Raw genomic sequence first — 134,731 nt, 5'->3', positions numbered from 1 at the left:
TGATCAACTTTAAGAGTTTTTCCAAGGACATCCTGCTCTTTTCTGTGAATGTGCACATGGGGTTAGCTTAACAACAGCTTTACTTTGGAAAGCTATGCTTATTCATGGTCTGAGACATTTCACAACATATCATTCCCATTGCCCAGTGCAAATTCCACCACCTGGCATTCCTAGTAGTTACTCTTGTTCTATGTGGTTTTCCTCTCCTCCCTTAGCTATTCTACCTTTAAATTTAATCAGGGTCTCAGCATTTGTAACTTTTAGTCAACTGTACAGTATTTTGTTTGTTTTTTAAATCTTTTTATCTTTTTTTTTTGAAGCAGAGTAAATGTTTCATGTAAAGTTGCTTGCTTGAAGACAGAAAATGTGCAGGCGACCTCAAGGAGGAGAGGCGCCTTGAAAATTTAAGTTTTATTTGAAGAGAGAAAGTGCACACTCAGAGAAAGGGGAGTGTGAGCTACTTCAGGGAGAGAGGCACGCTGAAACATTGGGAAAAAGTTAAAGTTATGCACTCAGAAAGTGCGGGCAACCTCAGAGAGAGAAGCCAATCTTTTCTTGTCTTTTAAAAAATCTTTTTCTCTTTTATAGTTCTGAACATGAGGCCAATTTGAAAAGCCACAGCTGTCCCAAGGTTTAATGGGTGAAAACTCATTCGCGTGAATGGACACTGATGCAGCAGTCCCAACTCCCGGAAATGTTTTCTATGCGCAAGGGTGAAAAGCTGTCCTTTCCAGCATGTTTGCAGTAGCTCCGAACTTGAAACAACCTAAATGTCCATCAACAGGGAAATGATTAGCTAAGTAATAGTATATCAATATTATGGAATATTATGCAGCTATTAAAGGAGTGAAAGAGACAAGGTGCCAACAAAGAAATACATTTATAATACATGGTAAAGCAGGGAAAGAACAATGAAGTAGTGGTGGAATAAACAGTAAATCAATCTCTCTCATACAATCCTATTTCTTTAAAAGTATCTAGTTTTTCCCTCTCTCTGGAATGCTCTTCCCCTAGATGTTCACCTCTCTAGCTCATTCACATTCAACTCAGATACTGTGTCCTCAGCTCAGAGGCCTCTCCTAGCCACCCTGGCCCTCCACCAACCCACATCACTCTCTACCTTCTTAGTTTTATTTTTTCACAGCGCTTAAACAATCTGAAATTCCTACTGGTTCCCATGCTTACTGCCCTTCTCCTCCTACCAGAAAATTAATCCCATCAGACTGTGCTCCAGTCACCTGCATCATTGCCTGGGGTGGATAAAGTGCTCAGTAAACATTTGGGAGAGAAAGAGACACATGCATCTTTTTGTACATCATATAACTTTTAGAAATGTGGACAGTTAAATATTAAACAGTTAATGGAAGGTGTATTAATGGAGTGGGATTGGATGTGGAGAGGAGAGCAGCTGGGAGAAGAAGAAAGTGCAACTTTGTATTTATACTATTATGTTTGGGTTTTCCTACAATAAGCAAATTGCTTTTTTCAAAAATTTTTTAATGAGGTGAAATTTATATAACATAAAATTAACCACTTTAAAGTGAACAAGTCAGTGGCATTTAGTGTAATCACAATGTTTGTGCAGCTACCACCTTCATCTAGTTCCCAAACATTTTCACCGTGGCACAAGGGTACCCGTAACCATTATATGAATGCTTCCCATTCCCATGGGAACACACTCCCCTTACTCCTGTCCTCCCTGTCCCCATAGCCACCAATCTCATTTCTATCTGTAGGATTCACCCATTCTAGTAATTTCATACTAATGGAATCATACAATAGATCATCTTTTGTGTCTGGCTGCCTTCACCAGCATCATATTCTCACGGTTCATCCACGCTGTAGCAGGAGTCAGAGCTTCATTCCTTTTTATGGCCAAATAATACTCCAGTGTATGAATGTACCACTTCTTATTTATCCATTCTTCTGTTGATGAGCAACTTGCTTTTGTAACTTGAAGACATTAAAAATAAAAGGAAGGATAACATGTGAATCACAGTAAGGTATACAGTCTACTTAATTGTATCAGGGCAATGTCAATTTCCTGGTATTGATAGTGTATTATAGTTACATAAGATGTTACTATTGGGGAAAGTGGGGTGATGGGGGACCTCTTGTAATATTTTTGCAGTTTTTTGGGAGTCTAATTACTTCCAAATAAAAAATTAGAAGGCAGAAGATGATCAGCAAAAAAAAAAACTCCAACAAAGATCCACGCACTGTCACAGGTGTAGATGCACTCATCCCACCAGTTCCTGGACTTGCCATGGGAATGATGAAGGAGATATCTAAGCTGGCCTGTGCATACAGTAAAACAAAAATTGGACTGGATCTATACTGTTGGAACTCAACCAAGAATTAGGAGAAGTGCAAATTGTAGCACTCCAAAATCTTACAACCACAGACTTTATCGTTAAAAGAACATATGGGATATGAACAGTCCCCAAGAATGGGTTGTTCTAGTTTATCTGAATTCTCTCAGACTGTTTAAGTTCAGTCGGACAATATCCACCATATCATAGATAAGTTTTCACAAATGCCTAAGGTGCCTAACTGGTTTTCTTGGTTTCACTGGAGATGGCTGGTAATTACAGGTATGCTTTGGTTATGTAACTGTACTCCTATTATGTTAATGTGTGTGCGCAATTTAATTAGTAGTTTAAAACCTATCCATGCTGAAGTTACTCTACAAGAAGATATGTCAAAGAAATAATCAATCTTCCCAGGTTTTCTTCTGCCTGCTACTTCTATAGCTTTTCTTCTTCCTACCTAATCACAACCTTTAAATAGAACTTGTGCCACATGTCGAATTTACCGAGTATCATAATTCTTCCAAGTGGTAAAGACACCTCAAGACAAATGCTGGGCATAGAAGCCACAGGGCATAAATATGCAAAGAAGTAAAAAGCTAACCTTTTCAAACAATAAGGCTTCTCTCTCACTTACCAACTTAACATTTCCCTGTATGGCCCCGGAAGATGACTGGTTAGCCAGAGACGGGTAAGATTCCTCAAGGGAGGAACAACCTAAGACAGGCACAGTCGCAGGGGGCCATGTGGTGAGAAAATGGGGAGCAGCAGAGGTGAGGCTTAGAACCTCCCCCCTCATGTTCTGAGAGAAATCTTCTGCATACATGGATGTTTATTGCCCTCGTCTAGCTCGGATTAACACATAGTCTACAGGCACACACCTGATCATCTACATTTGCTCTCTTAGAACACTAAACTATGTTTTCTACCTTTATCTTGTATCTACCTACCACTTCAGCATTTTATTAAAAATAATAATAATAGAGAAATGTGGTATCCACATATAAATCAAGTTTAAAAATCAAATGAATATTCATATTTGAACTGACTGTGTATAGTTCATAATGCATGAACAAAACCGAAAGCTTCTGTGATGACTGCCCTTGCACTGTTCACCATGTAACTTATTCACTATGTAAGAATTTGTACTCCATGTAAGAATTTGTTCGTTATGCATCAGAAGATTGGAGACTGACAAAAATTAGGCTTGGGGTGGATTATGATTGTGCATTGAGTATTGACCCCCCTATAGAGAAATTTATTGTGGTTAACAACTATTTGATCAATAAATATGAGAGATGCCCTCACAAAATATATATATATATATATATATATATATACATATATATATATATAAACACACTTCCAATTGTAAAATAAATAAGTAACCGGGATGTAATGTATAGCATAAGGAATATAGTCAAAATATTGTAACAACTTGGTATGGTGATACCTGGTACCTAGAATTATCATGTATATAAATGTTGAATCACTGTGTTGTACACCTGAAACTAATGTAATGCAATACTGTTGTCAACTACCCTTCAATTAAAAAAAAAAAAAAGTTAGAAGGTTAAAATGCTCATACCAACAAAAAAGGCAAGTTTTCTGAGCAAGTAAAGCCCACTTGTAATTAAACAGACTTTAGCCTTGATGCCTATGTCTTTATTGAAGGTTTTTTCTTCCTTCCTTAAGTAAATTTGTTTGGGCCATGGGTAGTCCTGGGTAAAGGATCTTCTTTTCACTTTGAGAATTTTATAAATGTAGAACAGTATCAAGAATCACAAACACATACCTATGTAGAATTCTCAGATTGTCAATTGTTAACATCTGATCACCTTCTTTTATGTTTTAAGAACAAAAATAAAACAATCCTAATACTTATGTTGCCTCTTTTACTCCCATCCCAGTCAAACTCTACCCTCCCCAAAAGGCTATCATAATTTGAACAAGGTCAAAATTGGTCAAGGTGTTTTATGGTTTCGTATAGTTACTATTTTCCCCTTTGCAACTAATAAACAATCTGTGGGGTGATATTCTGAGATAATGCAAAGATCCTACTCTTCCTCATACTTTCCTCACCTAGACTCCTGCTTCTTGCCCAAATCAGTTTTTATCATAATGGTTGCAAAATGGTGATTTTCTAACTCCAAAATTCCCTCCCCTTTTATCATTTGGCAGTTGATAATAAATAGCCCTCCCTTCTCCATATTCATTCATTCATTATCAATATGGACCCCTATTTTATTCAGTAAGTTTGTAATCCATTTCTAGCCTTACTTAATTTAATGCTCAAATTGTCCGAGTTTTGATCATAGGAACCCCCTTTAATCTGACTCCAATGTCCTTCGACATTTTTTTTTTTTTAAAGCACCACCTTTGTTCCTGGCACAACAAAAATGTTCCAGGCTTATCTTGCCCCTTCTCTGCCCCAATCTTGGAATCAGCCATGTCTTCAAAGAGCCCTGATCCCTTTTAGTGGAGAACGGATTTAGAAACCATGATCTAGGCACCAGGTGTGTTAATTGCTACTTGATATATTCATGTACTTAAAACATTTTAACAAACTTCCTTTTGGATCTCCCAACCCATCTTAACTGTGCTAAGGGAAACAAAGGGCCAGAGCTTCAGAGGGGAAATGATGCTCCCCTGGGAGCTAGTGCAGAAGCAGCAGAGAGAATGGATTGATAACCTGGGATGGTAGGTGGGGATTGGGGTGCTTTGTTGATTCATCTGTCTTTTTTTTTTAAAGAGGTCTTTTTTATGTTAAGTGGAGAAACTTGAAGTTTGCATTTTGTATAAAGATGGCAATGTTCTTACAACTCCTGGTTTAGCATTAGCACTAGAAGTTTCATAGAATTATAGGTCTTGGAGTTGAAAGGTCAACACAAGTACTTACCTGGTACAACTTCGGCCTTTAGGCAGTTTTTTTGTTGTTGTTGTTATCATTAATCTACAATTACATGAAGAACATTATGTTTACTAGGCTCCCCCCTTCACCAAGTCCTCCCCACATACCCCTTCACAGTCACTGTCCATCAGTGTAGTAAGATGCTGTTAAATCACTACTTGTCTTCTCTGTGTTGCACAGCCCTCCCTGTGCCCCCGCCACTATACATGCTAATTGTAATGTCCCCTTTCTTTTTCCCTGCCCTTATCCCTCCCTTCCCACCCATCCTCCCCAGTCCCTTTCCCTTTGGTAACTATTAGTCCATTCTTGGGTTCTGTGATTCTGCTGCTCTTTTGTTCCTTCAGTTTTCCTTTGTTCTTATACTCCACATATGAGTGAAATCATTTGGTACTTGTCTTTCTCCACCTGGCTTATTTCACTGAGCATAATACCCTCTAGCTTCATCCATGTTGTTGCAAATGGTAGGATCTGTTTTTTTCTTATGGCTGCGTAATATTCCATTGTGTATATGTACCACATCTTCTTTATCCATTCATCTACTGATGGACATTTAGGTTGCTTCCATATCTTGGCTCTTTAGGCAGTTTTTTTAACACACGTTTTACAAATAAGGCAGCTGAGGCTGGGCAAAGCTAAGGTTATTGACAAAGTCACAAAAGTGTGTCTCTTAAGCAGAAGATGTATTTTATTCTAAAGAGGAATTCCATTTCTTTGTGCAAGCCATCATCTCTTTATAGTTAATCCCCTCAAATACAACAATGGTGTGATTTCTTTTCTAGACTGGTCTTTGTCACTTCTTGAGATCCAGTTTCCACATGTTAGAGGAATCCAGTAGTCAGATGGCCTAGTTTTGAAAAATTCCTGAAGTTTATTTTTAGCAAGTTCTCTGGTGCCAACATAATTAGCTTGCACATTTCCTTAGTTTAGTGTGTTTGTTTTTGTTTTTGTTTCTTATAACCACATACATTTTTAAGTAGACTCAGAGGTTAAGTGTTTTAAGTGTCACCTGGAGGTGTTTTAATGAGGCTCCCTTCTGCCAGGAGCGATAGATTCAAAGGTTATCTATATCAGGTATTGACACTGGAATTTCTTTTGTGGAAGATTTTGAACTACATATTCAATTTATTTAATAGATGAGGGCTATTCAGGGCTATTTCTTCTTCATACACAGGCATTTATAGTCAGAAAATATTGGGCATTGCCTAGTGCTTTTTTAAAAATTTTTTGTTTTATTTTCTATTTATTTATTTTTTTAAATTACTTTTTATTAATTTTATTTTGGTATCATTAATCTACAATTACAATTACATGAAGGACATTATGTTTACTAGGTTCCCCCCTTCACCAAGTCCCCCCCACATACCCATGGGGGCTATTTCTTCTTAAGTGAGCTTTTGTAGTTTCCGTCTTTCAAAAAAAAATTATCTATTTTCATCTAAGTTGTAGGATTTATTGGTATAAATTTGTTTCCTTATCCTTTTAGCATCTGTAGAATCTGTAATACTGTACCTGTCTCATTCCTCATATATGATGACTTGTGTCCTCTCTCTCTTTTTCCTGTTTAGTTAGAGGTTTGTTACTATAGATCTCAAAGAACCAACTTTGGTTTCACTGAATTTCTTCATCATTTTCTATTTAATTGATTTCTGTTCTAATTTTGCTATGTCCTTTCTTCTGATTCTTTTGGCTATAATTTACTCTTCTTTTTCCAGTTTCATAAGGTGAAGGCTGAGGACACTGGTTTTAGACTTTTCTTCTTTTCTGCCATAGGTGTTCAGGGTTATAAATTACTAAGTACCACTTCAGCTTCATCTCATAAATATTGATATGTTGTATTTTCATTTTCATTTGGTTCAAAATACTTTCTATTTTCCCTTTAAATTTATTCTTCAATTCAAGGGTTATTAAGAAGGGCACTCTTTAGATTCCATACATTTAGGAACTGTCCAAATCTTTCTGTTACTGATTTCTAATTTAAACCATTTTAGTCAAAAAACATATATAATTTGAATCCTTTAACATTTGAGACATGTTTAACTGCCTAGAATGTGGTACCAAATATGAATATGATATGAAAACTAGAGAAATACATGGCAAGAAAAAGAAACAAACTACAAAGCAAAATCCATCTTGACATATACACAAAAATTCTTAAAGCAAGTATAGCAAATTGAATCTAATAATATAGAAAAATATTATACATCATGATTAAGTGAGATTTACCCCAGGAGTTCAAGGTCGGTGTAAGGTTGGAGGCACTGGAGGGAGGGGTGAGCCTGTCAGACACTGATGATGTGCCAAAGTCCCCGGCTGCTGCCCCCTCCCAACCTGAAAAACGTGCCTTAGGCTAGCCAATCCTCGCGCCACTGTAAATCTAAGCTCTGCCTCCCCCTACCTTCTTTAAAAACTCGCTGCCTGCCCCGCTGAGCATGCCTTCCCTGGCCTGTGACTAGCCAGACTGGGGAACATGGCCCAGGATTGCACTCAAATAAAGTGCCTGGCCCTTTGTTGCCTCTCGTCGCCTGCTTATTTTGGTTAGAATTTATCTTACAGTTGGTTTAATGTTAAAAAATTAATCAGTGCAATTCAACATATTAACAGACTTTAAAAGAAAAACATTATCATTCAATTGATGCAGTAAAGATATAAAATCCGATATCAATTGCTGATAAAAACTCTCAGCAGAGGAACTGAACAGACACTTCTCCAAAAAAGAAATTCAGAAGGCCAACAGTCACATGAAAAGATGCTCCACATCGCTAATCATCAGAGAAATACAAATTAAAACCACAATGAGATATCACCTCACACCAGTTAGGATGGCCACCATCCAAAAGACAAACAACAACAAATGTTGGTGAGGATGTGGAGAAAGGGGAACCCTCCTACACTGCTGGTGGGAATGTAAATTAGTTCAACCATTGTGGAAAGCAGTATGACGGTTCCTCAAAAAACTAAAAATAGAAATACCATTTGACCTGGGAATTCCACTCCTAGGAATTTACCCCAAGAACGCAGGAGCCCAGTTTGAAAAAGACATATGCACCCCTATGCTTATTGCAGCACTATTTACAATAGCCAAGAAATGGAACCAACCTAAATGTCCATCAATAGATGAATGGATAAAGAAGGTGTGGTACATATACACAATGGAATATTATTCAGCCATAAGAAGAAAATAAATCCTACCATTTGCAACAACATGGATGGAGCTAGAGGGTATTATGCTCAGTGAAATAAGCCGGGCAGAGAAAGACAAGTATCAAGTGATTTCACTCATCTGTGGAGTATAAGAACAAAGAAAAAAACTGAAGGAGCAAAACAGCAGCAGATTCACAGAACCCAAGAATGGACTAACAGGTACCAAAGGGAAAGGGACTGAGGAGGATGGGTGGGAAGGGAGGGATAAGGGGGGGCAGTAAAAAAGAAAGGGGCACCATGATTAGCATGTATAATGTGGGGGGGATCATGAGGAGGGCTGTGCAACACAGAGAAGACAAGTAGTGATTCTACAGCATCTTACTACACTAATGGACAGTGACTGTAATGGGGTATGTGTGGGGGACTTGGTGATGGGGGGAGTCTAGTAAACAAATTGTTCCTTATGTAATTGTAGATTAATGATACCAAAATAAATTAAAAAAAGAAGATGTGGTACATACACGCAATGGAATATTACTTAGCCATAAGAAGAAAACAAATCCTACCATTTGCAACATGGATGGAGCTAGAGAGTATTATGCTCAGTGCAATAAGCCAGGCAGAGAAAGACAGGTATCAAATGATTTCACTCATCTGTGGAGTATAAGAACAAAGAAAAAAACTGAGGGACCAAAACAGCAGCAGACTCACAGAACCCAAGGATGGACTAACAGTTACCAAAGGGAAAGGGACTGGGGAGGATGGGTGGGAAGAGAAGGATAAGGGGGAAAGAGGGGCATTACAATTAGCACACATAATGTAGCAGTGGGGGACAAGGGAAAGGCAGTATATACAGAGAAGACAAGTAATGATTCTATAGCATCTTATTACGCTGATGGACAGTGACTGTAATGGGGTATGTGGGGGGAACTTGATAATAGGGGAAGTCCAGTAACCGTAATGTTCAAGTAATTGTACATTAATAATACCAAAACAAAAATAAATAAATAAATAAACTCTCAACAGTGTAGGAATAGAAGATGTGAAGAATTTGGCTTTGCCTGTAGAAAGGCCTGGGCTGTGTCCCTGACTCCAGGGAGGTAAGCTCTAAACTTTTGGAATTTCCCAAGTAAAAGTGTGCCTTTGTTACTCATGGTAGTCCCCTTAGACCACACTTGGAAGTTTAAACTAAAAGGGTGACTCATAGTGTGTTCCTTGGGTCATGTGATATCAGCTTGACCAGGAATTGGAGAGGAGGCAGAATACTGAATTCAACCACATGGGCAGTTAAGTATGCCTGTAGAATGAAGCTCCAATAAAAACTCAACACCAAAGCATAAGTGAATTTCCTAGATGGGCAATATTGATGCATACCATTACATGTTGATGCTGAGAGAGTAGCATGTCCTAAGGACAATGGAATAGGAGTAAATCTTTGTGAGCTGGAGTTAGGCAAAATCTTTTTACACATGATACCAAAACACAAGCAACCAAGGAAAAGACAGAAAATTTGATCTCATCAAAATTTAAAACTTTTGTATTTCAAAGGACACCATTAAGAATGAGAAAAGACAACCTACTGAACAGAAGAATACATTTTTTTGCAAATTGTATATCTGATAAGGGACCTATATGTAGAATAGATGAAGAACTCTTACAACTCAGTAATGAAAAAACAGCCCAATTAAAAGCTGGGCCCAGGGATCTGAATAGACATTTCTCCAAAGAAGACGGCCAATAAACACATGAATGTTCAATATCATTAGTCATCAGGGAAATACAAATCAAAACCACAAGATACCATTTCATATTCATCAGGATGGCTAGAATATAAAAAGAGAAATAACAAAGTAACAAGTGTCTGTAAGGATGTGGAGAAATTGGAACCCTCATACATTTAAAACTGGTGCAGCCACTTTGGAAAATAGTCTGGCAGCAACTCAGAGGTTAAATATAGAGTTACAATATGACCCAGTAATGCATCTAAGAGAAATGAAAATACATCCACACAGAAACTTATACACAAATGTTCATAGCAGCATTATTCATAATAGCCCAAAAGTGGAAGCAGTCCAAATATCCATCGTATTGGTCAGGGTTCTCCAGAGTAACTGAACTAATATGGTATATATAGATATATACAGGAGGCTAATTAGAGTAATTGGCTCACTCAGTTATGGAGCTGAGAGGTCTCACAATCTGCCATCCACAAGCTGGAGAACCAGAAAAACAGGGGTGTAATTCATTCTGAATCCAAAGGCCTGAGAACCAGGAGAGCCACTGGTGTAACTCCCAGTTAGAGGCTAAGGGCTCGAGAACCAGGAGCTCTGGTGTCTGAGAACAGGAACAGATGGGGAGGAAGGCCTGGTGTGGAGACCTGGTGAGGCGCTTCCTCATTAGCAATATGAAGGAGCCTGGAGACCAGCTTTGGAGAGCCCCTGAGCAGAGATCAGCGCCAAGGGATGCTGAAAAAGCATGACTCAGCAGGCTATGGCCCTACAGGGATGAGGTCATTACAGTTGGTTTTCCTGCATACCAGACAACACAGGAACCACTGAAGAGGTACATGACAATTTAAGAAAATATTAGACTCCAGGGATACAAGTAGTGTAACAAAAAAAATATTTTCTGGAACTAAAAAATATTATTTTCAAGGAAAAAATCAGTATATGTATTGAAAGAGAGAAGTCTGGTTGAGACTCAAATTGGTGACTTGGTAGAACAAATGGAAAAAATATTTTAAAGCACAGAGCACATAATATGAAAAGATGGAAATAATGAGGATAATATGAGACTTGGACAATAGACCCGGTAGTCCTAACATTCAAATATATTAGTTCCAAAAGAAAGAAAAAGCATAGATGGAGAGGCAATAATTTAAAAACATAAGAATGTTTTGCCAGCCTGAAGAAAGGTTGGTTTGCAGACTGAAAGGGCACAGGAAAATACAAAAAGAGAAGACATACATCAAAGCACGAAGCTCCTGAATTCAAAGATTAAAGAAAAACATTTTCAAGCTCCTAGAAAGAAAGAGGAAATTATCCACAAAGAGAAAAGAATCAGAATGGCACAGGATCATCTGCAGTACTGGAAGCTAAAAGTGGGGATACTGAGAGAAAAGGATGACTATCCAGGAATCTCATATGTCACTGAGAAAGCAGTCACCTGTCAGTGCAAAAGAAAGATATTTGGAGATAAAGGGTTCAGAGAGTGTATCAATTCCATATCTCACCTAAGCAAAATAACTAAGAAAAGTGTTTTAAAGAACAGAGAAGAGAACGCAGAGGAAGATGAAGAGGAGAAAGAACAAATGGTGAGCAAGAAAACTGGCCATATATCATACTGTTAAATGTTCATGGAGATTGATAGACATCTAATTATATCTTGAGCCATAAGTACTATACTAACTCAGCCAAACCTAGGAATTGAAAGCAGAGTGAGAGAGGTAAGTAAAAGATTCTAAAGGTCTCTCTTATTGGAGTGGAAGTGGCAGGAAATAAAACATCTTAATGGAATAAATAATTGGTATATTTTCAAATAATGGTAAAGAAATATATATATTTATTTATCAGTGCAAGGAAGGAAGGTAACTAACTATTAAGGGGATGGAAAAACAGTAAAATTTCCAAAATAACAAGAAAATAGGGGATATGGAATGAATACCAACTTGCTCAAAACAACAAAACACAGAATGACTAAAGAACATACAATAAGATATAAGAAATGAAATCAAATGTGCCATTCATTCCACTTGTGGAATCACAATTAATTCAAATAAAGACATTAAAAGAGAGGAAAACGAACAAAGAACAGACGGGACAAAATGAAAACAGTAGAAAGATGGTAGATTTAAACCATATCAACAAGCATATTAAATGTAAATGGTCTAAATATCCCAATTAAAAGGCAAGTAATATCATGTGGTATTAGAAAACATAAGACCTAATTCTGATTGCAAGAAACATTTAAAAAATATAAAGACACAAATAGGTTAAAAATGAAACAATGGAAGAAGACATTTTTAAAGGAATAAAAAACTTTATAGCTGTGGAAACTGTGGCTCATGAAATTAAAATATCTGCCTAAGGTCTATTTAGGAGATTCTCTCCTGGGTCTGCTAAGGGAAAGGAGGCTGCCATGTGCTCTCCCAAAATGTGCTACAGGTTGTCGGGAGTAGAAGGATTAAAAGAGTGTGCAAATGTGAGCTGAAGAAGGAGTAGAGGTGGAATGGGGAGTGAGGCTGGGTTTTGGGGAGAGGGGGATGCTAAGGTAGGATAGATAGGTAGGACAAAGTAAGGCAAGATGCACCCAAGAGCCTCAGCCCCTCTCACCACAGAGTCTTGCCTCTGCAGACACAACTCTTCAACTGGGCTTGTCAAAAGTGGGTCTTCAACAAATAGTGAATGAACGAATAAACATATAACTGAACCAAAAGAGACACAAATAATTTATTATTGTATTGGATGGAGTACAAAGAATCAAACCCTTCTCAGACCTTGGTGGCCCCAGTTTCTCAAAATAACCCAACATTTACCAAATCTGTAAGGTCCTTTAAGTCTCCTTCCTCAAGTCTGGCCAGTCATGGGATGGGAGAGGGCCCTGTGCCAGTCCAGGGGGCTGGGGTTCAAGAGCCACCACCATTCTGAGTCTGTGCTCAGCTGTCCACAGGTACAGACACTTGTTCCCTGGAGTTACCCAGTGGGGTCATGCATGCCAGGCCCCCTTGACTCAGAGCTAGGTCTGGGAGTGCAGAGGGAGGAGCCCTGGTTCCAGGCTTTGCAGGCAGAGAAGAACTTGGTGGTGTCATCTGGGCAGTGAGGGTTCCTGACCTCTAGCTATGGCAGGACCAAGACTGAGGTGTCACCAAGCTCCAGAAGGTTGTCTGTGCCAGAGAAGGGTGAGTTGTGAATGAGCTCCCTCCTGTTGCCCACCCTGCACATCCAAGATATGGGAGCCCATCACCTGAAACAGGCCCTGGCCCCTGATTGTGGCTGTTGAATTGGACAACAAGGGACTGGCTATTGGGAAGGGGAGGTGTGTCCTCCTAGATGGGGAGCTGAGTGAGGATTGTGGTCTTACCTGGGGTAGGGGGCAGTGCTGCCGTGCATACCACTCCTGGCAGTACAGGCTGACTTGGATGCCCTGGCCCAGAAAGAGCAGGGTCCACATTAGCACGTTCCATACTGGGCCCGTGTGCCGGTCATGCATCATGAAGTTCAGCAGCCCTGAGGCAGAAAGAAAGGTAGTCACTCCAGTTCCAAATACCTGTGTTTTATCTCCCTGGCTGCCCTCCATCCTAGGACACTGGGAAGATCATCGGGGAAGATCTTGAACTCAACTCCAGAAACCCATGGAGGGTTCAAGTGGCTCATGTAAAACCAGGATTTTTTAGTTTGTACTTCAGTATCCTGATCACATATGAAACCTCCCAACCTCGTGCCAGTTTTTTCACTTTTGTCTTCCTCTATGTGTGCCCTGCTCAGATGCTCCTCTTCACCCAGAAATCTTCTCCCACATCCCTCAGAATACCCACCTGCTGTCCCTTGATGCTGCCTCACTCTCTGCTCCCAAGTCCCTTCACATCCCCACTGTCACAATTCTCGTGCCTCGCCCCAGAAGTCATGCACATCCCCTTCTGTTTGGTGTGTGTGACCTTCTCCATCAGTTTGGAGTCTCTGGGAGCAGGAGTCTTTCCTCTGACCAGTTCCCCCTCCAATGGCTCACAGAGGCCAAGCTCACCTCCAATGACGAAGAAGAGTATCAGCATGACGGGGTAGAGGAATCCCAGAACAAAGCAGAAAATGTACTCATGGACCATTGCAGAGACCAAGAACACGCTCAGCATGGCTGCCCCTCGGGCCCGGCCACCCAGGAGCTGGCAGAGGCCGGGAGAAGAGGGTGGAGTAAGTCTCCCTAAGACTCCTCCACAGAAGGCCCCTCATGAAGGAAGCCAGGAGGGTGTGCAGCATAATGGAAAGATATGGGATTTGGGAAGGGCTGACATATCTTATTTAAGAGCATTTTATTAGCCCATTGGGCCGTAGATGCAATTTTTAAAACGGGATATAATAATACTTACTTCTCAGGGTTACTGCACATATCATGTGTCTGAAAATTCTTGGTAACTGAAATTGCTATATGCATATTCTTTAGAAGGCTAGGGAGGGGAGAATTGCCCTCTGGAGGGCATGGAGTAAGGAAAGGAAGTTAGATCATAAGAAGGATTCTCCCCATTGGGTTGGGTAGAATGGGGGCAGTCAAGGGAGCCCTTAGGTCTGGCAAGGTGGATGGTGCAGAGGGAGGGAAGGAGAGTGTCCCAGAGAGGCTCTATTAGCTGGGGAGCCTAGGGGTTCTGCCGAGTCCATACCCACATTCCATCCTGATATACATAGCTATACAGCCAGTCATGGACCACCACGTTCCAGGTGCGGTAGTAGTTGGAGAAGGATGTCGAGTTCCACCAGTCCTAGGGCAGGGTAGAGACAAGGTTGGGGGTAGGAGGTGAGCATCAGGGCCCTGTCTCTTCCCAGGCTCCAGTTTCTCATCCCTGCCCCTGACAACTTGTCCCAATGTTCTCCCACAAGGGCTGGCTGCAGGCAGAAGAGAAACAGCAAGCCCTCTCTTCAGGACCTAGGTCCCTGACTGCCCTTCTGCTCCCTCTCTGGGAGAAGATTCCAAAGTACTACTCATACAAAAGCAGTTAGTCCTGGCTGGTCATGGGGTGGAAGGGGACATTGTAACCACAGCCAGAGGAGTGCCTTTTTCAATGTGAAAGATTGACAGCACAACATAGCCACAGCATCCCCAGATCCCTTCTTGTATCCAGCTTCCCAATGGCTCAGGTCCAGGCCCTACCCGGTAAAACATCCTGTCTCCAAATCGCAGCATCTCTGCGAAGGCATTGAGCCAGCAGTGGAGGAAGGCGAAGAAGATAAGCAGCAGCAGGAAGATGCCTGGAGAGAGGGGACGAGGGATTGCAGGCCAGACTGGCCCACCTGGAGCCCCAGGAGGCTCTGAGGAGTCCTGGCAACCAGGGCCCCAACTCTACCTATCATTTATCAGCAATTCACTAATTCATGCATTCATCAATTCATAATTGCACATGAACTCCATGACAGATGTTGGGGATACAGAGATGAATCTTAAAGCCCCTAGTGTTTGAGTGTTCACAGAGTGGTAGGGGAGAGAAAGAGAGAAGATAGCAACAGAGGCAGAGACAGAGATGGAGACATATCCAACCACGCCAATGTATTGGGAGCTAAGCATGGTGGCCACTAATGCGCTTGGGTGTGCAGAGCAAGGGGTGGGTCGTGGTGACTGATGGCTAAAAAATGAAGGTCTTCTAGAAGAGCAGGCATCTTAGCCATAGGCCTCCACGAAGGAACTGGATTTCATAGCTGGAAAATGGGGAAAGGCCATTGCAAGCCAAGGGAGCAGTATAAGCAAAGGCCTAGAAGCATAGAACTGCATGTCTTTCAAGGAATGGCTGAGCTTGTGGGATGAGAAGACAGGTGAGGCTGCCCAGGAAGGGACCTTGATGCCAGCCCAAGGGTGTGAATCTTATTTGGCAATGCCAGCAATGGGGAGTCACTGGAGTTCTTGAAACAGGGTAGTGAATGATTATTCTGTCTGTCCAGGCAGCAATATCAGGGGCAGAAGGGAGAGGAAAGATTTGGGTGGGGAGGAGACAGGCTAGGAGGCTAATGTGGAGAGGGGGTGTTGGATGGCAATCTGAACTGGGAACTTGAGTATGAGTGATGAGACAGGTGTTAGGGATGATCCACAGAGACAAGGTGTTGCAACTGACTGAAGGTAAAGAATGAGGGGAGGGAGGAATCCCCTGCTAAGCCTCCTCCAGGCTGCAGCCTTCTCCCACCCTGTCTTTGGTGGGCATACCTGGCAGCGTGGCATGCATGATGGAGAGCATCAGGGCCCGGGTGCTGAAGGGCTCCTGGCTCATGTTGGCAAATACAGGAACACAAAGGCGACCCAGGATGAAACAGGCATACAGTACGCAGCCGAGGGCCTGGGGAGGGAGTCAGGGACACACAACTTCAAGAGGGATCACTGGAATTGGACTCCCGATCAGCTCCTGGCTCCTCTTCCTTTAGCCCCAGCCTCTGACCTCCTCCCCAAGTGTCCCCCAGCTTACTCCCAGAAATGCTCCCTTAGCCACCATGAGTCACAAGCCACCCTTCTGTCCCATCTTCTGACCTGGGCAAAGTTCTTGGCCACATAATTCCACCTGACGTTGGGTGTCCTGCAGCAGCAACAGGATAATAGTTTTCTCATCCTTTTATCTTGCTCCCTGCTCACTGGGGCACAGGTTCCGGGGCCCTCTCTCCGAATTTCCCTCAATTGCTCAGGCCTGGGAGGATTATCTGGGGACCTGGAGGTCTAGAACACTGTGAATCTTCCAGAACAGAGATGGTATTTTTCGCTTGAATGTCAATAAGGTGACCAACCATCCATAGTCTGCACCAGACTGAGAGGTTTCCCAGGACGTAGGATTTTCAGTGCTAAAACTGGGACAGTCCTGGGCAAACGAGGACAGATGGTCACCCTTGAGTTAGCTATAAGCTGGTCAAGAACAAGGGGTAGTCTACCTGCCACTTGTTTCCCATGTTTACTATGGGATGCTTCCTGAGAAAGTGGCCAATGTCTGGGGTGAGGCCAAAGGACGAGGGGAGAGGAACGATGTAGGGTGAGGTCCCTGAAGGGCCCGGGCCTTTGGGGGAGAGGAGGGGGCTTACCTGGGGTAAGTCTCCCTATAGATGAGTGTGGGGCAGAAGAGGAAATAGAGGTAGCTGAAGAAGCTGGGAGCCCGGATGCACTCACCTGGGGAGGAGTGAGAAGGCAAGTGAGAGAGGGCAGAGGTGAGTGGGAATGCTGGGGGAGGGTGTGGGGCTGATGGGAGGAGAGCTGGTTAGGACTGAGGCAGTGGGGATGCCTGTGGAGGTGGTGTGGGGGAGGTGAAACCAGGAAGGAGCTGCACCTGCTCTCTGGCAGCCCTCTTTAGCTTCCATTCCAGGTACCCGATTTTCTGGTGCAGGGCCTGCTGTGGCCAGAGCCTCACCTGGCACCCACAAATCCCACCACCCATTCTTTCCTTCTTCTTTGACTTGCTAATATAAGGCTCTCATACTCTGGGTGTTTGCAGGGTAGGCCTGGAAATGGGAAAGTGCCAGAAGTCCTAGGCAACAGAGGTGCTGTCTCTCAGAGATGGGACCTGAAGATGAGTACTAAGGCCCACAAAGTCCAGGTGGGGGTCAGAGCTCTGCCCTGGGGGCAAGATGGGCTTAGGACACTTTTATGAGGATCCTGCAATTGCTGGCTGCATTCAACCAGCCAGGAGGACTGAGTTCACTGCAGGGCCAACTGAAAGCCTCACCTCCTGTGGCACAAAGGGTCCCAGTCACAGACTCTCTCAGGAAGGAGTAGCTTTTCATCAGGAGCCTGACCTGAGATGGAGTAGAAGGGAGGTTAAGTTGCTGTGTGGCTTTGAACAAATCACTTAACCTCTCTGTGCTCTTGTTTACCTGAGGGAGACAGGCAGATTGTTAATGTGTATGGTCATAGCCCATATTCTTTTTGTCGGATAATTTTATAGCCTAACACAGAGGGTTGCTGGAATGCATTGAGGGTAAAGGAGTACAGGAAAGGTCAGAGGCCCCAGCCAACCAACCCCTGATCCCCTGTAAGGAGTGTGATTATATTTGCCTAAGGACGTCCGTTTCGTCAACATTTCCTAGGATCCTCCCCCAGTTCCGCCCCGCTAATGCGGACGGATTAGGTGCCCTCTGTCGTAGGGCTCCGGACCCTTGGTGAGGCTCGCCGCTGCGCGGCACCCTTGCCCCGGCCCTCACCTGCTCAAAGACCAGGATGCAGCGCGACGCTGGCGGGAGCTGATACTCCACAGCTACGTGCAACGGGAGGAGGCCGAGCACAGCAGTGTGGGCAGCCAGCAGCGCGCAGCCAAGGCCCACCCCGAGCATCCAGGCCGCTGAGGCTCGGGGCCTCGCCCACAGCCGCAGGGCCTGGTAGGGCGCCAGCAGAGTGGACAGGAACATGGGGACCCAGGTCACCAGCGCCAGGGGCAGCTGTCCGAAGCTGAAGATCAGTAGGTCAAACTCCAGCATCAGCCTTGGAGTGGAGGAGAGACAAAGTAGACAAATGCTCGGCTCATCCTGGCGTCCTTGAACCCCTGCTCTGCCGTCAGAGCTCTTGCAGATAAACGGAGGTGCCTGGTGAAGGTTGGGAGCGCTCCATCTCTGAAGGTGTTCAGGACGGCACCTCTGTTGCCCAGCACTTCTAGCACAGGGCACTACTGAGGAGACTCAATCACGGAATGGGTTTGCTTCCAAATGACCTTTAGAGCCCTCTGTGAATTTTATGGTGTTGCAGAAGGGCTCAGTACTTTGTACACAGGTGTTAGGCTGTGAGGGGTTTAGAGTTTGATTTTCATTAGTTCTGTTCTTCTGGAGTGTCTGTAGCAGTAGACTTGAATTAATAGAAAGCAGGTAGTTGAGTGATTAGATTAAGAGTGGAGTGTATGGTTTGTAATGATGGAAAAATTGGAAACAACCTAAATTAGTAAAGAACTAACTGAACAAAAGCTGGCCCTCCGGACTCTACAGTTGTTAAAAACAATGGACTGACATGGAAAGATCTCTAAGACAGGTTGTTAGGGAGTGAAAACCAAACAATAGGTAGTGAGTATCTTACATAAATCCCCTCAAAATATATATCCTTGGTCCTTATGGTCCTTATGTACATAGGGATGTGAATGCATGGAAAGTGCCCCAAACTGTTACAAATGTGACCTCTGGGGAGCAGTCTGGGATTGAGGGGATGGCCAAGAAGGACAATCACTTGACAGTGACCGCACTAGAGGGGGTGAGGACTTAATAATATGAGTAACGGTTGAACTGCTGTGCTATTATATTTGAAACAATACAAAATTGTAAAAGATAATAATAATAAAAAAAAGAAGGTCCATCATCTGTCACTTTGCTTGTATGTGAACTGTTCACTGAGATTTGATCTTTATAATCCTCACATAATTAACAGTGACAACACTGTCACGCAAAGGGAGAGCTGTTGCAGCTCCCTGGTGCTCTTCCTCTCATGCTTCCCAAGCCCTGCTTAGGATGAGGTGGGGGCCATGCAGTAAGACCCCCAGGGGTAGACAGCCCCGTGAGGCTCATCTCCTGGTGGGGGGCACTCTGTGCAGGACACAGTCTGCAGTGGTACTGGTGTGCAGGCCTGTCTTCCCCATGTGATGGACGGGCCTCTCTGGCCCCCAGGGCAGCACTTAGGAGGTGCTCAGTGGGAGTTGCATTAAACAGCACTGACTTGGAAAGGGGTGAGTGAGAGCAGTGGGTATGAAGTGTGCACGTGTGTGCACACACACGTATCTACCTCAGGGCAAGGGTCCTACTGAGAAGCATTTGAATGGGGATATAGTGTCCCCAGAGTGGCTGACCCTGGGGGGACAGACCAAGGGCCATCCAAGGCTGTGGAAGGGAGAAGTGTCAAAGCACGGTTTAGGCGGGAAGGTGGTTGGGAGCAATACTGATGCATGTCCAATGGTCAAAGGGGGGTATGTGTTTTCTGGGCCAGTGGCAGGTAGAGCACTGGGGACCCAGGGGGTCTGAACCGATCTGTGCGTTGGGGGGGCCTACCTGCCCTCATCAATGAAGTCAATGGTCAGGGTGCTGATGATGAAGACACACAGGCCAGCGATGAACATGTGGTAGATTGTGCGGAAATGCTGCACCTCCATCAGCTCACTGGAGGGACAGGGGCCCAGATGTCAGTGTGGGAGGTCCTCAAGGTCATGCAGACTAGCTCAGGCTCTGTAGACTTGTGCGGATGGGGTCTAGAGATTGAGAACTTCCAGCTAAGGGCTGGGACCTCTGTCCCAGGGCCCAGACACGTCTCATTCTGGTGGCCTTTCTTCCACAATCACACCCAGGGCAAGTGGGGAAACTGAACCTGAGAAACCCTCTCTCTCCAAGTCCTCCCCCACACCACCTAGGACCTGAGGATGAGAAATGTGGTCCTGGACTCCCACCCAAAGCCCTTTCTTTTCTTCCCATCCCCTGTCCTCACCCCTGACTTACTCAAGCAGGGACTTTCTGTTGATGAAAACTTTCCATTTCCCCAGGGATGGCTTCCAGGTCCTGAATTGAAACAGTTCTGGGTCAGGACCCAAAGGAAGAAGGCAGTGGGTAAAGGGCAGGGCCTTGCAAAAAATCAATACTTGAGAACCAAGAGCAGTAGTACAGGAAGGTAAGGGCTAGGGCCAGAGGGCAGGACCACATAGAAGGTCAGGGTTGGGGCAAGGCCCAGAGGTGGAGGTCAGTGTCAGGAAGGCAGAGGCGATAAGGGGAGAAGAGGGAAGGCTGAAGTTGGGGTCATGCCAACGCTGGCAGAGAATGCATGAGATGATGTTTATGACTCATATTCCTTAAAATGGGGAAGCCATTCCCTGGCTTCTCAGATTCTTACTTGCTCAAGGAATCTGGAGGAGTAGAGGGTGGAGGTCCACCTGGTGGTGGGTGGGACTGCATGGCCTCCCATATGGCCCGATCCAACAGTTCCAGCAGCTGTCCCTGGGCTTGCGCCAGCAACTGTGTCTTCACAGCCTGAAGGGCAAAGCAGGGCAGGGCCATTGTCCCTCTGCCCAGGCAGCCATCCTCTCATTCACCACACATATCCTGGCACACTGCTAGGTGCCAGGGGTGGGGAGATGAACAAGTGCAGGTCCTGCCCAGAGGTCCCCCAAGAATTCATCTCCCTCTGGCTTCCCAGGACAGCAGTGGGGATGCAAGGAAGACCCTTCCAGTCCAGTCCGTGGGTCTGAATCCCAACCACATTGTCATCTCTGACCCTACTCTCTTCTCTCTGACCCAGCCTTCTCTCTTCCGACCTCTAGTCCCACCAAAAGAAGACTGTTCACTGGCTGACTTTTGGCCCCTGCCTTGATGACCTGTGTTTCAAGCCCCTCCATCTTAACCCTTAGCTCTAACCTGATCTGAGGGGTTTGAACCTAAGAACACATTATTTTTATCACCAGGCAGGTCTTTACCCCTCCCTCCCTCCACCCTAGGACATGTCCATCTTGATGTCTGACTTCTGACCTCCCTCACCTCCATGTGTCGGGTCCATTGCACCAAATCCGGGCTTCTGGGCACCTCAGTGTTTCCTAGGAGGAGGGGTCAAAGGGCATACCCCAGGGGGTGGATTTAGGCTTCAGCTGCCTGGTGCAAACCCAGAGGCATCCTCTATACAAGAAATGCTTTCTGTAGGCTCAGCAGCCTCCTGGCCCCCCAACCAGTTGATATCTAGTCTCACGGGTGGGGTAGTCAGAGGGGGAAGATCTTTTAAGCAGGGGGTGAGGAGGCCGTTGGCAAGCAGGGAGCATAATGACATTACTGGAAACGGTTCCCAGGGAAACAGGAACCTTTGCCTTCAGGGCCAAAGAGTCAGAAAGGTAAGGCAAGGCCACAGCTCTGAATATCCTTTTTCCCCTCCTTCTCCCAGCTGGACAATTAGGGGCAGAGGCAAGGTCCGTCTTCCCTAACCTCCCAGGAGGGCAGAAAGGATTGAAGGTAGATAGCAGGAGCCCCCTCTCAACAATGCAGCCCCACCTCCGACCCCACCTGGGCTTTCTGCACTCCCAGATGACACTTCTTCTCTGGGGAACGGGTTCTGCTCTCCTCTCAGCCCTTCTCTCTTCCGCAGTTGGGCTGCCCTTGGCTCCATGATGTGAGTCTTGACTGGGCAGCAGGAGGCCCTGGTGTGGTGCGTGTTCTCTCCCTTCCTTCCCAGGCTGCCAAGCTCTTATCACACTCAGCTCATCTGACAGCATCAAAGACTAAAGTCCTTTCAGGAGGAGGGGGCCTCCAGGAGCATGATAAGTTAATCGATACAGAGGATAGCACTTCCCAGCCCAGGCTCTGCTCTGCTGGCTGTCAACAGTGGTGGCTGCAATCTTCCCAACAACCCAACGACTGCCTAGATGCCCACTCCAAGCGTGCTATCCCTCCCACAGGAATGGTGGCCATGAACCTGTGTTCGTGGGGGGGAAGGGGGACTTTGCCTCTGAGGCTTATCACCTGGCATGGCTCTCTTCTAACCCCTTTCCCTGCAGCCTAAAGGTCGGGCAGGAGGCAGATACATCTTCAGGTATCAGTGCCCTCAGTTCCCTTAGCCCATGAGATAAGGTGTGTGAAAGAATCTGGTCAACTTGAATGTGCTGAATGCATGTGATTAACATTCTGATGGGGTTGGCACCTGTGACAACCATGTTGCTGTGGGCCCTCCAGGCAACCCTGGTGCCAGGCCCCCAAAAGTCAGCTCTTCCCTACACCTGCTTGAATTAGCATGTAGGCAGAAAGGAGGCAAAATAAAGTTATTCAGCCCTTAAGGAATGCCAGGCATTGCCACATAGGGAAAAACCAGATTGAAATCCTCCCTTCATCATTTACTAGCTGTGTAGTTCAGGCAAGTGACCCCAATATTTTAAGCTGCAGTTTCCTCCTTTGAAAAATGGGGGCAAAAGTCCCTATGTCACAAGGTTACTGTAAGCATAAAATGAGGTGGTCCAGGTAAAAAAAAGCACATGACCTGGGGCCTGCCCATGGGAGGAGCTCAAATAATAAATTTCTTCTTTTTCTAGTAGGATGCAATAGAAGGGTAAGTACTTCGAGAGTTCCTTTGTTGGGTTCCTGCTGGGGATTAACTATTAATCCTTCCTTTCCCCTTGTGTCCAAAGATCAGTGTTAGAAACAAAGTCACAACCTCAGACCAAGGTCATGGTCTCTGTGTCTCCCCACATCCACCTCCCTTCCCCACTCCCTGGTGGGTAATTGGGTGAGGCTTGAGACCATTGCCACTGGCTGTCTCCTGGGTTCCTAGTACAGTGGGAAGGATGGAAGGTGAGCACAAGAAAGGAGAGCAGCTATGGGGGGCAGGAAGGGGTACAGAGAAGGCCCTGGGGCCCCAGAAATATGAGAAGTAGACACAGAGACATAGGCCAGAGGCCCCCAGCACAGTTTTATTAACCCTCCTCAGCCAACACCAGCAATCTTCCCAGGGTGAGGGGGACAGTGGGGCAGGGCCTGAAGCTGGGGTGTGGGGCTCAGGGCCCCTGAGTTACTCATCACTCATAAATGACCCAAGATGACAGCCACATGCTCCTGCCAGGGGTCCAGCAGCACCCCACCCAACCTTAGCCACTGCTCCCAGGGGAACAAGAGGAGCTTCCATCGCCATCCGGGGACCCTGGCAGGGGCTGGCCCATCCGATCCACACACCAGCAGGGACCTCGGCGCTGCCCCTGAGAGGAGCGGCACTGGGGAAAGAGGTACATGGATCAGAGGTGGGGCTGCGGCTCCAGTGGGAGAGGCAGGAGGGGGCCCTTGGGTGGCGACAGGCTGTGGGCTCCTGAGTCTGAGAGTTCTCAGGACACTGAGGCGGCTGGGTTCCCTTCCTTTGCTTCTCTTCTTCACTTGCTAAATCATGCCCATTCTTCTAGGCCAGAATGATAATTCTCCAAGAGTCGTTCCCAAACCAACAGCTGCAGCACCACTAGGGATGGTGTTAGAAATGCAAGTTCCCTGGCTCTGTAGGGCTCAGCCACCTGTGTGTTCACAGCCTTCTAGGTGATTCTGACACCCCTCACATTTGCTAACCTCCAAGTTAGGCATTCTAACTCCCTTTTACAGGGTGTGGTTGGTTATTCTGTTTGTGTGGGCCCTGAGTTGGGAGATCCTTAAAGGCAGAGGCTGTGTTTTATTTATGCCACTGTAAGCCGCCTACCCCTGTCCCTGGTAGGAACCTTGTACTGGTGGACTGAGAGGAGAGGAGTGACCTCACCTGCCGCTTACGATAGAAGCCCCGATGGTCACAATTAGGAACGTAGAGGGTGTGAACTCCTCGATAGACTTCGGTCTGGAGTTGCTGCAGCACAGAGTCCAGGTGCCTGCGGCATGGGCCCTGGGGGAAGGGAGAGCAGGCAGCTCAGAACTGCTTCAGCCTCTTTGCGCTGTCCAGTCGGGCTCCCGGGACCCAGCAGGGAGACTTCTCCAAGCCTACAGGAGCAGTCTCAGATGGGAGTCTCTAGGGCTCCCCACCCCTCCTGCTCCCTGATAGCCCCAAACACACCATCTCGGTGTCTTGGACACCCCCAGGATTGGGCCGGGCAGGAGTGGTGGAGGTCCCTGGATTCCTCTGCTGGTCTCTGCGGTTCACGTCCTGTGGGCGAGTGGTCCCTGCTTGGCGTTTACTTTCCTTAGGATTCTCCCCTGCAGCCACAAGAGGATTAGGGGAAGAAGAGGCCAGAAATCAGCCAGACATCAAAGACCAAAGCCAACTGGAACAGAGCCTTGCTCACCCCTTCCCTCTAAAGAGGGGAGAACATGGGGCTTTTGCAGCAGTAGAAGTGAGGGGAGTTGGAAGGTGGTTCCCTGTTATCTTCTCCTGGCTTCAGTTTCTTTCTCTGACAAATGGTGATATTACCTTTTCTGATAATATCCTCAGCTAGTTTTAAGACTTATAAGGGAGAAGCACTTTGGAAAGCAAAAAATTGAGAACAAATGCAAATAACGCTGGGAGCCTTTGGCTTGGGGTGAAAGGACCTGACTGTTCCACAAGAAGCCAGCAGGGGGTGCACCAGGCTAGGGAGATGGGGCCAAAGAGCATGGGATGTGGGAGGGGGTCAGCAGGGACCCAAGTGGAATGTGTGTCCCCGCTGTGACCCTGCTGTGACTCAGCCCATCCCTCTCAGGCCTGCGATGTGGTTACTTTTGGGGCACTGCAGTGGGGGCCTCTCTCTTCTGGTCCCCTGTGGATCATCAGCCCAGCGCAACCTCAGTGGTCCCAGGAACACATGTGATTCAGCCCTTATCCAGGACTGGTGAAGGGCAAGTTGCACAGGTGCAGGCAATGCAGGGCTTCCAACCTGCAGGCTGCTCCTGGCTCTGGAGGGTTTCACGCATGGTGTCTGGGAGGCCTGGGAAGAGCTCAGGATGGGAATGGGTGAGGAAATAAGTAAGGGCAGCAAGGAGGGGAGCATGCACTGCTTGGAATTTGCCCCAGCTGTAAAATTAGATATTATGACTCCTGAAGGAATGGTCTCAGCCTTTCCATGCCCAAAGACAATCTCTGCTCAGTCCCCAGGCCTCAAACCTAGAGAGTTGCTCCCCTCTGCCTACTACTCAGAACCCAAGAACCATTTTCTCTGCAATGCTAAGTCTGATCCTTCTTCCTTCACACTCCTCAAACCTTGTCCCTCATTCCCTCCATTTAGCACCCCTACCATGACCATGCTCCCGCTGCTTCCTTGGACCCAGCCAGACCTTCTAGGAGGACACTTAGCAGCCTGGACCTAGGTATTTGGGAATGAAAGAAACTCCAAGTTAATTCCCATCCCTTGCCATGGAAGAAAGGAGGTCCTCAGATGTCCCTGGGGTGGGGGGCTGCCTGCATTTTCTGCTCTTCCCATCTCCCTGCTGTCCCCTATCTCCCAGGTTCTGACTCACTTCTGTCCCACCCACCCAATGACTCAGCCTTCTATTCTCCTCCCTGGGGTAGGGTGGGGTGGGGTGGGTGGAGAGATCTGAGCAGCTTTAAATTGTAACTCTAATTTGGCAGATTTCTTCTTCTCCCACTTCTATCTCCCTCTTTTGGGGTCCCAGCACCTGCACTCTTACCCCAGTATCGTTTTTGAAACAACTCTGGATTTGGGGCATCTTCTGTATTAGACCTCAAGTTCAGGTGTTTTGGACACCCTGATACTAAGAGGAGATATTTCTCAGTGTGTCTAGGATTTTGAAGTCTGCGGGTCCCTTCCCTCTTTCCCCAGGTTACAGCTGGGAACATCTGGGTCCCTTCTCCAGCTTTGGGATCCAGGGCTGAAGGTGCTGGGCCATTGCAGCATATAACCTGACCCTAAACCCCACTCCATTCCCCACCTTTCTCTTCAAGAGAAAAAAAAGTAGAGAGGGCATAAAGGTTGAGGGCTCAGGCATTTTCCTGCTTTATCCCCACGGCTCCTTGCTGCACCCCAACCTTCTAGCTGCAACCCACACGTGCGTGCCCTTCGCTGCCCAGATATGCCTCCCAGAACTGGAGAGGAAGAGCGTCAATGGCAGGACCCAGAGCCTGGCAAGGCTGCCGGCGCCAGTCTCCCCAGGACCCTGCGTACAGATTTGCGGGTCTCATGGGGGCGCGGCCGGGGCGGGGCGCGGACTCACCCGAGGGCGCGCGCGCCCGGCGGCAGCGGCCGCGGCCCAGCAGCAGCGCCCGCAGAGGCGCCTCGTCTTCTTCGGGGGGCTGGCACTGCAGTCCGGGGACGCAGTTAGGGGTGTAAACCCCGCACTGCTGCCCCTCTCTCCTGAAACAGCTCCCAGCTTCGGCACAGCCGTCCGCTGGCGGGCCCCCCTCCTCCTCCTCCACGCAGGCCCCTGGACAACCCGCCTGCACCCCCTGCCCGCAGCCTGGGCACCGTGCCAAGGCTCCTCCTGGCCCGGCGGCGAGCAGCAGAGTTAGCAGCAGCAGCCGGTGCGGGGTCATGGTCAGGGTTTTTGCCCCGTCCACGTCCACTCCTTCTTGAGCTGTCGTAGCTCAGCTGCTGCCCGCCGCCTCCCCTCTGCCTTAAGTAGCAGCTGGTCAGGGGCTGGGCCCTTTAAGAGCCAGGTGAAGGGGGGTGCGTGTGGGGAGGCAGGGGCATTCCCTTAACTGGGTGGGACTGGAGAGGCCCCCCCCACCTGGGTCCTCCCTCACTCTTTTCTCCTCCATCCCTTCCCAGTTTCTGTTTACTTCCCAAAGTACTCTGATTTTTCTTGCTTTGTTCCTGGGAATCTCGCCCAGAATTTGGGAGCTGGACAGCTGGCCGGAGGGACTGGAGGGTGGGGAGGGGTGGAAGAAGGAGAGGATGGGAGTTGGGATGAAGGGAAAAGCTGAAGTCCATTTTGTGGGGATGCAGGAGACGCAGGGACTCCAGTGGGGAGAGAAGACTGCGGTCTGGAAGTGGACAGAGAAGGGGGATGTGGGAGTCACGAGAGGCATTCGGACGAACACAATGAGAAAAGGCTGAGATGATGGATAATGGGGTCTTGGAGAACCGGCTACTGATGGGGAAAAGCCGACCAAGGGATAGAAGAGGAAAAGCAAAACTGAGAGAGGGACAATTGAGCCTATCCCCAAGATGCTGTGGGGAAAACAGGTGTCGGGACCAGACTGGGCTAAGATGACAGGGGGGTTGGGGGAAGCAAGGGGTGAGGTGGGGAGGCCCACCTTGAACGGAACTGTCCATAACCCTAGCATTGTGGTGAGGCATCCTGAATCTGGAAGGATTGCCCAGGGGCCTAGTATGCAAGAGGGAGAATAGGCTGAACACCTGGAGGTCAGGACTAGGGAGAAGTGGCCAGTTGAAATTATGCTGGGGTGGAGGGGAGGGCAAAAGAGAAACCCATAGTGTGGGTAATCTTGGGGCCAAGGGCCAGGGAGAGACCTCATCCCACCCCTGTCCTTCATCCAGGTCTGCCCACCCATCCATGCTTCATCTTTCCCAGAATCAGTCCCCCCCCATCATCCATCGGCTTTTCCAGATTCATCAGGCTGTACTGTATGCCCCAGCGGCATTGGATCCTGTTGGTCTGGGCGTTTCTGTCTGCCAGCTTTGGGGCCTTCACAGCGCTGGGCTCCGGACCCAGGCCCTGCCTTTCTCGCGGTGGTGCCCCGCCCATCCCCACACTTCAGGCTGAGCCTGCCTTCCTGGGGTGAGGAAGAAGGACCATTTCCTTCCGCAACCCACACCCACCCAGCTCTGGGTTACACAACAACGGCCTTCTCATTCTTTCCTAAAACAAGGGCAGTGACTAAATTTAAATTCTGGGCCCCCAAGCAAGAATGTCAGCAAGGGCTTTCTGAACTTTTCAGTAAATATTAAATAAAAAGAACTTGTCTCCCAGAACCATCCCCCAGGGCCACCCTGAGACCCTAGGACTTGCATTTGGGGAGCAGGGCTTCCAGGAGCCCCGAGACACTGAAGCATATTGGACAGGCAGGGAGGAGGGAGTGGGGGAGTGGGAGGGGACTGCTCTGTGGAGGCCCCAGGGTGGGAAGCTCCATTGTGTCCCCAAACCCTCACCGCTATTTATTTTGCCCTGCATGTCGTTCTGGCAGGGGCTTTTCTCTTGGGCTCCCACTTGTTGTGGCTCCTGAATAAGACAGAAAGGCCTGTGGGAAGTTGGAGTGGGGAGGAGATGGCTGTGCTCCCTGCAAGATCCCAGCGTGGCTCTTTAAATATGTTTGTGCTCCTCCATCGTAAATTATATGCAGAAAAGTCCAAAACTCTGCTAGCCTCTTATATCCACCCTTCTCAAATTCCCTCCCTCCCCTTCCTGACACCACCATCTCGCCACAGCAAGTTTCCCCTGTTGACAGCTCCCACCACCCAGCTTGGTCCTTCTCTGGGGGCTCAGCTGGGCTGCCCACTGCCCCAGCACTGCACTGCACTTTTCCCTTCCCTCCAGCATGGATGTCCAGAACTGTGTTTCAGTGCCAGGGTCTAGCCAGGCTCTTTCTTGCCGTCTGAGACTCTTGAACTCTGCATTTGCTTCCTTTGGGATGCCGTTCGCTTCAGCACCCACAGCAGGGATCTGAAGCACATGGTGAGTGCTCAGGACGGAGTGTGGGCCAAGGTGCAAGCCCCTGAGACTCTGACCCCTGCCTGAGAAAACGAGTTTGCTGAAAGCTTCTGCCAGGGCTGTGAAAAGGCTTAACAGCTTGGGCTATTACTTAGGCTTTTCTATAAATAAACTCTGCAGGGACTTTCTCCTCCTCTTTCATGACACAGTCTGTTCTCCCAGTCCCTGTGCTCTGCATCTCTCATACCCAGCCCATTCCTCCAAATACATGGCTCCCCCAGGTGCTGACTTCCTTTTGAGAATAAGGGGTAAAGAGGGGGCTGTCTAGACCCCTTTGTGGTTTGAGTCTAAGGAAAGACTAGTGGTGGCACAGTCCATAGACAGAAAGCCCCAGACAGGAGGATCAGTGACCACATCATGGCATGGTCTAAGTCTGGTATGGGCCTGATGGGAACTGTCATGATAACCTCAGCGGCCTCCAGCCTCAGGTCTCTGCCATCTGTCCAACAAACAGCCTCCCAGTTGGTCCCGCTGAGACACAGTCCTGCTCTTCTAATTCTCTCCTCCTCAGGCCTTTGCTGGTATTCCATGTCCATGCCCCTCCACTCCCCATAGTGCCCATGCTGCTGTCTAGCATTCATAGCCCTGGGGACAATGACCCTGGAAGCATACTAATTCCGCCAGCTGGTTGGATCGTCTTCCCCAGAACCCCCTGGCAGTTTCCCATCTCTGGCCTGAACTGAAGGTACAGACTAATTGGGGATCCAAGGTCATTTCTTCCCCTGGACTCCCAGCTTTCAGCACAGAAGGATAAACCTTTCCCCCAACACTACTCACCAGAAGTAAAGTTCTACCACCTCTTCCCCACCTGCTTGACCAGCTGTCTGCCATCCTCTGAATTCATCCATATTATTGTGTTGCTATTTTAAATACCATGTTTTTCTAGTTAGATTGTGAATGCTTTGAGAACAGGGGCCTGACCTTCATCTCTGAGCCCCCAGTCCATATGAATTGTGGAATTGATACAAGCAAAGGTCAGATTTTTGGGTAGGAGCAAAGGCAGGCCTGGGAGAGGGCATTGAGAGGTGAAAGGGGTGCTCTGCGACTCTTCTGGAGGCCCCACCCTTGCACCTGTACTTCTGAGCTAGCCCAGCTCACCCCAGGGGGTCTCTTGGCTTTCCCACCCCTTCAGCCCTTCCTTTATTCTTCCTCCCTTTCCTATCAGAGTAAAGGCCAAAGAGTCTGGTCCAGTAAAGGCCCAGAGTGTGTTCAAGGTTCAATAGGAGACGGAAACTTGGACCCAAGATAAATCAGAGGGTTTCCTGGGGTTTTATAATGGGGTTTTATAGTAGAGTTTGGGAATGGTTGAAGAGAGGGTGGAGGGCATCTCCGGTAGGAAAACACATCTTTATGAACAGATATAAAGGTAAAGGGGTAGGGGGAGCAGGCTGGTGTATGTATGTACATGGCATGTGTTCTGGCGAGATTCCCAGTGTCCCAGTGATACTAGGGAACAGAGAGCTGGGAAGGGAGCAGAGCATTTTTCTGGACTGGGCTAGAGGTAGCCAGATGGTTAGGAGCTGGGGATCATAGTGGGCAAGAAGCAGCAATACAGAATCTGAGATTTGCTTTTTTTTTGTAATGAAATGAGCAAAAGTATATTCACAGATTCATAGAGTATCTATTTTTGTGGATGTAACTAGGTGATTTGGACATAAATAGGGAGAATTGTGCTCCCAGGAAGCATAGAGTTTATATCTGTCCATCCAACACACACTTTATAAACACTTAAAAATCAACCAGGACACTAACGTAAAATCAACCAGATACTAGACTGTTAGAAATGGATCTAACTTATTATAATCTGTAACTTATACACTGAAGGAGATGAAAATAAAGTTCTGACCTAAGAAACTTTGGAAAACAGTGCTTTGACTGGAAGCTGTAAGGATAAAGAAAAAAAGAGCAGCATTCTCTATAGGAACACTCTACTCTAGTTGATAGATTTTCTCATGGACTTACAGGCTTCAAATTTTTGAAACTGCTTTCAATGTATACTGGGGTTGAGCAAATAAGTAATGGGTATCAGGAGCCAGGTTTCTGGTTGTTGGACAGGGAAGTTACAGATAAGCAAAGGGGGAGACTAGAATGAACCCTGTGGTACTTGGTTAGAGTGGGAGGCATCAGTATGGACTTACGTTTAGCTTAATATAGATGCAGACAGATAAACAACTACAGACACGTGTGCATACATGGGTTAGCACACATACATATATTACTTAACTGTGTTTACTGAGAGGATGTAGCAGCAATGGTACCAAACAATTTGGGCAACAAAATAAAAATAGTATTGGTTTAAATAGAATATAAAATCATATATGAGTGCACACAGATTGTATTCGTTTGCTAGGGCTGCTCTAACAAGGTATTGTAAATTGGGACATAAAACAACAGAAATTTATTGTTTCTCAATTTGGGAGGCTAGAAGTCCAAAATCAGGGTGCTAGCTGGTTAATGCTCCTTCTGAGACTCTGGGTAGAACTCTCCCTTGCCTTTTCCTAGCTTTTCATGGTAGCCATCAATCCTTGGCGTTCCTTGGCTTTCAGATGTATCAGTTTCATCTCTGCTTCTCTCATCACGTGGCTGTCTTCACATTAGTTTTCCTCTGTGTGTGTCTGTCCAAATCTCCCCTTTTTATAAGGACATCAGTTGCCTGAATTGGGGCTCACCCTAATGATCTAATTTTAACTTGGTTAAATCAGCAAAGACTCTATTACCAAATAAAGTCCCATTCTCAAGGACTTCAACATTTCTTCTTGTGAGGGACACAATTCAATCTCTAACATTGATATAAATAAATGATTGAATAAATAACTGAAGAAGAAGAGACAAATCTTCCAGAAACTTTCCAAATAATTTATGTAGATATTTTGCCTTCCAGAAGGGTGGAGCTTAACACCTCTCCCCCACCTTGGGCTAGACTCTGTGACTTGCTTCCAAAGACAGAATACAGGAAGGAAATGTAAGTTTATAGGAACTGAATAAACAAAAATAGCAGATTCACAAACCCTGAGAAGGGACTAGTGGTTACCAAAGGGGAGGGGTGGGGAGGGAGAAGGGGATTAAAGGGCATTATAATTCACAGTCACAATACAGGTAGGTCATGGGGAAGGCAGTACAGCACGGAGAAGACAAGTAATGACTCTATAGCATCTTAGTACACTGATAGACAGCTACTGCAATGGGTGGGGGAGCGATGGTAAGGATTGATAATATGGGTGAATGTTGAAACCACAATGTTGTTCATGTGAAACCTTCATAAGATTGTATATCAATGATAGTTTAATAAAAAAAAGAAATATACGTTTGTTAGGGGAGACACCTTACAAACACCACCTTAACCACGTGATCAGCATTAACCTCATTGGTGATGTCATGTGGGTATCATGTTGGCTGCCATGATGAGATGAGAAGCACTTCACCTGCATGGATTTTTTTCCACAAATCCATATAACCCCAATATAATCATGAGGAAAACATCAGGCAAATCCTAATCATGGGAAATTTTATTGGATACCTGGCCTGTATTTCTCAAGACTGTCAAGGTTAGAAAACAAAGAAAGGCTGAGAAACTGCCTCAGACCAGGGGTGACTGGGGAGAGATGACAACTAAAACAATGTGGTTCACTGACCTGGATCCCACAACAGAAAGAGGACATCAGTGTAAAAATGATCAAATCCAAACAGAATCTGGAATTTGGTTAATAGTAATCTACCAATGTTGGTTTCTTTGCTTTGGCAAATATACCATGGACATATACAGTATTATACTTGGGTAAGAAGTTTATGGAAGCTTTCCATAATATCACTGCAAATTTTTAAATCTAAAATGATTTCAAATTATGATCTTATTAAAAAATACACATTATAGTAATGGTTTAACCTCAGTTTCTAAACAAACAAAAACTTTGTATGCCCCAGCCCTGATCTAAGGATGTAGACATAAGTAAGACATGATCTGCTTCCAAGGAGATCACCCTTTAGTAGAGGATGTCCACATGAACCACTGATGATAATGATGATAATTATGACTTACATGATCTCATACTTTCTCTATGCTAAGAACTGTGCTAAGCACTTTACATTTAATCCTCACTACAAGTTTATATAAGGTGGGTGATGTTATTATTCCCGCCGGAGAGCACTGAAGCTTCAAAGAAAGAAGTGATGAGGCAGGGATTTGCCCTGAGATCTCACTTGAGCCCTCTGTGATCTGTCTCATTGTCACCAGCCTCCTAGTCGTTCATCCTTGGGAGTGTTGTTGGGGTCTTTGCTTAGGACTGTCTGCGGAGCCCGTTATCTCCAGAAGGCCTCTTCAGAGGCTGTGGGTTCAGAGAACTCTGAAGGGCTTTTAAACATGATCCCTTGGACTTGGGAAAGGGCATTCTACAGAGCATCTGTGATTAAATTCTGATCCCTTAATAATGTTGCCATGGCCAACATGGCTATCAGAATACTAGGCATCAAAAGGAAGAATATGGGGACATTCCCCAGGGTCCTAATAGAACTTTCTGCCTGAAATAATAGAACATTATTTCAAACTCAATACATCTAAAACCACACTCATCTTCTCCCTCCCTGCACATTCCTCAGTGTCCCATTTTTGCCAGTGGTCTCATTAAGTGATGAGACCCAATTTTTCAGTCATCCTCCACTCTTTTCTCTTTTCTCCTGAAATTAACTTATCCCTGTTAGTCAGTCCCTCCTAATGGTTCCCCCATCTGGTCTTAAATCATTTTCATTGCTACAGCCATCCTGATGGTTTGGGTTTTCACTATCTTTCACCTGGACCGTGGTGATACTTCCCTAGCAACTGCCCAGTTTTCAGATACTTTCTACTCTGTATCCAGACTGTTCTTATTGAAATGAAAATAGAGAATATAATTCCTTGGCTCAGAAACCTTCAATGACTCCCTAATAATTCAGTATCAAATCCACATCATTGGTTTAACTATACTAGTTCTATAACCCCTATTATTACCTTATAAGAATCATCCTTGGCCAGATATGCTATTTGAATTCTTATCTCTAAACTTTTCCTCATAATCACACTCCTAACCTTCCCCTCCTTCTCCATGTATTCTCTATTTTTTATTATTAAGCTTTGGGTGAATTGAGTAAGTCTGTTTACCCTGATCCCAAGGAGCCCACAGTTTCTGAAGAAAAGAGCCAAGCAAATCAATAATGATACTGCATAAGGATAAGAGGGATCAAGGGCCAAGTGAACACCAAGGAAGGAGAACTAAGTGTGCCTGGAAGAATCAGGGAAGGCATCACAGAGGAGGTGATGGTTTGGTTGGTGCTTGGAGGAGTAGAAGGTTGTGAGGGAGGGGACTGAGGGGCAGACTTCTAGGTGGAGGAAACAGCATCTGTCTTTAACAGTCATGTGGCTGTTTCATCTTGTGTCTCTTCTTAACATCTCTTATAGTTTGTCTTGTATTTCTAGCAGCTTTTCATATAGTATGTCTTGCCTGCTTTTCACTGGCTCATGAATGCCTATAGAATAGGGGCTGCATCCTTTATTTCCACTCTAGAAATACCTATTTTATGGAATTGTTATGAGTATTAGGGATAATTCATGTGATGTACATAGTAGGCACTTAATGATTTCTTTCTGATGAATGAATAAAGTGTCTAAGTCAGTTTCTGGCCCACTCTAAGGTACTCAGTATTTGTGGATGAATGATCCTACTCTGGCTCAAAACTCTTATGTCCACAGCTAGAACTCTGGCTTTGGAAGGCCTCATTGGACTAGCAAAGATCCAGTGAAAGGCAGTGTTCAGTGGGGGTAGCGATACTAGCCTGTGAGAGCTAACCAAACAGTTGGGGCTCTCCAAACCAGAGAGGAGGCAGAGATATTCTGATTCATCTCATCACTAAATATTTATTTTCTTTTTGCATAATTCTCATGTTCCATTACCATCTCCACTTTGCAGATAAGACATTCAGAGAGGTTAAATACCTTGCCAAAGTCCACACAGCTAGATGGTGGAATCCATTAGATTCCAAATTCAATGCTCTTTTTACTTCAGCACAAAAACTTTCATGATGTAGAACATCAAAATTTTGGATAAGTTAAACACAGACTTGTTTACTAAATTATCTAAATACTTAGACCACATGTAATTTATAGAGTTAAAGAGAGATTGTTTTAAGGCAAATAAAAGGAAAGCTTGCCTTGCATTGAGGGTGGGATGGGAATAAACACAAGAAATGCATTGCAATAAACAGTACAGACTGAAAAAGAGAAGAAGTTAGAAAAGAATTAATCATAGATAAAAGATCCCTGGCAAGTCATGAAAAGAACAGACCTCCTTCCTCTTGAGCTACAAGAATACCCTAAGCCAAAGTCTGGGCTCTTTCCAAAGGCAACTCGGGGCTGTTTGAGATCTGGGTTCCTATCCTTCTGGGTAGGCCAGCTGTGCCCTCCCATAGTCTGTCTCTGGCAAAGCTGTTGAAGAAAGTATCCTGCGCTGTACCAAAACACTGGTTATAGTAAATATTGCTTTTTCTTCCCTAAAATTTTGGCCCAAGAGCCTTGAATTTAATATTATACAACCAGAGTAAGTTTAAGAAGATAGCAATTAAATCTCATACATGAAAATCAAATATATGCAAAAGCAATATACCTAAATCAATTGTATTTCTGTATTAGCAATGAACAATTGGAAATTAAAAATAACATTTACAGTTGTATCAAAAATATGAAACATTTGGGGAGTAAATCTGACAAAGGATCTGCACACTGAAAACTATAAAACATTGCTGAGATAAAGATGACAAATAAATGGAGAGATGTACCATGTTCGTGGATTTGAAGACTCCGTATTGTTAAAATGTCTGTTATCCAAAAGTCATACAACAGATTCAATGTAATCCCAATTTAAAAAACCTCAGTGGGCTTTTCTCCTAAAATCAGCAAGCTTACTCTCTCATATGGAAATGCAAAGGACCTGGAATAGCTCAAACCAACTGTAAAAACCAAATAGTAAAAACAAAACTAGAGGACTTATGCCACCAAATCTCAAGACTTATTATAGAGCTATAGTTATCAAAACATAAGGATAGAAAAACAGATTAGTGGAAAAAAATAGAGAATCCTGAAATAGACCCACATATATATGGTCAGTTTTGGGTTTTTTTTTCCTTTTCTTAAATTTATTTTTGACAAAGGTGCAGAGGCAGTTCAATAAAGGATAGTCTTTCCAACAAATGCTGCTGGAACAATTGCATATCTATATACAAAAAAATGAACTTTGATCCATACCTCACACCATATACAAAAAGTAACTCAAAATGAATCATAGATATCAATTAAGTTGTTAACACATAGCCTTAATCTAATAATAAGCAAACATCAAATAGAATTAAAATGAGAGACATTATACAAAATAACTGGCATATATTCCTCAGGAAATACTGAATAACTATCTTAGTTTGAGGAGACTAAGGAGACATGACAAGTAAATGTAATGGGGGATCCTGGAATGGATCCTGTACAAGAAAAAGGACATTAGTGAGATAACTGGCAATGTTTAAATAAGGTCTGAAAATTACTTAACAGTCTTTTACCCATGTTAATATTCTGGTTTCAAGGGCTGCATTATCATTATGTAAGATGTTAACACTAGGGGAAATTGGGTGAAGGGCATATGGAATTCCATGTACTATTTTTTGCTAGCATAAGATTTTCTCAAAATAAGAATTTTAATGGACTACAGACTTAAATACAAAACCTAAAACCATAAAACTTCTAAAAGAAATAAGAACATTGTTGTGACCTTGGGTTAGGCAAAGGTTTCTTAAATCAAACACAAGAGTATGATTTATAAAATAAAAACTTGATAAACTAGACACTTCATGATCAAGAACTTATGCTCTTTGATAGGCACTGTTAAAAGAATGAGAGGACAAGCCACAGACTAGAAGAAAATACTGTAAATCATGTATCTGATAAAGGATCTGAATCCAGAATATATAAAGAACTTTCAAAATGCAATATTGAGAAAAAAACCCTCAGTTTTTTAACATGAGCAAATAATTTTAACAGACACTTCACCAAAGAAGATAAATGGATGGCAAATAAGCTTATGAAAAGATGCTCAATATCATAAGTCACTATGGAAATGCAAATTAAAAGCACAACCAAATATCATTACATACCTATTAGGATACCTACTATTCAGAAAAATGACCACATGAAGTGCTGGAAAAGGTGTGGAATAACTGGAACTTTCATACACTGATGATAGGAAATTAAAATGATAAAACCACTTTGGAAAACAGTTTGGCAGCTTCTCAACAAGTGAAGCATACATTTACCATGGACCCAGCCATTCACTCTTAGGTATTTATCCAAGAGAAAATAAAATACATGTCCATACAAAGTTTTGTGCATAAATGTTCATAGCAGCTTTATTTGTAATGGCCAAAAACTGAAAACAACCAAACGTGAATCAACAGGTGAATGATAAACAAATTGTGGTATTATCTACACAAAAGTATACTACTCAGCAAGAAAACAGAATGAATACATGCAACAATATGGATGCATCTCAAGTGATTATGCCGAATAAAAGAAGCCAGGCCCCTCCCACCCTCACCAAAGAGCATACACTGTATGATTCCACTTATATAAAATTCTAGAAAACGCAAACTAAATTAGTGACAAAAAGGGAATTAGTGGTTTCCTGGGGATGGGAGGGTGGTATGGAGGGATTACAAAAGAGCACAAGGAAACTTTTGTGAGTGATGGCATGTTCTCTCTCGTGACTGTGGTGATGTTTTCATGGATGTATTTGTAACTTACCAAATTGTACACCTTAAATATATATGGCTTATTGTATGCCAATTATACCTCAATAAAGCTGTTTAATCAAGTACATTTAGATATCAAGCACAAATTATCAGTTAGGTCCTGAGAAGAGTGAGGAGTCACCAAAAGGGCCAGCCTCACACTTGGAATCTGAAGGCAAGGAAATCTTGAATGGAATCACCAACCACCAGTAACACCTTCTTCTGTCACCTCTCTCCTTCTCAGGCCTTAGCCAACTAGGCAGTTTCTAGAAGGAGCCAGGCAACCCGGTGTGAAATGGACAGGATTCTGGGAACTGCTGTGGCTTTTTGCTCTCTGGCTGCCTTTGGGAAGAGCTGAGCTGAGGCTTGTATTTTCATAGCTCAGGGAGAGGTGGGACAGAAGCAATGAAGGAAACAGGAGACAAGATGGGGAGAGTACTCAGAACTGTGTAATCCAGGGGCTAGAAAGTAGCTAATGGAATACATGCGTCAATAATTCTTGTTTATGGATAACAACACCAAGACCTTGACCTTTTAGTCACAGAATTGGGGCTCTAACGCAGGTTTCCTAATTTCCCATCTACCTCTATTTCCATTATGTCAAGTGGCCGCTGTTTATGGTATGAGAGATGAGAACTTGCGTTTCATTCAACATTGGTGGAAAACCTATTTTTGGTAAGAATAGGATAAATCCCAGGTTCTGAAGTTCACCGTCTAGCAGAGACAGATTACCATACAGAGGTAGCTTTAATAATAAAAGTAAGATCGTAATAAATGCTATAAATGGGGTGCAAATGCCATATGAGAATACAGAGGAGGGGAAAATCTTCCCATAGGGAAAAGAGAGATCCAGGGACAGGCGGATGTCGGGGAAGTCTTTTAGTAGGCGCTCAATAAATGTTGCTACCCTTCTTCCTTCATATTATGACCCAGCCTAACTTCCCTTAAGTCACACCACACCCCTCTTTTCCTGAACAGCATGACATTTCATGCCACTGTGCTTTTTGCATCCTAAGTTCTCTCTTCCTGGACTGGACTGTCCTTCCCAGAGAGAACGAAAGGTGCCATGAAATGGAGCTTGGGAGATTCTGAAGCATATGGTTAACAGTGAAGAACACGAGCTATGGAGGCCAGCCTCAGGATCTTCATTGGTAAAAAGCAGATAAGTTTCATTTCATAAGGTTGCTAAGTGGATTAAAAGGATGTTTCTACGAAGCTTTTGGTATCACATATGGCCCAGAACGGCTGCACAGGAAATATTCCCAGCGTTCGTTCGTGCGTACGGACCTTCTCCGTCTGCCCCGCCCAGTCAGCTCCAGGGCGCCCAGCGCGGCGTCCGCGCAGCTACGTCGTCACCTCCCACCTCCCCACTATCCGGTTTACCAGCCCCTGCCCAGCGCGGTGTACCCAGTACACCGGGCCGCTCCCGGCCTTACCTGCGTCCTCCGATTGGCTTCTGCAGGTGCCTGTCATCCTAGGCCACTGAAGAATGGCTGAGGTGGTGGGGAGGGCAGGGTCTCGGGGAGCGTAGGAAGGGCGGGGACCCGGATGTGTGTGGTGGCGGCGGCCGAAGAGCTAGTGTGCGGAGCTGAGAGGCCTATGGATGAGGAGGACGCGGCGGCCCCGGTAGGCGGGGATCGAGGGCGGGGTCCCGGAGACCTCGGGTCTCCCGGGAGCCTGAGGCGGGAGGCGGGGGTCCTGGGCGGAGGCTTCGGGGCCAGAGGCGGGGCTTTGCGTTCCGGGCTCTGGGTTTCTTCCCTCAGGACCCTCCTCGGCCCAGTGAGGGACCTGGGGAGACTGGGCGTCACACTGACGAGTCGGGCCCTGTTACCCCCAGGTCTGTCAGAGTGACCAGGCCGCACCCCGGTTGGGGGCGGGGCCCGGTGCGGCCGTCACTCTGCGGTGCCTAGGCTTTGGGGTTCTGTACAAGCAGACGCCCCCAGGTCTGGGGAGTCCAGGCCAAGAGCCCGGGAGGGCAGTCCTACAGCCGCCCCTCAGATGCCCGCCTTTCTGGGCCACGTGGTGGCTTGTAGTTACTGCGGAAGGGTATGATATGCGCATTGGGATTGAATTAAACCCAGCCAAGGATAACTAAGCACCTACTGTGTGCAAGGCACTGTCAGGCCTTGATGGAACCCTGTCCCAGGGTTTGGGAGATAGGAAGAGAAAAGTGCCGCCTCCTCTCACTTTGGCTCCCAGGAAAATTATATTAATTAATTCATTCCTATGTTAGCACTATTCTTGCTTTAAATACCTACTCCTCTCCGCCCTCCCTGTTACCATCTTAGTGGACGCAATCTCATCTGAACTGCTGCAACGACCTCCTAAGTAATTGTTGGCCATTTTAGTTCTTGCTCTTCATATGATCAGTTCTCCAACTAACAGCCTGAATGAGGTTTAAGATGTGATACACCTCAAAATCCTGTTATTCCCTGCTTAAAACCCTTCACAGGTTTCCCATCACACTTCGAATAAAATCCAAACTCCTTAACATAGTCTGTAGGGCCTTGATCTGGCCCCTGCCTTCCTCCCATTCTTTTCTTCTCCCTCACATTCCTTACACAGCAGCCACCCTGGCCTTTGTATTTCTCTACCATGCCAGCTCCCTTCCACCTGAGGACCTGTGTCCTGGTGTCCTGGCTGTCTCCTCTGTCTGGAATGCTCTTTCTTGGGCTTGTCACATGTCTAGTGCATCTCAACTCAAATGTCACCTAAGAGAGGTGACAGCTTCTTTGTCCTCTCTATCCAAAGTATACTTCAGATAGCATCCATCCCGTCATTCTTTATAGATGACTTTGCTTTTTCTTCTACTGCCTAACATTGTCATGTCTGTTGATTTACTGTCTGTCATATCTTGCCCACTAGAATGGAAGCATTATGAGAACAGGAATCGCATCCATCTTGTTCACAGCTGTATCCCTGGCACCTTGAACATTGCACATAGTAATAGCTCAGTAAATATTTGCTGAACGAAAGGATGAGGATGGTGATTGTGGAGGTCCATCTGGGCAACTGGCTTCAGGTTCCATGCCCTCTCCACAGTCTGGGCTGAACAGGCTGAGGTGTTTTGCTCAGGGCCCTACTTCCTCTTCTATCCCCTTCTCCCCATGACAGCTTTGTTCTCATGAACAAGATGGATGACCTCAACCTGCACTACCGGTTTCTGAATTGGCGCCGGCGGATCCGGGAGATTCGGGAGGTCCGGGCTTTCCGATATCAGGAGAGGTTCAAGCACATTCTTGTAGATGGAGACACTTTGAGGTGAGTTTAGGGGAGTGTGTCTCCCTTTTCCTTTCTGTGCCAGATTGTAGGGATGAAAAATAGGTTTTTTCCGAGCAGAAGACTGTCTGCACTGTGCTGGGAGGGGGTGCTGTTGACCCTGGAGGTCTTTCTGAGGCACAGCGTGTGCCCCTTCACCCTGCACTCCCTTCTGCCATGTCATTGGGTTACTCTGGCTTGGTCCATATTGAAGTGATCATGTCAGGTAGGAGGCTGCTGGTGTCTCAGGAGCTGCCCAAGGACCTTGCTGAGAGGACTCCACTGGGTCTGTGGGTTGTCTGGGTCTCCTGCCAGTGTCTTGGGTTGGGTTTGGTGAAGAGTGGCCATTTCAAAGGCAGTGGGTTTCCTACTTCAGGAAGGACAGTTCTGTAGTGCATCCTGCCCACCTGTGTAAGGATGGAAAGCCCATCCTTTCCAGCCTTTGATTTGTGTGTTTGTATTTGTTTTCTCTCTCTTTTCTGGCTTGAACCCCTTCCTTGACTCCTGAGCCTCATTCACACAAAGTTGTCACTGAAGAGGCGAAGGAAGTAGTGCTGTTTTAGCCCAGAGACAAGAAAGCTGAGGAGTAAGGACTGAATAACTGGCTTCCAATTGACAAAGGGCTTTAGCACAGAGGATAGAGACCAGCCATTCTCCAGTTCCACTGAGGACAGAGCCAGAGGAAAGGGGCCGAAGCTACAGCATGAGGGATTGAGGTTAGACAGGGTTGTGAGACTCCTAATAAGCAACAAAGGGAGGCTCTGCATTCTTTTCCCCATGGAAATGAAGAAGCCAGGCTTGAGTTGGTTTGCTGTGGGTTGGACCCTGGCTGGAGTCAGTGGGAGGGATAGGTGACCCCATGTATCTTGTTGTGGTGTCTGTGCAGATGTCCTGAAGTGTGGCCTGATGGATTCTCTGTGCTGGCCCTCACAGGGTGGGGGTTGGGAATGCTGAGGCCCTCCTGCCAACTCCCAGGCTAAGCTGTTAATGGAACTCCCCCATCATTCCTTCTTCAGTTACCATGGAAACTCTGGTGAAGTTGGCTGCTACGTGGCTTCTCGACCCCTGACCAAGGACAGCAATTATTTTGAGGTGATGGAGGCAGTGGGTGTGCAGAGCTGGGGATGAGATTGTTAAGCTCCAAGGAGCTCTTGATCTAGTTCTTTAAATTTCCATCAGGGCTGTCCTCTTTGCTGGGAAAGGGCACAGGATAGCATGGTGCCTAATCTGAGAGATAGGTGCCCTGGAGTCCTATCACCCTGTCCCTTCTGCAATTCTGCTCCTCACGTTGGTGGACTTTGGCCCATATCCCAGACTTAGACCCATGTATTTTTCTATGCTCTAACCCAAGCCTGCATTTACTGTATTTTCTTGGTTTTTCCATAGCTTGGAAATGATTTTCTAAGTAATTGTGGTAAAGTAGGCCCCTGCTCTCTGCAGTTCTCCCTGCAAGTGCCATGTCTTTCTCTGATCCCTATGTCTTTTATCTCTTTGAGTCTCAGCCCCCTTTGATGTCTAGCTGCCCTCCCTGTACTCCCAGGAGTTCATCCCATTTCCCATCCTTGCTAACTATGCCCTGCTCTCCTCCCTCTAGGTGTCTATTGTGGACAGTGGGGTCCGGGGCACCATTGCTGTGGGGCTGGTCCCTCAGTACTACAGCTTGGATCACCAGCCTGGCTGGTTGCCTGACTCTGTAGCCTACCATGCTGATGATGGCAAGTGAGTTGCCTCCTGTGGGGCCTGTCCCCTTTCCTGTGGACTCAGGAATCTTAGATTTTGAGGACTATTTCAAGGTGGCTTTTGCTATTCCTTCACCTATCTTGGGGTATTTTTTATAGATTTTTCTGATCAGAACAAGCCTCATAGCAACCCTTGGAGGTGTGCAGACTTAGAGGGGAGGGGGAAAGCTCACATAGGACAGAGGTAGATGCCATTGCAGAGTGACTGGGAGTGCCAAGACAAGGCCTGAGCTTTCAGTACTGGGGAGAAGTTGGAAGGCCAGGCTCAGGTCCTGTGTCTGTGTTGCTCTGTAAACAGGCTGTACAATGGCCGAGCCAAGGGCCGCCAGTTTGGATCAAAGTGCAACTCTGGAGACCGAATTGGCTGTGGCATTGAGCCTGTGTCCTTTGATGTGCAGACTGCTCAGATCTTCTTCACCAAAAATGGGAAGCAGGTAAGTGGGAACTCCTGGGAGGGATTTACGTGACTTAAAGCTGTCCAAGGATTTGTGGGATTGATGAGCAAGAGGCTTGCCCAGGGACCTATCTCCTCCATCCAGTTTCAGATATTCCTGGTCTCCTGCATGTAGTAGAAGACACGTCCCTCACCCAGGGAAAGCTGGGACAGTACCCAGACAATAGATGCAGAGGGACACTTTAGTGCAGTGGAGGATGAGCAGAAATTGGGGGGGACAGAACTGGGTGATTTGGGGGAAGGTTTTGAGCATAAAACAACAAGAGGTGGAGATTATGGCCTGGCTGCCTAAGCTGAAGGTCCTTTTTGGATTTTTGACTTGAATGCTTTTGAGGATATGTCCTTTCTGTGTGTTATTTCCCTCATTTCAGTTCTCCTCTCCTTTCCTCTTTAGAGAGACTAGTAGGGGTGAAGAGATGGGATAAGAGCAAATAGAAGAGAGAGACCCTCCTACCCCCAGCTCTCTTTCTTCTACCCACCCAGCTCTACCTCTAACCCTGGGAAAATCGTTTTCTCAAGCCTTGGTGGAGCGGTCCTACTGCCTCAGCACTTTCCTGCTCCAGCATTCATCACACGCATCAGAAGTATTTGGCAGCAAGTCTAGAGACTTGTGTTTGCCTTCTAGCTCCGTGGATACCTTGCTCAGCCAGGAGTACTTGGCAACTTTTTAAAAACTTGTGTAGTTCTGTTTTTCTCTGACAGTGTGTGTGATAATTGTTGTTGCATCATCTCAGGTACCTTGTGAGAATTAGATGAACTATGGAAAAGTGATCCAGGTGGCAGCTTTCTCCCTACCTCCCTGTGCTGCAGGTGGGCTCCACCATCATGCCCATGTCCCCAGATGGGCTGTTCCCTGCAGTGGGCATGCATTCCCTGGGTGAGGAAGTGCGGCTGCACCTCAATGCTGAGCTGGGCCGTGAGGACGACAGTGTCATGATGGTGGACAGTTACGAGGATGAATGGGGCCGGCTGCATGATGTCAGAGTCTGTGGAACTGTAAGTATGGGGCTGTAGGGCAGTTGGGGGTTGCGTGGGAGGGCTGGACTGAACACCTGTGGGCCACAGATGTGTGTCTGAATTACTTAGAATGAAGAGTGAAGACAGTGTCTTTTGTAAGGTTTTGGGAACTAGGAATTTTGGCAAGGTAGCCAGAGGCCTTGACATAGTTCTTGGAGTCCAAATCTATGTTCTCCTTAGCTCTGATTCTGTTTCCCTTCCCCTTCATTTGAGAGCTCAGGCTAGACGCTTTATCTGCAGAACAAATCATAGTTCTCCTTTGCTTTGTTTGGTTTCTTCAGCACCTAGCACTCTCTGCTTCCCTGCACACCTGCCTTTGAGAGGCCGGGCTCATTTGGAGACAGGATGCCTGGTGCCACCTTTTGGCTTGACCCCAGCTCAGCTGGCCCAGGCTTTCCATTCACCATGTCATGGGACAGGTGTGATCACAAGTCCCACTTACGTAGGGGGAAGTTCTTTGAGGTCTTTTTTTGAGTGGTATCAGTGTCAGTCTCTTCTGTCTTCCCCCCAGTCTTATAGAGGGTGAGAATATAAGCAGGTGAAGATTCAGTGGGAATTCTTGACCTTCTAACACTTGCTTTTTTATATATCTTCTCATCATTCCTGTTTTAGTGTCTCCTTGAATTTTAAACTCTCTTGGGAAGTGTATGGACCCTGAGAGAGGGAAATTCTTCGTATCTACGCTCTTCGCCTCATGCTGGGTTGGGAGTGAATGGATGCTGAGTCAGGGGTCTGGCCCTGACCTCTAATGGGCTGCCTAGGCCTCCCACTTTGAATTGTCCCTCTGCTGCCCTCTTGCTCCGAACTCAACCTTTTTCTCCACCCTCTGGCCTTCTCACCCCAACCCAGGCTGTTTTCAGTTCAGCCTTTGATAGCAAAACAGAAGCAGTGGGGGGTGGGAGTGGATTATGAACAAGGCTTCCCCCCTTCTGGAGTTCAAGGTGAGTCAAACTCAAGGAAATGGCAGAAAATGTGCCCTCCTGCTGCTTCTGACACTCTACACCCCCTTCTGTCACTGGGGAACAAGGACTGCTGGGCCTATGAGCCAGACCTCAGATGCCCACTCCTTCACCTTCACCTCTTTCCTTTCTCTACCTCTTCTACCATCATCTTGACATCTACAGAGTTGAACTTGGGACTGGGCCAGGGCAATGTTCCAGCTCTTATCCCTGACCTCTCAAGAGTGTTTTCCTGGCATCCTTTCTGTGCCTGGACTTGCCCCCATTCTACTCCCAACTCCTCCCAGGCAATCTTTTCTAACTGATGTAGAATCCTGAAGACATTTATAAATAGCTTTCATTCCTCTTTGCCATCCCTTAGTACCCTCAGGTCATACATTTAAGAATTTTTTCTTTCTTAGACATAAGCTGTTGAGTTTAGCTCCTCTCTCAGACCCTGACCCCACCCAGGCTGTTGGGACAGCTGGCAGGGTAGGCATACTACTCCCTGAGCACTTGCTCCTCTGGGGCAGACTTGGGCATGCGCCTCTTGAAGAATATATGCCTCTCTTTGATCTTGCCAACTACCCCATTTTTCAAATGAGGGTGACTTAACTCAGTTTCTTCCATCTCTTCTGCCCTCAACCACTTGTTTCTTGGCCTTTCCCACCTTGTGCCTTCTGATCATCTATTTTATTTCTGATCCAGATCCAGTAGGTCACGGTTGTGTAGCCTGGAGAAACCTGGGAGAGGTAATTTAGGCCATGCCTGTGCCTCCTATTTCTAAAGATATATAGCACAGCTGTTTTTCTTCTTGTTCTTTCTCTTTTTTCATGGCCCCCTCTGTGGCAAGCCCTTCCCTGGAACCTCAGACCTCTGCTGTTGAAGCCTGTTTCTCCTGCCCTGGGTGATGCTCCCATAGAGAGTCCTAGAACCATAAAGGTTTGGGAGAGGCTTTGATGTCATATAGTCCAGGGTTTCTTAATGTAGAGACTGGTGGCATTTTAGGTGGTGAGACAGTTCCTAGATGTGTAGGATGTTTAGCTTTCCTGGCTCGCAGACACAGGATGCTGGTAGTCCCCTCCCCTAGTCATTGTGATAGCCTTCACATTCCCAAATAGCCTCTGTTGATGAAAAGGCAGTCCCAGAGTAAAGTGAAGAGACTTGCTCAAATGTCAAGCAACAAATTAGTAGCAAAACTAAGCCCAGATATTCATTCTTTGACCCTCCCACCCATGGCCCTTTCCACTCTCTAATTTCTGCTATTCCGTTCTACCTAAGCCTGCCCTCCTCCCGCCCCTTTTCCGAAGACAAGTCTGGACTTCCTGGGCTTAAACTCCCACATCCCCTGGGATTCTCCTTTTTTTAGCCAATTCCTTCTAGGTAAGTTTCCTTGACTGCTTTGGAATTCCTTTACTCCTAGCCCTTTCTCTCAGTTTTGGAGTCTCAATTATCCTCTCTCTTCCTTCTCATTGGTTCTTCATATAAAAAAGAGCTAATTTGATTCTTGACCATTTTTTTTCCTTTAACATTTCCTTACGAAAAATTCCAGACAGAGAAGCTGAAAATGCAGTTCAGTGAAAACCTGTCCATCCACTGTCTAGATTCAGCAGTTGTTAGTTTAGTTGTGTCGTTTGAGCTGAGTATCTGTATACAGACAGACCTGGCTCTTTCTTGAGTGGAATTTTTCCCCTACTACCTGTGGCCTGTTTCCCCTCCTAAAGAGCACCCCTTCCCAGAGCTCTGAAGTGTTGAGGAATTGCTGCTGTGTTTGCTTAGGGATGGGGGTGTTGTTCCTTTCATCCCTGCCTCCAGGCCTTGCAAAGTGAAGTAATGTGTGGGGGGTGGGGGGGCCCTAGGTAAAGCTGGGGGATTAGATTCATTCTGTTTTTGTTTCCTGTTCATCGCCCCTTTGACAACTCCTTAGTGACAGGGCAACAACTTTGGTACACAAATTGGGGTGAATGAGGCACCGCACTCCCAGGGTCCTCCCCAGACCCAACCCAGGAGAAGACCGTGTTGGGGCCTGAGCTGGCTGGTGGGGAGCATGTTTGGTTCCTGTTTCAGCTGCTTCAAGGCCCTGGAGGCACTGAGCCCTCTTTTGCTCCTGTCAAGAGGGATTAGGATCTCTGCTGGCAAGAGGAGAAGGGTAGATACTAGCAGGAAAGAAGGTGCTACTGGTACAAGGGAGGAGTTGGGGTGCAGTAGACTCTGTACACTCTAGCCTGCAGCCTCCACTCTGTGGCATCCAATTCACCTGTTTGGCCTCATAAGGCTTTTGTGTGTTGAGGCTGGTGCAGAAAGCAGGGGGCTTGAGAACCCAAGGAAAGGGTTCTCCCTTCCCCCACTAATGTTGTAGAAGAACATGTTTATTGATTAGACGTGATTTGAGGAGAAACATTGGGAGGACAGTTGGTTGGCCGGGTAGAGAAATCTGAGGACTCTTCATCTGCCGTAGGGAAACAGTAACCAGTCCTGGGGCCCTTCTGGCTAGGGGCTGTTTGAGTTGGAGGTAAAGGCTGAGATGAAAGATCATTTCCTTCTTTGTGACTGGCAGTTCCAGTCTGTTGTAGCTTTGGGATGACTTAATGTTTAGGGAACACTAATATGTTGGCATGTTCCAGTATAACCCCCATTTCCTGATTTAGGGAAAGGCAGAAATGTGTATTGATCCTCTGCCAGGTGTCAGGTGCCATGCTGAGCACTTGACACTTACCCCATTTGGTCTTCCCACCCATGTTTGGAGATGAAAGTAATAGTATGCCTATTTTACTGATGAAGAAATTGAGGCTCAAAGAAGTGAAGGTCACTTGCTCAAGGTCAGTGGCTAGTAAGTAATAGGAGTTAGGATTTGAACCCAGGTCCTTTTGATTCTTATTCAAACTAAGAGTCGACTGAGACAGATAGAGGGACCAGCATTGAGATTCTAGCAACTCTGACTCCAGGGGCCAGGCCTACCATCTCCTCTAGGTTCCCAGTAGCCCTAACACACCTAGGAGGGAGTGTTAAAATGCAAGGATCTGTCAGGGAGGCCAAACTTCCCCCGCCTCGCCCTCTAATGCTCTGAGATGGCTGGAGGGCTGGAGAGGACTTTGCCGGAAGCGGGAGAGGATTAGAGAGGATCAGAGGAATTGGGCTACTCACACCGGGAGGGTTGGGTGGTTCCTCTCTTGAAGAGGGCAGACTGTACAGGGACCTAGTCTTCCGGGCTGTCAGCAGTCTGAACTGCTCTGCAGGTGGGGAGTGGGTTGTAGAATACCATTAGTGTTTCATCCTCCTGGTCTTCCCCTTAAGGAAGCGTCCCACCCTATCCATAGACCAACTGTAGTGCTGCCCTCCTCAGAGTTGAGACAGAAGGAATGGTTGGGCGGGTTTTTCCCAAGGATCAGGATCTGGATCTGCTGTCTCTTGGCTCTGGAAGTGGAGAACACTGTGTTTCCTACACTGAGGCCAGTTGGATGGAGTGGGTCAAGGGCAGCTGTGGGGTCCCCCACCCAGTTCTGCAATTCTGGGTGGAGAGAGTGGGCTGGGGGCTGCGCAGACAGGGTGGAGTGTAACCCAGTTACTGTGCATCAAGCCCCACCCCTCGTGGTTTGTGGGCGGATGCAGAGGAGGAACCCAGGCTGAGCAGGGAACACAGAGGACCATGAGCAGAATTCAAATAATGTGGGCCTTAACTAGTACCCAGTAAATCAGAAGACAATCTGTAGGGGCCCCCTTTTGGAGAAAAGAAAGCAGTGTGATGTAATAGAGAATACTTGGGCTAGGAGCGTAAATAGAAGAGCCAGTGTACCTTGAAATGTATAAGTCCCTGGATGTAGGAATAGAGGAGAAAGAGCTTGGGTGTGGATGTAGGTGTTCTGTCGTCTTTCTCTTGCTTTTCCCTGGTCATCCATCCCGGTCTCCAGTTCTCTTTGGAGAGGAAGGGAGGATGGACTCAAAGTGACAGGGCTTTGGGGATCCAGAGCTGAGAAGGGGACCAAGTCCCTCTGTCTCCTCTCTGAAGGGGATAGTGAGGCTGCAGGACCTGCCTGTGCTGGAGACATGTGTAGGCCTTCACACTGGTGCAGGCAAGCCTAATTCCTTCCTGTTCAGGCAGGAGTTCAGTGTGGGGTGAGAGGCCAGCATCCCAAGGCTTGCCAGGGATAAGTGGAGGAGGTCCCCAGGGAGTGTTTTCTTCAGGACTGGAGGGCTGGGAAGGTAGAAGAAAGTCTGGAGGGGCAGTTTGGCTAATTAAAAAGGGATTAAGGAATCCCAGGTGATGCTGAGGGTGGAGGAGAGAGGGGATGGGGTTGAGTCATAGCCCCACCATTACCATGACAACTGATAAATAAATCCTCCCAGATTGGGGGTTGCTGCCCCATCATGCCCAGGCAGGACCACTGTGGGACTGAAGAGCCCCAAGAGCCCATCAGTCATCTCCCCTCTCTTCCAGATTCCACACCCCTGCACCAGCTTGAAAGAGCCACAAGAGGGCAGGGACAGGAAAGCCTGCTTTTCTATCTTTGTTCCACCCACTCCCCTCCCTCCCATTAAAGCAAAGGCGTAAAGCTGGTTGTCTTGGTTTCCCTGGCTCCCCACAGCATCTCCTGACCCAGCTATGAACAGCTCTTGCAAGACCAGATAAAGACCTTGAGGAATTCTGTCAGTTCCATCCCAGGCAGAATTGGTTTCTGAGCTCCCCTCCCTCAGATATCTGGAGTTGGCCCCCAACCTCTGCATCCTCCCTGTCCCCACTGGGCCCCTGAGAAAGTTGGCAGGTTCCTCTCAGCTTGGTCTTCACTTCCTCTCTCTGTTTAGGCCGCTGGGTGGACCTTTCCGTGCAGGGTTATTCAGGGAGGTGATGACCTAGCCTAGAGACTCCTACTGAGGTCCCCAGGACCCAGCCATTTGGCTGCTGTGCTGCTCTCCCTCCTCCCCCAAAGCAAGGAGAGGGTCTTTGGCTCAGCAGGCAGGTGGGCACAGTGTTCAGCAAGGGGTTCAGTCCTCTTGCTCATGCTGCCACCTTCACTACCCCCACTGCACTCCAGTCCTTTTTTTTTTTATTAAGGTATTATTGCTATACACTCTTATGAAGGTTTCACATGAAAAAACAATGTGGTTACTACATTTACCCATATTATCAAGTTCCCCCCCATATCCCAGTGCAGTCACTGCCCATCAGTATAGTAAGATGCCACAGATTCACTATTTGCCTTCTCTGTGCTACACTGTCTTCCCCCATGATCCCCCCACACCATGTGTACTAAACATAATACCCCTCAATCCCCTTCTCCCTCCCTCCCCTCCCACCCTCCCCATCCTTCCCACCCTCTTCCACCCTCTCCCACCCCTCCCCTTTGGTAACCGCTAGTCCCTTCTTGGAGTCTGTGAGTCTGCTGCTGTTTTGTTCCTTCAGTTTTGCTTCATTTTTATACTCTACAAATGAGGGAAATCATTTGATACTTGTCTTTCTCTGCCTGGCTTATTTCACTGAGCTTAATGTCCTCCAGCTCCATCCATGTTGTTGCAAATGGTAGGATTTGTTTTCTTCTTATGGCTGAACAGTATTCCATTGTGTATATGTATCACATCTTCTTTACCCATTCGTCTACTGGTGGACACTTAGGTTGCTTCCATATCTTGGCTATTGTGAATAGTGTTGTGATAAACACAGGGTGCACTCCAGTCCTTTTGTCCTTGCTGGAACATGGAAGCCCACATTGTGCCTCTAGGATCTTTTCCCTCTCAGCTAGGGGTTTTTGTCAGACCCAAGAAGCTGGTCTCCAGACTCCCTTTCCCTCCCACCCTGCCTCTTCCCCAACAGCTACTGGAGTACTTGGGCAAGGGCAAGAGCATTGTTGACGTGGGTCTGGCCCAGGCCCGGCACCCACTGAGCACCCGTAGCCACTACTTCGAGGTGGAGATCGTGGACCCAGGAGAGAAGTGCTACATCGCCTTGGGGCTGGCCCGCAAGGTGGGCACTTCTTAATCTCTAGCTGCTCAGCTCTGGGGCTGTTGGGATGCATCTGGGAAGATCTTGGAGGAAATTGTTGGTGGGGGTGGGTCTTCAGCTGAGACAGAACACAACCATATATGCTGTGAGAGTACAGACCCCACGTGACCTGAGGACCTGAGGGAGTGTGGGTGTGGGGCGGGGACAGCCTGTAGCCCTGGTTGTGGAAGCCACCTTCTTACCTTCACTGCATCCCCTGCAACCTCAAGTGCCTGAAGGATGTGAGAGGCTGCAGGGGTGGTGAGCAGTCATCTGGGTTTTAGCCTGTTGGAGAAGATTGAAGTTTCAGATGCCACCATCTTCTGTCCTCTTTTTTGTGTGTGTGGTATCATAGATTTTCTTTTTTCTTCTTGGTTCAGGATTATCCCAAGAACAGACACCCTGGCTGGAGCAGAGGGTCTGTGGCTTATCATGCAGGTGCGTGGGGACTGCCCTGGGACACCTCAGGCTGTCGGGGATGTAGAGGCACAGGGACATCCATTTCCTGGCTCTTCACAAATGGCCTCTCCAGTATCTGGTGGGAGAGACTTTCCCCTTTGTCATCTCATCTTCCTTTCCCAAGCTGCTAGAGCTCTCCCCTCATCTGTGTTTTTCCTCCCAGTCCTAAAAGCCAGGGTTGCAGAATAGGGGCACAGGATCTGGGCCCTGAGTGGACATTCCTGGCCTCTGAGTTGGCTCCCTCTGTGCCCTTCCTGCAGATTCTACAAGGTCTCTTTTTGGTTAGCTTGATTTCCTTTAGGGCTTTCTTTAGAAAGAAGTTGCCCTGAGTTCCCGGTCCCACCTCCCTCCACTCTCCGACCAGCTCCCCTGAGGGAGATAAGCTCCCCCTTAGTCCCTTGAATGGACGGACATGTGTCTCTTTCCTTTTATTTGGTACCCTCTACCCACCCTTGTCTCTACAGCTTTATTTCACCTTGCTTCTCCGTTCCTTGGGGCCAGAGAGGGAGGTGGGGAAGTGTTAAGCTTCAAGGAGGGGCCTCTCTGGGGAGTGTAGAAGGGGGTCAGCTTTTCCTTCAGGTATGTGTCCTCTCCCCTGCCTCCCACAGATGATGGGAAGATCTTCCATGGCAGTGGCGTGGGGGACCCCTTTGGCCCACGCTGTTACAAAGGGGATATAATGGGCTGTGGAATCATGTTCCCTCGAGACTACATTCTGGACAGTGAGGGTGAGTGGGGTGGGGGTGGGGCCAGCCAGGCTGGGTTGGGCAGAGGGTGAGGGCAGTACCCGCTGGAGCTCAGGTGTCCTGACCTCCTAGGTGACAGTGATGACAGTTGTGACACAGTGATCCTGTCCCCGACTGCCCGAGCTGTCCGGAATGTCCGGAATGTCATGTATCTGCACCAGGAAGGGGAAGAGGAAGAGGAGGAAGAGGAGGAGGAAGAAGATGGGGAAGAGATTGAGCAGGAGCATGAGGGCAAGAAGGTGGTGGTGAGTGGGGAGGCTTGGGGTTGGACCAGGCTTCTTGGGCCTGGGCAAGGCTTGGCAGTGGGGGTCAGAAGGCGCAGCTAGGGCAGGGAAAGGGGAAGGCTGGTTGGCGTTGCTGTGGGTGAGCTCCGGAGCCCAGGTTCATGAGGGCAAACTGGTTGGGAGCTGGTTTCCAGCCTTATGACGCCCTCTTGTGGTCACCTCGTGTCACCCTGAGTCTCTCCTACAGCAATTCTGGGGATTGGGAGTGATTGGGGGGGTTCAGACCTGTGTAGTTCCTGCATCCTCAGAGAAGAGGCCAGAGCCAGCCTGCTCCACTCTTCTCCCTACCTCCACCCCCAGGTTTTCTTCACTCGGAATGGCAAGATCATTGGGAAGAAGGATGCAGTTGTACCTTCTGGGGGCTTCTTCCCTACCATTGGAATGCTGAGCTGTGGAGAGAAAGTCAAAGTGGATCTGCATCCCTTGAGTGGCTAGGGGCTTCTCCCCTAGACCTGCTCCTTCTCCCTCTCCTCACCCTTGCAGAGCCAGGTACCCAGTTCCTGACTTCCCTGAGGATTTGTTTACCTGGTAGGCCCCGGAGGGGAGGGGTGCATAGTCACTCTGCCCCTGCCAGATCAGGTCCCTGCCAAGCTCCTCTGTGCCCATGTTTCTGACCTGGTGCCACCTCTCTTATCAGTTCCTGGGCCCAAGTTCCTGGTTGGACAGGATCAGGCCCAAAGAATGGTGTTGCTCAGTGGTGGGTCTCATTGCTTTGGCCAGTGGGCTCCTACATTCACCTTTGCCCACTGGCCCATGTGAGTGGAGAGGAGTGAGCACCCTGTCTCAGCTGCTATTTGGGCATGAGGCTTTGCAGAGTGGAGTAGAGACAACCCCTCCCTGTTTACTGCAGTATTTTTCCTTGTATTTTCTCTTTTTGTTCTCTGTTCCATCATGTAAACCAGTTGCTGCTGTCATCCCCCCTGGCTGGGCTAGGGGGGCTCTTTTTGCCCCTGTCTCTCCTTCGACTGACTGCTATCCCAGTAAGACTACTCTAGGGTCTCTGTTTTGTCCTCTGAGAGCCAGCTTTCTCCCTGACTACCTGTTCGGCCTCTGTAGTCCCACAGAGAATCTGAGTCTCTGGCTCCCCACAGCTATACACACAGGTGGGTGCCCATTACATGTTTGATGGAGTAAGAGAGGGGCTGTCTGGTGGGGGACTAGGGCCTTTGCTCCCATCTGCCCCTTGCCATCCTCTGTTCACCTGTGGTACCCTTGTCCCTAGTTTCCTGGGCTGCAGGCTGAGATTCCATAGCATGTCTCTCCTGCCATGGTGAGGGTAAGACCCCAGAGGGAGCCCAGAAGGCAGCTTGGCCCCTTAGTGCCCTTCTCTGCTCCACCCCTGCCTCTGTGCCCAGCTTGCTGCCTGTGCCAGTTGCTTCAGTGTTTGACTCTAGCATTTACATGTGTGCCCCTGCACCAAACCCTCCTGTCTCATATCCCCTTGACCCCCAAACCCCTCTACATACAGTGACTTCTGGGAGGAAGAGGGAGCAGGAGCTGTTGGCCTTGGTTTGCACAGAGTGGTAGGACTTTGGGGAAAGGGGGTGAGCTGTTGTGCTGCTGGGGTCTCCCCTTTGGCCCTCCCTTCAGGCCCTGCACTATGATGTATGAAATGTATGTACAGACCACAGATGTTTATACAGCCAATAAAGATGGAGTTTCCATATTTATCAGCATGGCTGGGCCAGAGTATCCTTTCCAGTATATGGGGCTAGGGACAGGGCTGGAGGTGGGGGCAGCCAAGGGCAGTTTGCTCCTAGGAACACGTGGACCAACATGAGGCCACCATGGGGATTGTTTACATTCCATGGACCAGGCTGTGGGCCTGGGGTGCCCTCAAGAAGCATAGTTATGCCCCTGGGAGACACAAGACTTTGACCCTCCTATGAACAAGGAACGGGTCCATTCCAACCAAATGATATAGAAATTCTTTATTATTAGACAAAAATAGACTCTTTTCCCTCCTTTTCATGTGCTCCCACTCTGATCTCTCTGCTCAGAGGGGGAGGTAGAGGAGGGAGTGCCTTACTCTCCAGGTTCCCCCTCTTCCTGCCCTCCTGGGACCTGCCACTGGGTGGGGTTGGCATGGCCTCTTTACACTTCAGGGGCTGATGTCCTGCAGGTGGGGCTGGACTGATCCCCTCCAGGGCTCAACTGCTGATGCCTCCTCACCCTTCACATGCCCATCTCTGCCATCTGCTCACGTGCAAGGTCACCTCATGGGCCTGTCCACTTAGCTTAGCAGGCTGGGGGCGGGGAAGGAGAGCAGTGTCCCAGGCTGATCCCTGCTCCCCATTCCCAAGGAAGGGGACTGGTGTCTGGGTCTCCTTGGTCGGGCCAGGGGAAGTGAGGACTGTGGGCTGCTGAGAGGGGCGTGGTGCTGTTGTAGGCTCTGACTGCGGCCTGCCTTCATTTTCTCTGGCCCAGTAGAACTTTGGTGATGAAGGTGACGATGGCGCCTGCAGGCTGATCTGGGTCAAGCTCAGCAAAGAGGTGACACACATTCTCCCAGGGGCTTCCTGTCTTCTTGGCCACAAAACCAAAGATCCTAGGGGTACAAAGACAGGATAGGGAGGGGGCTCAGCATCCCTTCCACAAGGGACTGCAAAACCAGGGTTGGGGAGGAAGGAGGCGCCTCGATCCCATGCAGGGAAGAGATTGCTCTGGAGCAGGGAAGGGGGAGGGCTCACTTGGAGGTGGTGCCATCAGGGTTGGTCCATCTGCAGAAGGAGAAGAGCTGTGAAGGAATGCACCCCAGGGACTAGCTCCTCAAGGAGGAGCTGGGGCTGGGGACTGGTTTGTGGGGCTGTGGAAGGAAAGGTCACCTCCGGTCCTGAGGGTCGGTGCTGGAGAACGTGATGCTGCTCACTGGGTAATGGCGGCGAAAGAAGAGCCTGTGAGGAGGAGTGTGGGGACAGTCACACCTGGGAAGGGGGGTGCCCAGGGCCCAAGCTTGGGGGCTCCCCAGGGGCTCCATGCACATACTTCCTTTGGTTGTCTGTCAGTGTGATGCCCTGGGCTGAGACCTTGAAGTGGACCACGGCTGGTGTCGGGCGGGGGCTGCAGCTCAGAGCTGCAGAGCTGGCCTTGGCCACTGCCTGGGGGCCCGTCAGTGACTCCGTCTCTACGGAGGTCAGGTAGAGCACACTGCAGGCTATGGGGGCAAGAAGTGGAGGAGAGCACGGCTCAGCCAGGCCCCAATCTCTGTCCTTGTGGTTCCCCCACCAGCTCTTGTACTTTCCCCAGCTAGTTCTGCTCAAAATGCATTCGAATGACATGAATAACCTATTAAAAAGACAGGTTCTGACTCTCCCAGATCTACTGTGGGAAATGCTGAACAGAGGCCTGAGAATCTGCATTCTCACAGGCCCTCTTCCCATGATCTCCTTTTCCACCCCCTACTGATATAAGGGCCCCCCCTGCCTTCATGAGTTCAACACATCCATCAGGGCCCACCCACCTTAAGGCCTGTCAGTGCACCCTTGGGGCCCTGGAAAAGGGAGGAAGGGAGGGAAAGGCCCCTACCAGCGCCCTGACGTAGGAGGTCTGCTGCTGTGCTCATGTTGGTGGGCACTGAGGCCTCTGGGGTCTCCTCCAGAGGATCTGAGGGAAATGAAGGCCAACGGGAAGGTCAACAGGGAGTGACATTCTTGGAGAACTAATGACATCCCAAGGGAAGGCAGACTAGGAGCCAGGACCTGGGGATTCTGCCTTTGGCTGCCGTGGGTTGGAAGAGGTGGAAAGACAGATTACAAGACACCCACCTTTGCTGGGAATGTGCAGGCAGCAGGGCAGGGACAGGGGGTTGATGGAGTGCTGGGAGACCAGGGCAGACAGACTGCCTGCAGGGGAGAGGTGAGAGAAGTCTGAGGTGCCCACAGGTGGCCCAGCTTTCCCTCCACCCTCCTGAGACCCCCTTGGCCCTCCCAAATAAACCCAGTGGAGTGGACTTCCCAGCCCCTGCTTCTCACCAAAGTAGGGCTCACTGGGACAGCCCTTGATCTTCACCCCTTTGGGCCCAGTCTCAATAAGAAAATGGCGGACCAGCTGTTCCAAGGGGTCTCCTGAGGGGAAAGGGTGGTGGGGAGGGGAGAGGAAGGCTTCATTAGATTCCAGGTTCCCACCTTCTCTCCTGCCGGGATTCTTTGCAGAGCTGGAGAGGTCACTCGCCGCCTCTCCCCATCAGGAAGCAGCATGGCCCACCCCCCTTGTTTTGCTTCTGCTACCTCCCCCAACTCCACTCCCTTCTCTCTCCGGTTGGAGCATCCTGTACCTTTCCAGGGCTGGGCACTGGGTGGTGGTGTAGCCACCTTGAGGGCCAGCCCATAGGCTCCTTGGAATGAATGACTGTCCCTGATCAGGAAGGCCCCAGGGTCCTTGTCCTTCAGCAGGGCGATGGCTGTGAGGAGGCAGGAGAAGTTTCCCAGTGCCTGACTGAGCCCTGCCATTCTGCTACCCAAGCTCCCCAGGCCTCTCGCCCTAACAGCTGTGGTGGTGTTGGGCACTTGGGTACAGAACTTTGAAGTTAACAGGGCATTGACAGTGTTGAGCTTAAACACCCTTGGGCCCAAAGCCCAGAGTAACCACTGAGGAAAGGATGGGCTCCATAGACAAGACAGCCCTGGAGGATAGGATGGGTGGGTCAGGCTGGCTTCTCACCTTGGTCACGGGACAGGTGTGGCTTATACCAGAACTTGGACGTATCCTGGACAAACTTGACATTGCTCTGGCTTTCTTGCACAGGGGGCTCTAGGACAGGAAGAAACTGGGCTTGGCCCCAGGGCTTCCCAGTCCCCAGGCCATGGCCCTCCCTGGGAGAGGAAGGGTTCTCCCAAGGTGGCCCACCTACCTCAAGGCCTTTTTACCTGGGGATTGCTGGGTGTTATCTGGGAGCAGAGGTGCAAAGGTGACATGGTGGCTGGTGCCTCTGGCTGGTGGTGATGCCTGCTCTGAGTCCCAGGGTCCTGACTGTTGCCCAGGCCCCAGCAGGTGGCGTTTCTCAGGGAGTGGGGGCTGGGTGGGGCCATTGATATAGGATGCAGCCAGGGGGAATGCAGGTGTGGGTGAGCTCTGAGGAGGCTCAGGGCTGGCCACAAGCCAGGGCATCTGGGTAGGCACAGGAGTGAGTGGGGAGCCATCTGGGCTGTCTGGGGGATCTCGAAGGCCCTGCCAGGTGGCATGGCGGAGGCCGGGCAGCGTGGTGGGCACGGGGCCCCGTGGACTGGCACTGTCTGAGGGGCCCCCTGGGCTTCTTTCTTGAGGCCAGTCGCTGGGTGAGTTGGGAGGGGAGGCTGAGGAGAAGAGTCTAGGGGCTGGAGGCTCAAGCCCACTTCTTGCTGGCAGCTCAGGAGCCTTTTCACTGCCTCCCTGGGAAACAGGTGGTAAGATCTCGCCAGGACTCAGTCTCTGAGTGGGCACCGAGCTGGGGGACCTGGTGTCCTGCCGTCGGGCACTGTGGGGTGGGAGGGCAGGTGCTCAGGAAGGCCACAGAGCCCTGCTGTGAGCTGCTCCTACCCCCAGCTTTCAGTGTTTGCTTCGACAGGAAGTGCCCAAGTAGGCCCGGCCCCTCTGCATACCTCTCCTTGCCCTGGACTGGACTGCTGGTGTGGAGGGGTGTGGAGGGACCAGACAACTCAGAAGAGGCACTGCACTGCACATCGCGGGGAGACCGAGGCAGGGTGCTGTGTCCACTGGGGCCCTCCCTCCAGGCTGCTGGCTCCGGTGACTCTGCAGGGAAGGAGAGAGGAGGGACCGTGAGCCAGAAGAGCCCCTTCTGTCGGGCTTAGCTTTTTCTCACTCTGTGCCTTCCCCACCATCTTCCAGAACCCTCCACTGCCCTGGGCACTCCCCACCCCAATGCCCTCACCTGCGGATGCCAAGGGTCCTGCTGGGGCCAGGTGCCTGGGCAGTGGATACCTGTCCCCTCCCTCCTCTGCAGGGATCTCGTAGCTCAGCTTCCTGGATTGTGGGTAGGGCGGGCTGCCCGGGGAAATGGAGCCAGCCCGTGGGGAGTGGGCACCAGAGCTGGTATACCCTCTACCCTCACCTGGAGACCCACAGCTGTGGGGCACCCGGCCATATGCGGGGCAGTAACTGGGAACTACTCCTCCATAGCCATATGTCACCAGGGCAGGATATCCTGGATGCCCATACCTGCCCTCGGGGCACATGGCATAGGAGCAGCCCTCATGCCCTTCCTCGCCTGCCTTGGGTGGCTTTAGGCAGCTGTATTCAGGCATCGGGGCATGGTGGTGCCCACAGGCAGGCACCAGCAGGGGCAGTGGGTGCCCAGGTCGCACTGGGTGCAGGAGAGGCTTACCAGCCTCACTCGCCCACCCCTCTCCAGCTTCCCTCTCCAGTCGCAGCCCATATAGGGCTGCCGTGGGCAGTGCCAGCTTTTCCTCACAGGCAGGGCATGAGCACAGGGCAGGGAGCCCAGGGTCCTCCAGGATCACCATCTCCCGGTAGCCTGGGGAGCGGTATCCAAAGTCCCCACTGGCCGGTTTCCCCAGCTCAGGTGGATAGGGGTACGGCCCCTCTGACAGTGATCGGCAGAGGCGCCGCTTCTCCATAGAGGCCTCGGCATAGCCCTGGGAGGACCCTTCGTAGCCCCCATAGGCCAGCCGCCGCCTCTCCAGCGTTCCCTCTGGCCGGTAGTAGCCCCCATTGGGGACCCCACCGGGCTCCCGGTAGCCCTGGCGGCAGGAGCAGTGGCGGCTGAGGCCAGGTCTGTGGCCGGAATACGTCCCAACGTGGGGGCCTCCACCCACGGGGGGCTGCTCTTCATCATCTAGGATGGCCGTCTCACGCCCAGCTCCTCGGCTCCCACTGGCCACTCCACAGCCTCCCAGGAGGCGATCTAGCTCCTGCCGTTCAGCAGCCGTCGGGGGTGGCCGGCCAGGGGACTCGGCAGTTGGCTCCGTAGTCAGCGTGGATGAATGGCCAGAGTCGCTGCTGACAGAGAGCATGGGGGGTGGAGGCGGCTCTGGAGAGGGTGCCGGTGGGGTCTCGCGGGGGGCCCGCTGCACCTGGGCATAAGGACTGCCATCCAGGGGTCCCCGGGTGTGGGTCAGGGAGCCTGAGTAGGGAGAGGATCAGGGAGGGAGGGTAAGCAGGGAAAAGCGGGAGAGAGAGAGAGTTAGTGAGGGGACAAGGCCTGGAGACCCCAGCTCAGGAATGTCTCCTGGGAGGAAGGAGCGTTACTGCAAACGTATACCTCCCACCACCCCTGGGTTTGCCCCACACACCATCCATGCTATCCTCATGGTGCTGGTTGAAGTTCTCGTAGGAGTCCCAGCGCACAGCAGGCTCTGAGGTGTTGTAGTCCACAGAGACTGAGGTGTCGTTCCGCGGGATATTACCTGCAGAATGGCGCCCAGATGTTGAGCAGGGGAACAACCTTCAGCTCCTGACCCAAGGCCTTGCTCTTACCTTTGATCTTCTCAGGGCTGGAGGAAAAGACGAACTCCACCGCAGCTTGGAAGGGGAACCTTTCATCTGTGGGGAGTGGATAGTGAGGAGCCAGGCCCTTGCCTGCACCTACCTGCCCTCACCTGGGCTCCAACCCCCACACCAGTCCCTGACTCACCAGTCCAGGCCTCATCCAGCTGGTCCTTGGGGAAGGTAAGCCGTGGGCCATGGATAGTGCATGTGTGGAACTGGACTCGGAACACAAGGGTCCGGTCTGTCCCCCGGCCACCCTTGTGATAGCATGTCACCTGGGTAAGGGGAGGGAGACTGGGGGTCAGGCCCTCATGTCCACTTATGTCTCCTGTGTGCTTCTACCCTGGGGACTATCTGGCCACCACTCTGCCCTGCCTCAACCGCAAGGTTGACACCCACATCTAAGGGACTCCCTTCTTGCCTTCCAGTCTTCCCTGAGTGGATGACTCACTAGAGACTGTAGCTGGCAGGATATACCACCACCCCTGCCCCATCCCCAGGACTCTCCTTGCTGCTGAAGTCCCCTCACCATGACATCGCCTTTGAGGAGGAGGGCTGGCTCCAGGCTGATGCAAAGCTGCTGGGGCCCAGGGCTGGCAATGTGACTGGAAGAGAGAAGGTGGAGTGGATCAGGGGAACTTAGCTCAGGTGTAGCTATGGCGAGTCAGGAGGGAGCTGGGAATCTGGAGTGTGAGCCCTAAGTGAGAGACCTTCTGTGGAGCATCTGCTTCTCCAGCTATAAAGTGGCTTCTGTGAAGGTATTAATTTTCAGGTGCAGTGGCTAGAGATGGAGGCCCAGGTGCCTGGGGAGGCTGGAGAAACAGGAACCCAGAGAACAGGGGTCCAGGGGAGCAGGGACTGGGGAACAGAGTACTCACTAGATTCCAGATGTGTAGACGAGCTGCATGGACTGGTAGATCTTGAGGAAGGGCTGGAAGCCTAGAGGGGCAAGGAGGAGGCACCTGAGGGGTGCTGAATGGAGGGGATGCAGGACAGCCCTCCCTGTGGAGTATATCTCCGGCCCACTCACCAGTGCCAGGTTCAAAGGCTGGCAGCACAGGCATGAGCACATAGTGCAGGAAGAGAGGGCTGCTGTTCATTCTGATGGAGCCAGACAGCAGACCACTGAAGTAGCTGATATATCTGGTGGGGGTATGCCAAGGAGAACATAAGCCCCTTCCTCTGGAGGTCCCCTTGTATCATTTCAATTATGCATACCACGACTCACCCTTGGAGGGCCTGCCCTTTTCCTTAGCACTTCCATCTCACCAGAAAGTTCTTCCTCACATCTAATCTCAGTCCTTCTTGCTGCCTCAAAGGTTTTGTACTTGCTGGCCCCTCTGCCTAGAATACTCCTCCCCCTGATTTCTGCTTTACACTAGCAGTGGCCTCTGACCATCCTGCAAGTCTATCACAAGACTCTGCTGTTTTCTTCAACAGCACTTTTCATTCAAAATGATCTTGTCTTCTACCTTGATAGAATGTAAGCTCTATGAGAGCAGGAGCCTTGTTCTCAATTATCAGCACTTGGCACAGTGACTAGCACATAGGAGGTACACCATTAAGGTGGGCTGCATGAATGAGAGAATCTTATCCATGGTGGGGGCTGCTCCTCAGGCCCATCCCCACCCTGGCTGCTCACCGGCGCTGGGAGGGCTGCAGTTCTGCTGCCACCTTGTCCTCACAGAACTTCCTCATGGTGAGAGTAGCCAGTGCCTGGTCTGCCCTGGAGATTGCAGAGCCCCAGTGGGGGATCAGGGGCTGTCTCCATTCTGGTCTCCCATCCCTAAGCCCCAGGGGAGGGAGGAGAGGTTTGTGATCCCTCCAAGTCTAGAGGAAGCCCAGAGTTGTAGTAAAGAGAACTAGAAGTTCCCACAGAGTCACTTTACTAGTTGTTGGACCTCAGGCAATTGCTCCTTGAGTTTTAGTTTCCTCCTCTGTAAAATGGGACAATAAGACCATGTTATGGGTTGAATTGTGTCCTTCCCAAAGATATGTAACTCAGAATGTGACCTGGTTTGGAAATAGGTCGCTGCAGATGTGACTAGTTAAGATGTTACACTGGAGTAAGGTGAGCCCTTAATCCATTGTGATCGTTATCCTTAGAAAAAGAGAAGAGACACAGACACACAGACACAGAAAGGCCATGTGATGATGGAGGCAGAGACCAGAGTGGTGCATCTACAAGCCAAGAACCACCAAGGATACCAGACACCACCAGAAGCCAGGAAGAGGCAAGAAAAGATTCTCTGTACAGTTCCAGCGGGAGTGTGGCCCTCCTGATGCCTTGATTTGGGAATTCTAGCCTCCAGAACTGGGACAATAAATTTGTTGTCTTAAGCCACTTAAGTGGTGGCACTTTGTTCCTATATCCTTAGGAAACTAATGCAGGTCATCTGCTTAGGACTGTGGTGAAATACAGTGAGAAAAAGGAGGTGGAAAGGTCAAATTTATAGTAAATGGTTCTCTGAACAGAAGTGGGCTTCAGGGGAGATGGGGTCATCAAGGGCCATCTGGAGGAAGGGTCACTGGGGAAGGGGCCACTCAGGAGCCAAGGATCCTCACCCTGCAGAGATCTTGCTGTAGTGCATGTAGGCAGAGACAATGACCCCGAGCTTGCCCTTGCTCCCCTGAGGATAGAGAGAGAGGGACGGAGGGCTTGCTGGGGCCCCAGGCTGAGGGCACCCCAGCCCTTCGAACCTGAGGTCCCAGCCCACCTTGCAGTACAGTACAACCACGTGCTGTGGGTCAGCACTGAGCCACGTCTCCATAGCTTTGCAGATGGAGCACAGCTTGTCCAGGGGGGGTGAGTGCAGCTCAGGCCAGCCAAAGTCCTGGACCTGTGGGGATGCAGGGGTGGAACTGGGGGTGGTGCCACAAATGAAAAAAGATGGGTGGGGTGGTGGAAAAGGAACAGGGGTAGAGGCCTGGGGCAAGATCAGTTTGTTGTCCGTGACAGCCTCAACATTTTCCTTACCTGTATGGTGGGATTGGTAACTGCTGTACCATGCTTTGGAGTGTCTCAAGTAATAAGTCATATGGGAAAGTGCTTAAGAGAAGCAGATGCCAATTGCTACTATTAATAACGAAGAGGCTGGGGACTTCTGTTTAATGTCTTTAATCCCCTCCTACCTTGGGGTTCAGGCGGGCCAGGTCATGTCTCTTTTCCGAAAGGTTGAAGAGCTAGAAGTAAAAGGGGGCATTAGATGGAAGAAGCGGTAATACGTGGAGGTGGCGTCCCCCACTGTTACTCTGAGTCCTTCCCCCAAAGAGGAGGTGCGGAAGCCCAGGCCTGGCTGTGACAGCCCCGCTATCTGCATTCCCAGTCGGCTCCCGGCGGCACCATGGGGCCTCGCCTCCTCAGCCCCGCCCCCCGGGGCCTCGCCTCCGCGAGTTTAACGTCAGGGAGCAGCCTTGCCCATCTGGACCTCCTAGCTCTCTCATTGGCTGACTGAGGCAGGCCCCGCCCCCTACCAGGTACTTGTCGCGGTGCTTGGATTGCAGCACGTGAGCCAGCTCGCGCAGGTGGCCACGGTGTCTCTGCTCGTCGGGCCGTGCGGGGAAGGCGGCGGCCAGGATGCGCTCCGTCACGTAGGTGAGGTCCAAGTCCCAGCGGCGCTCCATGAGCGGGTCCAGGCTGAAGCTCCTGGGGAGGGGAGAAGGCTGCGTTAAGAACGGAGGGGCGGGGCTCCCGGGGGCGCTGGTGTGTCTGTAAGGGTGCCCGGCTGCCCGCTGGGAAGGCCTCCGGGGTTCCGAGAGTGGGTGGGGCCGCGAGGCTATCCTGGAGAGCTTTGTTGGTGGGGCGCTGCCCTGGGCTGAGATGTGGGACCGGCGGAAAGGGCTCCTGTGGGACCACCCCGGCGCCTTCAGTTACCTGGGCAGAGTGCTGCGCTGCTTTGAGTGGTTCAGAGACTTGGTGGATCCCTGGTGGATAAGAAGAGATGATCCACATCTTTTTGGGTGCGCCCCACTCTAGGCACCCCGCACCATGAACTTGTGTCCTCAGAAGAAACCTAGGGCCTTACTCCCAGAACTACCTGCTCCCGTTCCCCTCCTCCAGCATCACCTTACCAGGTGCTCTATGCGCCTTACAGGGGCTGTGTTTCTCCGCTAGAGGGACAGAGGGAGGAAAAGGGCGTGGTTAGTGCAGGGACGAGGACCAGTGTGGGTCTGGGGATGATGGAGTGGGCTTGCCAGTGTCCCTGTGAGGGCTGTCCTGGGCAAGGGGAGAGGAGACCCAGCCCCCAGCAGGCCCAAGAGGACAAGAAGAGCAGAGGGCTCAGACAGTTTTTTCTGTCTCTCTCAGAATAACCAATACCCACAGCAGTCCATCCAAGGTAACCTCCTGAGGGCCCTCTCTGTGGTCACCAGACCTCTGGACACCGCAGCCAGGTTCCTTGCCTCCCCCTGCCCATCCCAGAACACACTCACCAGCTCTGCAGGAGGCAGGGCCTGACAAGATGAAGTCACCTGGAAGGAGACCTGAGTGAGGGACTGAGCTTCTGGTGAAATGGGCTCTCTGAGCTTCAGGATGGGGCCACCCCTCAGCTTCAGTGAGAACGTGGAGGGGCTGTCAGCAGATAGGCACAGGCTCCAGCTGAGATGCTTCTATTTAAGGGAGACTCCCCTCTGGCCTCTTGATCCCCCACCCCTGGGCCCCCCACTTGTTGCTGTTGGCTCCCAGTCCCCTGCCCACACAGACCCTCATTCATCCAGCTGCAGGGCAGGGTTATATATATAGAGCCTTGAAGACAGGTCCTGGCCAGGGACAGGACACTGGCCTCTTTCACCAGAAGACCCCACCCCTGGGCGCCCAGCTTCCCCTAGCCAGCTCGAAGTCCCTGGGATCCTTCTGCACTGCGGGAGGAGAACCAGGGAACCTCTCAGAGATGGGGCTGTCTCAGGTCCTCAGTGGATTGTGGGTGGTGTCTACAGCTTGTACCTTCGGCCCAGCCTTTCCAGGGCCCAGGATGAGACTCAGGCATTGTGAGGACCCTTCCCCAGAGGGAAGGTACAGCCCATCCAGCTGCCCAGTCTCTCAAATCCTGCTCCCCCCTCCCTTCTTCCTTCTCATTCTCCTCCTTTTCTCCACCCCTCATCCTCTCGCCAGATGTAGCCTGGGCACAGCACCAAGACAAACGCTGTCTCGCTGTCCACCCTGTCCACCCACCCGCCTGGGCCAGCCCTCCAGGGGGTGGAGTAGGGTGGTTCTTAAAGGCCCAGTACAGCACCCTTCCCCACCACAGCAGGGGTTCCCCAGTGATGAGAGGGGTGGAGGGTTGGTGCCACTGGGGCTGGATAAGCCTGTTTCAGAGGAGGAAGGGACCCCTGTCCCGCTCCCCACATCAGGTACCCACCTTTGCTTCACATTTTCTGTGTGTCGCCACCTTGCAGACTGGGGAAGGGGGTGAAGAGCAGTTAGCAAGGGTTTGCTTGGGTAGTGGAAAGGGTGGCCCTCCCCCAGCACCCCAGGCCCTAGAACCAGTTCCTGGGACTTCTAGGACTCCAGTTATATTGAGATGAAGTGGAAAGCAGGGGCAGTGTTCAAGGGAACTATACAGCAGGGGGTTACTACTGCCCAGGACAGGGAGGGAGGGACCCAGGGGTAATGTTCTAGGGTGGGTGGGGTAAGGAAGAAGGGAGGGAAGCCCCCAGTCCCAGGTCGGGGTGGGAAGGCAGTGAAGAGTACTGGGTCTCCTGGATTGCTGGGGGAGTGTTTGTTGTGGGGAGCAAGGGTTTGAAGGGGAGGCAGGTGCCTCTTGGTTCCCATGTTGTGCAGACCAGAGGCAGCATGGACATTACAGTTTATGATCTATGAGTCTGTTCACTGGAGTTTTGCAGCACAGTGGTGCTCAGTGGCAGTCTCTGAAGTCAGGGACAGGGCGCCTCACCTCTACATGAGACGCCTGTCCCATCGATGATCACCTTACACACTGCACAAACTGGTGTTTTTTTCCGGAAAACCTTCTCCCTGAAGCTATGTGGCTCAGCTTTCCTAGGCTAGGAGTAGGGGGACAGATGGATAGAGGTGTCAGTTTCCAGGGGGCCTGTCCCTGGGACTGGACTGGGACCTTAGTGCTACACTAGTTTCTGGCTTCCTCCATCTGGCTAAAGCCCCCATACTTATAGATTCACTTGGCCACAGCAGTTTCCGGGCAGTTGCGGGGTCTCACCTTGACAGCGCATGGAATCTGGCCCCTGGCATCATCCTAGCTGGGTCAGCTCCTCTCCAAGGGATCGCTTGGCCCCTCACATAGCCCTGGTATGTGACACCCTTGTTGTCACTGCCACCCCAAACTCAGAGCTTTCCTCCTGGTTGGGGGTGCTCTCTTCTGTGAGGCCCCCCTACCCCGCCTCCTATTTCTCTTCCCATCTGCCTTCCCCAGGTGAGGGTCCGTGTGGAGAGTAAGCAGGAGGGGGTCCAGACATGAATGTAGGATGTCAGTCAGCAGCATGCAAACTGACCTGGCGGGAGTGGCCTCAGTCAGTCCTGTTCCCCTGGCTCCTGCTGACTGCAGGCTCCAGGCAGCTGACTTGCCCTCCCCCACACCCATCCCCCAGTCAGAACAACATGTTTACTCATTGTGCATTGAGGCAGCGGGCAACAGTTGTGGAAGAAGTGGATGGTAATGTTGGAGGGGGGAGAGGCAGGCAGAGAGATGCCACCGGGGCACAGGGCTGCCTTGCTCCTGGATGTAGTACGCACCTGGCACTGGAGGAGGGTCAAGTGGGATTCTAGCACTGAATTGGGGAGGAGGTGGATTAGATACCCTGTGGGACCCCTCCCCACCCAGAGTGCAGTGAGGCTGCAGGCTGGATGCCCCCTTATTGTCCAGGCCTACCTCAGGCCCATCCTTCCTGTGGTAGGTTCACTTCTCCCATTGTCTGGGGACCATTTGTCTCCTTGCTTCTCTTTCGTCTACCTATTTTTCTCCTCCCTCTGGAGTTCAAGTTCCTGCTTATCCCTCACCCCCAACCCCCTTCCATAGTATTGTCTCAGTTGCCCTGAACTGCTGCTTTTGAGGTAAGGCTGAGCAATGTGGGGAAAGGGAGTGACAGGGCCCCCAAGCCCTCCAGCCTAGGGACCCAGACAGTACCTCCGGTCTTGGCTGTTTCTGAAGCAGATGGATTAAACCCAACCTGAACTCCTTTGGGCTGGACCAGACTTATGGGACCCACTAGGAAACTCAGGTGCATTTTGGCATTAATAGCCTACACACATGATGTCAGTTGAAGACAAAGCCCCAGCGGCTAAAACACTCCTGAGACCTGGCTGCTTCCCTCCTTCCCTTTGCTGGGGGCACACCATTTCCCCCCAGCTCCTCTGGTCATGGGGCGGGGGGCTCCAGGATATTCCTGTTCAGGCCCTGCAGTGAAGCATACCCGACTGCAGGTTCGGGGGGGCCAGGACACGCAGGTTGGCCTGGGTTGGGGCAGGGAAGGTGAGGGAGGAGCCAAAACAGTCACAAGTTCTGCTCTGATCCAGACTAACATGCTGCTGGCGCCCCAGCCCTGGCCACCGAGGGGCCTGAGTAATGAGAGGATGCTGGGCAAAGGCAGAAGGCTGAGGAAGCCTATATTGGAAACCGATCTGGGCTAAGTCCTAACCCCCTCCCCCCAAGGCCCACACCTCCACCCCAGCCCCTCCTCTGCCCAGTTGGCGGGCACTCCTACCCTGCTTGTGGCCCGGCTGCTGTCCCTCCTCCCCAGGGCTCTGAGCAGCCGCTCCACGGGGCCGCTGGACTTCATGGTGTCCTGCTGGCTGGGGTGCTGGCCGTTGGGCCCAAACAATGCTCGGGCCTGGCCCGGGGCTTCCTGGAAGCGGCCTGGCGGAGGCAGCCGCTTCCCCTGGGTGGAGGGTAGGCTGTCTGGCTGGTGTGAGGAGAAGCCCAGCCCTGGAAGTGGAGGGGAGTGCAGGCGGGAAGGGGGCAGGTCACTGCTCCAGGAAGTGGGGGGGAGGATGTGGGGGAGGCCTGGAGATCACATTCCCAGGATCTACCCTGCTGGGAGTGTCAGGCCCAGGAGCTTTGCCCCCAACCAGCCTTGCTCTGGAGCTGCCCCAGGCCCACGGATCCACCCAATCCAGGATCTGTAGGTTCCTGAGATCCAGCCCTCAGTGGGGCGGAGTGGGGGCGGGGTGGGAATAGAGGGCTCAGGGGCAGGGTTCAAGGGCCAGTGCAGAACACCCCGTCCCCTCTAGGCCCTGCCGATGCCCCAGCCTGAACTCTCAGGTTCTCTGGGGACTTCTGGCAGGGAGGGAAAGGTTGCTGGGTATCACTAACCTCAGCCAGCCCAGGATGGGGAGTGCATCCTGAGGGCCAGCTTCCTGCCTCAGTGACACTGGTTGTGAAGTAGGAAAAGGAAAACTGCCTCTCATCCCATTCACACTGGGAGGCCAAATCTGGCTGGAAGACTGCTTTGCTCACAGGAATAATCCACTCTCCTGGGAGCTTCCCAGCGGCTCTGCTCCTGACGTGTTGCCCACTCACCCATTCCCTGGCCTGTTCCAGCCTACCTCCTGGATCCCTAGCTCCACTGCCGCCTTGCCACTCAGGTCCTCTACTGCAGGCTCTAGGGTTGGGCCCTCCCCACCCTCCCCGCCAAAAGCTGAGCACTGCCTTCATGGCTATCCTAGCTTTCCTTCCTCAGCAGCTGTCCCAGGGCCTGAGGACTGGACAGGAGGCCCCCTCCCAACACATACTCCACCCCCTCCGCAGGCCTCCTGCCTCCCTCCTGGGAACAAGGCCAACTTCCTGTCCCTGGAGTCAAGGGAAGGAGGTGGTTTGGGGCCTTGGAAGGAGGCTTGGGGGGCAGGCGGTTGAGTAATCTGAAAATATAAGAATTTAAGGGCCTGGGGTCCTCAGCCCCAAGCCTTGGACAGCAGCCCCTTGGACTGACTCAAGCTGTCATCTAAAAGAATGTGCAAATGTGCACCCTCCCGTCCCCCAGCTACATGGCATTCACTGAATGTACCCAGCTCAGGCAGCTCTGCCTCCTCCCACCAGGTCCTTAGACTTGGTTCTCCTTCCCTCAGCTTGGGGCTGGTCTAAGCCTGCCTTCTATGGGATGGGCCCCCTTATGGGAGCTCACTGAGGACACGTCCCTGGACCTGCCTGGGCTGGGTCTATCCTTCTCCCTGGAGCTCTTAATTCTCCTTCTAGGTCAGGGAGTCCATCCCCAGGGTACCTTGGCCAGAGGGAGGTATCTGTGTGGCAAGGCCTGGGCCCCTAGCCTGTAACTGGAGCGGGGCATTGGCAACCCACTCCCACCCTACCAGCCCTGGCTGGGTCCCAGGACATTCCAGGCCCCTGGCCAGTGTTGGCGACTGGGCCTGGCTTGGTTCAGTCTCCAGCCATGCTGGGAAGAAGGCACTGTGGTGGGGTGGCTTTTCTCTGTTCCTATTCCACATAACCCTGACCAGGACCCCTCCAGCATGCTTTTACTCTTTCTGCCTCCAGAGGGGCTGAAACATCCTTTCACCTGGCAGTTGCCCTCACCTGTAACAGGTACCCAAATGTCCTTTGACCCGCACTCTTCTTGTGGGGGGCTCACTAACTCCTCCTGTGCTGGGTGGCCAGAGAAGCATGACCTTGAGTCCCTCCACTCTGTGGAGGACCTCTGAAGTGAGTTGGAGATGGGAGGGCACTAATCTCTCAGCCCATGCTGACAGAAGAGTAGCTTACTGGGGCAGGGCTGAAAAGGCAGGGACAGAGTCCCTAGGACCCTGGCCCTGCCTCCTGCCCAAAACATTCCACCGCCTGTCAGTCTGACCCCCAGCCTGGCCCCCTCTCCCTTCAGAAGCCTTGGGTTTGTTTGGAGAAACCCCTCCACCCACACTCCCCCTTCCTGGAAATAGCTGTGGTTGGATGAGAGGCTGGAAGCCCAGCAGTGGAGGAGGGGTGAGGCCCAGGGAAGGAGCCAGAGGGAAGGAAGGAGGGGTATATGAGTGTGCCCAGAGGGACCTGGGGAATTGAGGGTGTAAGCGGAGGGGGTAGAGGAGTGAGGCTGGAGAGTTGAATCTCACATGCGAAGTAGAAAAGGAAAGCCCTCATACGCACTCTCTCAAGCCAGGGCCAGAGCGCGGCCGCCAGTTCCCGCCCAAAACCCGGGCCTGGGTGTTGGGGCAACACGCGGTCCTCGGCGCTCGTGGGGGCGGGGAGGCGGGGCGCAAGTGCGTGGTGGGACGGGCAGCGGGGTGCCCGAGCTGCGAGGGCGCCCAGGACGCGCGGAGGCGTGACGGCCGGGACCCGAGTGTGACCGCCGGCTGTGTCCCACCCCCCGGTCATCTTCTCTGGGGTCCAGCTGCTCCGGCTCCCTGAGATCCGCGCCATCCCGACCTCAGCTCTGGGTGGCCGCCTGGCTACCCGCGCCCATTCGCCCCTTCTGTGGCCCCGCGCCCCCTGGCGACCGCCCCCGACACTGCCCGTCCGGCCGGGACGTCAGGCCGCCGTCCTCCCGCCCAGCGCCGCGCGGCCACTCACCTGCGGGGGGCGCCCGGCGGGGCGGGTGCGCGGCGGGGCGGGGCAGCAGCAGGGGGAGCCCCCGGGCCAGCCCATCCCGCCCGGGGCCCGCGCCGAGCGGCCGCGGAGGCGGAGGAGGCGGGAGCGGGCGCGCCGCAATCGCCTGGGCTCCCTCCTGAGCCGCGCTCGCGCGCCCGCCCTCCGCGCCGCTCCGATCTTCTCCTCCCTCCTTCCTTCCCTCCTGCCCGGGCTCCAATCCCCACGTTCCGCCCGCTCCCCGCCCCCTCGGCCTCCGCCTGCTCCCTCTTCTCCCCACCTTCTGCGAACCCAGGCTCACAAAAGGCTGGGAGGCCTGAGGGACGCGGAGACGTGCCGAGGGAAGTTTGGAGGCAGGGAGAGATACAGAGTTTGGTAAGGTTGGAGGGTGAGAACAGGGACAGGAAAATCTGAGACCAGGCGGGACGAAGGCAAACACACACACACCTGCGCGATCCAGACAGCGGCAGAAGAAAACATGGATATAGGTCCAGTCGGCATTAGAAACAAGAGTCCGGAGAACTACCGCGGCCTCTCAAGTCCGCCCCCGTACGGGAGTGGGTTTGGGATTGATAGGACGCTGGAGGCAGGACCCCCCCCGCGGCCTGGTTTGGTGGGCCAGCCCCACTTTCCCACCGGGGCGCTTGATTCAGAGGAAGATGCCTGGTGTCAAGTGTCCTAAACTGCTGGATACCCTTCCTGGTCCTCTGCCCCACAGGAGACTTTTGCGTACCACCTGTTCCCGCCTCAAAGGACTGACAACTGAGATATCCATGTCAAGCTCAAACACTGCCACCCCCACCCCCAGCAGCTCCAGTCAGCCCATACATCACCCTGCTTTGGGGTTGGAGTCCCTCCCACTCCCTAGGAGACTTATATTAAGAAAATCTGCCTCACATTAAACTCAAGTCCCTGGCTTCCCAGTGGAGATGGAAGTTAATTTTGCGGTTTAACCTTATTCCTTCCTTTTTCAGTGTCTGGATCTGGTACTGGATAGAACTGCCTGGAATTGAGCGACTGGGCCATGGGGTTGGTCTGAGCTGGACCACCCTGGAGGGGAAGAGAAGAGGGAAGAGATGACTTTTTAAAAGCGCTGAATCTGTTCCAATTCCCCAGTGTTCCTTAGTAGTGAGCACTTCTTGCAAGTTTCTCCTTCCCTCCCCGTCCCCGCTGGATTTTCCATGATGAAATGGGGGGGTGGGGAGCGGACTGAAGAGCCAGTGCCCAGGGCCCAATGCCTGCTCAAGGCAGCCCATACCACCAGCTCTAAGGCACTCTGTTGCTCCTTTTCTCAAATGGGCCCTTTCTGTGCTCATCCTCCTTTGGCAAAGGCTGAGGAGTCTGGTTCTTCTTAGGAGGGGGTGGAGCACTTGATTCCAATCTGGTGTCTGGGAAGAGGCTGTTAAAGCAGTGCATGGTGACAATGTGGGTCCCCCAGAAACTGGCATTTGGGAGGGGTAGGTGTAGTTAGGACTGTGGAGCCTTGATCTTACTGCTCTTGACTGAGTTGCTGTCCAAGAGGCAGTCTTAGAGGTTAGAGAAGTGGGAGTCACTGGAGTATTGGAATGGGGATGGAAAGGAGAAAGATGGGGAGGCCCTGGGGGGGAGGCGGGAGGCAAGAGTTTGGAGAAGACTCAGGAGAGTGATAGGGATCAGAGGCTACAGGGGTAGGAGCAGGGCTGAAGGTCATTCTGTATTTGGCAAGATTTGATTATGTCAGCAGGATACACGAGATATAAAAAAGTGTGTTCATTTCACTGGAGCCTACAGCTACCTCTTTTAATGTCTTGCTGTTCCCAGAGTTTGTTGGGGATTTTTTTCCACCCCCTTGGGTTCGTTGCATGCCAAGAGGGTAGGTTCTAATCTCTGAAGGTACCAAGTGACAGATTGAGACTCAGAGAAGAGGCATGTGATTGGATGTGGGCAGTGGGCAGGGCCAGAGCCTCACACTGAAGCTGGTGTTGCCACCCAGGAGAGGAACTTTAGAGGTTCCAAGGAATTGGGAGAGGGTCTGCACAGTGGAACTGCCAGTTCAGACTTGATTCCTACTCTCAACATTGGGACCGGAGGTGGAGGGGAAGGAGCTGCGGGAGGGAAACTGATGAGGAAAGTTGAGAGTGAAAAATGATACAGGAGATGGTTTGGTGGGGGTGAAATAGAAATGGGTGGCACATGGGGCCAGTCAGTCATCCTGACTACTAACTCAGAGCAGCCAGAGTTTCAGAAAGGAAGATAAAGGGAGGAGGAAAACCAGATGATGTTAGTGAAGGTGAAACAATTTCAGGAACACCCTCTGAGCCTCCCCCCATGCAAGTTTTCTTACCTTGACTATGCAGAAGACAGCCCACCTTGGGACTGAAGGCTGAACCCCTTTTCCATGGTCTGGGATGATCCCCTGCCTGTGACCGAGTGTGCTTCGGTTCTTGGGGTGGGGGCTACAGGAGGGCATTGAGGGTGTTGGCCGCCCTGGCTGGAAGAGCACTGGGTTAGGGGAACTCGAGTGGAGGGTTCCGGTGCTGGGGACCAGGAGAGCAGGGGAAGGGGCAGGCAGAGCTGACTCCAGAGGCAGATCTCCCCACTGAGGACAGAGGGAAGTATTGTTCAGCCAGAGGTTGCCCAGTGCTGGGCTGGAAGCAGCACAGCTTGCCTCTTCCAGACTCCTTTCTGGTAAGGTGGGAGGGTGAGGGAAGGGGAGTGCCCCTTCCCTTGTGGCCCTGGGGGCTCTAGTGATTGCTGAGAAAAAGTTTTGACAAAGAATGCTTCCCAGGAGCAGATGTGTAGCTCTCCCACTTCCTGAGAAACCAGATACTGTGAGCCCTCTTAGCACTTGAGGTGACGTCCTTGGCACTAACTGGGACTCCCGCTGCCTTGGGATCCAGAGCCTAGTGTCTGGTTCTCTTTAGGAGAAACTTGTCTAAGTGGACTGTTAGACACATGGTACCCCATCAGCCTTCAGTTGGCCCTTGTAAAGGAGGAGCAACATCTTTCGTGTTGCTCAAGATTTACAGCAGGTTGACAGGGCCGCCGTCTTGGGTTCCATTTCTGCAGCTGGGCTTGAGAGGGTCCACACATCCTTCTATGACTGAAGACGGAGTTGGGGGGGCACCTGCCAGTGTCTTTTCTCTTGGATTTAGAGTAACCTCTCAGGACACAGTACAGTACAGTAGCTCCTCCCTTTCCCCTCTGTGCCCAACATGAATCTTTCAAAGCAACCTCACTTCAGTTCTTTCCGTTATCACTGACTCACCTCAGTATTGCACAGCAAGAAAGTGGCTCCAAAGGCAGGCTGGGAGAAAGTGACTGCTTCCTGTGGTGGAGTCTCAGTAAACACTGCACTGGAAGTTCCACAGCCAGGAGGCCCTCCCCTCCCCACCTAAACCTACAAAAAGGCTTTTGAATCTTCACAGCACACGGAGCCTCTTACCCCTCAACTTTGGAAGAGATCAATGCACCAGCAAGAAACTGAGAGCAGTTGCTGCTGTTGACCCAGGAAAGGCACTTGTGTAACTGTGCTCCCCTCCCCTTGGCTCAAAGTCCCCCAAACTGTTAGTCAAAGACTAAGGTTTCCTGGGCTTTATGCTCCACCCCCCCTTGTAACCTTAAGGATTTTCTACCACTGTCTTAACCTCCTTCCTGCCTTGCAACAATGAACAGTCTGTCCCTAGCTGTTTGGAAAATCCCCAGAATCTGAGCTATGATTAGGAGAAAAGTGGCCTCAGTTGTAACCCAGACCAGCTTGTTAACTGTAACTCCCTCCTGCCTGTGCAGGGTAACCTGAAAGGAGTTGAACCTCTCCAGGCTGAAGGGTGGTTTCTGGAAGCACTGCCCTAGGGAAATGAGGGTTTATCCCCAAAGCTCCCACATCATGCTGGTAAATGGGAAAGGAAACAGACAACAGGGGTATTCAAATGCTTACCAAAGGTTGAACACCAGGCACAAATGCTGGAGGACAGCTGAAGCAAACTCCCAGTTCCTGGGCCTCAACGAACAGCTTCCCTTTGTGAGCCTAGGCTCTGTGCTTACACAGACCAGTTTCCAATGCTGAGAACTTCAGGGATTGGGCTGGGGGGTGCAGAATGTCAATGGGGAGCCCAATAAAAAGCACTGGGAGTGTGTTGCTAATGTCAAAGAATTTCAGCATTAAAATGAACTTTAAAGATCAGATTTATTTGGAGAAAACAAAAAACCCACAACCCAAAGGATGGGATTTTACATCAAGACATCTCCCAAGTATCAAGTCTACAGATTACAAATCATTTTCATAGAAGATATTTTTGTACAAATTTTACATGTATTGAGGAGTGGGACATAAATCCCTGTTTCTGTTTTAAGGGGTGGGGGAGAAGGGGAGTAGGGAAAAAATTCTTTTTTGGACACAACTGTTTGGAAAGAGTAGACATGAAGAGGGCAAACCCTACCATTTCATCATCTATAGCAACTGGTTTACAAAAACCCCTTTTAGCCTTGGGGATTTCTCTAAAAGCCACTTCTAGCTACTAGTCAATCTAAGCCAATTATTTAAAGTCACTTAACTTGGTCTTTTATGTCCACTGGGTAGATGATTCATTCTGTCCCCTGCTACAGCACTCATAAAACCAATTCCCCCACATGGCTGTTGACCTCTAACCTAGGACCGATGGGAGAAGGGCTTGCCACCACCTCTCTGCAGGTGCCAGTGTTACCGCCACCACCTACTGGGCTGACAGCACAAAGGTGCACATAAAAGCAGGCCAAGTTAAGCTACTATGTTGCAAGAGAAACCAGGACCTTGTAAAACAGTTCTCTCCATTATCATTTATTCTCTCAAGGGAAGCTAAACCAAACAGAACACCACACACTGGTCTAGACCACATTATAAATTCAAAGGTTGGTGTGGGATTTCAGTGGCAATACGGAAACTTAAAAAAAGACGAAAACAAAAATGAAAACCCCAATCAAGGTTGTAATAAAGGTTCCCAATTTATCCACCCCACCATCACCTGAGACCATTAATTCTAGTTTTCTGAGGTGTAGGGGTCAAAGCAGTAGGAACAGGAATGGGTGGAGGGAAGGACTGAGAGTCAAAAGGACATGAAGGAGCCAGGATTTGCTTGAGAAAAGCAGTGATCCCTCATTTGATTCAGCTCCTGGGTGCAGAAATAGGATGCCTAGATCAGGTTGTGTGACTTAAATAGAAGCTGCTTTTGGGAAGGGAACAGGAAAGGAGCATGAGGAACATGAGAGGATGACAAGATCTAAAAAGCTTTAAGATTTCAAACAATGTGGACATATCTGAACTTTAGAAAGGACAGCAAAACCAGAACACATAAAAGACTTGGGAATTCCCATGACCCCTAAGTGCTTCCTGCTCCAGGAAGTAACCATTCCTGTATTTACTGGAGATCATACCATTTTCCCCCTATTAGTGGTGCAAAATAATTCATCACCTCCCCAAAGCCTCTTTTCAAATCATGATTTCCCCACTTATTTTGGTCATCAAGCAGTCCTGTTCTTTAGTGGCCTGTAGATTCACTCCCAACTACCCCCCTGGGGGGTAAAAATGAAGGAACTTCCCCTAGGCTGGCCCCAGTAACTCAATTAAATAAGAGGGGCTGGCAGCCTCCCGGAGACTAAAACAACTTCAAAGACTAAACCTACCTTTCCGAGGAAAATTTACTCAGATGTTTTGAGAATTCATATATGCCACAATAGGATAAGAATTCAAAGTAGAAATCTCACACCCTTCCTTATACCTGCTCTACTGCTCAACCAGCTTCCAGACACTGCATCCCTGTCACTGCCATTTTTCTAAACAGGCTCCCAGGCACTAATCACACAGCCAACTGCATGTGTCATAAAAACGCACTTTTCCATTAAAAGCTGTACTCTCTCCGGCTACATCAGCAGTTCTCCAGTTAGGTCAATACTTTAAAGGCTGCAGCAGCATGCAAAAGATTTTCATTTTGTTTTTGTTTTGTTTTTTTTTAAAAAGTTAAGAAAGATCTCCAGGAGATGGTGAGTTTTATTTTGTCTTGTCTGGATAGAGGTTTGATTTGCTCTTGAATGTTCCAGGGTGGAGAGAGACTAGAAGAAAGCACAGGATGCAGAGGTCTATTCGGTGTAATCTTCTCCCTCATTTTCATCTTCACCATCAACGGAGAGAGCAGCGTACTTGCTTGCAGAACTGAACTTCTGCAAGAGACAAGAGTGGTGAGATAACCAAGGCCTTGGGTGCTCCTATCAGAGACCAGGAAACAGGATACGGACACTTTGACAAAGGGGAGGACAGTGCAGACCACACCCCGTTGCGTGCTCATCTGCATTTTCCACTGGAGGGTAGCTAGAGAGCTGTCAGAGACCTGAGGGTTCCTACCCAAATCAGATGGCTCCTTTTATCTTGAAGGGATGATAGTGAAAAGGTAAAGAACAGGGAAAAAAGCTAATCTAAGCTTCTTTCACTATGTCAAATAAGTAACAATGCCATACTTTCAACCACTCTGTTTTCAGGTCCAAATGCAAAGGAGTTCAACAGTAGAAGTAAGCTAAGTTAGAGCAAGCCTCTGACACTTACGGAGGCTGGGTTTTCTTCAGGTTTCTTTGGCTCAGGTGCAGATCGGGAGTCTTGATCCTTTTTGCCATCTTTCCTGCAATGACATAAGCATAAAAGCACATCTTTAGAAGAGGACTCTCCCAACATCCGCAAGCAATTTTAAGGCCCTGAATAGGCACTGCCAGTCAGCAGTCCTTGCTATATGGGGATTTTACTCTTTCTAGACTCTCAGGATTGTAACCGTCTATACTGGTTGACTTCAGTTTGCTCATGGCAGGGAGCCTAGCAATGCCAGGAGTACCAAGAACTTCCTAGTTATAAAAACACATGAATTTAGCATCAGCAGAAAGATTACAAATGACGAAAGGGAGAACATGCATACCTATCTGACTCCTTCCAGTGGTCTTTGCTCCCTCCGTCTCCTGGACCACGGCTGGAGTTCCCACTTTGGCTTTTTGGGACACTCACTCCATCTACTTTATTTTCATCTGCTTCAGTGGAGATGTAAAAATAAAAAAAATGTAAAAGACTGAAGGCAAGTAAAATAATGACTCTCTCCCCCAGGTTTCCCTTAAGCTGGGAAAAGTGTGCTCATATATACTGAGGGAAATTATACCTCACCCCAACTCAGACTTCCTTCCTAAGTTCTTCTTCCCACGTCCTCTAGAACACACACACCCACACCCACCGTCCACCCCAACAAGACCCACTAAAAAGTTCCACTGCAGGGCCACACCATTATAAAAAGCAATCTGGAAGTAAGGACTATGATGCTGGGAAGTGACCTTGGCCTTGCAGATGGTGACATTTCTAATCTGGGCTAGGCACGTTAATTTCCTTCCGATTCTTTTTTTTTCCCTTTCAAAGAAATGTTCTGCCAGGAAAGGGCAGGGCTCCATGCTTTCTCCAAGGAGACCATTCCTGCCCTCTACTGGCAAGGAAAGGCAGATAATCTAAGAATGTAATACAAGAATGGGTGTGAAACACCCAAGTTCATTATTTTGTGACTCTTCTACAGGCTTTTCATTTGGACCTCTAGATGACAGTGAGCTTCTAAGGCCTTACCTTTCCTTGCTGGTCCTTCCTCGGATGGTTGAGCCGGAACTGCTTTCCCCCCTCCACTAGAAGGAAAACATGTAATTGTGCTCATCAGTTGTCTTAGGGAAGGCACAAATACATTTATAATCATTCTCCAAGGGCACCAAGGTTTACAGTGAACCCCAAATACATACTTAACGTGGAGCATTAAAACCCAGGAAAGACAATGAAAGCTATTATCTGAACACTAAGTGCCATGTCCTTTATTATTTCACAGTCACACATGGTTAATGTTATTCTCTATTTTGCAAATGAGAATCCTAAGACTTAGAGAAATGAAGAGGCTGCCAAGGCCATACTGCCAAAATGTGGCAGTGGCAATGGCAGGTCTGATTTATAGTGTTCACAGATTTCAAGACACCAAAGTGATGTCAACTAGCTATCAAAACTCTCAAAAACTGAACAACTGGCTCTTATGACCCAGCTTCAATATCATGGAATGTGAACTAAGAGAGTAAAGACAGGGTAACCTGTAAGATACTGTATTAATGCCCACCCTACAGAACACTTTCCATCATGGTATCACGGTACTTAAACATTTAAGCCTCTACAGCTACCCACCTGCTACGTTCCCAAGCTGACTCACCTTGAAGGGGAGTGCTGCTCTGTGTCTGAGCTCTGAGACCGAGCAGGAGGGTTAGAACTTCGCTTCACCCAAGCATTCTCCTTTGGTGGAGGGGCTGGCATTACCTTTAGAGGCTGTTCAGGTTTGGGAGGCTTAGAAGTTGGAGAGTGACAGTCTTCCTCCTTACTGAGTGTTTCATTTTCTAGAGACTTCTCACTCTCTCTCCTTCGTGCATCTGTGAAGTCAGAGTGGGAAGATCAAATTACCAGGAAAAAAACCTACTATACAACCATCTACTAGGATCTCAACAGAGTGGAAAATGGTCCACAACCAAGATTACTGTTTTCCCTCATTAATCTTAAATACAGATCAAATTTTGCTCCCATCAGATGAAATTATCCCAAACCATTGGTTTCCAAATGTCATTTGGAGAAATGTTTCACTGATGCAAGAGAAACACTCTCCAAGGATAGACACCTGAGTTTTCCTAGTAATGAGCAAGTATTCTTTATTTTAGGACTACAGCCTTTCTACATTTTCAGTGTTAAAATGCCCATATGTGAGAATGTTATGTACACATGTGTGTGAAAGGGACCCACAATGAATCCTCAGACTCCAAGAACCATGATTAGCTTCAACGTCAGAGGCTCAAGACATACACACAGTGTAACACAAAACAATCACATTTATGCATTTATGAAAAAGAGCATACACATGTAATTTTTTTAAAAAGGGGCACCATGTCTCCTCAAAACCAGAAGCTTCTTTTGTCAGATTCTTTCTATACTTCAAGTGCAAGCTCTTTAGAAATAGATATAACACAAGGTCATCCCTGGTTACAAAGAGAAGCATCACACCCTGTTATTAAGAGGCTACTCCAGGATGAATTATTTCCAGAAAACTTTGACAACACTTGGATGAATTGCAAATCACCTCAGCCTTGTGACATGTTCTGAAATGCTCAAATATAAATCAATTTAGAGGTGAAAGGAGAAACCTTAAAAAACAACAGCTTACATAAATAAGGGGAGGGAAAACCAAGCCATTCAGTTTCCAAACACTAAATGTGCTGCTTGTGACCAACCAGTAAATTCAAGGAAGGAAGGAAGACACAAGAACAGAGTATCGTCTCTTAAGACACTGCTGAGGTCACATATGGTATCAAAAAAGGCTGGCCCTGGGGGCCGCTCAGAGCTACAGGATGCTTGCTCTGAACAAACAAAACCCAGAGCTGTCAAGACATATTGATGAAGGGACACCTCTAACAGCCAAGTATTCTCTTTAGGAAAAGATCATTAAACAGATTATTTAAGTTTCTGGTGCCCATTTCCCAGATTTTTCAGAGCAAATGAGAAATGCAGATCAATCCACGCTGACCCAAATAGAGTCCATGACTGAATATAACACCCCAAAGTCTACATTATTGGGTCATACACAGGTTATGGAAAAGGGCGATGATGTAATACCCACCCTGGTCTGACTTACTTCTGCCAGATGTGGCCGAGGCCCCAGTCTGTGATGACTCACTTCCTGTCCTCGACCGTTCGCGTTCCTGAGTTTCTTCACTTCGCCAGCTGGGGTGTCTGTACACAGAGATTTAATGAACTAAATCATGGCCAGCTCAAATAAGGCCACTTTGGACCCATGCTGACCCCTCAAGAACATACTTAATATTTTATCACACTTGCTTTACCTATGGATGGGTGTGTGCACCTGTCTCTCTTCCTCAAACCATTTGAAAGCTGCAGACATTAAGACTCTGTGGCTTGGAACCACTTCAGCAAGCATCAGCTGGGATCAAGGACATTTTCCTACAAAATCTACAACTCTGCCCCCGACCCTCTTACTGGTAACACAATTCTGCAAGCCATTCAAAACAAGGCCTAGTTTTTCAGATTATAGGTTTACTCCCTATTAGACCCAATACCACCTTTTAAAAATACACTTTTGTGACAACTCCTTTACTATCCTGAAATAACACATAATACAAGCAACGTACACATAAGAAAAAAGATGGGAAAAATTTACAGCCTACACTTAATGTAACTGAAAACATTTTCCCTCTCCAGTATCTCCAGCAACTTGAGAAGAGTTAAATCCAGTTACTTCACACATGGTGGTGTTTTCCTCTATACACTAAAGCAAAGTTTGGCAAATTTTTTCATAAAGGGCCAAATAAACTTTATTTGTAAAAACTGGAACAGCCAATAATTTGCTGACTCCTGTACTGAGGTACCACTAATTTATACCTGTGGCAGGTTAAACTTAGTAGGCTTTGAAATCTTGAGGGACAGGCATTGGGTGAAAATCGTCCCACAGACTGCAGACGACATAGCAGCCCAGACCACACACACTAAATGCTAATAAATTACAAGAACTAACTTTTGTTTGGGGAAGCCTGTGAAAGCTTCAAAGTGGGACCACCTGAGAGTCTTGAAAACTGAGAATGTGCCTAACAGGGTAGAGGTGAAAGGGATGACAGACAACACAAGCAGCAGTACCACACACATCTCACAAGAGCCCCCAGGGGTGTTAGAACCCCACCTAAGAACTACTGGATTCACAGCTGGGAATTCCGAAACAAAGAGAAGCTCACCTCTCCCGAGGCCGTCGTTCCAGTTTGGGCTCATCCAGCTGGCGCTGCAGCTTCTCCTGCTCCTTCTGTAGCCGCTCTTCTACTTCTCGTTCTCTAGCAGCTGTATCAACAGGCTTTGCCCCTCCAAAGATTGAGGCTGCTCGACTGGACTGGGAGGTGCTAGCAGAGGAATCATCTTCCTTAGGAGTACTCCGAGGCTTTAGATTCAGTTTGGGTCTTTGGGGGGGACCTAAGTTAAATAAAACTCTAAGTAATAACATTTTCTCAAAATCATCAGAAGCTGATGGCTGAAAGCCAGATTTCCAGACAGCTCTTGTAAAATGCTAAATGGGATTCACATTAGTGGCCTAGCCAATCCAGCCAACAAGGTATGGATATCATTAGAAGATGGGTGACTTAAATAACTAAATCCAATCAATCTTTCCATCACACCCATGATACCAGACTGGGAAAGACTAAGAAGGCAAAGAATTTAAATGGCAAATAGATCACTTATCATGACTACTGGGAAGAAATTTTCAACTATGATAAACTACTGCATGAAAGTATTCTGTTGAAAAATGTGATCTGGAAGATGGATTACTTCAGGAGGTTAAGGAGAACTTGCAATAATGATACGGAACACACTCTAGTTCTTATTATACTCCTGTCTCTGTGTATAATGTAAAATTGGCAGTGATTCACAAAGCTAAGCAAGCAACACTGAACATCTTAATATAAACTCTAAGGGAGCTTGATTTCTCCCAGGATACAAGCTGTCAGAATATTTCAAGATAAACCTGAGTGTTTCAAGGAAACTGTATTTCTCAGAATCAGTGTTGAAGTATCTCAGACAAACAAAAAATATTAAAGAAAGCCTATGTGAACACAAAGAAATAAAAGGCATCCAGATTGGTAAGGAAGAAGCCAAACTGTCCCTGTTTGCAGATGACATGATATTGTACATATAAAAAACCCTGGAGAATCCACTCCAAAACTACTAGAACTAATATCTGAATTCAGCAAAGTTGCAGGATACAAAATTAATACACAGAAATCTGTTGCATTCCTATACACTAACGATGAGCTAGTAGAAAGAGAAATCAGGAAAACAATTCTATTCACAATTGCATCAAAAAGAATAAAATACCTAGGAATAAACCTAACCAAGTAAGTGAAAGACCTATACCCTGAAAACTACAAGACACTCTTTAAGAGAAATTAAAGAGGACACTAATAAATGGAAATTCATCCCATACCCTTGGGTAGGAAGAATTAATATTGTAAAAATGGCCATCCTGACTAAAGCAATCTATAGATTCAATGCAATCCCTATTAAAATACTGACAGCACTCTTCAACAAACTGTAACAAATAATTCTAAAATTCATATGGAACCACAGATGACCCCAAATAGCCAAAGCAATCCTGAGAGGAAGAATAAAGCAGGGGTATCTCACTTCCCAACTTCAAGCTCTCCTACAAAGCCATAGTAATCAAGACAATTTTGGTACTGGCACAAGAACAGACCCATAGACCAGTGGAACAGAATAGAGTCCAGATATAAACCCAAGCATATACAGTCAATTAATATACGATAAAGGAGCCATGGATATACAACGGGGAAATGACAGCCTCTTTAACAGCTTATGTTGGCAAAACTGGACAGCTACATGGAGATTATCATCCTACCCCAAACACAAAAGTAAACTCAAAATGGATCAAAGACTTGAATGTAAGTCATGAAACCATAAAACTCTTAGAAAAAAGCATAGGCAAAAATCTCTTGGACACAAACATGAGCAACTTTTTCATGAACTTATCTCCCCGGGGAAGCAAAACAAAAGTAAAAATGAACAAGTGGGACTATATCAAACTACAAAGCTTCTGTACAGCAAAGGACACCATCAGTAGAACAAAAAGGCATCCTACAGTATGGGAGAATATATTCATAGATGACATATCCTATAAGGGGTTGACATCCAAAATATATAGAGCTCACACACCTCAATAAACAAAAAACAAAAAATCCAATTAAAAAATGGGCAGAGGAGCTGAACAGACACTTCTCCAAAGAAATTCAGATGGCCACCAGGCACATGAAAAGTCCACATCGCTAATCAGAGAAATGCAAATTAAAATCACAATGAGGTATTACCTCACACATTAGGATGGCCACCATCCAAAAGACAGACAACAACAAATGTTAGCAAGGATGTGGAGAAAGGGGAACCCTCCTACACTGCTGGTGGGAATGCAAGCTAGTTCAACCATTGTGGAAAGCAGTATGGAGGTTCCTCAAAAAACTAAAAATAGAAGTACCATTTGACCCAGGAATTCCACTACTAGGAATTTCCCCCAAGAATGCAGGAGCCCAGTTTGTAAAAGACATATGCACCCCTATGTTTATTGCAGCCCTATTTACAATAGCCAAGAAATGGAAGCAACCTAAGTGTCCATCAGTAGATAAATGGATAAAGACGATGTGGTACATATACACAATGGAATATTATTCAGCCATAAGAAGAAAACATCCTATCATTTGCAACAACATGGATGGAGCCAGAGGGTATTATGCTCAGTGAAATAAGCCAGGCGGAGAAAGACAAGTACCAAATGATTTCACTCATCTGTGGAGCATAAGAACAAAGCAAAAACTGAAGGAACAAAACAGCAGCAGACTCACAGAACCCATGGACTAACAGTTACCAAAGGGAAAGGGACTGGGGAGGATGGGTGGGAAGGGAGGGATAAGGGGGAAAAGGGGGCATTACGATTAGCACACATAATGCTGGTGGGGGGGGCAAGGAGAAGGCAGTATAACACAGAGAAGACAAGTAATGGTTCTGTAGCATCTTACTACGCTGATGGACACCGACTGTAATGGCGTATATGGTGGGGACTCGATAATGGAGGGAGTCTAGTAACCATAATGTCGCTCATGTAGCTGTACATTAATGATACCAAAAAAAAACTATGTGTACCAACCACTTGGTAATAGAACACTACACAAACCACTGATGCTTCGTAAGTATCTTCCCCTGATGGCATGCCTAGCTGCACTGTCTTCTCATAATCACTATGTTCAAATTTGGCATTTATCATTCCCATGTCTTTACACTTCCACTACACATGTATGTGTCTGCAAAGACAGTACAGTTTACACCAATATTTAAATTTTCTGTAAGGGTTTAAATTGACAGTCTGTACATAACTTCTGAGATAGTTTTAATCTGCACAACTTCCTACTCAAATAACTCCTACTCTATATAGTTCAGATAGTGTGCTAATAAGGCCAGGGGTATGATGGGGAGTGTTTAATTCCTGCCTGCAAGCAGTCCCATTTAGAGGGAGGATCAGAGTAAAAAAATATATAGTATGTTAAGTTCTACAAAACAGATTTATCCATACAGAAGTGTTAAGACTAGGACTAACTTGTGTTTGGGGAAGCCTATACAGGCTTCAAAGTGGGACCACCCAAGAGTCTTGAAAACTGAGAATGTGCCTAACAGGGTAGAGGTGAAAGGGATGAAAGACCACACTGAAGAGGTAATCTGCAGGCAGAACAGTGAAGGCCCTTGTACATTAATAGGTACAGACAAAGGGGGTATCTTTCAATAGAAATACCATTTGCTCCAGTAATCCCACTTCTAGGAATTTACCCAAAGAAAACAAAAGCCCTGATTTGAAAAGATATATGCACCCTTGTGTTTACTGCCACACTATTTGCAATAGCCAAGATACGGAAGCAACCTAAGTGTCCATAATAGATGAATGGATAAAGATGTAGTGCATATACACAATGGAGTATTATTCAGCCATAAAAAGAAAAGAGATCCTCCCATTTGCAACAGCATGGATGGATCTAGAGGGCACTATGCTCTATGAAGTAAACTAGGTGGAGAAAGACAAATCCCGTATGATTTCACTTATTTGTTGAATATAAAAACAAAGCAAAACAGAAAGAACAAAACAGCGGTAGACTCAAGACACTGAAAAGTGACTAGTGGTTACCGAGGAGGAGGGGTTGGGGCAGGCTGGGGTAAGGGTGAGGGTGATAAAGGGCCACAAAAATTCTCAATCATAATGTTGGCTCTTCATGGGGATTGTAGTACAGCCAGAAATTCAGTAACATCTTTCTACGTAGACAGTAACTGCATTAGAGGGGGTGAGGATTTGATAATGTGGGTAACTACTGAACCACTGTACTGTACACCTGAAACCAATCTAAGATTGCATATCAAGAATACTTTAATGAAAAAAAAAAGCTATCTTTCAGGCCATGGAGAGACTAGGGAGGTTTTAAAAAGGAGAATAATCTAGTTAACATCTTGTTCCAGAAGACAATTGGGCAAGTGTGCAGAATGGAACAAGGCAGGAAATCTGTTAGTAATGTGGTATAGCCGTGAAGTCTGAACAAAGACAGCGACACTGACACTGGAGACAAGGGGGCAGATCTTAGAGGGACTTGGGGGTAAGACCACCAGGAAAAAAAATCAAGTGTGCAGCTACTGGGAGAGGCAAGAAGGGCATGTGAGAGGAAAAGGTAAAGACAAACTGATAAATGAATTAAGTGGAGGTAAGTGCACCTATCTATACCAGACAGAATTTTAGGATTATATAACACCTGTCTGCACACTCAGCCCACTGTTGGTGCAGAGTAAATGCTCAACAAATGTTAAATATTATTTCTAGCTTTCTTGCATAGAAATAGATAACAGCAATGCATTTAAAAATGAATTGAAAGTTTTATAAAAAATGAAACTATTTTTTTGGTTAATGTTTTTAAAAAACATTGTTTTTGTTTTGAGGGAGAAGGAAGACTTTACTGCAGAACTTCAGTATGTGGCAATGACTCATTACCTCAATGTGTTTTACTAGTGTTCAGGTCTACTTTACTCGGGGATTATAGGAGATGAAGTACAGAAAGCACCTGGCACAAGAGTAGGGCTACCAAAGTGTTGTTAAAAGGCTAGGTTTATGTCTAAAGATAACTAAAGAAAAAAAATTATCTGGGCCAGATATCTTTTTTGATGCCATCGCTAAGTCAGAATACAAACGGTGGCCATTTACTAATACTTTTTGAGAGATGAGATTTGTAATGTTTTATATAAATGCAGTTAACACAGGGGCATAATTTTAGAATGGGTGTACTGGTATCTCACCATTAATTAAGAAACATCAGTTACTGTGGTATAATGGCACTGAAATCAAACCTTGTTTTTTAATCCCACAGTGCCAATTCCTGGCTGTCAGACTGTATTTGTATTTGATTCTTATTTCCCTCACTTGAAAAATGGGGCTAGTACCACCTATTTTAGGTGTAGCTTATTAAATGAGATCACACCATAAGAACGTCTGGCAAATGTTGTTTTCCCTTTCTACTTTATTCAATACATTTTAACTGTAAAATCTATATGCTCATAAGGCAGGTTTGAAAAACTGGACTTTGCTCTATTTCCATTAAGTAATAACCCTTTTCCAATGCTCTTTGTAGTATGCTCTGCTGCATTCTTTATAGGTGTAATTTCTGTATGTGCCCACCACGGTTGTTTGCGCCACTAAGCAAAAGATGACGATTACCTCTATCATCACGCCTATAATCATCCCGAGAGTAATCATCTCTGGAGCTCCATGACCGATCATCTCGCCTGTCATATCTGTCTTCATAGCGGTCCCCGCCTCCTCTGTAGTCATCATCCCTACGGTACCCACTACCAAATGCTCTTCTGCCGCTGCCTATCCTGGAATCATAGCCTGTAAATACATCCCAAATTGTGATCATCACACTGGAGGGAAGAAAAGGCAAGAAAGGAGTTCTTGAAAGAAAGCAATTTAACTTATTTGTGTTTTACAATGACCTCTGTCATAGTCTCTGCTGCCTCGGTCATCATAGCGATCCCTGCCCCCGTATCGATCCATATCTCGGCGTGGGCCATCCCGATACCCGTCCCGATACCGGTCTGAATCGTAACGATCTCGAAACTCTAGAGAGAAAAGAAACAGGTAACATCATTCTACTCACTGCTCTGCCTGTTTTAATTAAAAAATGACATTACATCCAAGCAGAAGAATCTGTATTGAACTACATTTTCTAGGTATTTGATTAAAAAATTTTCTCTAGTGATCCAATAAATGTTGCTAAGTTAACAATTTAAAAAGGAGTTAGGGTAAAGAAAAATCTCTATATATCCTATAATTAGTTTCCAAGACTTATTTAAACACTAAAAAAATAGTAAGCACAGCAAACACTAGAAGAAAATATAGTTGGATCCATACTCAGTACTGAAGCATTAATCAGAGGACTTAACAGGCATGGGAAAATATACATATCACAAACCTGAAGGCAAACAAAATGAGAATATACGCAACACACAATGAGTTCATTGACTATTAAGACTCTAAATAGGATGTTTTCCATTAACAAAATGACAAAGATTAAAATAAACGATACTTCTTGTGTTGGCAAAGTTCAGGGGAATAAGTCAATTCCTACAATGTTGATGAGTTAAAAGTAGTATAACTCCTCTGAAAGTTGTTTCAGAACTGTGCATTAAAAGGTTTTACATTATGTATACCCTCTGGGCCAACAATTCAATTTCTAGGAATTTATCCTGAGGAAATAACTGGACATATCATAAAGAAACATTTACAAGGATGTTTATTGCAATGTTGTTTACAGTATTGAAACTGCTGAGAGTGCAGGAGCTATAGATTAATTAGGAAGTATCCATTAAAAAAAAGAATGGAAATGTATTTACTCAATGTATTTACAAGACAATTGAAAACGTATGCCATAAACCGTAATTGACACACATACATCAATGTCAGTATCAGAGGCCCCTAAATGCCAGAAATTTGTATAAAGGAATGTAGTAGCTCAGGTGGCAAACTAGACAGTATTAAGTCATTTATAAAAGGCAGGCAGTGGCTATTTAGCTTTGGCTGATTTGCTAGATCTTCCCATTTTCAGAGAGAACCTAGGAACCCAGATTTTTATATGAAAAATCTCCATTTCTAAACATGAACCTCCTAATCAAATAAAACTGTGCATCCATTTTGAGCTTAATAATGTATGTGTGCAGGCCAAACAGGGATCTTATTTTTATGACTGCTTCCTTTTAACAATGATTTAATTTGGAAACATCATTTTGTCTATAGGAACATTCATCCATTCTCTGGTAGTTTAAATTTATAAAGGACATGCTTATGTCAGTAAAACAATTATACACAGGACAGAATCTAAAATAAAAGTCAAATATAAAAAAATCTGCCATGTTTATTCTGAAGTATCCTTTGAATTTCTGAAGAGGCAAACTCTAAACCTGATTTTTTTTAGTGAATATTAAAATGATAATAAGTTTGGACTTGCAAAGAACACATAGATCCATAGTGAAGGCAGTAAGTATATAATTACTAAAACAGTTAGCCAGGAAATATACAAGTGTTTGTTGAGATTTTAGGTAATACTTAGTATAGTCAGCCCCCTGAGCCCTGGTCTCCTTTCATGGGTCCAATGCTTGGGAAAGGAGTCTCTAATCTCTTGGTATGGTCTGGAACCTCTAGCAGGCTGGTGTAGCTGACTTTGGGGCCATAACCTAGTCTTACAAACCAGGCGGCTCTGGATAACAGCACACTCACTTTGTTATCCATCCTTCTTGCTCTAAATTCAAGGTTTCAGGTGAGAAAATAGTCATGTCTCTTGATTCAAAACAGGATCCTTGGTCTATCTGCTTTTTCTTTCAAGAGCCATTTCTTCCTGTTAACAATAGAACTCCTTGCGTAAATGCTGAAGTCAAGTACTTATGGTAATTCTTAAAATGTCAGGTCGGAAAGTCAGATTTACAAGTTGATCCCTTCTTCCTTCTCCTACATCTTACTAGGCTGAGGAGGACTCTCTTCAAATACGACACATTTATCACTGCTTCCTCAATTGTATCTGGTACAGAGCTCAATAGGTGTGCCACCGAATTTTGTGAACGTACGTTGTTCTTTCCATTTCTTTTGACTTACAAAGCATTTGCACATACAGGGAAGTACAGGAGCGATTATAACAGATTTAGGAGCCTTAGTTTCTTAGGATTAGAGGATATCAATATTATGCCATGTTTGTTTTTAAGTTTATAGTATGTAACAGATGTAGCAAAAGGATTCCCCCTGATCGGTATCCTTTATCTTTGAGGGTGGTTATTATATTACTATGCATACATTTCTACTTAGTTATTAACACTGTATGATGGTTTTCAAATTTTTCACATTTCTGCTTTGCTCCCTTAACGTAACAGGTTTTGAATTTTATCCTTGTGACATGTATATCATGCTATAAAGTATTCAATGACATGGACAATCCACTACTTAAAGTCATTTCTTTACTGAATAGTAGGTTCTTTCCATTTAAAAAATAACTAGTGTTGAGTTTTTCTTCATTTATTTCAATAAAGTTGCATAATTTTCCCCATGTTTCAACAAAACTTTTGTTGGATTTAGGTGGTGTATGTAAATGTTGTAATACACCTCAACTCCTACCCCATGACATTCTCTATTTCCTTTCTCTAAATTACATTTTATTTATCTGTACTCTGTCTCTCTCCCCCAAAGAATGTGCAACAGGGGCAGGATTTTTGTGTTTTGTTCACTGCTGTACCCTGAGCTTACAACAGTACTGGGTACATAGGGACATTAAGTATTTTTGAAAGTGAATGGATTTTGTTATCTTAAAAAAATTACACTTAGACTGTTTGCCACTAGTACTGTAATTTTAACCGCTGTTATCATCTATCATCTATAATACACCTGTCCTATTACCAAACAGCAGCCCCCCCCAACACCAAAAACTTTATGTTTGGTAAGAATGCACTTACTGTCTCCAAAGCTATCATCACCTCTTCTAGGCGGGTAGTCATCAAAGCTGTCTGTGGCAGGACGGGCTCTCCAGTCCGTGTCTGTTTTGTCAGAATCCCGATTTCTATCTCGGCCAAAAGAACGATCATCCCTGTCTACAGATACATTAAGTAAGAAACTACGATTTAGCTCAGGGAGCCTGTTCCCATGCTTTTCATATGAAGAGGCCCCCTACTCTCCTGTCAAAATACTTTATTTCTTTCTTGTATCACATCACCACCACAAGGCTGCCCCAGAAGTGCACTCTTCATCTCAACCAAGTGGTTCACTTTCCCCCATTTAGTTCTACTGGTTTAATGCTAATGTCTCATCTTCTGTATAGGCCAGGAGCCCTGAAATATACACAGAATAGGTCCAATGTGTCCCCAGGTACCTAATCTATTAAATATTTATTTAGTTCAATCAGTTTCTCAATCTCAATACTACTAACGTTTCAGGTCAGATAATTCTCTGTTGTGGGGAGCTGTGTAATGCATTATAGGATTAATCCCTGGATTCTATCAATCAGGTGTCAGTAACACTCTCCACAGCTGTGACAATTCAAGATGTCTCCAAACACTGATAACTGTCCCCCGTGGGGGCAAAATCATCCTTAATTGCAACTACTGCCTAGATTCATGTAGGCGTACTGCTATCTACCTTCATTAAAATTTCTGGGAAAGGGCACCTTTGCTTTGTCACCCTAGGACCATAACAAAACAGGAAAATTTCTATCAGCTTTCTTACCTTTATCCTGTGCTTGATCAGCAACGTCCACTCGGATTCTCCTGTTACCTAGAGACTGAGAGCATAGGACCATATTAACCAACCTTTTGCCCCCTTATGCACAAATCCCATGAGTGACCTTGAACGTCTGGGCATAGCAGAAGCACTGGGGGAAGGAAGATAAAGGAAAAACACTGTAATCTAGCCAACATTCCAATCTGTTGGCTAAAGAATCCTTTATAAAGACTTGAACACTGAAATAACCCCCTAAAACCAACAAATTTATGTTGGGCTTAAATGAGCATCAGGTCAATTATCTTACTATTTTTACAGGGCCAAATTTCACAGAACAAAATTAACATTTGAACTGTCAAATGCAATTTACCAAGTATTATAAAACTGAAAACAATTCTAGACAACTAGCTAAATAAAAGGCATTATTTGGGTCCAGAGCAATTTATTTTTTCCGACATTTATAAATTCCCTACTATGCACCAGCAAAATTGCATAAAACATGGCCTTGTCTACAACCAAGTTGTTTTACTTAATATTACCTTTGGCTAAACCAGTTCCTTCAGGATACCCTCTGACTTCCCTTTCCCATATCATTATTTGTATATTTTGAACCCAATTAATTCTACTTCTGACATTTCCTCATTTCACAGTAGAATCTACAGTAGAAGGGTAACAGTGAATCTTAGTTAAAAACACTCAGAATTATATTAAATACCACTATGATGAAATCCCCAAATATTAAGTAATACTTAACTCTGGCCCATGACATTTTAGGTAATAGTTAATCTAACAGACTTCAGATAATAACAACTGTATGGGTATACTTTTTCTTATCTAGACTGAGGAGTTAAAAACTAGTATGTTCAAAAAATTTAAAAATATTATCTGAGAAGAAAAACTGAAGAACTTTAGCTTAACTCAAGCACTATCATTCCTATCTGACATTTATTTCAGCTTATCATGGCTGTACTCAATGAGAAACTATTTTATAAGGTGTTGATTTTAATGTCAAATAGCAGATCTGGACCAAAAAATGGCACAACGGCATGGGAAATCCCCTTTCAACAAATGAGGGGTTTCTGGAATTAAGAGAGAAAAGAGCCTTTTTGATTCTTAGATCTAAGTTTGAATTCTAATCACTATGAGATGTCTTTTAATACTATACTAATGAAGATGATTTTTCTATCTGCCTTGATCTATCAGACTAAGTATAATAAAATAAGGTTGTAACAAAATAAATTATAATAAAAAAATAAAATTGAAAAAGCAAAGCCACAGTGGCTAAGGCAATGCAGTGAATGAACAAATAAATCGAGCTTCTATTGAAGACTTGTAGCACTTGTAGCAGTGGGTTTCTTCCATCATTTGCTACCCAAGTACCTCCCTGAAATTACTGGGGCCTGGTGAATCTAAAGTGAGGAGTGGCTTGCTAAATGTAAAATGTTAAGTGTTGCAGTTATACAGTCCAGACTTTTCTTTGCAGATATTACAGAAATCTTTGAAATAGCTACTGACCCAACCTAAAAAATAATCCATTTGATAAACATGGGATTTGTTAGCTATCACAGCTCAAACTCCCCACTCTTATTTTCTTTACCTCTTCATTGAGGCTCAGGGCACTGAGCAAGGAATCCAGGTCTTCAAACTCTGCATAACCAAAACCTTTCAACCTCTCTGGATTGCTGGGTTCACGTGGTAAACGCACTGCACTGATCTGAAGGAATCAAGGAAAAAAAAATTTCCCACTTCAGTGTTCTTGTCTTTTTTTTTTTTTGGACCACTGTACATGCAACAAATTTCTCTAATACACAAGAACCTGATTTTCTCCAGGAGAAAAACTGCTGCAAAGAGATAGAAAAGAACAGACCTCACTGTATGCTGTCCCGTTAAACCCTTTCAATTTAAACATGAACATAACCCTTAAAAAAACACTGACATGAGTTCAGAGTATTCCTTGTATCCTTTACTTCTGCCTCATTCTACATTTAGTTTATTGTAGTCATCTCTTTATGCCTACATGGTAATTGGCTTTAATACACATTTCCAATTTTCATCTCAGAAACTTAACTCTATTTTTGCCAAAGAGTTTTTGGGCAGATTTTTTTCAGAGACCTTACCTTATCTGATGAGTATTATTGTCTTCATATATTTACAATAGCTGTACAATAGTTTAACAATAGCTTGGCTGAGTCAAACACTAGACTGTAAACCCCCAACAGTCCTATTCCCTCTGCTAAATTCAGTGGTTTGCTGAGATGGCAAACCACTGAATTTTTACTTTTTGAAATACAGGAAAAAAGTCACAGTAACCTGGCTTGTGTTTTCTAATTTGAAGTTTGCAGGATTTTTACTTTAAAGTTTCATAATACATTCCCTGGTATTTTTATCAATTGCTTACAACAGGATATGCCCTTTTCACTTCCAATTGTAGGACCTTTTTCAAATAGTTTTGACTATTTTCTTGCCATATTTCTGGTGTCTTCCACATATTTCCTTACCCTTTGTGGTTACCTCTTTTTCTTTCTTTAGTATTTTGCATATATTCAACTTTATCTTTTGCATCACTGATTTGATACTTTATTCTGGCTCCTGAGATACAGATTTTATTATAGTCTCTTTTTTAATTCCATTTAACTCAACTTATGAGTACAATAGGAAAAGGAACAACATAAAGGGTGAAATAGCCACAGACCACTTCTAGACAGCAAAAAGCCTAAACAGGCCACAGGTTATTCAACATTCTGCAGAAGAAAGAGGCCACTACAATGAAGTAAGAGACATGTCAGCCTTCTAGTTGTACTACATAATTATACAGAGGAGACTCATAGGTGACAGTGAAAATTAAACACACCAGAAAAGCCAATTACAGAAGTCGGTGGCCAACTGAAGAGAATAGGATCTAGGAACAAAGTAAAAAAATACATGAAGAATGAAGGAGGGAACAAATTTTAGAAGAAATGTATTTTTTAAATGTCTTCTCATTGGTAAAGACTTTGGAGAAAAATCCAATAGAATTGGAAACTGTTACTCATTCTGTCATTTTTAAAGTCCTAAGGAAACATGTGGAAGACACCAGAAATATTTTTAAGTCAAAAGCTTGGAAAAATGGACTTCTGAGCATCTCTATTATCACTTTCATTTTTCTGGAGTCTTAAAGATCAGTTTCAAACATTCTGCCTTAAGATTTTAGAGCAAGCCTATAAACACTGTTAATTACATTATTTGTGGCACCAGGCTCATAGAACACTTGATCATAATCTTAGGTAACTTTTAACATAAACTACATCTGCCCAGTTAAGTGTATTCATATAAAAAAATTTAAGAGGTGATTTAGTTATGTAAGCCTGAATATCATTAACAGAATGGCTGAGTTCAGAGAAATTTCCTTTCCACCTTTCAAAATTTAACTGGGTACATCACCTTTCAAGTTTCTTAATGAGAAATGGTATAGGTTTTTATGATCCTGTTATAAATAAGGTTGTTAATTCTGCTGATAAGACTGGTTGTCGAATAAGAACATTCTTAGCCAAAGGGCCAATATACCACTTAATTACATGTTTCTTTGAAGTCTAGAATATAACCTCAGAATCTTTCTCATCACAGAAATTCAGAGATTGTCACTACCAATATGCTACCCTCCACATCTAGTTAACTGATTAACCTTTACACTTACATTTAATCCTCTAAAGAATTCCTTAATGGAGTCTTCTGTCACATCATAGGGCAGGTTCCCTAGAAAAGCAGTGTAGGGTGGTGATTTGGGAAGACGGCTCCGGTCAATATTGGGTTCCCGAGCAGCCCGTGGAGCAGTGGGCAGGATGGAACGGTCAATTGGAGGTGCCCTATACACGTCATCATCATTACTGTGCCAAGTGGTTGAAACTAGGATGGAAAAGTGGAAACAAAAAATTAGAGGAATGAGAGGACCCAAGGTTAAGTGCCACATATTAAATAAGCTGTATCAGGAAAGAAAAAGATAAAGAAGGTGGGGTTTTAGTAGTAAGGGTACTTTATTACAAAGAGAAAATGCTTCTGAAATGTTAGAATCAGAACAGCAATCCAAAAGACTCAATATTTACATTCTCTGTTGCTAAGCATGTCAAGGCCTTTAAAAAGGCCAGGCTTTTGCTAAGAGCATCTTGGTGATTTATTCCTTATGCAGCAAAGAAATGGGAAAATACTATTTATGGCATGTTATTACGTGCCAGATACTTTATATTCATTATATCCCATCTTATCTTTTCAACAATCCTGTAAAGTTGTTCTCCATTCTACAGAAAATGAAGTCAGATTTCAGGAAGGTTCAGTAACATGCCCAAGGTCACACACAAGTACATAGGTAAGATGGTAAACCTGGTAGAGTTAATATTCAAACCTGGGTCCTTCTCACTCCAAATTGATTTGACCACTACTGACAACTCTCAAATTCTACCTTTTGGCTAGAGAAGTACTTTTTTTTATGGTTTATTATCCTCCCCTTTTAAAACAAGGCAACCCCTGCTGGGAATGTAAACTGGTTCAACCATTGTGGAAAGCAGTATGGAGGTTTCGCTAAAAGCTCAAAATAGAATACCATTTGATCCAGGAACCCCACTTCTAGAAATTACCTAAGAATGCAGCAGCACAGTTTGAAAAAGACAGATGCACCCCTATGTTTATCGCAGCACTATTTACAATAGCCAAGAAATGGAAGCAACCTAAGTGTCCATCAGTAGATGAATGGATCAAGAAGATGTGGTACATATACACAATGGAATATTATTCAGCCATAAGAAGAAAACAAATCCTACCATTTGCAACAACATGGATGGAGCTAGAGGGTATTATGCTCAGTGAAATAAGCCAGGCGGAGAAAGACAAGTACCAAATGATTTCACTCACATGTGGAATGTTAAGAACAAAGGAAAAACTGAAGGAACAAAACAGCAGCAGAATCACAGAACCCAAGAAAGGACTAACAGTTACCAAAGGGAAAGGGACTGGGGAGGATGGGTGGGAAGGGAGGGAGAAGGTTGGGGAAGAAGAAAGGAGGCCTTACGATTAGCATGTATAATGTCAACGCCGCGGGGGGGGAGGCCACGGGAAGGGCTGTGCAACACAGAGAAGACAAGTAGTGATTTTACAGCATCTTACTATGCTGATGGACAGTGACTAACGGGGTATGTGGGGGGGACTTGGTGAAGGGAGAAGTCTAGTAAATAGTAAACATAATGTTCCTCATGTAATTGTAGATTGATACCAAAACTAAAAAAACAAACAAAAACAAGGCAACCCCCCCAACCCCTACCCCCATCCCCATTCTCGCTCTATAATATTCCCCACAAATTTGCACTTCAGGTATCAACACTTATGGAAAATGTGATCTAATGGTATTATCTTATTATGAAACAGATCACAAAACATATTTCTCACTCTGCAATGAAAACTTTTAGGAAAAATGAGGGATGGTAAGATTTATGTTATATCCAATAACTATATATAGTTCTTTCCTACTTCTTCAAGGAAGAGTTTGTCCAAATGATACCTCAAAGACTGTTCTGTATTTTCCCACCATAATTATTATTACAGTTCCTTTTCCTCAGACCATTTTTGTTTACCCAGGGACACTCTGCCTTCATACTAACAACAAATCATTGCTTGACTTGGACATCACAAAACTTAGTCCTAAAAAGAAAGAATCTAGTCCTTACTTTTCTAATGAAGAAAATGAGGCTTAAAAGGACAATATCCTGAGAATATGCAAAAGCCAGAAATAACACTAAGCTTTCCTGAATCACTTCAGTCCTTACCATAAACACTTCTAGTAGAAACCTAAAATTCTATGAAATACATAAACATAAGTTCCTTTCAAATTACAAATGTGAGTCAATACTACAGAACAGGTTTTTTTCTAGAAGATAACAAAAATTCCAAGCATTTTTATTTTCATTTTTATGGAAAATTAAAATTACCATCGCCTTCCAGGTCATCTGTTTCATCAGCCCAGCTGACTGGTTTGGGAACATAGGCGCTTCCTCCACCAGTTCCTCCATCCTCAGCCAGAAAGTCTGTTAGGGAGATAGTCTTCCCCTTCTTATTCTTCTTTTTTGCTGTTTTAAAAAGGCAAGAGAAAGATTATTCACTAATACTCAGACATTTAAAGAGTTGTACAATGTACTATTGTTTGTATTTATGAAGAAAGTAACATAATGGGCCACCAAAAGGACTGGTTATAGCACATCTAAATGAAAGAATACTACGCAGATACAAATAAGGAGAAAGCACAATATACAGGGACAGGAAGAAAACTGAACAGGAATGATAAAAGTTGCAAAATAAGTAGTGTATCAGTGTCATTTGTTTAAACACACATTATGCCTATGTATGGAAAAGGGTCTAGAAGGATTTTCAACACTGGGATGGAGAGGGACACACATTTTCTATATTCATTCATATTATCATTCAAGATTTTAAACTTAGCAACTATTTATGTTTAAAACATTCTTTGTTTCTGGTATACAAAGAAATAAATCAAAATCTCTATGTCTGGTAATGTATTCTGTATGACATAAGGATTGTTTGAGTCTTTTAAGAGAACCACGTGAGGTAGGAATCATTACTATTAATTTACGGAGAAGGAAAGGAAGCCTCAAGTTAAATGGCGATCCTAAAGTTACAGAGGTATTAGGTAGCAGAGCTAGAATTAAACCCAGGGTTTTCAACACCAAGTCTAGGGTTCTTCCCACAGGAGCCCCAGCCTCCAAGAAGCTTGCTATTAGTTCTATGGCAGGTTATTATAACCATGGTAAAAAGCTGCACTCACTGCGATCTGAAAGTGTCCAAATGGTAACTCATATACACGGTATCTTTCTGCCTTCTAGAGAAACAAAATTATCTTGTTCCCTACCTTGACCCACATATGAAAATGTGACACTAAATGGAAAACACAAGATCTTTAAGAACCAACACATTTAAGTATTTTCTGTGGTTATGAAATCTTTAGGAATCTTCAAATGGCCCCATTCAGCGGACTAATCTCAGCTCTTTGTCTAGTTCTCAGAACTTCAGATGGCACCAATCAACAGCTAATGCAGAAGAGACGAAAGGACTAACTTAAGTTCTAGAACTGGTTCCTGAGAACAGCCACTACTTGATAAGGAAAAAGCAGCTTTGTTGTAAGATCAGTTTCACGGTTTTTATAATCATGTGAGTTCCTCCTCACTTTTCAATTTCTATCTCATTTTCAATCCAAGAGGACTAAGAATCTGTAACACGACACAACCATTTGCCTAACCGTAGGTTGCTTTCTCACTGGTAACTTCCAGGAAATAAAGATGACCTTTTTGCTATGAATGTCATGAACAGCCTTCTGGATATGTAAGAACCTGAAGTATTATGGTCTCAACGTGTCAACCAGATGAACTTGGCTGTAATAATACAGAGAAAAGATGGTTTTGAATGTGAACTTTCCATGATTCTCTCAAGGGCAAGTGACTTAATACTAATCCTGCTCTTAAAGTATTATTTATGATTAACTAGATTATATGTTGGATCTGTCCTAAGCTTTTAAAGAAAGCAGTTACGCAGAGGTTGGGTCATATAGCATCAATATTGCCCCTATCTCATATGCAATGGCCTAATTTGAACAAGACATAAAGCATCCCTCTGAGGCAGAAAACTTATAGTGTTACACATGTACTTTATACACTGTCTTACACAGTATATACACCACACTTACACACTACAGTCTTTTCTTTATCTTTTAGTTCAAAAATAATGCTGGGACAAGTGTGATGCTAGCTAGAGATCCTTACCCTTATTGGAGCTTAACCTACTACCATCAGCACATACCCAGTTACTAACCTGTCTGGTCACTGTGAGAATAAAAATAGAACTAGTGGTTAGTCCACAGAGTGAGATCAAGTTAAACAAGAACTTACAAGAATTTGATTAAGGTATCCCTTTCCCCTTGGTTCTATATACATATCTAATACCAAAACAGCAGAATTTGGAATTACTTTGCCCTTTGGTCTGATTTTGGCTTAAATTAACTTTCCTGATCAGGGTTTCTCAACTTTCACCCCCTGACTCTTTACAAACAAGTCTCATACTCTCCCCTTTAATGTTATTTAAAATCTAAAAACAATAAACAGCATGCCTATAAAACTTAAAGGACTGAGAATGTCTTCAAATAATACATCTCCCACTTCCCTCTAATTCTGTTATTGCTCTTTCCAAAAACTTCTGGTGGGGAAATCACTGTTGGATAACAGTCTTCATTTACAGAAAGACAAATTCTTTCACAGCATCTCTAAGTCACTTTTCCTTAAATCTAGCAGTAACAATGACTCAATCACAATATAAGCAGATTTAAAAGAACTACCTTAAAAAGTAAACCTGATAAATGTGAAGTGGGTGCCAGTGTTTGCTCCATCCATTCTATTTTATCCAGTAACTGATAGAAATGATGTTCTCTAAATCCTCTATGCCCTTTGCTCCTCCAATATCTGGGCCCATTACATGTTTAAGATTTCAAAAGTGTTTTCTTCTTTATAAGCAAGGCACTGTTTAATGCTCCATGTCTATCAACTCCTTGCCACAATGACCAAACCGGTCATTTCATTTCCTTTAAATCTCATGCAAATTGTTTACAAAAGCAACTACCTTACACAACAAACAGAAAGTCTCCCTAATTCTTAAGGACAAACCCATATGGACTAAGGGGGGAAAAACACACATCCCAGAAATTTTATTAAATCCTCTTAACTGCCTGCTGACTCAGTTACAAATTTAATTTATTGAACAAGTCCTAGGTACCTGTGAAGCTCTTTATATACTCATATAAGTTAAATAAAAGATCTTAAAAAGAAAGCATTTTTCCGAACGGTAAGTCGACAAGTCCTTAATAAGAGACAATACATTTATGGACTTAATAAACAAACAGGATTTCTTTTAGAGACACTTAAAAATCCAACTCAACGTAACTCTTAAGGATTTCTCAATTTCTGTACCACTGACGTTTCAGCTGGGTAATTCTTTGTTATGGGAGGCTGTCCTTTGCACTGCAGGATGTCTACAGCATCTCTATCCTCCACTCATCAGATGCCAGTAGCAACCTCACCTTAGGACAACCAAAACGCCTCCAAAGTACAGCCAAACAGCCCCTGGGTGGGTGAGACAAAACCCCGCTGTTCTAAGTGATGTTTTCACACCAATCAATAAAAGGACAAACAAAAACAAATGTTGCTCTCTAGATTGGCTGCTGGTTCTTTATTTCAAGAGGACACCTTGAAGTACTATATAGAGTAAAGCTTATTTGTTGTACAGTGCAGCCCTACTTCTACATCTTTCTGAAACCAGCAGATCTTATTTAGGAAAGAGAATTCATGGAGCTCCTAACATTCAGATGATGCTTTGTCACAAATTTTCTTAATTTTAGTTCCTGACAGACTAAGTCCCACTTATTTTATAGAGTTATCTACTTTACTGAATATTTTAGTAACTATAGGTTAAGAAAGTCAGAAAGTGTCATAAATACATGTACAAGATCATAGCAGCATTAATTATAATGGACAAAAAATTGGAAACAATCCAAATGTTCATTAACTGATGACTGGATAAATGTAATGTCCATACAACGGATCTGGCAATAAAAAGGAATGAGTACTCATACATCCTATAATATGGATGAACCCTGAAAACATGATAAGTAAAAGAAGCTAGTAGCAGAAGTCCACAAACTGTATGATTCCATTTATATGGCATGCTAGAAACAGGTAAACACACACAAAAAAACAGATTAGTGGTTGGGGGTTGGGGAGGTGAGAGAAGAAATGGCTGCAAAGTGGCTCCTGCCAAATTCTCCATATTTAAAAACTATTTAATGATTAACAAATGTTTCCTTCAAGAAACAGTGTATAAATGCAATAAATCCATCCAAATACCAGAGTGGCCTAGAACTACACTAATTATACTGTGGTTTAGAACCCAACCGTGAAAAGATATTTCATAAAATGCAGCATCATGTCAAGAGGCCTCACCTTCACTGCTATAGTCCAGCAGAGCAGAAAATAAAGATTAAGTCAGGATTTACAAGCTCCACCACCTTGACCCCCATGTTCAGTTAGTTACATGACCTCTTCTCCGTCCAATTTCTTCATCTTGACAGTCTGAGGAAAATGCCATATTACTTTTTCCTTAACTCTCCAGACACTAAATTTGATCATTTACATAAATAAATAAATAAATGTATGTGTGTGTGTGTGTGTGTGTGTGTGTATATATATATATATATATATATATATATATATATAAAGCAAATGCCTAATAAATATCATGCTACTAAAGTACTTGGGAGCTTCTCTGTAAGAGAAGAGCTGTAAGAATTCAAGCATAACTTCTTGTTTGGGGCATCGTCCTGCCTTTAGGACCATAGCAGTACCTACTGTAAGTCTAAGAAACTGACTTCATTGTGTGCTCTTGTAAATGTACACACACACATTTAATTACAAATAAGCACTTGGTTAAATTTTAAAAAATTCTGAACACTTTTTCCCATCACGAAGGGAATAAATTCTAGATGTTCTGAGACTAATACAAATAGTAGGGTATTCCATCTCAAGCTATACGTATATGGTGTGCAAACTACACCTATCTCAAAGCTTTTCATAAGTACATACACAATTTTTTTAAGTGACATTACTTACAAAAACTGTATTTTTTACTTTGACCCCACTCTTCTGTATTTGCCCTTGAATTTTCCTAAGGCGTTTTAGTCTTGGCCTGGTAGGGGATGGGATTTGAAAATAAGCAGTGCAGGTAACCACCCCCCCACCCCCCACCCCCGTTTTCTGAAGTGTATCTCCTGCCACTTTGCTTTTACAAAGGAACTGCAGTACCTGTTCTCCTAAGCCAAAGAAATCTGAAGAGGATTTCTGCTTTTACAACAAAAAAAGACGCAAAGTGAAAATAGTGTTGTTTGTTACAAAGGAAACACGCACCCCTGCGCTGCAAGAGCAGCCCCACCAAGCTCCTTCCCCAGGAATTACATTCAGCATCTGAGCGGTAAGTTGCCAGAGTTCTGAAATGCGTATGAGCATCTGTTAGGAAGATGTGTACTAAGGCATCAGAAAAACTTAAGTTATTTTTTGCTTCTGGGAACGCAAAAAAATTTTTCTACATAAATTAATGGTAACTCCTCCTTCGATTTACACAGGCCATTTTGGTTTAGGAAATGCTCTACTTTCAGATTGCTGGGGAAACCTGTATGTGAACAGCATATAATTTTTTATATGAATTATGTTTAAGTACAAGGGTTAGCATTGTATGAGAACACTCTAAAGACACCATTTTCTCCCCGTAAAAATACTCGCAAACATGATGTCAAATATAATGGCATTTTGAAGTGTTATGGAAATGAAAGACCTTGTGTGCATACGTATGATCTTCCCAATTTTAAGGCACTGTAGTCTCAAAAAAATGTTAACCTGTGTATAACAAATCCCTCCAGCTAGATGAGTAGACCCAGTAATCAGCTTTGGCACACTTTCAGTTACTGAAGGGCAGTTATGGGTCACTTGGATACTGGTATTGCTGCAAAGAACTTTTTGGTTTCATATAACAGAAAAAAAGGTCTATTAGGTGCTATCATGTATTTTCACCAAGAAAATATTAGATCTATTTTGAACAAGACACTTGGCACCATCAAGTATACTGAAAATCCAAGAAGTTTAAAGTGTCACTAATCCAGCCATTATCTGGGAAAATTGTTCACTCAACAAAATCAGTGGAACTGGAAAAGATTCAAAGTGAGGACAGAAATTAAAGGAGACGAGGGCTTCCAAGGAAGAACAGAAGAAGGGGACCTCACTAAACAAATCCCATTAACCAGTTCAGCTTTCACTCAAGGATACAGATTGCTAACATGTTTTCCACCTCTAAAAATCCACTAAGTTAAAGAGAAAGGGAATATAGGCTTTTCACAAAATTTTGACACAAAGTTGTCAAAACGGCAAACCCAGAACATGTAAGTACTTCACTTCAGATGAAGTGTTTGGGATGCTGCCCAAACTTAGGATGACATGAATGCCAACCCTATTATTTCCAGGTTGATAACAGAAAAGAGACATGAGTCTCAAAGATTTGAACCTTGCTCTGCCACCTGAAAGCAGTGTGACCTTTAACAAATAATTTCATTGGCCTCAGCTGGGAGACAACACCAGGATCTGCTGACATTATCTCATGGAGGATTAAATGAGACCACACAAATACAGTCCACTGTCAAGTGCTACACCAATAAAAGGTATTCTGTTCAAATGCACCTCAATTCCCTCAACATTTCCCAAAGACATACAGTTCCCTGTGTAATAATAGAGAAGATAAATTCCTGATGAGTAATTTGAGTGTTCAGATATAGAAGGAATACCACCTTTTGTAGAATGCAAGATCGTGCCAGGGAGGATAAAAAAGTTCCACCCCTGAAATTAAAGCTACAAAATGTCGCACAACTCACTGCTGTCTATTGGAAATACAAAGCTTGTATGACAGTGATTATCCTTCCCCCAATGAAGTCTACAAAAGAAATCAACTCCATCCAGCCGAAATTTTTAAAAGCACCCCCTAACAGTTGTGCAGTTATCTTAAAAAAAAAAAAAAAACTCTAACACTGTAGCTATGATTAAACCAAAATGGAAGCTGTCAAGGAATCTGATCTTGCTCACCACTGTATCTCCAATACCTAGAACTGTACCTGGCATATGGTTTGCACTCAGTAATTACGTGTTTATTAAAGAAGGAGAGACCAGAAATGTAGGTCTCCCCTTGCTTCCTCTTCCAACACGTGGGCGCACATTGGATTCCTCGCCTCCACATAACTCTAGTAGCTTAAATCTCCAAATTTTAACACATTTACCCTTGAAAGAATATACTCTAACCAGAGAAGAGTATAAAGTGGAAGGACATAAATGAAAGCAATACAGATGCGTAAAACCTTCCCATCTGGGCTCTCGCGTGTGCTGTTAAGGCGCGCCCGTCTTTATTACCCTCGCCTCCCCTACCGCGCACGCGTCCCGCCGCGCCTTCTCCCGCCCCACCACGACATGCGCTCGGTTCTGACCCCCCCCTTTATTCCTCCTGCCCGCACTCGCATCCGCAACGGCCTCGCGCCTCCGAGACCTAGGCTAGTGTGCACCCGACCGCGCGCCAACCGCCTCCTTCCTTCCTCCACGCGGGCACAGTGCTTCACGTCTATGAGAAGGCCTCCTCCTCTATCCAGCTCAAGCCAGAGTCCACCATTACTCCCCACACCAACCTCGCGCACCTGGGGGTGAAAAGGGTGTGAGGGGGAAGGGAAGGTGTCCTTCCCCTCCCCCCAAACATCCCAAGGCGATAACCTAACACGGCCAAGCCGCCCGCCTGCCGCAGCCCCAAAATCCGAAGGCAAACGATGCCGCCCATTCCCCAACTCCAGGGAATCAGTGGATCAGGCTCGGAGAGTGGCTTCGGAGCCCGGTCCTTGGCCGCGCTCAGCAGCTCACTCACCTGAGGCCGCCATGTTGGGAGAGGGAGAGAGAACGCAAAAGACCCGGATGAGGCAATCACGTGATTACAGCGGGCGCGTCGGGCTAGGAAACGCTAAACTGGGAGGGGGTGGTGGGGTAGAAGGGAGACCGGAGGCGGGGCGGCGCTGTTCTAGGTTCGTACGGCAGCGTTAGGAGGTGGGGCGGCGTCCGACGGGAAGACCTGCGCGACATTTGGCCGAAAGGGTGGGGCCTGGGCTGTCGCGAAACCCCTCGCGCTTTACGTAGGCCTACGTGCGGACGAGGGGCCGACTTTGAGCCCGAGGCGGAGTCTCACGATCCGCAGACTTCCTGCCGGTGGGATAAGCGGAAGGGGCGGGACGGTTCCATTTCGTTGATACCAATTGGAGGAGCCCTGAAACCCAGAATGGGTGCCCCACAGTTGGTTTTTTGTAAGGGAAGATTCTGATTTTTTTTTAACTTAAAAAAACTTTAATCATTTACTACAAATGACACTGAGCTTCTTATCCTTTCTAATAAACTTAGAAGCTGTTTCTATGTCTTTTTTTTAATTTTGGTATCATTAATATACAATTACATGAGCAACATTGTTGTTACTAGATTCCCCCCATCATCGAGTCCCCACCACATACCCCATTACCAGTCACTGTCCATCAACGTAGTAAGATGCTATAGAATCACTACTAGTCTTCTCTGTGCTATACTGCCCTCCCCCGTGGCCCCCCCCCCACAGTATGTGTGCTAATCATAATGCCCCTTTTCCCTCTTATCACTCCCTTCCCACCCACCCTCCGCAGTCTCTTTCCCTTTGGTAACTGTTAGTGCATTCTTGGGTTCTGTGAGTCTGCTGCTGTTTTGTTCCTTCAGTTTTTGCTTTGTTGTTATACTCCACAGATGGGTGAAATCATCTGATACTTGTCTTTCTCCGCCTGGCTTATTTCACTGAGCATAATACCCTCTAGCTCCATCCATGTTATTGCAAATGGTAGGATTTGTTTTCTTCTTATGGCTGAATAATATTCCGTTGTGTATATGTACCACATCTTTTTTTCTGATTTTTTTAAGCATATATAAACAGCTGTGATTTATTTCCTGAGTTTCTTTTTAAGTCACATTTTGTTAAGCAAATCAAGCCTCAATGTTCTGCATTAGGAGGATTAATTGGGCATGTTTAAGAGGCATGAGAAAGTAGCAGGTATTGAATGCTTAACTGCCATGAGCTTTTACCTCATTTAATCCTTCATTTTGCTGACTAGGATCAAACTCAGGCCGTTATGATATCAACGGCAGAGTGTTACCTGTGCTGCTTCTAGCTGATGCTGTGTTTATCATATTTATCATATATTAATATTTAATTAAACGAAAATTTTTGTTCCGTGCCCGCCATGTGTCAGGCACTGTTATTGGCATTTGGGGGTATAACAGAGAACAAAACTGCTCTAACCGACTGTAAAATAAAATGAAATTTTATTTGTTCCCCACAGTGGTCTCCTAGGCAAAGAGCTATGCAAGCTCTAAGAGGTCCCAAGTCAGCCAAGAAGGTACATGCTGCGCTGTGAGGATGCCTTGCAGTTTTGCTTGCCTGTGTCACAAGACTCACAGTCCCACACCCTCACCCTCACCCTCACCCTTGACCAGAGACAAACCTGCCTAGAATGCTCAAAAAAAGATAAACTGGTCTGGTTCTTACCCCCCTAGTAGAATTTTTTAGGAGAATAATTAGTAATCCTCATTGTTGCTTCATCTCTCACATAGATGGCATCAGAATACTCATTGTTCTTTTAGGACACTGCCCTGATGTATTGATTGACACAACCTCTTCTCCGCCTCCACCTCCTGTAGTAAAAAAAAAAGTGCTCAAGATATTCCCAAACTGAAATGCAAATTAAAACCACAGTGAGATATCACCTCACACCAGTTAGGATGACCAGCATCGAAAAGACTAAGAACAACAAATGCTGTTGAGGATGCGGAGAAAGGGGAACCCTCCTACATTGCTGTTGGGAATGTAAATTAGTTCAAACATTTTGAAAAGTGATATGGAGTTTCCTCAAAAAACTAAAAATAGAAATACCATTTGACCTGGGAATTCCACTCCTAGGAATTTACACAAAGAATACAAGTTCTCAGATTCAAAAAGACATATGAACCCCTATGTTTACTGCAGCACTATTTACAATAGGCAAGATCTGGAAGCAACCTAAGTGTCCAACAGTAGATGAATGGATAAAGAAGATGTGGTACATAATACACAATGGAATACTATTCAGCCATAAGAAAGAAACAAATCCTACCATTTGCAACAACATGGATGGAGCTAGAGGGTATTATGCTCAGTGAAGTAAGTCAGGCAGAGAAAGACAAGTAGCAAATGATTTCCCTCACTTGTGGAGTATAACAACGAAGCAAAACTGAAGGAACAAAACAGCAGGAGACTCACAGACTCCAAGAAGGTACTAGTGGTTATCAAAGGGGAGGGATGAGGGAGAGTGGGTGGGGAGAGAGGGAGAAGAGGATTGAGGGGTATTATGATTAGTACACATGGTGTGGAGGGGATCATGGGAAAGACAGCATAGCACAGACAAGACAAGTAGTGACTCTGTGGCATCTATTACACTGATGGACAGTGACTGCAATGGGGTATGGGGGGGATTTGAGAATATCGGTGAATGTAGTAACCACATTGTTATTCATGTGAAACCTTCGTAAGAATGTATATCAATGATACCTTAATAAAGAAGAAAGATATCCCCAAACCAAAGGTCTTTGGGGCAGTTTATCAGAACACGTTGATGGGCTGCTCTCTGGCCATGGTCCTCAGTAGGACACTAATAAAACTTTTTCTTAAACACAATGGTCGCATTGATTTCTGTCAACAGGATGTTATAGTCCAGTGAGAAAAAGACAGACAACAACCAGTCAATTAATAAAATATTAAGAAATGATAAGCACTCTGCAGGTAATTAAGGTGATTGGATAAAAGGTGATTGGGTGCAACTTTAGATTGCCTGGTCAAGGAAGGCCTCTGAGAAAGTGACCTTTAAACTGAGATCTAAATTATAAATAGTCAGTCCTATGAATCTTTACCAGCTTTAGGAGAATGTAGAGGATGCACACCTAGATCAAATGCTTCAGGGCAGGAACATCTTGACAAGTTGGATTTAAAGGTTTGAGAGATGAGATAGGTAGAAGCTGGATCATCTGAGGACTTTGGATTTTATTCCAAGTGGATTGGGAAAGTGCAGAATGATTTTTATATATGGGAGTGTTATGAATTGAAATAAAATTTTGAAAAGGATTATTTCTTGAGTGGGTGGTGGTTACATAAGTATATATATAAAATTCATCAGGTATTATGCTCAGTGAAGTAAGCCAGGTGGAGAAGGACAAGTACCAAATGATTTCACTCATATGTGGAGTATAAGAACAAAGGAAAACTGAAGGAACAAAACAGCAGCAGAATCACAAAACCCAAGAATGGACTAATAGTTACCAAAGGGAAAGGGACTGGGGAGGATGGGTGGGAAGGGAGGGACAAGGGCGGGGAAAAAGAAAGGGGGCAATTAGATTAGCATGTATAGTGTGGGGGGGCACAGGGAGGGCTGTGCAACACAGAGAAGACAAGTAGTGATTTTACAGCATCTTACTATGCTGATGGACAGTGACTGTGAAGGGATATTTGGGGGGACTTGGTGAAGGGGGGAGCCTAGTAAACATAATGTTCTTCATGTAAAAAAAAAAATCTACATTCCTGAACAATGAAAAAAAAAATTCATCACAGAGTACACTTAAAATTTGTGTATTATACTGTATAGAAATCATACTTTAGTTAAAAAAAAAATCCTGACAAGATTACTCAATCTGTTGAATGTAGAGGGATTATACAGATGCAATAATGGCAGAGAAAAACCACCTGTCCCATTATGACAGTTCATGGACTCCACACTTGCCTTCATAGGCCCCTTTTTCCATAAAAACAATATTAAAATTATGTTTTATGACTGCTTGTATAAAGACCAATTATTAATATACATTGGAATATCTATTTTTTCTTATAATTTTAAAATATACTAAAATGGTTTTTGGGTCCCTAAAAGTATGGTGGGGCCCAGCCACTGTGCCTGTTGTGTCAACTGGGCAAGTTGACGGTGGCTGCTGGAATCCTGGTGAAAGAAGATGGTGGTTTAGACATGTACAGAGATGGGAAGGGATAAATGCAGATATATTTTGGAAGTAGACTTGGTGATTGATTAGAGGTGAAGGGACAAAGAGAGGGAGCTATCAAAGATGACTCCTAAGTTTTTGGCATGAACACCTGGGTGATGCCATTTACTTAGGTGGGATGAACCATATTCGGAGAGGGTGTATGCTCTGTTTTGGCCATATTAGCCTGGATATATCTACTAGTCCAGTGCTTCTTATATTTTAGTGAACTTACACATCACCTGGAGAACTTCTTAAAAGTCAGATTCCCAATTTAATAGGACTGGGGAGAGCCCAAGATTCTGTATATCTTCTGATTCAAGTCATTAAAATGGAATGGTATCTGAGAAGGGAAAAATGCATTGACCATTTGAGACCATAGATTTCAGACAGTTCAGAGAAAAGCCAGATGAGATAAGTACATGGAGGGTAGGGAGAGACTTTTCAGTTACTAAGCACCTAATATATCCCAGGGATATGCCAAGCACTTAAAAAACTAGCTTATTTAGTCTTCAGAATGACCCTCTAAGGTTTATATTATTAATCTTGTTTTTAGATAATGACTCTGAGACTCAGAAAAAATAAGTACCTTACCCAAGTGCACACAACCAGTAAGTGGCAGAATGACAAACCCAGAGCTGTCTATCAGGTTATATTCTTTCCAGTTTCCCAGAGACTTCTTAAAAAATAAAACTGTTAAAATCACAAAATAACTCTATGACAACCACTTTTAGCATTTGTAATGAAGAAATAAACTGTTAATTATACATTACTGTAAAATTTACTGGCATAAAACAGCAAACCCTCAGTTTCTGTGGGTTAGAAATTGGTTATTGAAAATCACTTATCAAGTCGTGACATTTGTAGTGTTTCTTATTTCATATCTTTTTTTTTCATTTTCCTATTATTTCCTTCATCATTTCCTGCCCTAACCACTGTATTAGTCTCCTAAAGGATCTTCCTGCCTACAACCATTAGCAGCTTCTATCCATCAGATATGCAGCTAGCAGATTTGTTTTCCTAAAGCATAGGCCTGAACACATTTCCTTGCTGGCAAACCTTCCATGACTCTACATGACTAGGCAGATACTCAAGGCTGTGTATACTCCAGCCCCAAATTACTGGTCCACACTTATATTCCTGCTATTCTCCCTTGTCTACTATCATGTTGCAGCCATGATACCTTGCACTTCCTAACTTTGAGTGCTTTTTTGCTCTTTGCTATTTCCTTTGCCTAGAATTTTCTTTCTTCCCTCACTACTGAATAGGTCAACAGTAAAAATCTATCCTTCAAGGGCTCTTCCAATGTCAGCTTTTCTCGGAAGCTTTTTCTGAGCTTCTTTCTCTGAAACCCAGCAGGACTGTGCATGCACCTTCCCTTTGGCTCTTGTCACCTTTCTTTTTGAATTGCCTTGCCTCCTGTTCTAACAACTCCATAGGGCAGCATCCATGCTGATTATCTTTGTGCTTTTAGCCAGCATCTGGAACATTGTTGGTGCTCAAAACACTTATGCTGGTACGAAGGCCAGACTTTCAAGGAATTTACTTGAAAGAAGTTATCATAATGCATATTGACTTATATGTCTGGATTCATTTAGTGTTCATTGAACTGGAAAACAGCCCTTAAAAACAGTGGCTTCTTTCACAATAATAAAGCAAGAAGGATTTATTCCTTCAGGCTATCTGAAACCAAAAAATGTTTGGAAACTAAGTAAAATCAAACAAGCAAATGCGTGTTAAGTTTATATTTGTTTTCTGGAGTCTGAATTTACTAAGCTCTTTGGCTTAATTTAGTATTTGAGGTTTTTATAATAATTTTTTTGAAGTTCTCCAAATTTCCTTTTGAAAACTACCCTGTTTTCTTAAAAAAAAATATATATATATATATATATAATTATAAATAATTATATTTGGAAGTTAAAAAGATTTTAAATCTCAACCACATTAATAAATGTTAGTTAAAGCATTTATTCTAATCTGTAAAATAAGGGCATCAAACTAGATGATTTCAAAGATCTTTTTTTGTCATTTTGTGATTCTGTGATGCTACTTGTGGATATTGTGATCTTCCTCCTGGTAAAAATGGCAAAGACATTACTCAGATAACCAGGACTAAGCTAATCCATTAATAATAATGAACCATGGTTTCTACTGCCAATTACTTCTATTTTGTTATGCTTGGGTAGCTGAAATAATCAAATTATCATTGTGTGCTTGCTGTCTTCTGTCCCCATAATCCAAGCAAACTATATCACTACTTTAAAGATGTGTATTTCCCCAAAGTAAAAGTATTTTTATCATTGAGTTTTTAATGTGTAAGGTTAATTTAAAATAACATATCAAGATTGTTTAGGAGTTCTGTCTCTGATATAGTAAATAAGTTACCTAGTGGATTGACCTTCTCATAGATAACAACATTAAGTTCTGGACAAATATAAAAAACCAAATCCCACAGTTATCTGGAAGCTGTGGAACAAAGGCAAACTGATTTTGGAGGAGAGCTGAAACTTGGAAATAAGTACTAATGCCTGGTGTGGTCTTGAAGCTTTGCTAGATAACCTGCCGCATCTCTGCTGTGAGGAAGGCATGGCCCAGGGCAATCATTGCTCTCAGAAAGCAAGGGGGGAGTCCTATAAAGAAGAGAGCCAGAATTCTGGTGTGGTCTCTGCCCAAGTCTCTGGCTGGTCCTTGGACCATGAATACACAAAGCAGGCTGCAAACAGGTCAGCTGAGGGAAAAAAACAAAACAAAACAAAACAGAATGAATTGAGGTCTGAGCTGCTGTCTGCCTTGAGTGAGAGTTAGCAATCTGGGGCTAATCAGCTTAATTCCTTACTAAAATAAAACATGCACATCTTGGGAGGATGAGTTGATTTCTTGTTCCTGCTGTAAGAAATTACCACAAATTTAGTGGTAACAGCACAGATTTATTCTCCTACAGCTCTGGGTCAGAAGCCTGAAATGGGTTTCCCTGGACTAAAATCAAAGTGTTGGCAGGACTGTATTCCTTTTGGAATCTCTACTGTAGAATTTGTTTCATTGATTTTTCCATGTAATGCCCACATTCCATGACTCATGGTCCTCTTCCTCCATTTTCAAAGCCAGAAACATCAGGTTGAATCCTTCTTATATTGATCATGCGACTCTGACTCTTCTTCTGGCTTCCTCTTTCACTTTTAAGGACCCCTGTGTTACATTGGGATCACCTGGAAAATCCAGTATAACCTTCCTATTTTAAGATCATACGGTTAGCAACCTTAGCCTTAATTCCCCTTTGCTGTGTAACATAACATATTCCCAGATTTCAGGGATTCGGATACAGACATCTTTGAGGAGGCCATTAATCTGCCTACTACAGAGGGAAATAACAGAATCTAGAGTCTCCACAACATGACTTTCTCAATGCGTAGGCTGCAATCAAAATTATTCAATATATGAAAAACATGGAAATGTGACCCATTCTCAGGGGACAAGACAATCAACAGAGGCCAACCCTGAAATAATCCAGCTGTTGAAATGACAACTGTGCTCATTGAGATAAAGTAAAATATTCTTGTAATGAATGAGAAGGTAGGAAATCTCAGCAGAGAAGAGAGACTATAAAAAGAACCAAATGGAAGTTTTACAAATGAAAAATACAATATCTGAAATATATTTCATGAGCTGGGATTAAAAGCAGAATAGAGATGATAAGAAAAGGTCTCTATGCTTGAAGATAGATAAATAGAAATGATCAAATCATTTCTGAAGAAGAGAGGGAAAAAAAGCAAAGAACACCTTAGGGAGCTATGGACAATACCTTTGTGACATGTTATTGAAGTCTCAAAAGGAGAGGAGAGATGAAGTAGAAAAGTATTGGAAGAAATAATATACCCAAATTTCCCATGTTTGTTAAGATTCAAGAAACTCTGAAAACCATAAACAGCATAAATATGAAGAAAACTGCATTGATTTACTATAGTCAGAATGCTGAAAACCAATGATAACAAGAACATCTTGAAAGTATACAGAAAAAAAAAAGTGACGTATCATATACAAGGGAATAATAATTTGAATGGCCATGGGCTTATCATAAACTATGGAGGCCACAAGAGAGGGAAATAAGATTTTTAAAGTGCCAAAAGAAGAAAAATTGTCACTGGAGTTCTATACCCAGAGAAAATATTCTTTGTCAATAAAAAAGAATGAAGTACTGATGCATGCTACAAGATTGATGAACCTTGAAAACATTCTGCTAAGGGAAAGAAGCAAGAGGCAAAACACCACATATTGCATAAATCTATTTATGTGGAATGATCAGAACTGACAAATCTGTAGAGACAAAATATATTAATGGCTGGGTAAGGCCGGGAGGATGGAAGGAATGGAGAATGACTGCTAACAGGTATGGATTTTTTTGGGGGGGGGATGATGAAAATGTTCTAAAATTAATTGTGATGATGATGGCACAACTCTGAACTTACTAAAATCCACTGAGTTGAACACTTAAAATGGCTGAATTGTTTGTGTCAGTGGAACTACATTACAAAGAAAGCTAAGGGAAGTTCTTTAAGCTGAGGGGAAATGATACCAGAGGGAAATTCAGATCTTCAGGGAAGAATGGAGAGTATCAGAAATAGTAAACTGCTGCATAAATAAAATACTTTTTTTCCTTCTTAATTTCTTTAAAATATTTCTTACTGTTAAAAGCAAATATTGGAACATTGTCTTATGGGATTTATAATGTATTTAGATGTAATACATATATTACCAGTACAGCGTAAAGGGAGATGTTTCTTCTATCTGAATAGATACAATATGAACTCTAACGAGGCTGTGAAAATTAAGGATATAACAATACAAAGAAGTATAGCTAAAAAACCATTAAGTAAATTAATGTGGAATTCTAAAAGCTATTTAAGTAACCCAAAAGAAGGCAGAAAGGAGGAACAGTCAATAGTAATAATATAAAAAAGGGGGAAAATAAGATGTTTAAAACAAGCCCTTTTAAGGGCCAACAAATAAATTGAGTCTTCCTGAATAGTATTTTACCACAGGATTCATACTGCCCCGAGCCTAAGAGAGCAAGTTCTCTCTGCAGCTCTGTTCCTAGTGGGCTCTGCAGAACAAGGATAAACAGAAGAAGCACAATGCAGGGGAAAGTAGAGTGGATAGAATAGGGAAGTCTTGTTGACTGTGACTACTCCCTGGTAGCATTTCACCGGGTTCACTCTCCAGCCCTCCTCTCATTTTGCACCAAAAGGCTGCAAATGCAAAATGCTCCAGGAGTCAGACAGATGATGTGAATGAGTTAAGTAGCCTGGTAGGTTTTGTGGCAGGCTGCATTCTGAGCAAGGTCCCTGTGGCAGAGACATTTCCTGCTCACCCTGTGCCTGAGCTTCCTGTTTCTCAGGGCCTTGCTGGGAGGGAGGCAGACATGTGCCTAGTTTTGGCAAATGGACTGTCTGTGGAAGTAACATGTGTCATATCAGGTAGGAAGCATGAAAAAACTACTTAAGCATCCTGGTCTGAATAGTTACTGTCCCGGCCGGTCATGGAGAACACAAGGTGAAATAGAGCCATTGGGTGTAAGCAGCCTAGATCCCTGAGTCATTGCTAGGAGAGCAGCCCTGGAGAGTTACCCAATTCACCATGGACTTTGCCTGAGTAAGAAACAAATATTCATTCTGTTAAGCCCCTTCTAGTTTGGTATGCAAGCCCAGTCTACCCTATACCCTTCCTTAAAAGGCAGTAGTCACAACTCAGCCCAGACTCCTACTAACAAGTGAAATGTGGGTCCAGTGTTACCAGATCTTCCTATTTTTACAATGTAAACCAGAAATAAGGATTTTTTTGGGGGAGTGAAAATCCCAACATTTAAAAGTGGACATTAATTAAAAAAAATTAAAAACCCTGTGTAGCCCAAATAAATCATACTTGGGTGCCAATTTAGCCCCTGGGCCACTAGTTGCAAGTTGTGTCCTACATTTTCTTCCTTAGTGACTCATCAATTCCAAAAGCTTCTGTTGTCATTCCTGTTCAAACAGAGGAAAGATAATATCTTTGTATTGCAGTTCCTGATGAGCTCCATAGATGCCTCCAACTCTGGGTTTCTTGCCTTGCCTGAACTGCGGGAGGATGGGGGCAGCTTCTGCCTGCTTTTTAATCCATTCATCCTATCTGGCCCCTTATCGCCAGCAACATATAAATGCAGCCTGTAAGGGGCCTAATGGTTCTTTCTCATGGCCTTGACCCTGACATATTTCATATTCAACCTAAACACCCCTTTATTGTTTCTGACCTAGTGATTTACTTTCCCTTTATGACCCTGCGTTGCATCCTTTCTGCCTGACACTCGGTCCTGCTCCTCCATTAAACTTTTTTTCTACCAGTTTTCTCTCTTTTGGAGATTTGGATTTTGCTTTCCCCTGCCCTGTGAGTTTGCTCTGGACTAGTCCTGAATTTTCAATTACTCTCTTAGACATCTCAAATTCAACATGTTCCAAGTTGAACACACTCATTTTTCTATTCCAGCTTTCCTATCTCTATTAACGGTACTACTGTCTTCCAAGTCACAGTTTCAAACGCTTGGTGTCATATTAACCTCCCCATCTAATTATTAATTGAGTATTCATACTGTGTACCCTGACGTGAGCAGGTCAGGAAATAGAGATCCACAGGGCGATGGAGACTAATGAACTTAACACTGTTAAGGTTGCACGAATCACATGGTGTATTTTGCCATTTCCTTTCACACAACACTCAAAGGGAGGGATCAAGCATATCTGAAAATCACACATATCATGGTTCTATACATCTCATACTGGTCATGATGGATGGTTTGGGTCTGGGCTGTCCCAATGAGCCTCTAGTCTGTCCCAAGGGGAAGGTGGTGCAGTGGAGACAGTTCCAGTGGAGTGATGCATTGGTAATGGAGCAGATTGGCGTGGGCAGATGAGCAGGAGAAAGCCTCGGAGCACATGTCTTTGGCCCAGTGTCAGGGACCTCTGGGATGAGCTTGCCACAGGGGCTCTGTGTCTGGTCCCTCATACAGTCCAGTCCATCCATCCGGGGGTTGGAAATAAGAGGGGACAGTCCACATACAGGGTTAGCCAGTTCGGGAGTTCACCGGCATGCCTGACATATGAAATTATCTGGTTTAGGCGTTCACCAGCACACTTTTTAGGGTGGGGTAAGTTTACGGAGGCAGTGGGCAGGAAAGCAGGCAAGCCTGACATAAGCAGCTCCATGATGGATGCTCACATCAGCCCTGTTCTAGGTACTGGGGATGCAGTGGTGAACTAAAAAAATATGTGCCCTCATGGAATGTACATCCTATTGGAAATGGCTGGACAATAAGAATTAAATATATTATAGGTCAGATGGTGGTAAGTGCCATGGAGAAAGATAAAGCAAGGTGAAAGAGATAGGGTGTGCCATGTTGGGGGAAGGGTCCTATTTTATAATTGGTAGTCCTGGTGACTTAGTAGAGATGAAGGAAATGAGGGAGTGACACTTACAGATATTTGGGAGAGAGAGTTGCAAAGGTAAAGACTTTGAGGAGGAGGCCTGGCATGTTTGAGGTCCAGTAAGGAGACCACTGTGGCTGGAACTTGGTGAGTGAGGGGGAGGTGAGCACAGGTTGCTGCTAACTATCCCATTCTTCCCTCTGCTCCATGCTCACCACCTCTGCTCTACTTATGACTCTCCTTTCCCCTCTGGGCTGTTTGAAGAGTTGTCCCACTCCGCTTCATCTCTACCCATTGTGACATAATGAGTCATAAGAAATACATATTTGGTCATTTAGATGACCAAATACATATTTCCCAGGTATGTTTGGTCTTCATCCACGGTTCCTGAAAACATGGCAGTCTTAAAGGTGAACTGGGTGTTTTGTCATGTTAATGAGATTTTTGGACCCAACCTCAGGGCAGGCCTGAAGAATGAATCAGCCAATGGCCAATACTTTATAGTCAATCATGACTATGTAATGAAGCCCTCACAAAAACCCAGTGAGAAGAGCTTATCTCTCTCTGCTTCTCCTTTGCTGGGTCCTGCTTCTTTGTTAGAGAGCTTCTATGCTTGGGGAACCAGAATGCCTCTACTTGCCACTGAGCCAGGCCCTAAGCTCCACAAGGATAGAAGGTCCATTATTTGGGACCCTGCCCTGTGTATCTCTTTACAGTATCCTTTATTAAACTGGTAAACATGTTTTCCTAAATTTTGTGAGCTACTCTAGCAAATGATTCCAACCTAAGGGGGAGGTTGTTGGAACCTCTAACCTGTAGGCAGTAGGTCAGAAGCACAGGTTAACTGACTGCTTGGGGCTTGTGACCAGCATCTGGAGTGTGTGTGGGGGTGGCAGGCAGTCTTGCAGGAAGGAGCCCTTAACCTGGGGAATCTGGTGCTATCTCCAGGTAGGTAGCATCAGAATTGAGGACGGAGAGAAGTGTGGCTTTAGGGCATTTGCATCATTCCTCAGGGGTGGAGAGAAGTTCATCTCCATATCAATAGATAATTACCTGGCAACCGAGGGTGTGTCTGAACCTGAAGGGTTAAGGGAAGGGGGCTGGCTTGCTTGCTGGCTTGCTTCTTCCGTAGCAGAGGAGAGGGATGGCCCTGGACTGCAGTTTGTAGGTGAGGGGAAGGGCCAGTTTTGCATCTGCTGAAGCAGGAAAGAGAGAAGGCCCCAGACTGCAGTTCGTAAGAAATAAAAGGATTTTAAACTTTATTTCTCCCTTTGATTGATTTTGGTTTTTCAGAGGTATTTTACCCCAAGATTTCCTCTCCCCAGACTTACAATATATATGTAGGAAAAGAACACACCCTTGTGCCAGTCTACCCAGTACACTGTGCCTGGATTTAATCCTCCTAAAACTGTGCTCTGTGATGGTTGATTTTATGTGTCAACTTGACTGGGCTAAGGGATGCCCAGAGAGCTGGTAAAACATTTCTGGATGTGTCTATGATGGCATCTCTGGAAGATATTAGCATTTGAACAAGTTGATTAAGTAGAGGTTGACTTCACCCATGCTGGTGGACATCATCCAATCCACTGAGGGCTTGATAAAACAGAAGACAGAGAAGGTCGAATTCACTCTCTCTGGTTGTGCTGAGACACCCATCTTCTGACCTCAGAGAGTTGTCCTTCTGGGTCTCAGTCCTCTGGACTCAGACTGAATTACACCGCCAGCTTTCCTGGGACTCCAGCTTGCACTGGGCAGGTCAAGGGACTTCTCAGATTCCATAGTCACGTGAGCCAATTTCTGTAATAAATCTTCTCTTAATATATAATGCTATACATCCTATTGGTTCCATTTTTTCTGGAGATCTGACTAATGCAAATCTTATCTCTTTCCAAGGCACTACTCCCTGGCATCCAAACTGCTTCATAATCCGCCTTCAGCTGTTTCTCCAATCTTATCTGTTACCAACTTCTGCCTTGCTCAGAGCAGATGCTGGATTTTCCCACTATTATTCACTATTCTTTTCATCTAGAATAGCCTGTACCTTCTCAGTCTTGCCAAATCCTTCGCAGGAGAAGCCCTATTCCAAGACGTTTTCTTGGCTTGGTCTGCTCTTTAGTTGGGTACATGCTTTATTTTATTCCTCTGATTAGATTATAGGCTCCAGGAGACGTTTTATATTTATCCTCTCCTCCAAGGCCTTGTACCCTGTAAATGTTCTTTTTGGTGAGAATTTCTCCTTGAGGAGTATGGGTGAGACAGGGACTGTGCATGTAGTCAGAGTAAGGTGACGGCCTCTGGAGGGGGCAGGGCGGGATATTTGCCATCAGAGCAATGCAACTACATGCAAGGAAACCCCCCTGCTAAAACTCTATGTTAAACATTGCGCTCTAGAATCATTCTTCAGTAAAATCAGTTAATGTTCCCCAGATAAAGAAGAGTAGCACATGTTTTATTATGCTAACCATTTATAATCATGTGTAAGGTTCTCTTTAGCATACTAAAAGGCCCAGGCCTATGTGCTGTCTTTCTCCTTCAGATCTGATGAAGTGATTTTGCAAACTGGGCAACTAATTTAGCAGGTAAGCCCAGGCATAAACAACACAGTAAAAGGCAGGAAGGATTCCACCTTAAAGATAAGATTGCATTTTAATACCCAAGAAGTTAAGACGTTAGAAATTCTTAATTTACTCTTTAGCAAACAATACCTCAGCCCACTTTGTGGGGCTGAGCAGGTGGCCTTGTTTCCTGTGCCCCCAGAACAAGATGCTGGTATCTCAGGGAGAAATCATCAGAGGAAGTTGCTTGTGTTAAGTTAATTCTAAATATTCAGAGACCATTTAACAAGTCCACACCCCTAAGTTTTTCTCATGTTCTCAAAAAATCCTCAGCTGCCTACAAAACCCCCTAGACAATGCACCACTACGGACTCTCGTGTCTCCTCCTGGCGTAAGCCGGGAATTCTGCCCTTTCACTGTATCTCTAAATAAAAGCCTGTACCTTGCTCTCCTACCTTGACTGTTTGTGAAGCTCATTCTTTGGCTCCGCAAACAAGAACCCCAGCATCATGGGTAGGCTTTTTCTTCCCCAAATTCACCTCTACCACCAGAGAAGCTGTGGTTCCCACTTTCTGTGCTGGATATTGTTAGTCAAAGGAGGAACTGGTGAGGATTTTGGCTAGACATTTGCTGTGTAATGTTTCAGACCCATACACAACTCTGGACCCAGATGGGAAGGTAGTGTGGGCTGTTCATTTTTTGTCAGTAGCAGGTTCAAGTTCTTCTTTTCTGTTCTTATTAACCAGGTCAGACCTATTCTCAAATAGGCTTGTCTCAAATATGCTGAAAGGCATTTGAGAAACAACTACAGACCTAGCAGCCTGCCCCTCAGCAGTTTACTAATCTTTAGTAGCTAATAATGTGCTCCAGTCCAGGAGGATGGAAAAAAAAGTGCTTTTAGCAGGTATTGATAAGAAAATAATTCAACTGATTGATATTTTCATTGTATGTTTGTGAATAAATGAGAAATTAATAGTGAAGTTCTCTCTAATAGATAAAGGTAAATGCAGCACTGATAAAGTTGTCACAGAGTCTGTGAAAGTTATACTCATTTTCACCTTGACCTTGCTTGCCTGGGATGGTCTCTTCCTCCTTTTCTTTCCTTCTCCAATTCTGCCCATCCTTCAAGGATCAGCTAAGACCATTCCTCTTCCAGGAGCCTTCCTAGATTATGCCAGACTCCATTAACCTGTTTTGAATACCAGGATTAATAACCTTTGTCTCATAGTTTAGAGCTTAATGGTGTACTTAAACTCTTTGCTGCTCTTTTGTGTGATTTCACAACTAAATGCTAAGTCCTTTGAATAATAATAATAATAACAATAAAGCAGCTAATACTTATTGAGCATTTATTATGTGCTTGGTACTGTGACAGTATATCTATATATTTTATCTAATTTCTTCCACTTAACAACCCTAAAAGGAAGTATTGTTATTACTGCAATTTTACAGATGAGGAAAGTATTAGGTTAATTTTCAAAAAGGTAAAATAACGACTCTCACGCAAATGTGAAGTGAACAAACATCAAAGATTTTATGCAACTCACTAATCAATGAGAAACCTGCAATTTCTTAAAACCAACTGAAAGGAGAATCTGAAGAGCAGTCATTTATAGGCAAACTGGGAATGTTGAAATGAATTTTCTAGTATGTACAAAACTGGGTAATATCCTATAGGTACTAAAGTGAAAAATTTGGAATCATCTTTTTTACTGGGCAGAAACCAGTTTTATCTTACTGGACAGAAATCATTTGCATTAACTATAGCAGAGACACTTAGTTTTTCCAACTTGCAGAGCGGCTAATGAGTCCTATCAAAAACAATCAGGTTATACTGAACATATTGATTATTATACTGAAGATATTCTTGGTATATCTTAAAGTAAGAGGTTGAAGTCCTATTGAGAGTCTGTAAAATAAGCTATTTTTGTAAACTTAAATAAAAATCAAAGGCACAGACCCTTACAGAATCAAATAAAACTGAAGGGTCCCTAGACAAAGCCCAGCATTCCGCTGAAAGGCACCCAGGAATCTTTTGCTCATTTCAAAGTCTTTCACAATTTTTCCTGCAGAGACTGGGTTTTAGAGTTCTTTCATACTTTAACATCTAGCACAATAGCTAGTGCATTTTAGGTGTTCAATAAACGTAGGTTGGTTGATTGATGAGAATTACTGAATGATGTATTACAAAGCTGGGGTGAGTTGAAAACCGTGAACAAGGTAGTTTTGTAGCTCTTTCATCAAGAGGCAGGCTATTTTACTACTCCTTGAATCTAGAATTGTCCTGTGACTTGCTTTGGTCAACAAATACATCAGAAGTGACAATATGTGACTTCTGGAGACTAGACTTCCAGAGATCTCTGAGCTTCCACTTTTACTCTCTTGGGACCTGCCATTACCAGGTAAGAAACCCAGGCAGTCCTGCTGGAAGGCCTCAGGGAGGAGAAATGAGGCACCCTGGCTGACAGCCTCACGTGTAAGTGAGGCCATCTTGGACCCTCCTGATCCAGGTGACTGCAGCCACATGAGCAACTCCAGGTGAGAGCAGAGGAACTGCCCAGCTGAGCAGAGCTGATAGCTGATAGATGAGTATGCTGTAAGCCTTTAAGTCCTGAGATGTTTGGTTATGCAGCGATGGCTGAGCCAGGGTACTGCTGTCTGTGCAGTCCCAGTATCAGCCCAGGCAGGGTACAAGTGTTCCTCCTCTGGGGATATAGGCTGCTCCGCATGATTGAATTTCCTCCTGTCCTGAACCCCAACTGGTTGCGCCCCCTGGCTGCTTCTTGAAGGAAGCGTTGCTAACCTCGGAATGTGGTTTGGCCCCAAACCTTCAGGTGCCCATGCAACCCCTTTGACAGGTTCTTATTTGCACGGGGCTTAGGACTCATAGAGAAATGGGAGTCAACCCTCTAAAAGAAGAAGGCAGTGAACAAGAACATTCTTCTAGGAACTTTACATCTGAACAAGGACACGCTTGTCCAAATTAAAGTACGAAGTAAACCCTATCATCTGCCTCTTCCCTTCCTCGAATCATACAACGTTTTTACTTTCCAAACAGCTTTCTACTTAACCTTGTTTCAGTCACAACATAGCCCAGTGTCTAAGAAGGCCAGTGAGGAAGTCAAAAGATTTGTCCAGGATCACAAAACAGCTTAATCACGGGCTAGGTCCCCGGCCTGCTGCTGCTGTACTGCCCAGTGGCCTGTGCTGGGTAAGGGCCTGAGGAGGTTGCATGCACAGCCCTTTCTCTCTGAGGCTCTTAATCCAGGATGTACACCCAGGACGTGCATGTAAGCTCAAGATGATGTCAGGGTGATGGTGTGGTGTCAAGGGAAAGATCTAGTATCAGTTCTGTGAGCACCGTCAGTTTCCTCATTTATATACAGGGATTAAAATGATATCTACTTATACATAAAAACCCTATAATAATGGTTGCATCTTGAGTGAGGTATAGAGCTGGTCATCGGGACAGGAGGAAGACTTCCTTCTCTCAAAATGAATGGGTATAGTGGAAAACATTGGGTATTCACTCCATATAGAATACTATGTTTATTGTTTATTAAAAGATAGGTAACGAAAGTGTATCCTTTTGAAGCTTATACATTTATTATTAAAACTCAACAGTAATTGCAACAATTTTTCATAACTTGGAGTGCCCAAAGATTTTCTCACGGAATATTTTAGCACTGACCTTGTTTAGAGTTGCCCAGTATGAGGATAACAAAAATAGACTTGCAGTCAGTTTTATTGTTGTTTAAAATTCTGTACAATGTATCCCCTTATTGCTTAACTCAAGGTGGACTACTCCCACAGCCCTGCCATCCTTAAAGGTCTTTGTTGAAGATCACATGGGATAGTATTTTCAGGGCTCTCAATTTCAAATGTTGTCAGGGTTCAGAGAGGCAAATATGTGAAGCAGTGAAAGTCACAGGAAGTGGTGCCAGTGGTGGAAGACGGAGGAGTACACACCTTGCCTAGAGATAATCACAGTCAATTTTACTTTTTGAGACCCATCTGGGGTGGGCTTGTGACACAGCTTGTGACACCCACAACTGATAAACAATTCAAAGTTAAGTCTGGGCCGACCTCAAAGCTCTTTCCATTAGCCACTTGGCCTTGCCCTAAACCCCCATTTCCTGTCCCAAAACATAGGGCCACTAATACTTCCCTATCTTGGGAAGCTTAGGGAAAATTTATTTCAAATTCAACGTGGCACAGAATAAGCACTCAAAGAGTGGTAGCTCTGTATAAAATAGTCAAGAAACTGTATTATTTATAATAATATATAATATAATAATAGTAGATATTATTATAAATAATAGTTATTATTTATAATAAAATATATTATTATTATTACATTATATTTATAATAAAATCTACTATTATTATATTAGATATTATTATAAAGTACATAAACACCAAGGTAAAAATACCACCTTACTTTTAAACTAAAATTCATAGATGGATACGGATTTATGTCCTGGGTAAGAAAAGAGTAAGACGTGGTGCCCTGGAGAAGTTGAGCGCTGAGATGGTGGGATTCAGGTGAGAAGCAAATCTCGTGGTCCCTGTGCTTATAGGAGGACATAAGGGGACAGGCTGGTGGCTGCAAGTGTGGCTCTGTGTGAGGGAAAGAGGTGCAGGGCAGTGCTATCTATTGGGTTCTCAGTTTAACAAGGTAAGCATGCCACCCACAGGAGCATTTACAATGCAAAATTACAGATGACCAGAGGGATGCTTGTTTCAGCTCAGGTTATGATAGCGAACAACTAAAAGCAATGTAGCTAAAACTAGGGGATTGGTTAAATAAATGATGCCATATCCATTTATTGAGGGGAACAGTTCAATCCTTAAAAATAGTATTATTAGAATCTATGTTGATGAACATTTATGATAGGGAAGGAAATTCCCTTGATACAGGTTTTTTGTAAAGAGGAGATTGCAAAACAGTGGGTACAATGCAATCTCACTTTCATGAAATAACAACAACACATGAATGTTAAATATAATGAGGGATACACATCAGGGTATCAGCTCTGGTTATCTGTGTTATATTCTGGAGGTTCTAACATTTACTTATTTCTGCTCATCTGTGTTTTCTAATTTTCTATGATGAACATGTCCTGCTTTTGTAATAAGGCAAAATGACATTTATTTTTTAAAGTGTGGTGAGAATCAGATTGACAGAGAAATAGAAATCAGACTAACAGAGAAAGATAATGTTAATAGGACTGAGCTAATCTGGGAAAGTATCCGGTGGGAGGCTGATGATTGCACACAAGGTCACTGAAGGGGGGTGAGAGGTGTGTCAGAGGAAGTGGACAGGACCAGGAAACCCGGGATAACTTGGGCACAAGGGAGAAGTCCGGTTGGGGGACCATGGCTGACATTCACATTGCCAGTTCCTTGATTGCAACTCTATTTGCACCTCTGGCATGGCCTTCAGAATAAATCTCAAGTATGAATGAGGCTCTGGAGGGGACTTTGTCTATTGCTGTTGCCTGAACTCCAAGAGGCCATGATTCTATGAGCTCTGACCAATGGGGTGCAGGTTGAAATGAAGTTGGAGGTGAATGTGGTGGAGAAGCCAACTATTGGCAGTTCTGGCCAAATGGTGGTGCTATAAGGCAGAAAATCAGAGCACAGCACAGTAGTCCCAGGTTAGACGGGAACAGTCGTCTGCACCTTGAAGTCCACCAGGGGGCAGAGGAAGGTTTAAGAGGCAAGCTGCTTCCACAAGGCCTGCTGGAGCCAGAGGTCTGCAATTCAATGGATCATTGTAACAGTGCAGTGCCAGGAACAAAACTTCTAATTCAAACAGGTGTGGGTCTTGGAACTAAATGCTTAAAAGGACAGCTCGAGGTACCTCTCCATTCTCATCCCTAGGTCCCTCCCTGTTCCTACTGTGCACCTCACCCTTTCACCATGTCTTTTCCTTCTTTCCTGTCCTCTCATCTCTGTGTTCACTGAGTACCTTCTGGGTACCAGAGCATTAACTAGAGCCTGGGAAGGTAAGGGAAATATCCTTGAGGATGAGGTGGGAGGGAGCAATGTATATGAGTAGAGTGGTTGTGTCAAGTGTGACTGGCAGAGAGGACCACACCCCCACGGGTTTGGGCTGGAAAAATGGGCTGGTTAGAAGACTCAAGTGAAGCCTAGTGTGGCTGAAGGCCAGTCAGCAAGGGGGAGACTGGGAAAGATGGGGCTGGAGAGAGTCAGGGGATTGGCTGTGTAGTTTGGACATTTCTGAGGCCATGGAGGGATTTTAAGTGGGTGAGGGACATGGGGAGTTTTCTTTTTAGGGAAGACCAAGCTGGATGGTGTGAGGAGAAGGGCTAAGGGGTAGCTGGTGGCCCCAAGAAGACCTCCTGTGAGGGAGGTGTTGTAATACAGAGCAGAGGTGGCTGCAGCCTGGACATGGTATGGAGAAGGGGAGAAAGGAATAGGTTTGGGTATGTTTTGGAAGTAGACTTAATCCATTAGATGGAGGGCTGAGGCAGAAAGAGGAGTCAAATATGATTCCCAGTTTTCTGGCACAAGCCACTGGATAGATGGTGTATTATTTACTAAGATGAGCGATAATTAAGAAGGAGCTGGTGGGGGGCTAAGATCGATAGTTTTCCGTTTTGAACAGGTTAAACCTGAAATGCCTAAGAGGCATCCAAAAGGTGGCATCAAGTTGAAAGTTTCATAGACTTGACAAATCAGAAACTCTAGAGACTGTAAATCTCTGAAATAAAAGAGCCTTTACAGATACTAGCCATTTAAGGACTGAGTGCTGGGACAGGAAGGAAGTTTCTGCTTCACTAGCAGCAAGGCCAGTTCTCAGAAACAATTTGTCTGCCAGACTCAAGAAAGAAGGGACATTTGTAAGGAGTCTTAAGGAAAGAAATTTGTTTAAATTCACTTTGGCCACAGATAAAGAAGGTGGCTAATGCAAAGCAGGGCAAGTCTGGGGAAAGGTGCTTAGAAGGCTCAAGGACTGGTTGGTGGGGTGGTCTGGCGCTGGTCATGCACAGAGGGATGAAGTGGTTCTGGGATCTTCTAGATACTTGTTGAAATGACTTCATCCAGGAATGTGGAGTTTCTGGTTAGTTACAGGCCACAGCAATTGACGGATGACCTTCCCTTGTCTCTCTCCCCTGTTTTCCAGCCCTTCAGTCACTTCATTTCAGGATGTCTCAGAAGTTTTCCTTATCATTTCTCCCTTTTCATCAAGATATTTCATGTAAGTTATTGCTGATGGACAATTTATTGTGAATTTAAGTATGTTTAAAGTGGCCTTTTTAATGTTCAGGGCATTGTCCCATTTTGCCAGAAGGAAGGCTCATTCCTAGAGGCTTCCTGTCCCATGCCGGAGGGAAATTTAAAGGTAATGACAGATAAGATAAGATGGGCAAAAGAGGATGAGAGAGAGAGAACCGTCAGCTCTTCTCAGGGAACTTACAATTTTTCCTTCCAAAGAGCATCTTCTCTTGGAAAGGCATAGGTGGGTAACTGAATTTGTCAAAGAAGCATAATGTTGGCTGGAGTTTGGTTTCTAGACTTACGTAATTGGGAAAAACAACACGTATAAAGTTTAGAAGAAATAATACTAGGCAAAATTAAAAGTAGGGCAACAAATAAAATCTGAAAGATGGTTTTGATCTATAAGCCCATGACTGGAGCCATCATTTTAATATCTCCTCTTAATTGGGGGGGTGGGGGTGAATCACTCAGGGCCCTTGTTTTTAAAATAGCAATAGCGTTGTTAAACAAATTCTAAAAATTTTATGATGGTGTTTGTGTTTTAGATTTCTGTAACCTGATTGCCTACCTTAAGTGTTAAGAATTACAACAGGAAAGGAAATAGAAGGAATATGGATTAGAATGATTTTGAATCTTTCAGAACATACAAGCCTGGTGCAGACTCTTGGGCGGAAGCAACCAGCTTCAAGTTGTCAGTGGCTTCTCCATCTAGGCAGGTAGAATTTGAGGTCGGAGATGGGAGTCCTGGACCATTCAGGTGGATTAGCCCTTTTCAGGTAGGAAACTGGATTCAGGAATCAATCTTCTAGAGTTTGACTGCATAGGGATTCATAAGAAGTACTGGGAATGGATTTTACAGCAAGATAGTAAAGAACTTTTGTGGAAAGGAGAGTGAGTGTTTCATGAAGAAGGGAATGTTCAGCTGCTGAAAGCTAAGAGGTCGAGGAATATAGGGAATGTCAAGGCCACTGATTTTGACAATGTGAAGTCTCTAGGACCCTTGGCTAGAGCAGCTTCTGTGGGGCGGTGGGAGCCGGGGCCAGCCTGGAGGGAAGGGGTGAGGCAGGGGACAGTTGTGAGAAGGAGCAGAGAGCTAGGAAAGGGGGTCCAGGGAGCTGGTTTTAGGGTGGGCAACACGAGAACGTGTTTGGGGCTAATGGCGAGAATCTAGCAGAGTGAGAGAGGATTCTGATGTAGGAGACAGCCAGTCAGCTGATGTGTGTTGGGGATGCGTCTGGACCTCTGCCTGCAATGCCCTTCTCTGCTTTGCCACTTCTGGCTCACCTGTATGGATCCTTCAAGGACCAGCTCAGATGTCATTTCTTCTGGGACCTTACCTAGACCTATAAGACAAAACTTTGCTGCCACCCACTCACAGCATGTTTACGGCTGGATTATAGCTTTCACCATATATCGTTGAGGACCAAGACTCCCCAGAAGTGTCTGTACCTCAGCACTGTGTCTGACTCAGTAGGCCTGTGCTGTGCTACCTGGGAGTCAGGGAAGCGCTTGGGGTCCAAGCTGCACTGTGGGCAAAACTAGGTCTGGGCGCCCCCGGACTGAGATGGGGTGATAGCGTTTCTCTCAGATCCCTCGGTCCCACCCACCCTGGATCTTCACTCAAGGCCCTAGTAAGTGACTTGAAAGAACAGTCAGATGGGTGAATGGATGAGGTAGCCGCACCCTGGACGCCCTGTAGTGAGGTGAGGGCAGTGGGGGTGGCAGGCTGACTGAGAGAATCGGCAGTTTTGCTCAGTGACTATTCGTCTTATTTTGCTTTGGTTTTTCCTGCAGGAGTGGAACCCTGACAGTTTCCAGACCCTGTCTTGTTATCACCCAAGGAATCTAGCTTAAAGGATGGGTCCAATGTAGAAGAAACAGAAATGGCAACAGAGCCCCTGCTGCTATCATCCATCCACAGAGCAAGCCAGGAGGTCAGAGGTGAGGGGAGCAGGATGGGGGGTGGGGGCCAGGGAGGCGCCCGAGATCCTCTCTTCTGCACGTAGCCAGGATCCTCAGGTATTTTCTAATTAGGTACAGGGGCCCCCTGGAATGTAAACATCAGATAAGGCCAAGCCCCCTCCTCTCCAGGAAGCTTTCATTTTCTTTCTTCTAGGATAAATACCACATTCTTTCCCAGGAACTAGTTTCTGCCCCCCTCTACCCCTCACCCCCCCAAGTCCCTGCATTTCATCCTTTTTCCTGGGGGAAGGAGTCTGCCTCCCAGTACTTCCCATACCCCCTGCCTCAGGCCTTGTCTCTGGGTCTCCCCGCATCCTTCATGGCCGCTGTGTTATGCAGACCTTGCTTCTGACTCTGGAGGGGACCTCTGGTTCTAATGATGATGTGGGCGGCTCCTGGGGGTGTCTCGGGATTTGACTGCTTTGGGCTTCTTACACCATCTCTCCTGGGGTAGTAGAGCAGGCGCACTGCCACTGGACCAGCCAACGTCCATTCAGAGGAGCGATGCCAGCCAACATATGGAGACAGGCACCCAAGCACTAGAAGAATGATTGGGATGAGCGGGGCTAATAAGAGGTTTCCAGAGGAGGAGAGAGCACCAGCAGCCAGCTAGTGGCACTGATGGAAGGCTTCAGGGAGGAGGTGTGATCTGAGCTGAGTCTTGGGGGAAGTGTGGGATGTAGAGAATAGAGGAGTGAGCAGGAGGCAGTTTAGGAGACCTTGTTTGGTATCAGTTAAGGTGGAACAGATGTTTCAGAGAAGGAGGTGATTGGAAAGTTAGTAGGAGGACCAATAAGGGCGGTGGAAAGATGGAATGCAGGGATAAGGAGATTGAATTTTATACCTTCAACAATGGGAAGCCATTAAAGATGTTTATACCTGGGGGAGGGAGTGGTGATAGGGGAACAGATAAGGATGCAAGATAATTCTGGAAGCAAAGGGTGGGCTGTTGTTCTGGGTAGAGAGGTAAGGATCCCATGCTTTCTTATCTCCCCTACTCCTCCCCCTCAGCTGTCCTCAAGGCCAAGAAGTACCCTAAGTGAGTGAAGTTCCAGGGTGGGTGGGACTGAGGAAGCCAGGAGAGACACTGTCCCCCATCTCTCAGTCCGGGGATTCTCAAAACTTAAGTTCGGCCCACAGTGGAGCTTGGACCCCAGGGCTTTCCTTGCCTCCCAGGTAGCACAGCACAGGATGAACTGTTCTGGGCCAGAGGGCCTGGGTGAGGGAAGGGTTCAATTCACTGTGTGCCCCCTGGCTCTCCACATTCTCAAATTGGCTCCGCTGGGGATGGTGGGAGTGAGGAATGGAGAAGCGGAGGGCAGAAATTCAAGAACAAAGGGGCTGGTTGGGAACAAGTGTTCTGGGTCTGTGGGGACACCCCAGAGGCTCAGTCCACTCACAGGGGCACCCCAGAGTGTCTCCTTTCTCTTCTTGTGACCCCCAGGCCCAGGCCTCACTGACCTCCAGCCTTCTCCCTCCTTGCCCTTCTTCCCTAGAAGTCAGATTCTAGGAAGAGTCCGCTGGAATGCAGACTGATTCCTGGGGCCTGGGAGAATGTCACAGACTGGTGGGTGGAGGCAGTGACTTCTTTAGTTTTGTTCTTATGGCGGCTTGTTGGGCTCTTTGACTTCTGTCCAGGGATATCTCTTTGAGAATTTGGGACAGGGCCATTTGGAGCAGCTATTACAAGAAGGGAGGTAATATTTAGCAGGAGTGCTAGGATCCCAGACCCTTGAGCTTTCATTCATCTCGCTCTTTGTCCCGGGACAGGCCACTTGCCTTTCTTCGTGTCCGGGTTCCCTGACCCATTCCATCTCTCCTCAGGACAGGGCTGGAAAGGCAGGGGGCCGGAGGGGAATGCCGGACTCAGCTCTGAGCCTGGTGCATGTAATCTGGTCCCTCTGTGGCTCAGGAGCCAGAGATGCCCACGTTTATACACACAAACATGCACACACACATGCTTCCAAATGGGGAAGGAGGCTTTTTCATATTATTCAATGAATGTCATGCCCCCACCTCCATGATGCCTTAGATCCCCTCTAAAAAATAGCCCTTTGCTTTACTTCTGGAATGGGAGTTTTCCATGGATCAAGGCAGGGGACTCTCCAAGCCTTCACTCCTTGTTCCCACCTGTCCACCTACGTTCCACTCCACTTTCCTTATTAGACGATGCCCACCACCTGCAGAAAAGCCCCTGTCCCTGCTCCTTCCCCTGCCTGCCCTCCTTCTCTGTAATCTGGGTGCCCTTCTCCTGCCTGGCCTCAAAGCAGAGCAGACTTCTCTGGGCCTTGGTCCTGTGTGGTTTCCTGTGGATGGCTCAGCCTGGTGTTTGCCCAGCCACACTTAACACTCCTCAAAGGCAGTGGCTGCATCTTCTCCTGGGAAGGGTGGGGGTGGTGGGGTGGGGGACAGGCTCTGTAGGAGATCAGAAGGAGCAAAGACGTGTGTGTGTGTGTGTGAGAGAGAGAGACAGAGACAGAGACAGAGACAGACAGAGAGAATAGGGGGCAGAAATGCTCAGCTGGAGAGGGGAGTGAGGAACAGACCCTTTTCCTAACTCCCTGCCAGCCCTTGTTACCACTAACTCCTCAGTAACTGTATTCTGCTTTTTGGTGTATAATTTGCATTTTGTGTATTCTATGCATAGATAACTATACATTTCTCTTCCTTCGCATGTAATGTGCATCACATCCAGGAGTCCCAGAGAATATTTCTGCTCTCTACCCAGGGTCCTGGGCCCCCACACCTCCTTGAGTGAGGACTGGGACTTGAGTTCCCACCCTGCTCTTCTAGACCACCGCCAAGGATGGAATGCGATGGACCCACCTGATAAGCTGACCAACCATCTACTCTGATTCCCCAATGCAGGCTTCCTTGCTAGCATGAGAATGAGGCAGGCAGCACTCCTGACTGTAGGAGAAGGCCCCAGAATGTTGTTCATTTGAACAGAAATCTGCTTCCTTTGGCTTCCACTCTTTGGTCTGGTTATACCCCTGGGAGTCACAAAGTCCAGGTCTAATTTCTCTTCTCCTAAATGATAGTCCTTCAGCTCTGTGGCATTATAGAAAGTGGAAGGAGACTTAGAGGAGACGGAAGGCTAAATCTATATTTTGTCAATGAGAAAAACAGACCCCAGAAAGGAAACAAATGTGTTGAATTTGTGCAGTGAGTCAGCCTGACCAGACCCTGGTCTCCTTACACCACCTAGGGTAACTTCCTTACCCGTCAGGCTTCCTTTTCTCTAGCCAAACTCTCCCTCTTCTGAAATCTTACTTTAATTTACTCAGTCCAATTTTGCTTTTAATTGTATGTACACATTTTATTTTATCTCTCCTTGAGTTCACCTTGTGATTATACATTGTCTTGCTCACAGGGGCTTAGCACTTAGGTCCTGGGTGGTGAAGAAATACTGGCCGAAGGAACAGTCAAGGTCACGGATATCCACTGAGTTCCTTAAGTGGCCATATGCTTCGGTTCCTTTCATCCCCTCTCTGCTTGAGGTGATTCACTATGATGAAGAAACCCAGGTGAGGAGATGAGTGCGTTGCTCAGGCCTGGCCACTAGAAGAGGGGAAGCCAGGGCTCCTGGGCAGCGGGAAGTCCCTGGGCTGCTGTGCGTCATGAAGGCACTGAAACACTGTGCCTGTGTCCTGTTGGCAGACAGTGGCTACCCCTACTGACCAAGTCTGTCCACCCTGTTGCCTCATCTTTCTGGGACTTCTCCCCACCATCAGCTCTGAGGAGCAGGCATGCAAGCTGGGGATCCTTTCACCTAAACTTCACCCTGGGCTTATGCCTGAAGTCTACGATTCCTTGACCTAACCCTTGGGTTTGGATGACTCTTGGGATTCAGAATCTTTCAGATTTTAGAATGGAAATGTAGTGCATATAATGTTTAAGGAAAACCACAATGCGGTTTGAAGTGGCTTCTGGAGACATGGAATCAGGCACATTCATGTTTCTGCAGTGAGACATATGACTAGTCACACTAGGTGGGATATATAAAAACTATAAATAATCTCCTGTCATGTTTTGCATGTATGAACTTTTGGTCTTTAGGGCTCTCCGGAGTTTGGAATTGGATAAGGGATTGAATCATATGATACTACCTTTTCAGGATGATTGTGAATTACTTGGTGGGAGCCTGAACAAGCCAGAGAACTTGCCCAGAAGGGCTGGGGTGGGGTGACAGAGGCCTAGAAGTGACTGGTACATGAGAGACAGCTCCAGGTGACCCCAGAAAGGCTTTGATCTGATCAGGGATGTGACCTTACCGCTCTTTTTTGCCCTGACAACAGAAGGATCTGATAGCTCTGAGGAGCAGAGTGTGGCTGGGTCTGGTGCCAGACAAAGCTTGACTCAGCGCCAAGGTGGGCAGCAGGCCTTTGAGACCCTGATGGGGCAAAGCCATGTTCTACAGGCAGGATGTCACCTCAAGGTCCCTTAGGCCTGGGACTCTGAGGCAGCTGGAGGGTTGGAATCCTGAATAATAGCTGCAGGCACAAGACCCTTTTGTCTGTGTTTTTGGCACAGCTCAGTCCCACTGTATGCCTCTGCCAGCTCAAGGTTATCTCCCTGGTGACGGACTACCTGTGGCTTGGCATTTGCCCACCCACGCTCTCTTGCCACTGCTTCACTCAGGAATAGACTCAGAGTCTCACATGTATTTATTGAGGGCCCACTATGTGCTAGAGATGCAGCTGAGCCTCAGGGACTGTTATCATTATTCTCTCATCTGGGATGCCCACCTTCTACTACACAAGTCCTAGAATCCCTCAGGTTCCACTTCTGCCATTCTTCTCTGAACTCCTGTAGCATTTCTGCCCTGCCATTCTCTGGTTCTGAATTCACCTTGTGACCTTTCTTGTATCTTTGTCTTAACGTTTTGTTGCTTGAATTTTTATTTGAATGCTCTGTGTTTTGAATCAGTTTGGGCTAAGACCAAGGGTCTCCACCTGGGTCCAAGCTGTCTCCAAAGCCAGCACCTGCCCCTCCTTCCTTGAACAAGTGTGGAATGCCGGAGTGACCCCAGGGGAGGACTCTAAAGCCCTTCAAAGGAGAGGTGGAAATGGTGCCTGAGGCCTATAAACTTTTGCACTGAGAATTCCTAAATGACAGCAAGATTTACAGTTTTAGCACCTTCCCATCATTACAAAGGCTATTTAAGTGACTTGGAGCTGTGTGATGTCTATATGCAGAAACTTAAAAATATGGTGGCGATGACCTCACACCAGCTTAGTATTCATTCCAAATGCTTTAATTTTTATTCAATAGCTTTTGTAACATCTAGGAATTTTCTCTGGCTAGAATGAGTTTGGCTGGGGCCTGCTGGAAAGCCCTTGGGGTTTCTTACAGTTTTGGAGGGCTGTGGAGTGGGGCCACAGGCTGAGGAAGTTAAGACATTTTCCCACTAGGTTATATTTCTGGGTACAAAAAGGAATTACAAACAGAGAAAGATAACTGTTGACAGTTTCAAACATCCTTCTACTCTCCTCATTCCTCCTTCCTCTGGGTGTTCTGCCTGCGAAGTCCCACCCTGGTAGGTTATTGGCTCATTTATTTGTTCTTTCATTCACTTATTCACTCAAAAGCTAGTGAGAGCTGATCCCTAAGTTCAGGAATTTTGCTTGCCAGAATTAAATCATTATTTGCTTGAAATTGGTCATGGTGGCAATTTCCATTCACACCGTGGAAACTGGCAAATGCTACAGGTTGGGGCTACTTTTTTTGTCTCAAAAACAAAATGAAAACAGCCGCCTCCCCCACTGGGTTTTGGTGACTTAACATGTTGGAACTGTCACAGGGGTACGACAGTGAACAAAACAGCCTAGTCTCTAGCATTGCACTGTGCAATATGGTGGCCATTACCACTAATCACTACTGTAGCTATTTAAATTGAAATTAATTGAAATTAATGTAATAAAAAATCATTTCCTCAGTCACACTAGCCCTATTTCAAGTGCCTAGTAGCCACATGTGGTTCGTGGCTCCTGTATTGGATCACAGAGATATTTCCATTACTGCAGAAAGTTCTATCAGCTGATGCCTGGAGGCAGGAGGAAGAAGAGGAATGGGTAAGGCAGATGGATCACATATCCAGACCCAGCCTAGACCTTCAAAATGACAGAACCAAGTACTCTCAACTGCAGCTTTTAAGCTTAAATTAAAATTCACAGTAATGTATGTAACCCCTCCCTCCCTCCCTCTCTCTCTCTAAAGTTTCAGGAAACAGTATAGCGGTATTCACCCTTACCACATGGATGCTCTCTGATCCAGTTTATTCTATTCAATTAATTTTATTAAAAATATATTTATATGCTGGTCAGTCAACTCTTCGGCTCATACCCACAGTTTGAAAACTACTGCTTCTGACATTAGTTGAGGGTGGAGCAGGGAGATGGGGGTAAAGAAGAGTGGTGTAGGTGAGGAAGGCTTCCTGGAAAGGATTGCAGTGGCTTTTTTGAAAGAAGAGGAAAAGGAATGGTGTTTGTTGGGTAAAGGGAACTAGCTTGGTGTGGAGGACATGGGCTCCAAGAGGGTGGAATTCACTCTCTAAACCTGGGTGGCATCAAAGCCTCTGCCTTCCCCCCATCCCCACCTCTCCCACCCTCAGCTCCCCAGCCCTTTTATCTGGCCATGAGTGTAAATCATTAGCTCTAGCAGTGGACACAAAGCAGGACTCAAACACAGGCATATGTGGGAAGGGCCTGGGGGAAGCTCAACAAT

General features: G+C 46.1%; 5 protein-coding genes and 2 long non-coding RNA genes across 18 annotated transcripts; 3 read left to right on the top strand and 4 right to left on the bottom strand.

The window, feature by feature from the left end:
* Window positions 1-12,787: 12,787 nt before the first annotated feature.
* SOAT2 (sterol O-acyltransferase 2) lies at window positions 12,788-23,198 on the bottom strand. 2 transcript variants are annotated; one of them, XM_036915206.2, is made up of 15 exons: window positions 22,029-23,198; window positions 21,516-21,571; window positions 20,875-21,011; window positions 20,487-20,546; window positions 20,046-20,153; window positions 18,228-18,504; window positions 17,753-17,822; window positions 17,115-17,199; window positions 16,576-16,621; window positions 16,258-16,387; window positions 15,217-15,314; window positions 14,729-14,827; window positions 14,101-14,236; window positions 13,441-13,586; window positions 12,788-13,243 (listed from the first exon to the last, which is right to left on the bottom strand). In XM_036915206.2, the coding sequence occupies exons 1-15, from the start codon at window positions 22,129-22,131 to the stop codon at window positions 13,193-13,195; spliced, it is 1,602 nt and encodes a 533-aa protein (XP_036771101.2). In that variant the 5' UTR covers window positions 22,132-23,198; the 3' UTR covers window positions 12,788-13,192. The 2 variants fall into 2 exon arrangements, with proteins under 2 accessions (XP_036771101.2, XP_057342632.1); XM_057486649.1 differs by lacking the exon at window positions 20,046-20,153 and having other exon boundaries at window positions 22,029-23,197.
* Window positions 23,199-23,400: 202 nt separating this feature from the next.
* On the bottom strand, window positions 23,401-27,045 carry IGFBP6 (insulin like growth factor binding protein 6). Its single transcript, XM_036915205.2, has 4 exons — window positions 26,625-27,045; window positions 24,535-24,674; window positions 24,247-24,366; window positions 23,401-23,722 (listed from the first exon to the last, which is right to left on the bottom strand). Exons 1-4 carry the CDS (start codon window positions 26,941-26,943, stop codon window positions 23,600-23,602), a joined length of 702 nt encoding a protein of 233 aa, XP_036771100.1. The 5' UTR covers window positions 26,944-27,045; the 3' UTR covers window positions 23,401-23,599.
* Window positions 27,046-39,360: 12,315 nt separating this feature from the next.
* On the top strand, window positions 39,361-54,422 carry SPRYD3 (SPRY domain containing 3). Of its 3 annotated transcripts, XM_036915203.2 has the most exons (11): window positions 39,361-39,503; window positions 40,992-41,138; window positions 42,152-42,227; window positions 42,730-42,854; window positions 43,173-43,308; window positions 44,139-44,324; window positions 51,090-51,239; window positions 51,638-51,695; window positions 52,325-52,444; window positions 52,535-52,707; window positions 53,047-54,422. In XM_036915203.2, the coding sequence occupies exons 1-11, from the start codon at window positions 39,481-39,483 to the stop codon at window positions 53,179-53,181; spliced, it is 1,329 nt and encodes a 442-aa protein (XP_036771098.2). In that variant the 5' UTR covers window positions 39,361-39,480; the 3' UTR covers window positions 53,182-54,422. The 3 variants fall into 3 exon arrangements, with proteins under 3 accessions (XP_036771098.2, XP_036771097.2, XP_036771099.2); XM_036915202.2 differs by lacking the exon at window positions 52,535-52,707; XM_036915204.2 differs by lacking the exons at window positions 42,152-42,227; window positions 42,730-42,854; window positions 52,535-52,707.
* A 240-nt stretch (window positions 54,423-54,662) lies between these two features.
* TNS2 (tensin 2) lies at window positions 54,663-70,880 on the bottom strand. Of its 6 annotated transcripts, none has more exons than XM_057486647.1 (30): window positions 70,671-70,880; window positions 67,864-68,037; window positions 66,081-66,189; window positions 65,547-65,584; window positions 64,621-64,659; window positions 64,261-64,299; window positions 64,064-64,113; window positions 63,664-63,835; window positions 63,322-63,372; window positions 62,907-63,029; window positions 62,755-62,819; window positions 61,832-61,975; window positions 61,220-61,332; window positions 61,068-61,128; window positions 60,719-60,794; window positions 60,335-60,464; window positions 60,178-60,243; window positions 59,994-60,107; window positions 58,793-59,824; window positions 58,323-58,473; window positions 57,612-58,198; window positions 57,406-57,495; window positions 57,020-57,145; window positions 56,718-56,810; window positions 56,511-56,588; window positions 56,272-56,349; window positions 55,732-55,900; window positions 55,572-55,640; window positions 55,437-55,466; window positions 54,663-55,294 (listed from the first exon to the last, which is right to left on the bottom strand). In XM_057486647.1, the coding sequence occupies exons 1-30, from the start codon at window positions 70,743-70,745 to the stop codon at window positions 55,156-55,158; spliced, it is 4,281 nt and encodes a 1,426-aa protein (XP_057342630.1). In that variant the 5' UTR covers window positions 70,746-70,880; the 3' UTR covers window positions 54,663-55,155. The 6 variants fall into 6 exon arrangements, with proteins under 6 accessions (XP_057342630.1, XP_057342628.1, XP_036771095.2 ...); XM_057486645.1 differs by having other exon boundaries at window positions 58,613-59,824; window positions 70,671-70,879; XM_036915200.2 differs by having other exon boundaries at window positions 58,613-59,824; window positions 61,832-61,915; window positions 70,671-70,879.
* Window positions 63,657-71,605, top strand: LOC118927257 (uncharacterized). Its single transcript, XR_005030756.2, has 2 exons — window positions 63,657-63,784; window positions 71,404-71,605. It is a non-coding gene; the product is annotated as an uncharacterized LOC118927257 (long non-coding RNA).
* Window positions 71,606-74,831: 3,226 nt separating this feature from the next.
* On the bottom strand, window positions 74,832-104,812 carry EIF4B (eukaryotic translation initiation factor 4B). Of its 4 annotated transcripts, none has more exons than XM_036915188.2 (15): window positions 104,591-104,812; window positions 97,024-97,161; window positions 94,746-94,954; window positions 92,670-92,786; window positions 91,079-91,133; window positions 90,313-90,447; window positions 87,313-87,438; window positions 87,035-87,208; window positions 81,474-81,702; window positions 80,348-80,460; window positions 78,899-79,112; window positions 78,280-78,335; window positions 77,597-77,705; window positions 77,236-77,308; window positions 74,832-76,856 (listed from the first exon to the last, which is right to left on the bottom strand). In XM_036915188.2, the coding sequence occupies exons 1-15, from the start codon at window positions 104,601-104,603 to the stop codon at window positions 76,776-76,778; spliced, it is 1,842 nt and encodes a 613-aa protein (XP_036771083.2). In that variant the 5' UTR covers window positions 104,604-104,812; the 3' UTR covers window positions 74,832-76,775. The 4 variants fall into 4 exon arrangements, with proteins under 4 accessions (XP_036771083.2, XP_036771084.2, XP_036771085.2 ...); XM_036915189.2 differs by having other exon boundaries at window positions 77,597-77,702; XM_036915190.2 differs by having other exon boundaries at window positions 80,363-80,460.
* Window positions 104,813-125,948: 21,136 nt separating this feature from the next.
* Window positions 125,949-130,338, top strand: LOC130685079 (uncharacterized). Its single transcript, XR_008999516.1, has 3 exons — window positions 125,949-126,023; window positions 126,684-126,819; window positions 127,838-130,338. It is a non-coding gene; the product is annotated as an uncharacterized LOC130685079 (long non-coding RNA).
* The last annotated feature ends 4,393 nt before the right edge of the window (window positions 130,339-134,731 follow it).

The sequence above is a fragment of the Manis pentadactyla genome, chromosome 10 (genome assembly GCF_030020395.1).
Source record: "Manis pentadactyla isolate mManPen7 chromosome 10, mManPen7.hap1, whole genome shotgun sequence".
In the NCBI taxonomy this organism is placed as follows: Eukaryota; Metazoa; Chordata; class Mammalia; order Pholidota; family Manidae; genus Manis; species Manis pentadactyla.
The sequence above is the reverse complement of the archived record's forward strand: the minus strand, read 5'-3'. Positions and strand labels throughout refer to the sequence as shown.

Coding starts and splice junctions, on each gene's coding strand:
- SOAT2 (XM_036915206.2), bottom strand. CDS start 22,131: ATGGAGCCAAGGGCAGCCCAACTGCGGAAGAGAGAAGGGCTGAGAGGA. Junction 16,622..17,114: donor TATAGGGAGACTTACCCCAG/GTAAGCCCCCTC, acceptor TTGCTGCTGCAG/GACACCCAACGTCAGGTGGA. Junction 13,587..14,100: donor ACTCTTCTTCGTCATTGGAG/GTGAGCTTGGCC, acceptor TTTCTGCCTCAG/GGCTGCTGAACTTCATGATG.
- IGFBP6 (XM_036915205.2), bottom strand. CDS start 26,943: ATGACCCCGCACCGGCTGCTGCTGCTAACTCTGCTGCTCGCCGCCGGG. Junction 24,675..26,624: donor CCGGGCGCGCGCGCCCTCGG/GTGAGTCCGCGC, acceptor TTGTGGCTGCAG/GGGAGAATCCTAAGGAAAGT. Junction 23,723..24,246: donor GCTTCTATCGTAAGCGGCAG/GTGAGGTCACTC, acceptor CTCTTTCCCCAG/TGCCGCTCCTCTCAGGGGCA.
- SPRYD3 (XM_036915202.2), top strand. CDS start 39,481: ATGAGGAGGACGCGGCGGCCCCG. Junction 44,325..51,089: donor ATGTCAGAGTCTGTGGAACT/GTAAGTATGGGG, acceptor CTTCCCCAACAG/CTACTGGAGTACTTGGGCAA. Junction 51,240..51,637: donor CCTTGGGGCTGGCCCGCAAG/GTGGGCACTTCT, acceptor TTCTTGGTTCAG/GATTATCCCAAGAACAGACA.
- TNS2 (XM_057486645.1), bottom strand. CDS start 70,745: ATGGGCTGGCCCGGGGGCTCCCCCTGCTGCTGCCCCGCCCCGCCGCGC. Junction 64,300..64,620: donor CCCTGCCTCCTGCAGAGCTG/GTGAGTGTGTTC, acceptor CTGTCCCTCTAG/CGGAGAAACACAGCCCCTGT. Junction 56,589..56,717: donor TCCCAGTGAGCCCTACTTTG/GTGAGAAGCAGG, acceptor TCTCCCCTGCAG/GCAGTCTGTCTGCCCTGGTC.
- EIF4B (XM_036915188.2), bottom strand. Junction 78,336..78,898: donor GAGCAGCACTCCCCTTCAAG/GTGAGTCAGCTT, acceptor TTTTCCTTCTAG/TGGAGGGGGGAAAGCAGTTC. Junction 77,706..78,279: donor GGAAGGACCAGCAAGGAAAG/GTAAGGCCTTAG, acceptor TCTCCACTGAAG/CAGATGAAAATAAAGTAGAT.